The 144,179-nt window shown below is 40.4% G+C and overlaps 1 protein-coding gene and 2 long non-coding RNA genes across 4 annotated transcripts; 2 read left to right on the forward strand and 1 right to left on the reverse strand.

The window, feature by feature from the left end:
* The first annotated feature begins 12,285 nt into the window (after positions 1-12,285).
* vstm2a (V-set and transmembrane domain containing 2A) lies at positions 12,286-93,167 on the forward strand. The gene is made up of 5 exons (XM_068304361.1): positions 12,286-12,364; positions 13,432-13,598; positions 75,021-75,071; positions 77,086-77,422; positions 93,031-93,167. Exons 1-5 carry the CDS (start codon positions 12,286-12,288, stop codon positions 93,108-93,110), a joined length of 714 nt encoding a protein of 237 aa, XP_068160462.1. The 3' UTR covers positions 93,111-93,167.
* LOC137587749 (uncharacterized) lies at positions 79,881-93,146 on the reverse strand. Its single transcript, XR_011033967.1, has 3 exons — positions 92,912-93,146; positions 81,233-81,387; positions 79,881-80,016 (listed from the first exon to the last, which is right to left on the reverse strand). It is a non-coding gene; the product is annotated as an uncharacterized lncRNA (long non-coding RNA).
* A 47,248-nt stretch (positions 93,168-140,415) lies between the features above and the next one.
* Positions 140,416-142,304, forward strand: LOC137587826 (uncharacterized). 2 transcript variants are annotated; one of them, XR_011033976.1, is made up of 5 exons: positions 140,416-140,517; positions 140,667-141,119; positions 141,285-141,494; positions 141,634-141,698; positions 141,793-142,304. It is a non-coding gene; the product is annotated as an uncharacterized lncRNA (long non-coding RNA). The 2 variants fall into 2 exon arrangements; XR_011033977.1 differs by lacking the exon at positions 140,416-140,517 and having other exon boundaries at positions 140,912-140,939; positions 141,018-141,119; positions 141,793-142,298.
* The last annotated feature ends 1,875 nt before the right edge of the window (positions 142,305-144,179 follow it).

Raw genomic sequence — 144,179 nt, forward strand, 5'->3', positions numbered from 1 at the left:
CAGCCTCCATACGGAGGTGACAGATACCATAATTATGCTTGGAAGGTATATTTATGCTCCTGCTTCAATAATAAAGTACTACATTATTAAACCTTGAACATTCCTGCAGGGTTCTAGAGCAGAGGAGCGCCGTCACAACAAGACCGAAAAAAAACTGCCTGGACTTGACCTCCTTTTATATCATGATGCATGCGTGTGTGTGTGTGTGTGTGTGTGTGTGTGTGTGTGTGTGTGTGTGTGTGTGTGTGTGTGTGTGTGTGTGTGTGTGTGTGTGTTTGAGAACAATATGGTCAGTTGGGCCCCACCCCTCCTTTCTGTCTCTGAGCTCCACTCCTGCTTTGATTTGGCCTCAGGTTTTATGGGTCTATAATAATGTGTAGCTACGTCTTCCAGCAGACAGGAGTCATAATTCACACTCCAGCTCCAGGATCTTGTCACCCAAAATATAAAAGTATTCTATATTTAGGCAGACACATAATAGCAGAAGCAGATTTTTTTTTCTTGTTTGGACAACAACATTAAACAAAGTGACGTAAGAGATTCACCAGAGAACTGGGAATTAAGAACACAAACCTGAAATACTGCTGCACTGGTATCACAATGGACATACTCTGTGTACAATCAGATTAATGTTGGAGCTTGAACCAACAACTAAAACAGCTGGGTCCTGCCCGGATATTCTTCCTCAATGAAGTAGAGGAAGATTTTTTTTCCCCCGCCACTGTCACTTATGCTCTGGAGGGTTCAGTTGGGTTTGTCTGTCTGTTAAAGCGCTTTAAAGTGTCTGCTGATGGGATTAAGTGCTATAAAAATAAAACTTGATTGATTGATTGAATATAAAGTTTTTTTTGTTTGTTTGTTTTTTTTAAGTATTGTGCTTTGAATGAATTAGCTAAAGCAGTAATTGTCTATGGCAGTCAATGTGTTGCTTTAAATTCTATACTATGAAAAGAAAGAAATTCTATTTATCTCTTATGGGGAAATGATCTGTACACTCAGACCATACACACAACACACTAGGGGCCTGTAAGCATGCACTTAGTAGCCACCACCTCTTCCTGACTGAATCACCAGATGTATTTCTTTTTTTTAATATTTGTTTGCATTATAATACATCAATTCTACACAATGGAAGCCACTAATGGAAAACTAGCATTTAGGACCTAGGAACTGAAAATGTTTTCAGGGGACTTAAAATAACTTCTGACCCAGATTCAAAACACTAAATGACTGAGGATGACTTGATCTTTTATTAATAGATCATTTAGAGCTACTAGTCTTGATGAAGAAGGTCTACTATACTCTGATCCTTCCAATGGGTTACTTAGCAATGCTGAATATCAGAATAAAATATTTTTTTGTCAATTCAAGATTGAATGATTTGATGTGATCACATTACCTAAAACTCTGGTTGAGAATGGGTCCGTTTCACAAAGCCGGTTTAGTCGAAAACCTGGGTAAGTTAAACCTGAAATCAGGGAAAACCAGGGCTTTCGGTGTCACAAAGGGAGGTAACTTAACCCAGAGTCAGAGGAGTAAACCTAGCCTGTGTCACGAGGTAAACCTCTTGGTTTGTTACCACAGTAACAGACTCTGAAGCTAGCCTGGTCTGGAGGAGGGGCCGTGTCACAAAGCAGGTGCAGTGGAAACCCAGAGTAAGTTAACCCTGAAATCAGGGTTCTCGGTTACACAAAGGGGGGGTAACTTAACCCACAGTTAGAGCAGGAACCCTGGCCTGTTTCACGTAACGAGGTAAAGTGAACCTCTGGGTTTGTTACCGCAGTAACAGACTCTCTGAACATAACCTGGTCGGGAGCAGGTTTTATTCCACAAACCCAGGGTTTCTTTTGACTCCTCCCCCTTTCACCGCCGCTCGCGCGGCTTCATTTCCTGGTTCTGTGAGACGGAGAGTTTCACCGAAGTAAGGTTTAATAAATAACTCCGTATTTTAGAGGTATTTTAGAGGCGAACATGTCATGTCCATTTGACGTGGAGCCCCTTGATGGAGTTTCCGGATTCATTCACAGAGAATTAAATAAGTTTGTATCGCGTTCAGATGTCCCATCATATCCAGACAGTTCTCTTTATGATCGGTACCAATCAGTATGATCATACTGATCGGTTCACACACACACACACACACACACACACACACACACACACACACACACACACACACACACACACACACATCCATCGTCACATCTGCAGCAGCGCTGCATGTAGCGCTCTGTCCAGTTTTTCATTTTTTATTTGCTAACGTTAATTTTCCTATATAATGTGGGAGATGCTCAGTGCGCCTCGCCTTTAAACTTTGACCCCAGGTTTTCTATTTCCCTGGACAGAAAACCGTCAGAATCATCAAGGAGGAGTTCCACAGGTTTGCAGGTGAATGATGTAAAATCTGATTAATTTGAAAGTATGTTCTCTTAATGATATTGTGCTGCAATCCCAGACATTAATTTCTTTCGGATGTCCCAATGTAATTTGCTGCCATAGATGGGACCAATATTCCCATCAAGGCTCCCCCACCTAATGAAGGTGATGATGTGAAGAGGATGTCCATTCACAGCAAATATATGCAGGTACAAGTACATTGACTACTGTTTCTACACGTTAAAGACTGCATCATAGATAAACTAACATCTGTCCAGATCACATGTGATGCTGCAAACTACATTTTCCACCTTTATTTAAATAGCGCCTAATCACTTCAGCAGACATTTCAAAGAGCTTTAACAGACAGACACCCAACAGAACCCTCCAGAACAAGCATAACATACTGATGTGGAGATGGAGTGGTCCTGATCGGTTCCTGACTCACAGGTGTATGATGAGTCTCACCTGTGCAACAGACTAATGCATTAACTAAAGATTAGTACAATAATTCACTTGTTTCCATCGTTTAATCCACTCTAATGAATCTACTTTCCATCACAGGAGTCTGATGGTTGTTTTCTGGGGGACAGGAGTTACCCATGCCCAACCGAGGCTGCTGACCCCTTACTAACCCAAGTCCCCAATAGAACTTCACATGGGTTCACCGCAGGACGAGACCCCGGTTGGAGATGACCATAGGCTGCTGAAAGGCCATTTCCAGTGTCCATGACACCTCAGGATGATTCCTGAGAGGACCTGTGATGCAGTTATGTTCTTCATAGTAGTATTGCCGCTATCAGAGGAGAACAGCACCCTACCCCACAAACTGAACACCCCGATGATGACCCCGTCCACCTGCCAGTTATCCAGGGTGACAGAGCAGTGACCCCATCTGCCAGAATCATTTCAGAGTGTGTGTAACTCACCATCACCACAGCGGGCAATAAAAACATACAATATACATTTCATTCGGTCATCTTTTTTACTTATAAATACAAAGTTATTTCTTAGATCATTTTAGTGGTGAACATTCTAATATTCAACATGATTCACTTGTGAACAACACCCACCTCTAATGTTGTATTTGTATGTTCAAATCTGCCCTCCTAATCTGGAGGTCCAAAGAAACCATTTTTTATCTGTTGTCTGTATTTCATAGAAAACGAATTGGATAAACTTCTGTAACAAATAGCTGGAAATACATGAGGAGGACATCAAAACATACAGTTGCATATGAATGCCACAGAAAGAACCGCTGTTGTTCACTGAGCGTCTATCTGTACATTGGATGTGACGGACTGTCCAGCTTGCTCTGTTAAAAAAAGATGGGAAAGTGTTGATCCTTCAGTGGAGGCTAAATGTCACTCTGTATCGCACCAGAATGTTAAGCAATAGGAACAATCGGTAACAGAAAATATTTGACCACCTCTCTTTTCTTAAATTTCCTGTTAATTTCTTTTTCTTTTTATCAATTATGTATTATTTGACTAAAAGACACAGAGAATTAAACATGGAATGCCTATAAATGAGAGCACATTTATGTGTGTGACAGGAGCATTCTGTAGGCGATAAAACGACTGAAAAGCCGAACGTCCACTTATTATTTACTGTACAATGTCATTATGTTATAATGAGGAAGAGGAGGATCCCTAACGAGATGATGCAGAAGTCTGACCTGTGTGAACGATGTTTTTAAACTTCGTTCTCAGCTGTTGACATGTGTGCTTCTCCCCCGCTGGATTGCATCTGATAAAATAATAAACTATTATTCAAGCCGTTTACCTCATTAATTGTACCGTGAGTCCCACAGACTACGTTTAGACGTACGCATCGACTTGAGCAGCAGTTTCAATTAATCTCTCTCTTCTTTACAGCTGCAACGCTGTTCCTCTTTTTGTAACATGTCCTCTAAGTCTTCATACACGTAGATTACAATCTGCACTTCAACTGCGTGAAGTAACGCGGATCGTGTCTCGTCCGTCGTCATGGTGACTCGTCGAATCTGGGCTCCATTGATGATGGCTTTTTAAAGTGGCATCACGCCTGTTAAACTGTGGGTCAACTTACCCTGGGTTACAAAAACTAACCCCGAGAAGCACTTGTGAAACCGAAAACCCTGGGTTTCCAAGTTCAGGGTAAAGCAACCCAGAACCACAGGTTGTACTCGGGGGGTTGTTAGCCCTGCTTCGTGTCGTGGGGCCGTTCAAAAAGCAGGTTTAGTGGACAACCAGGGTGAGTTAACCCTGAGGGAAAACCAGGGCTTTCATTGTCACAAGATAGATAGATAGATAGATAGATAGATAGATAGATAGATAGATAGATAGATAGATAGATAGATAGATAGATAGATAGATAGATAGATAGATAGATAGATAGATAGATAGATAGATAGATAGATAGATAGATAGATAGATACTTTATTAATCCCGGAGGAAATTGTATTGTAAAATTGTAGGAAATTGTACAAAGGGAGGTAAGTTAACCCAGGGTTAGAGCAGTAACCCTGACTTGTTTCATGACGCGAGGTAAAGTGAACCACTGGGTTTGTTACCGCAGTAACAGACTCTCTGAACTTAACCTGGTCGGGAGCAGGTTTTATTCCACAAACCCAGGGTTTCTTTTGACTCCGCTCCCTTTCACCGCCACTCGTGCGGCTTCATTTCCTGGTTCTGTCGGACGGAGAGTCTGACTGAAGTAAGGGTTAATAAATAACTCCGTATTTCAGAGGTGAACATAGCATGTCCGTTTGACGAGGAGCCCATTGATGGAGTTTCTAATTCACAGAGATTTTAATTGTTTTGTATCGCGTTCAGATGTCCTGTCATATCCTGTCGGACAGTTCTCTTTCTCAGTTCTCTTTAAAAAGGGATGAGAATCTGTTACTTAAAGTATATACTTAAGTAATAATAAGTAATACTTAAAGTAGAGGATAAATGTCACACTCTGTATTCCACCACAATGGGAAGAGAACAATCAGTAACATAAAATATTATCCCACCTTTGTTTTCTTCAATTTCTTGTTAAATTCTTTCTTTTTTTTAAATCAATATCAACTCCTGTGTGTGTCATGTGACTAAAACAGACAGAAAATAAAACTTGGAAATACCTTAGAGCGGTTATAAGCAGTACAATGTCACGGCCACTGTTGTATGAACTAAAGCAGTTTTGGCTATTACTGTATCAAACGAGCTACATGTCAGCTCTTGATTTCAGTTCTTAGATAATATCGGTGTACGCAACGGTGTGAATATCCTTCAACTGTTTTTGTAACGTTCATATGCCGATTGACTGTTTTATTTACACAACAATAATAAAAACATTTGAATGTATTTCATTATTTAACAGAACCTGATATAGATGAGAGCGCATTTATGTGCGTGAAAAGACCGTTATGTTGGGAATAAAACAATTGAATAGTCAAACGTCCACTTAATTATTACTGTACAATATCAAACATAATGAGGATGAGGAGGATCCCTAATGAGATGATGAAGTCTGACCTGTGTGAACGATGTTTTTATTTTCATTCTCAGCTGCTGACGTGCCCTTCTCCCCCCACTGGATCGCACTTCCGTATTTTTACCGTGAGTGCAACAGACTTAGAACTTACGCTTCGACTTGAGCAGCAATTCACTCCCACGACATGTCGCTCTTCCTTGCAGCTGCAACGCTGTTCTCTTTCTTCTGAAAATGTCAAAGTCTTTCTATTCATAAATTCAAATCTGTACTCTGACTTCCGTAAAGCGTTGAGGTTAACCTCAGGTTAACCTTAACCTGAGGTTAACCTGAGGTTAACCTACCCTGAGGTTAACCTCAGGGTAGGTTAACCCTGCCTTCGTGAAATAGGCCCATTGTCTAAATAAAATCTGTTAGAACTCTGATGAGTCAGACATCAATCTAATCTGTTGATATCATGTCACTAAAACACATTACATTGTGATTATTTACACATCATGTATTTCTTCTTTTAAATACTAATATTACTGTGCTAGATGTGCTTCCTGTATGTTGGTACCAGACTACAAGGTGACTGAAATGCCCTCACTGCCCTGAGGTTTCTGAGGCACAGACGTCAACATCTGATCTTTTCTGCTCAAATGACTTTGACATGACAAGAAGCGTGGCATTTTTAATGGGATCATTAATAAATAATCAGATTGATTGTGGTGTGTGTGTCTACACCACAATCAATCTGTAGTGTATATATATATATATATATATATATATATATATATATATATATATATATATATATATATATATATATATATATATATATATATATATATATATATGTGCTTTGCTTGAGGACTGTGCTCCCTGATGAATTAATTTTAATGCATCATTTGCAGACATGAAGAGGGTTTCAAGGTAAAACTCTTTAAAACTAATCTCATAACATTTTTAAATTTAAAAAAAAAAAAGAATAAAGGTGCAAATTCAGATGATGGTCAATGAGAACTTAAATGTAAAATCACGCTCCCGTAATTATAGTTTTATTAACACATCAACGGCCCTGATGAGTTTTTTAAAGACACTTCAATTTAATTACAAAATTATGGATTAGCTACTTTATCTAACAACAAAGTGAGCTTTAAAATAAGGGTACTTTAATTTTAAAAGGGCTGTTATTTTTTAGTGAAGCGGTGGCAGGGTTTAACATGCATTAATTCATTCATCTTCTTACCTGCTTCATGCACTTGGATATATACTGTATATATATATATATATATATATATATATATATATATATATATATATATATATATATATATATATATATATATATATATATATATATATATAAGATATATATAAGTTATATATAAGTTATATACAAGTTATGTCCAAGTGCATGAAGCAGGTAAGAAGATGAATGAATGACTGCATGTATACTGTATATGATACGGGACCAAAACGCACATATACAGGAGGTCGTAGGGCAGATATACATAATAATGAGAGGTGGAGTGGCGGGCAGCTCCTTTATGGTACGCCCAGTGAGCAGCTTTTAAAAGGGACAGGGTCTTCATCAAGGGCACTCTGGCAGTGGTCAGGAGGTGAACTGGAATCTCTCCACAACCACTTCACACACATTGTTTTGCCTTACATGAGTCTTGAGTCGACCCCCCTCCAGTCCCCAGCTAAAGATTTAGTGGACTGAGCAACTGCCGCCCCATAAAGTACATGTTCACAGGCTGTCATGTAGTTCATGTTTTTTTCAGAGTCATGTGGTTTCATCCTTAACTTCTTTAAAAGACACACACACACACACACACACACACACACACACACACACACACACACACACACACACACACACACACACACACACACACACACACACACACACACACACACACACACACACACACACACACACATCCTGTCACAGTGATGTCCTACAAAGTGATTTAAGAACTTTACTTTTAAACAACGATTAATAAACTGTGGATGATTTTCCCCCCACAGTCACAACTCTGTTTTGTATTTTAGATACTAATGTTTTATTAGATTGTCAAAGGCTGATAACAACAGATTATAGCCCAAGAAGCTGAGTTCTGGTTAATCAATCACAATTTTAGCATGGTTATTACTAAACTGGATATATGCCGAACTCAAGATCAATGTCAAATCAATAACTACTTAATCAACAGATCTGAAACTGAGCATCCAATTGGAAGCAGTTCATGGATTGTCGAGATCTGTGAAAGAAAATCTAGTCAGAAGCAATTTTATAAATTAGATACAAATTATTCATATATTGAGCTATATTTTAGCACAAAGTTTCATCAGTTACATTCCATTAATAACTGGATAATTGACTGCAATAATAACTGACTTGAATGCAGGAGGTTTTGGGTTCGAATCCCGGTCGGGAAAAACATTATCCAGTCAACTTACACAAATGCAGGAGGGGCGTGGTCTGGAATACAGGAGGGTGTGGTCTGGAATGCAGGAGGGCGTGGTTTCGAACCCCAGACATGGTGGACACTATCCAGTGAGGGTCCTTAGGCAAGACCCTTAATGCTATACCAGCCGACCTCAATCATGAGTGAACACAATAATGACAGTCATACCGGCTCGGACGTCGCCCGGGTTAACAAGGTCCGCGTCAGATGCTAGGGAACCAGGGCAATCTGATGAGAAATGGGCTACTGGAACAAGACACACATGGACAAGGGCGGAGAATACGGAGTTGTCGGAATGCTACTACACTACTAATCGCAGAGAGAGAGGATATATGGGGCGGATGTGGGACCAATGGATGCTTCGAAACCCACAATCAAGGCTAACAAAGAAACAGCTGTTAGCCCAGTGTTCCAACATCCGTAACCGAAAACTGCTGTCACAACTAGAGATCGATGAAATACAACAACAATGCTACGGCAAGGGGGAGCCAGGACGCCAGATCAGCGGGGGGATATCACCCCCACCACAATCCGAGATTGGGTACCATGAGGAGGCCACAAGGAAGTCATCCACAGCCAAATACCTCCAGAGAGTAAGGCAAGTCCTGAGAAGTCAGCTGAATGGCAAGAACAAGGTCCGAGCCATCAACATGTATGCACTGCCTGTCATCAGATACCCCGCTGGGATCATAAACTGGCCAAAGGAGGAGATAGAAGCCACAGACATCAAGACGAGAAAGCTCCTCACCATGCATGGAGGGTTTCACCCCAAGTCCAGCATCCTGAGGCTGTACACTAAGCGGAAAGAGGGAGGCCGAGGACTAGTGAGCATCAGGGCCACTGTCCAGGATGAGACATCAAAAATCCAAGAGTACATCAGGAAGATGGCCCCAACAGATGAACTGCTCAGTGAATGCCTTAGACAGCAGAAATCTGAGGAGGAAGAGGAGGAGGAGGAGACAACATGGAGGGACAAGCCCCTACACGGCATGTACCACCGTCAGATAGAGGAAGTGGCTGATATCAAGAAGACCTACCAATGGCTGAATAAAGCTGGACTGACAGACAGCACAGAGGCACTGATCATGGCAGCACAAGAACAGACCCTAAGTACAAGAGCAATAGAGGCCAATATCTACCACAGTAGATCTGGCCCAAGGTGCAGGCTATGTAAAGCCCCAGAGTCAGTCCAGCATGTGGTAGGGTGTAAGATGCTCGCCAACTCAGCATACATGGAAAGGCACAACCAAGTAGCTGTAATAGTGTACAGGAGCATCTGTACCCAGTAGACTAGAAGTACCCAAATCCCAATGGGACATACCACCGAAGGTGGTTGAGAACGACAAGGCTAAGATCCTGTGGGACTTCAGCTTCCAGACCGACAAACAGCTGCTGGCTAACAAACTAGACATAGTGGTGAAGAGCAGAAGAGAGCAGTGGTGATAGATGTGGCGATTCCAGCTGAATGCCAACATCAGGAAGAAGGAACATGAAACGATTGGAAGTATCAAGGGTTGAAAGAACAGCTGGAACAGATGTGGAAGGTCAAGGTTACTGTGGTCCCCGTGGTAGTAGGAGCACTTGGGGCAGTGACCCCCAAACTGGAAGAGTGGCTCCAGGAGATTCCTGGAAGAACATCTGAAGCCTCAGTCCAGAAGAGCGCAGTCCTAGGAACAGCTAAGATACTGCGCAGAACCCTCAGACTCCCAGGACTCTGGTAGAGGATCCGAACATGAGGATGACACACAGATACCACCCCACAAGGGTGAGAGGGAGATATATATATATATATATATATATATATATATATATATATATATATATATATATATGTTAGGTTCTATTAAATTCCTTTGGTCACACATTTTAATTCTCAAAGTTAAATTTACAATAATGTGATTTCAAATTCAGAGAACATGATTTTTCTTGTTTTATGGAATAAAATATTGACTTTTGGATTACGAACTAAGTAGTAGTTATACAAAGTGAATTGTGTTATAGAGGAAATAACAATGAACTAAAGTGAAATAGCAGTAAAGGAGAAGACAGTATGTGAAATATGAGTATAAAATTAGATTATATCCATCTGTTTTGATAATATCCCTAAATTATACGAAAAATATTTGCTTATATATCATAATACTTTTATGGGACTTCTTTCCCCTTAATTTTGCAAAAAGGCTCAAATTGTCAAAAGTTGAAGGTTGAAACGTAGGTGAGCAAACACATAAATTTACCACCAAATAAACATTTACAGTATTTTCCACTGAATTATAAGGCACAACTTCAATGAATGGCCAATACTTTTAAAACTTTTCCCATATAAAGTATAAGGCATGCTGGATTATAAAGGGCACTGTCGGTTTTTGAGAAAATTAAAGGCCCTTAGTTGCGCCTCATAGTGCGGAAAATATTGTAAATAATTATCAATATATAGATCTTGTGACTACTTAAGATAACAAGTTACATTTTGTAATGTCGTCACTACTCATCATCACTGATCAATAACAACAGTTTTGATCAAAACTTACCCGATGTATTTTCATGATAATTGCTTTCACTCAGTTTATTATTTGCATCAGAGTAAGAAAATGAGTCATCCATGAATGCATAGGAACACTTACTAATAATGACATCACAATACCCAGTATGCACAGGGGATAAAAAGAGAAATGTGGTTATTTGGTTCACCGGGATTGACCACAAAAAAAAAAGGGGGGGGTGTTAATTATTGGGGTTTCGGTGCAGATACAGGTAGGGGAAAGGACAACTATTCCAAATAGGCAACAAATAGTTCCACACCAATAGCTTTGGTGTACATGAATGTGCTTAAAATCCAGATAATAATCCAGATTACAGTATGTTGGTAGCACTCTTTTGTGTGTAGTGTGAGCATCTCCAGTTCAGTGTGTGTTGCGCGCAGGATGACAGCAGAGACCAGTCATCACCCCGCGGACTGGAGTCCAGTCCCTCTAACGCCTCTGCCCACGGACACTGGTGTTAATGGAAGAGAGAAGTGCTGGTCCCAGAACGATGATCCCGGATCGGCCTGTGAATCAATTAAGTGCAAATATTTGAAAATGTTGCGCCCATTGCATCGAAGGGCAAAGTGTCCTCGCTCTGCCCCGGAGGCGCACACCCCCGGCGGGATCTCTCCCATCCTAATGACTCGGGACGCGCTGCGCTCGCCGGATCGTTCGGTCCACCCCCCCCCACCTCCACCCCCACCCGTGTTTGCTCCCGTCTAATGCTACGATATCGTTTTATAGCTTCTAAGACAATCGGTCTCCTGACAGCATCAGAATTGGACACACCCACGCGAAATGCAATTCCTTGGCTTTGAATAGGGGGGTGGGGGGCATTTCTTCTCATGCTTTGTGTCCATTTGGTGAATCCACGGAGGGGCTTTTTAAAACATTTAACATATTTAAAAAAAAAAAAAGTACAGCAACGATCATTCGCGCTTTTTTTTTCCAGATATATCAGAATAATAATTTTTAAAAAATGCGTAAAGACGCAGCGATTTTCTGTGTGACGTTGAAATGTGCGGCACATTTTTGAATCAAGCGGTCAAGGTGACAGCGAGGGGCCGGAAGAGGACTAGATTTTGCAGAGGTGTGGAGTGTGTGTGGATGCCACAGTGATCCACTAGACTGACGTCTCTCCGGTAGCGCAGACGGAACACCGCAGCACCGGTTTTTCCTCCAGACTCCAGAGCGGCCAGGCGGGCGACGCGCTCTCCCGCAGACACACACACATACACACACACACACACACACAAACACACGGAGAGAAAGGCGAATAAAACAACTTCAGCGACGACGGGCTTTACTTTTGAAGCATGTTCCACCTTCGGCGATCTCCGTCTAAACACACTCACCCAGCAGCAACTGTTTGATTTCGCTGCTTTTCTATTTTTGGTTGCTGTTCGTCCTGTTTCCCCCCCTTTCGGCTGACGCAAAAAAAAAAAAAAAAACAACCTCTCTATATTGGAATGATGTGGACCTCTCATGATACTGTTGGATTTGTTTTCTTGGTTGGATTCTGTGTGCAACTCGGATTGGCGTTTGAAGGTAAGAAGCTGACGTTATCCGAGCGGCAGATCTTTCGGTGTGATCGCGTCGCGTTTTGCTGCCCGACATGATGGGAGACGTTCAGTCGGACAAAGTGTTAAAAGTGCGCATCGCTTCTGGAAAAGCGGCCTGGGAATTATATGAAATGAGATTGGTTTAAATGCAGCAGAAATAAAGGAAAAACCAAAAGGGATGATGAAGAAGAAGGTTGCATTTTTAAAAAAATTTTTCTCTTCTCTTTATATTTTACTCATGATGACGGGAAAAAATGCAACTGGTGCTTGTTTGGATTCAAGTGACGGAGCTGGAGTGGATGTTTGTTTCTTCCTCGCCATTTGTGTCTTGATACATAAAAAAAATAGATTTTATGTTAAAGATAACTTCATTTGAGGCTCCTCACTATCGAAATAGTGAGCAAGGAGCCGCACATTTCAGCACCGCGGACAGCTGCTGCTGCATGCGGCGGTGCGCCCTTCCTCAGCGCGACGCTCCATAGATCACACTTTCAAACTGCCTCCTCTTCCTCCCCACAGACCACAAAACTCACACACACACTGTGTGTCGCGTTTCACGCACAACTGACATCAGATTTTGATGTGAAACTTTGTAGAAATCCTCACTGTAACGTTTAAAGATAACATTTAGGTGTCATTCCCTTTTCCTCCAACCAGACCATCTGTTTCCGTCACGATCGCCCCCCATTCTGTAAAGACTCAACTTCATTTTTTCCTGGTCAGAAATGGATCAGGAGGGAGATAAAGTCCCCTTAAAACCTCTATCTTTGCGTTAATAAATGTCTGAACGTTTTGGTGCGACTGTGCGTTATGTAAATTCCCGATGAAGACGCGCCGCTGTCTGTGACAAGTGGACCCCCCCCCCCATCCCCTCCCGCCATCTCCTTCAATTAAACCCAGAACGCACCTTCATCACACTCACGATTCCGACCACAAGCAGGTCGTTCGAGAGATGAATTCATGGCTGTTACTTTGTCTGCGCAAATCACACAACTATCTTCATCATATGCCCCCCCCCTCCCATCCTCCTCCTCCCCCCTCTCTAATCTGCAGGTCGCTTCACGGATCTGCCCTCCAACATGACGGTTAAAGAGGGACAAAACATAGAAATGGCGTGTGCTTTCCAAAGCGGAACCGCGTCCGTGTATCTGGAGATTCAGTGGTGGTTCGTGAAGGAGCCGGAACCCGCTGACAGCGAGGAGGACGTCGAGGCTGAAGAGGTACAGGGGACCGTATTTTTTTAAAACAAAAATTTTCCACTTCCATCTTTCATCCTCTTCCCAAATCAAAAGCTGTGCGAGTTAAGCGCACCCACACATAAAGGGGAATAAGGACGTTATAACAGCTACATGCGCTTTTACGCACGGTGCTTGTGGAGCATCTCCGAAGATCAATGTCAGACAATCGTGGTCCAACTTTTTTTTTCTCATGAGGAATAAATAAATAACACTTTGTGACTTGCAAAAAATCTGCTGCTGCTTTGAAGTGATACCTCAAAACAGAAAGTTAGATTTATCCCAAATAACAATTTGATAAAAAAAGTATTATTCTTCTTCTAATAAAAAAAAAAGTTCTTCTCTTCTTCTTACTACTACTAGTAGTAGTAGTAGTAGTAGTAGTAGTAGTAGTAGTAGTAAAACAAAAATCCCTTCCTGTCCTCAAACCAGTGAAAATCCCAACAAGCTGACTCATGTCAAGTAAAACTGCAAAGAAAAAGACGGAAAAACAAAAAAACAAGGTCACTTTTGTCATTAATTGCATCACAAATGAAGTAAATGAGGCTGATTATTCAGGAAATATGGCAGATTGAGCCAATATATATAGTATCCTTATAGATGGGCTAAATAAGCGGTGCATTTTTATTGCTTTGGCATTTTTTTTTATATATGTCTGACTATGACATGTACCTTCAACCCAAATGATAATTGCCCACTCTGTGAATGAGAGCATCTGAATGTTTGGTGCATCCAAACGGGAACGACTCGCTCACACACTGGATCGCAGGTGGCTGCTGTCAGGATTTGGAAGGACTGCTGTGTTGTTACGGCAGACATCAAACAACGCTTCTGCTTCTGACAATGAGGAAGGCAGATATGTGTGTATGTGTGTGTGTGTGTGTGTGTGTGTGTGCAGCTGTAATTATTGTTCTATTGTAGCGGGGCTCTCATAGTGGTATCAGCCGATGCTTTGATGTGGGCTTGATGTCATGTGACTCTTGGATGTCGGCGGCCTGTTGATCCAGAATCGTTACCAACATTCCTTATTAGAGAGGGATGATCAGGCCCAAAGTGAAAGCCCCTCTGCATGTGTGTGTTAATGTGTGTAGATGTGTTGTGTGTGTGTGTGTGTGTGTGTGTGTGTGTGTGTGTGTGTGTGTGTGTGTGTGTGTGTGTGTGTGTGTGTGTTGATCCTGCAGTGTTGCAGTTTGGGAACAGAGTCGACTGTGTGTGAGATGCTGTTCTAGAAGCAGCTGGTCTCCTGGAAAATTAGAGTAAATGAGTGGAACGTCTCAGAATACAAATACGCATGAAAAGTAAAAAAGCATCTCACCTTGTCCGATGACGTAACAGGAGAAAGCTGTTTACTGAGTGTGTGTGTGTGTGTGTGTGTGTGTGTGTGTGTGTGTGTGTGTGTGTGTGTGTGTGTGTGTGTGTTGATGAATGATTCTGATCTTCATATGTTATCCACCCAGGTTGAAGATGTCATCTTTTAAAGTCCATTAGAGTCCATTTATTTTGTTTTGAAATAGTTTGTTGAAAGCATTTAGGTCACCTCTACCCACTAAAAAAAAAAAAAAAAGCAATCAAACAAGCAACGCAAATAATTTGAATTACTGGTCTATGAAAATTAATACACCTTTGGTGCGAAAGGTTGAACTTCTCACAGGCTGCTGGACCTTAAAATCAGGGTTAAGATTGGGTTGAAAATGTAATTAACTGCAAAAAACCAGGTCAGAGTTGGATTACTGCTTGGGAAACAGAAAAACTGTGTGACAGCACTTCAGTGACAATAAACCAGAAACAATGTTGACTGTTAGAAAGAGGAAATGTTTCCTGTTCCTGAATCATGAAGGAATCATTCATTTTGTTGGGAAGAGCTTCCACCAGTGGATACATTCCCTTTTGGTGCTACATCAAAAGAACTGGATGATGCATTAACGTTTTAGTCGACACTTTTTGTGACCATCTGGGTTTGTGCAGGTTATTATGATTCTTGAGAAGAAAACAATACATATTTATATATTTTTTCTTATTGTTTTTCTGTTTTGGTGAAGCTTCACTAGACTACAAACATCATATTGATTTTTGTGTTGAAAAATCGATCGAGTTGATCATTTAGTTGTGTGTTTCTTTTGGACCATTTTATCATGCAGCACTGTAATAAATTGCTTCAACAAATCAAATGATCTTGGTTGAGAATTATCACTGAATTATTCAATTGCTTGTATCTTGTAGAAACAAATTCCCCCACGCCTCTAAATGTGAGAGATTCAAGGCTCCAGTACACTGAGAAAAAAGTGACAAAGGCACCAGAAAGTTAATATTCATGTTGCACTGTTTGTGCTCCTCTCATGAAGTTCTCTGAGACTGCAGTGGACACGGATGAGAGAGCCAAAGAAACAAACTCAAACACGCCAACAGAGAAAGCTGCTGTTTGGCTCCGGCTTCCACAAGTGGAAAATGATTCTCCCCTCAGATAATAAAGAACATGCTGCCAGTTGATAATTATGTACAAACACGGCGATACAGAGACAAAATATTCACACCATCGTGACAAAGAGCATTCACACTACTGACAGCATTTATTTCATTTGCAGACAGAGAGGCAGAGACACAAACATTTACTACTGATGAACAGAAGCAGATTGGTGCTGAAGCATCGTCACTACTCCATATGGCATGACGTTTTTTTTTTGTGCTAACGGTGTCAGTTGTGATGACACATGTTTGTGTATTCCTGTGGTCTTCATATTCTAATATTATAAGACACCGTTTAACTATTTAGTGTATAATGAAGAGCTTGCCGAGCTCACACCCTGTTTAGAAAATACCATTAATGGTTAAAACTGCAAGAGTAGCCTATAGTCTGTTTTTTTTGTTTTTTTATTTTATTTTAAACGCAGTTAACATTTCCTGAATTAAGCATTCAACATGACTGTAATGAGATTGATTAGGACTATAGTAAGAGGTGTAGTGTGTCGAAGTGATCAATAGAATCCTGTCTCTGCATATTTATCATGCAATCTACACCTTTAAATGTTCCTCGCTTGGTAACGTCCTGAAAACAATGATGAGGTATTGTGTATTGCAGGCAGCAGCCTGCCTCTGTGCTCCCTATGTTTTATGCTCTCTCATCCAACATCACTGCAGCACTTTGAAGTCCTTCAGAATTGTGGCTAACAGTGGCTTCACATTTCCCAAAGAACACATATGTATCCCGTTGTAATGACCAGATCTTTGTCTCACATAGTCATGGTCACCTGCTGAATAGATAAGATAAAGTGTAGGATTTAGATTTGAATGTTACAACCTTAAGGTACGACGTCCAAAATGTCATGATAGAAGGTCAAATCGTGAACACCTGTGGAGACCCACAGGTTTGGGTTCTAAGCCCCCTCCTTCATTCAATATTACATAAGTCTTCCTGCATTCTGAAACAACAAGGATCAACGCATAGGGAGGAGGTTTGATGTGTTTCTGTGCTGTATTCTCACGACAACTTCAATGCAGCAGAAACTGAATGGTGGATAAAGGACTTTAGCAGGTCAGGGCAAACTGAGCCTCTGCCCTCTGTCTGAATGAGGAATAAAATGCATGTATATAACATTAGAGCTCACATGGTCTGCAAGCATCTGTTACCAGGTGATGAAGGCCCAGCAGAGTTTTCACCAGTTTAAGGAGAAATACAGTCAGAGCAGTTGCTAGTGAACTGACAATACCATTTAGAGCAGTCACGAGTCATGTACAGCCCACTCGAATTGTAATCCAACCTGTCAAGTATTGGTGCAAAGTTGTCTAAATTCAAGTGAACAGCACATTTATTTTCCTTTTTTTCCTGCAATACCTGACATTTCAGTTGATACCACTGGATATCCCCCTCTAGACCTCACTGACCTTTGATGGAGTCTGGGTTGTCCTCTCTTCTTCACCTCTGCCACTGCATTGAGTCCTTCTGTAACAATGAGTAAACGCAGGAGGAAAAAAAGTTCAACAAGAAATAGACACAAAATATTTTACACCAAAGTCTGATAAAAATCAATAAATCAATCAATCATTTTTATTTATAAAGCACTTAATCACATCAACAGACATTCCAAAGAGCTTTAAAAGACAGAAACCTAGCAGAACCCTCCAGAGCATAAGTAACAACGGCAGGGAAAAACTCCCTCATTGAGGAAGAAACTCCAGACAGGACCCAGACTTTGGAGGGCGGTAATCCGCCTTGAGTGTTTGGACGGAAAAGGAAAATGCAATGTAAACAGGGAGAGAGCAGGGGGAAGAGAGAGGCAAAAAGGCCAGGTTGAGTCACTGTCTATAGTTTAGAGTTAGGTGTTTTTATCCAGCCGCTAAAAGTGGGGGCGGGAATGTCAGGCTGCATTCACAGACTTTTGTCCAAATTGAAGATTGAAAATTTGGTGAAGCCAGTTGTAAAACCAGCTCTTGTTGACTTTATATGATAAATTGAAAGTACAAAAAATTGTCAGTTTTTTAAGTTATTTGAGAGAACTTGTTTTACTATGGTCATATACACTGGCTAAATTTGAGTGAAAGTATGGGAGAACAAATTAGAGATTCGCTCATTTCTGGAGTTAATTTGAAAAGATAATGTCATCAACTGAGTGTCGGATTTGTTTTATGATTTTGCTATTATTGTGGAAATGATGCACATGACTGAGCTTTCGTAAGAAAAATAAACAACCGTCCCATAAACAAACAAACAAACAAACAAACAAAAAGCAGTACCACAGGAGTGGAAACTGATTTATTTTCAGTGTGACTTCCTCTTAAATGAGTTTTATACTTCAAGCAAATGAGTGATCATGAACACAGCACACACATATTCCAGTAATGGTTGAACACCTCAGACTTGTGACAAACCAAACTGACACTGAACTTTAAAACAAAAACAAAAAAGAATAACCAACAGTCCTGTTCCTACAGATATTACATATCTTTTTTTTTTTTTTACTTTGTTGGTAAAAACATATAATCCATACTGGTTCATGTAAACATTCTCCATTAATGTAATACGGCCTGACCGATCTGTCAAATTTTAAATTCCATTGTGTTCCCAAAGCCAAAAAGTTTCCGTAACCCTGATCTTGAACCTCATGCTGCTGCTAATGTGATGGAGACTAACAGACAGGATTCTGCCTGCCAATTAGAACACTAGATATAAAACCACTGACCTTTTAATGGGCAGCAACTTCATGAGCCACAGCTGTCCTAAGTTGTATGCTCAGCACTTTTGTTTTTGTATTTTACTATACTATTATTTTATAGAATTTATATTCATTGCTTTGATTAACTTTCAGATTGAGGATAGTCCTTAGCTCAATGATAGTAAATATATTTTCCACCTTTGATTCCTTTTGTTGTATTGTTTGAAACGTCTAATTTGTAATTTGATATAAGGTAAGGTATTGTGATGCATTCTGTTTTCGTATCATCAGACCTCCGACCGCATGTGTTGGACACTCGGGTTAAGAGAGGGGCAAAGCTGTCAAACGATCACCACATGGTTGTGAGTTGGATCCACTGGCAGAGCAGGGGACCGGACAGACTCGGCAGGCCCAAACGTGTTTTGAGAGTCTGTTGGGATCATCTGGCAGAACTCTGTCAGTGAGGTCTTCAACTCCCACCTCAGGGAGAGCTTCTCTCAGATCCCACAGGAGGCTGGGGACAATGAGACAAAGTGGACCATGTTCTCCACCTCCATTGTAAAAGCGGCTGCACGGAACTGTTCTGCGGGACCCCCGAACCTGGTGGTGGGCAATGGAAGTAAGGGACGACGTCAAGCTGAAGAAGGAGTCCTATCAAATCTTGTTGAATTGTAGAACTCCGGAGGCAGCTGACAGGTACAGGCAGGCCAGGTGTACTGCAGCTCGAGTAGTCATGGAGGCAAAAACTTGGGTCTGGGAGGAGTTCGGGGAGACCATGGAGGAGGACTATCGGTCAGCTTTGAAGAAATTCTGCCAAACCATTTGGCGCCTCAGCAGGGGAGAGTGATGCACAGCCAACACTGTTTACAGTAGAGGAGGAGAGCTGCTGCTCGACTGGGGATATTGTCGGTCGGTGGAAAGAATACTTTGAGGATATCCTCAATCCCGCTGCCATGTCTTACACAGAAGAATAAGAGACTATGGTCTCTGAGGTACCTCAAGTCTCTAGATGTGCAGGGACTGTCATGGTTGACACGTCTCTGTAACATCACATGGCAGTCGGGGACAGTACCTCTGGATTGGCAGACCGGGGCGGTGGTCCCTTTTTTCAAAAAGGGGGACCGGAGGATGTGTTCCAACTATAGGGGGATGATACTCCTCAGCCTCCTGGGGAAAGTCTACTCCAGGGTACTGGAGATGAGGATTAGACCGATAATCAAACCTCGGATTCAGGAGGAACAATGCGGTTTTCATCACGGTCCTGGAACACTGGACCAGCTATACACTCTCCATCGAGTGCTCTAGGGTTCATGGGAGTTTGCCCAACCAGTCCACATGTGTTTTCTGGATCTGGAGAAGGCGTTCGATCGTGTCTCGTGGTATCGTGTGGGGAGTGCTTCGGGAGTTTAGGGTTCGGGGCCCTTTGCAGATGGCTGTCCGGTCCCTGTATGACTGAAAGCCAGAACTTGGTTCACATTGTGAGCAGTAAGTCAGACCTATTCCAGGTGCATGTTGGACTTGGGCAGGGCTGCCCTCTATCACCTGGTTCTGTTCATAATCTTTATGGACAGAATTTCTAGGTGCAGCTAGAATCCGGAGGGAGTCCGGTTTGGGGACCAAAGGATTTCATCGATGGTTTTTGTAGACGATGTTGTCCTGTTGGCCTCATCAAACCTGGACCTTCAGCGTGCACTGGGACGGTTTGCAGCTGAGTGTGATGCGAATGGGATGAGGATCAGCACCTCTAAATCCGAGGCCATGGTTTTCGACCGGAAAAGGGTGGTGTGCCCTCTTCAGGTTGGTGGATAGTCCTTGCCACAAGTGGAGGAGTTTAAGCATCTTGAGGTCTTGTTCATGAGTGAGGGAAGGATGGAACATGAGGTTGACTGAAAGGTCAGTGAAGCTTCCGCAGTGATGCAGTCGCTGTATAGGTCTGTCGTGGTGAAGTAGTAGCTGAGTTGCAAAGCGAAGCTCTCGATGTACTGGTCAATCTACGTTTCTACTCTCACCTATGGTCATGAGCTTTGGGTCATGACCGAAAGGACCAGATCCCAGATACAAGTGGCTGAAATGAGTTTCCTCCGTAGAGTGTGGGGGGGGGGGGGGCACCCTTAGAGATAGGGTGTGGAGCACAGTCACCAGGGAGGAGCTCGGAGTAGAGCCGCTGCTCCTCCACCTTGAGTTGAGCCAGCTGCTGTGGCTTGGGCATCTGCTCCGGATGCCTCCTGACGCCGCCCAGGGAGGCGTCCAGGAGGCATATCCTACCGGGAAGAGACCTCGAGGAAGACCCAGGACACACTGGAGGGACACTGTCTCTTGGCTGGCCTAGGAATGCCTCGGGATCCCCCCGGAGGAGCTGGAAGAGGTGTCTGGGGAGAGGGAAGTATGGGCATCCCTCCTGAGACTGTGAACTGTCCCTGGATAAGTAGTTGAAGATGGATTGATGGATTAAGGGTCTGAAATTCCAGGCTCTACACTAAGACTGAAATTAATATACAGTAATTGCAATGTATGTTCAAATGTAGCCGCAAGAGGGCACAAGCCAGTGTCTTATTGTGCCAGTCCCAAGCCCGGATGAATACAAAGGGTTGCGTCAGGAAGGGCATCCGGCGTAAAACTTTTGCCAAATCAAAGATGTGAATCAAACCTATGACTTCCACACCAGATCAGTTGAGGCCCGGGTTAACAACGACCGCCATCGGTGCTGTTGACCTACAGGGCGCTGGTGGAAATTGGATTACTGGTGGTCGAAGAAGGAGAGGAGGAAAGTGCGTTCACACGAAGAAAGAGAAGAGGAGCGCCAAGAGTGTAGGACTAAGAGTAGGGACGTTGAATGTTGGAATTATGACAGGAAAAGGTAGAGAGTTGGTCGACGTGATGCAGAGGAGGAAGGCAGATATACTGTGTGTCCAGGAGACCAGGGGGAAAGGTAGCAAGGCTGGAAGTTTAGGAGCAGGGTTCAAGTTGTTCTACCATGGTGTAGATGGGACGAGAAATGGAGTAGGAGTTATCTTGAAGGAGGAGTTTGTTAGGAATGTCCTGGAGGTAAAAAGAGTGTCGGATAGAGTGATGAGTCTGAAGCTAGAAATAGAAGACGTGATGTTCAATGATGTTAGTGGGTATGCTCCACAGGTAGGATGTGAGCTGGAGGAGAAGGAAAAATTCTGGTTGGACTTTGATGAAGTGATGCAAAGCATGCCTAGAAGTGAGAGAGTTGTCATTGGTGCAGACTTCAATGGACATGTTGGTGCAGGTAGCAGAGGTGATGAGGAAGTGATGGGCAGGTTTGGTATCCAGTAGAGAAACGCAGAATGACAGATGGTAGTTGACTTTGCAAAAAGGATTGAAATGGCTATAGCGAATACTTTCTTCCAGAAGAGGCAGGAACATAGGGTGACCTATAAGAGTGGTGGTAGGAGCACACAGGTAGACTACATCTTATGTTGACGGTGTAACCTGAAGGAGTTCAGTGACTGCAAAGTAGTGGTAGGTGAGAGTGTAGTGAAACAGCATAGGATGGTGGTGTGTAGGATGACTCTGGTGGTGAGGAAGATGAAGAGGACAAAGGCAGAGCAAAAGATGAAATGATGGAAGCTAAAAAAGGAAGAGTGTTGCATGACTTTTAGGAAGACAGGCTCTGGGTGACAAGGGTTAGGGTTAGGGTTAACCCTAACCCTAACTCTAGGCAAGACAGAGAGACAGAGATGGGAAGGACGTGCAGCAGGTGAGGGTGATTAAGGATAGGGATGGAAGTCTATTGACAGGTGCCAGTAGTGTGATGGGAAGATGGAAAGAGTACTTTGAAGAGTTGATGAACGTGGAAAATGAGAGAGAACAAAGACTAAAAGAGGTGACTGTTGTGGACCAGGATGTAGAAAAGATTAGTCAGGATGAAGTGAGGAGGGCAGTGAAGAGGATGAAGAGTGGAAAGGCAGTCAGTCCTGATGATATACCTGTAGAGGTTTGGAAGTGTCTAGGAGAGGTGGCAGTAGCATTTCTGACTGGGTTGTTCAACAGGATCTTAGATGGTGAGAAGATGCCTGAGGAATGGAGGAGAGGTTTGCTGGTGCCCATTTTTAAGAACAAGGGAGATGTGCAGAGTTGTGGCAACTACAGAGGAACAAAGCTGGTGAGCCATACAATGAAGTTATGGGAAATAGTAGTTGAAGCTAGACTAAGGGCAGAAGTGAACATTTGTGAGCAGCAGTGTGGTTTCATGCCAAAAAGAGTACTACAGATGCAGTATTTGCTTTGAGGATGTTGATAGAGAAGTACAGAGAAGGCCAAAGGGAGCTGCATTGTGTTTTTGTAGATCTGGAGAAAGCTTATGACAGGGTGCACAGAGAGGAACTGTGGTATTATATGAAGAAGTCGGGAGTGGCAGAGAAGTATGTTAGAGCGGTGCAGGACATGTATGAGGACTGTAAGACAGTGGTGAGGTGTGCTGTAGGTGTGACAGAGGAGTTCAAGGTGGAGGTGGGACTGCATCAGGGATCAGCTCTGAGCCCCTTCTTGTTCGCTATGGTGATGGAAAGGCTGACAGACGAGGATAGACAGGAATCTCCATGGACTATGATGTTTGCAGATGACATTTTGATCTGCAGTGAGAGCAGGGAACAGGTGGAGGAGAAGCTAGAGAGGTGGAGGTTTGTAATGGAAAGGAGAGGATTGAAGGTTAGCCGCAGTAAGACAGAGTACATGTGTGTGAATGAGAGGGACCCAAGTGGAAGAGTGAGGTTAGAGGGAGAAGAGATCAAGAAGGTGGAGGATTTTAAGAACTTAGGCTCAACAGTCCAGAGCAATGGAGAGTGTGGAAAAGAGGTGAAGAAGCGTGTCCAGGCAGGATGGAACGGGTGGAGGAAAGTGTCAGGTGTGATGTGTGATAGAAGAGTTTCAGCTAAAATGAAAGGAAAGGTGTACAAAACTGTGGTGAGACCAGCGATGTTGTTTGGTCTAGAGACAGTGTCACTGAGGAAAAGACAGGAGACAGAGCTGGAGGTAGCAGAGATGAAGATGCTGAGGTTCTCTCTGGGAGTGACCAGTAAGGATAGGTTCAGGAATGATTACATCTGAGGGACAGCACATGTTAGAGGTTTTGGAGATAAAGTCAGAGAGGCCAGACTGAGATGGTTTGGACATGTCCAGAGGAGAGATAGTGAATATATTGGTAGAAGGATGCTGAGTTTTGAACTGCCAGACAGGAGGCATAGAGGAAGACCAAAGAGGAAGTTTATGGATGTAGTGAAAGAGGACATGAAGGTAGTTGGTGTGAGAGAAGAGGATGCAAAGGAGAGGGCTAGATGGAGGCAATTGATTCGCTGTGGAGACCCCTGAAGGGAAAAGCCTAAAGGAAAAGAAGAAGAATTGCAATGTATTTTCAATTGTATGTGCCATTAATTTTTATATCTATATTATACCCAATGTATTTTATTTAATAATTTAGCTTTTAGGTTGCTTTTTTGCATTGTTTTTATCATATAACAATAATTATAACAATAATGGGTGTATAATTTCTTGTTGTGGGTAGTGAGAGTGTGTTAGATTCTTTGCATTAATAATGACTAAATATTATATATCAAATTAAACAGAATGCATTTTTCATCCAGATAAATGAGTTTTAATCAGTCAATCCTGTAGAACCACAGATTAAATAAATCAAACCACAAGTCAGATGTGTATAGTTACTCATTCTATGTCATTAATACAAGTCAGAGGCAAAACATGGTGCTCATTAATGAATCAACAATAAATAAATATTCCTTGAGGCTTTTCTGCTTAGAGAATCCGACAGCTTAGAGAGAACAGAATCCAGCCACAGGGTTTTGGTTGTAACCAAGGGACGTCTTATGCCTGATGGACAAAGAACCTCATTTTCATGTTTCAATTGAAAACCAAATACATAAGTGAATTCCCCTTTAGTTACAAACCCTAAATCCCTCTTACACTGAAGAGGTAGATTCAATACTTCTCAAGGTTTGATCTCTCTTTTTACCCCACTAATCTGGCTGCTATTGTTTGCTAAAAGATCAATTTTTAGAGCAAATCTTTGCTGCCCTGTCCACTGGTGATTCTATTTAGTATGGGATTATGTTTGGATTTCAGAAAAAAAAAAATATAAAAAGGTAACCCCTCTGATGGATTCAGATGATACTGCTGTCATATATTTGTATTCTATGAAAAGGAAGCTATGGAGGATCAAAACAAAGCTTTGAATAAATTTAATGCACTCTGTGTGGGGGAGGGGGGTTGCAACATATCTCGAATATCAGATACGTGAAGTCTGGATCAGGTGCGGCAAAAAGAATCAGAGCTGATGGAGAATTGACAGGGATGTTTGCTGTTTGAAAATTCAAACCACGTTTTTCCCCCCAAAATCCTGCCTGAGTACATGAACAGTTTCATTCCCTCTGAATCAGACGTGGGGTGGGCCAGAAGTTGATATGATGTGTTTGTTAAAGGGGAAGTGAATTAATAAAAAGAAAAAAGAAGATGAGAGGACATGATAGCAGGCTGCCCTCGCCGCAGTCCGGCTGTAACAAATCGGGATCAGCTGAGGCCTGCGGTTGGAATACAAATGGCCGTTACATAAAACATCCACCGTCCAGATTTACCCAAAATGCTACTCCAGCCGCCGAAAGGCTTTAGCTCTCGTAACAAGTGAGTTTATAAATCCAGTGGGTGTAACAACAAGAACGCATAAAACCCATCAGCTGCTCTGCTCTCTGACTGACCTTACTGTCTACCTCCCTGCCCCTCCATCAGCCCCCCCCCCAACCCTCATGTTGATATAACTGCTCTGGGAGTCAATATGATGCACCAGGCAGTCAGCGTTAACTGCTGTCATCAGTCTCCACGGCTGCCTCGGCGCACTCACGTTTGCGATGATTGTAATGGTTTTCAAAAGGGGGGCTTCTGGTGGCTTGTGTGAGTTCTTCACGGGGGGTAACTATTTGTGCGTGAGCATGTACTGACACATGAGATGGCGTGCTGCTTTCATTTTTTGACCAGTGGACTGTGCACGGCTTACTCTCCTGCTCCAGAGCGGTATAGTCATCAGTCATGGGGTGGGGGGGACTCTTTCTTTAGAAACCACTTAGAGCTGCTGCATCGCTGCTTTGTGCTGCCGGATCCTCGGCCTTAGGTTCTGTCAGAAATAATCAGATCTAATGTTACCGCTCCAAAAGAAGATTCATGCAATCATGATGCATCGCAGTTGCATTCAGTTGGTTTCCTCCAGCTTTAAAGAGACATGGCACATATCTATCTATCCATCTATCTAGGTACTACTTTGTAGTAGGTACTACTACATAAAAGTGTAGGTACTAATTTCTATGTGCTGGTGCTTTCTGTGTGCTTTTTCTGTGTTTTTGGTACTCACTGTGCTGTGTGTAGTACGATGGAGAAATGAATTTCCCTGACGGAACCTCCTTAAGGGATCAATAAAGTTCTACTCTACTCTATTTACAAGCAAACCTTGGTTTTCGAAAGCTTTAGATGTCGAACAAATCGGAATTCGACCGAAAAATTCACAATTTTTTTTGTCTTAGAAGTCAGACAAAATTTGGAGGTTGAACGCTAAACAAACGCCTTTTTCTTGCTGCCAAGCGCGACTAAGGCGATAAAAGTGGAGAGAAAACATCACAGTAATGTGCTTTTTATTTTATTTTACTGTATTCAATAATATGTACTTAATTTGCGTTCCATTGCCTATGGTACGAGTTGCGTCCAAAAGACGACAGTAACTCGTACCTCAGGCCCCGTTCACACAAACGCAACTTTTTTGTTGCATTTACGCCTTCCATCCACACGACAACGCAGATATCCAGAACGAAAACGCAACTTTTAAAAACGCTGGCTGAGGTGGATTTTTAAAAAAACGCTGGGTCTGCATTGTCGTGTGGACGGCGTATCCCTGGGACTTTTTAAAAACGCTGACGTCTTGCCTGCGATGAAAACCGCTGTGACGTCATATTTATGGGCCCGTGTGACGTGACAACCAAACACGGAGGATTACTATTGGATGAAATTTGACTCAATACTGCCACCACATGGTTTGGCATGTTTATAGCCGTCTTCGAAAATGCACTGCTGCGTTTATGTGTGGACGGATATTTTTTTAAATATGCTGTCGTGTGGACGCAAATCTTTTTTCGATGCGTTTTTAAAAAGTTGCATTTTCAAAAAATCCGTTATTGTGTGGACGGGGCCTTAGGCTAGCCTGATTACGTTGATGTTTTTTTTTCTTTTTTTTGTCTTTCTCGTGTTTGCTTCTTTCTTTTACATTTCTTTGATGTGTTTCATTACTATACAATTTGATAAATTACATTATGAAATAACATATCATTTTGAAAAAAGTAGTTTTCTAGCGTCCTGGAACGCTATTTGTAATGGAAAAAATGTATTTGGAAGTCGAACAAATTGCTATTCGAACAGCCTTCAGGAACGAATTGTGGTCGGAAACGGAGTTTTGTCTGTATCTATCCGTCTCTCTCTCTGTCCATTCGTCAGAGATGGACAGAGTACTTGACCCCAGTACTTGAGTAAGAGTAAAAATACTTCTGGTCAAAATTTACTCTGCTACAAGTAAGAGTAGCCAAGTCAATACATTACTTGAGTAAGAGTAAAAAAGTACTTGTTTCTAAATGTACTTTATTCAAGAGTAAATGCTTTTAAAAGTACTTAAAGTAAAAGTAAGAGTAAGAGTAAATTCCTTTTCTTTTTTTTTTTAATCTTTGATGAGAATGGACCTGACTGAATTACTGTCATTTTACAGTTTTATATATAGTACCTTGTATCTCTTGTTTCAGAGAAAACTCTTTGAAACCACCTGCACTGATGTTCTTGCCTGTAGAACCATCATGTTATACTGTACCAAGCCTTCCTCAACATCTATAAAAATGGAAATAAAATTAATGTAATCATCAAAGAGGACAATTATGTCATTTTCACATTTTATTAAACAACCCCCCCTTCCATACACACACAAGACCAAATGGAGCCATCTGTCTGTCTGTCTCCCACCCAATCTGTGTGTCTCCCCCTGTCCCCCAGTCTCTGTCAGTCTGTAGTTCTGTAAAATGAAGTGAGCAGAGGTCTCTAGGTGTGACTTTTGTCAGTTTTTCTTCGGCAAAAACAAAAAGCATTTGAAAATGTACTTTTTCTTGTCTGAGTCTCCGTTGTCCTTTTTCACTTCTACAAACTCGAACATACAGTATCTTTAAGACGAGGCCATGGGTTTTCTTCCTCCGCCTCATAAAACTCTGGTTCATCATGTTCATCAGATTCAACGGAGGCTTCTTCTTCCATCGCCACCGCGGTCTTGTTTTGAGCTGATTGTGTAGGGGATGACGTATTTCCACTTTTACGTAAATCCCAGTTGAGAACGTGTACTGTGATAGGTTTCCTTCTTTGAACACTGCTTGTGGCCAATTGCATTTTTTTTTGGGGGGGGGGGGGGCAATAACAGGCAAACCTAAAAGTAACGAGTATTCATGAGCCTTCTCAGAAATTAACTCGAGTAAGGGTAAAAAAATATTTGCCTTGGAAATGTATTCGAGTAAGAGTAATACGTATGAAAGAATTCTAGTATATTTGAGTAAAGTAAAAATCCTCAGAATCTGTACTTACAGGTAAGTACAGTACTTCAGTAAATTTACTCCATTACTGTCCACCCCTGCCATTTGTCTATCCTAAGCTGCTATGGTAACAAACACGGCAAACAAATACAGGTAGGAGTAGATATAATGTAGATAATGGAGTTTTAAAGCTTTCCCTTTGGGTCCAAAAATATCTTTCGATGAGTGAGATTTTTTTTTATTAGCTACAGAAATAGGAAATTTGAGGAGACATAGAGAAGCAATGGAGGCAGATATTTTCAGCTCTACTTCTCATCTCGTTTTGAAGGTTCAGATAGTTTCACTATGAAACACATCAGCAGACACGAAATCCAGTGACTGAATGTGCATCCTAATAACTGACACATGCATTCTATGCAAATGGAGCTGATGTGAATCTATTTTCAGTATCTTCAGGTATTTATACTTTACATGGATGCCACTCTCATCTAGAGGTCTACATTATTTGGCCTGCAGTGACTATACAGAAACCTCTTTAATGTGAATTTCTAAATATGTGACATATTTATCTAGTCCTCATAATAAGCCCTACACCTCCAGATCGCCCATTATTTTGCAGCTTCCCTGTTAACATAATACTGTAGAATTCATTTGTAGTGAATAAAACTGCTTGGAGATGAGAAATCACGGTAATTGTGGCGTCTGCTGATCTTCATTTATCTTAATGCCACGGAAGTGCATGAGACCAAAACCACAAATGTTAGGTCAGACAATGTTTAATTACCAGCAACACTGGAGGAAAAACATTTCCTTACACTTAGTCATCGTTGGTTTTTGTCTGCTGGAAAAATAAAAATAAACAGATAAATAAATAAATGAATGGGTGAAATAACCTGTTTCATTCGAATATATATTTTAAATAAATCTGTTTGAATGGCTACCTGTAAAGAAGTTCTAGAGTTCTCATTGAGGTGCAGACACAATGTAATAGAATTATGGAAAATAATGATACAAATGGTAGAAAATGTATTTCCCCTTTGGGTTCTGGTGAACACAGAGAACATAATGGACTGACCCTCAGGCTTCCACCACGTTCTTCCTGGATTTTACGCATTGCAGAGTCTTTTTTAGCAGAGCAGTTAAATCCAAGGCTTCAGTGTCATTCTCCAATGCCACGGCGAGTCATGCATGAGACAGTTTTCATTGACCTTGTTTTGATCATTAGCTTAGGTTAGCTGGCATGCTAACCTGTGATACCTGATTTTGAACTTCACACACAGGTGAACAAACATTAGCCAGAAGCTTAAAAACTCAGAGAAAATTTGATTCAATGAAGGTCAGAGTAGAAACAATACTGCTTACAGAGTAGAAGCTGTTCAGCCTTCACTTAAATAATTGAATAAGATGCTAACATTTCTTTCAATGTTTACAAAAAATATTTTAAAAAAGTCTGGCCTTTTATCCCTTATTTCTGCTTGATGCATGCCCAACACATCCACTCTATCATCTGAATCCATCAAGTTTAAGCAGAATTGATGGAAATATTTCTACCACATAGTTTTATGTGATTTTGTGAACAGAGAGAAATGAAACAGAAAACAACAACATATTTGATGAAGGTCAGGAAACTGTAAGGGTGACTTATGCAAGCAAATAAAAATAAATGCATGATGACAACAAGTAAAAACTCTACAATTGCTCTCAGTTTTGGAGCAGAGGTACTAAACACGGGGGGGGGGGGGGGGGGTGACGACAGATGTCTCGCTCTACCCTAAAACCAGACACCTCAAACAGACACAAAAATGTGGAAACGACGCAGGAGTCGAAAGCCCAGGGCTCCAGTAAATTAAAATTCACAGGGAGGACCTAAATTAAATTTGTAATTTGTGTTCCTAATAGTTTTTGGACGAAGCTCTAGGGCAGAGACGTCTGCCAGTCTGTGGACACACATTTTGTTAGATACATTCATGGTTGGTTCGGGTTTTTGTGGTCGCTGAAAGAAAATATACAGAATTTGACAAGATGTATGCTTGGAGAATAACAAAACTATCAAAGCCATTATTGCTTGGAGACTGGTGAATAATAGGGAAAATATTAAAAGAAGTTTAAGGCAAAGTTTTGTGGTTGGAGGGCATTTATTCTCTCTTGATGACAGCCGGGTGTTGGAATGTGATTGACTGTTCTGGTTGGAGAGAGAATGAGAAACGGGGCTCTGTCAGCTGGCTCCGCAACGCTTTACTTCTCCATATTGATAAATCTGATTCCGAAGCCCGTCTGCTTTTCTCTCTCCTTTGAGAAGCAAAGCGCTGGGGTGACTCATCGGACGGCGATGCAAACATAATGTGTCTTGAAATTTGAAGGTCACAGAAAAGATTTTGACTCTCCGAAGGCTTTTATTTATGTTTGGATTTTAACAATTTTAATTTGGTGTGCTTTTTCATGCTATTATGTCATATATATAGCCCTGTAATGCCTATATTGTTACATTCCGCAAAGAGGTGATGTATTGTAATTGTCAATGTTTGTGTGGCCGTCTGTATGTACGTACGTTCGTATGTACGTATGTCCACCAAATATCTTCACAACCGTTGCGGATAGAAAGATGAAAGAAAAAGCACATTACTCAAAGGGGATGAAAATGAGATGATGACCTTGACCTTGAGAAAACTAGGTCAAGGTCAAATGTCAACTTTTGTACATTTTTTGCACATATCTCAGGAAACAGATAAGATAGAAAGACAAAATAAAAGGCGTTATATTCACGGAGGCAAGAGGATGAAAATCAGATCACAACCTTGACCTTGAAAAACTATGTCAAGGTCGAATTTTCACTTAAATACCTTTTTAAGGTACACATTTCGTAAACCTGATGAGATATAATTACAAAAAACAAAGAGCAACATTTCAGAAAGCCAGAGGCACAAAAATGTGCAGGTCAGGGTAAAACTTTGAAGTCAGTGGGGTCATGGGATGTTGCAGTCTCTGACTGCCTTGTTTATTCAGAGCCTAATCATACATACAACTCGTATTCCTTTTATTCAGTCTGTTAAATGACTGAAAAAATATTTAGGAATTTACATGCAGACATTCAAATCATTATTACTTATTAACTATTTTCCCGTTTTCCTATGTTTCCACACATTTCAATTCTGTAACATGGCAGTATAACCCTGGTGCACAACTTTAAAGGAGCGCTGCCAAATCCAGGTCAGCTCCAGTTTTATGTTCTGTACAGGACTGAGATGATGGAGGGAACGATGAAGGCAAAGGCAGATGGAAAAGGCATATGGGGTGTGTGATGCAATAAGAATGCAGGATGGCTCTGGGGAAATAACTGGAGGAGATTCATACATGCATGTAAAACTATTCCTGATTGACTGTCCCACGTGTCTACGCAGCTCCGTACACTGGACAGACTGACAGGAACACTACAGACGCACAGTTTCATTGGAAAACATATTCACCCTGAGGGCATCTAAGAGTTAGCTTATTGATTGTTTTCAATGTATTATCAGTGAATATTTAGCTCTGCTCTGCAACCTGAATGTCATAAAGAAATGTAGGAATTATACTTGATTGTTTTTATTATAATGCATCTCCAAATTCACATTTTCTGTCAGAGGAAATATTATTTAAATGGCACTGACAGATTCTGTTATGAGCATCTCGTTTTGATCCGTCTCCAAACAGTAGCTGCATGGGGCTTTACAGTATATATACAAAAAAAAAAAAAAAAAAATATATATATATATATATATATATATTTTTTTTTTTTTTTTGTTTTTCCCTCTGATCCAGATCGACGGCTCCCTTACACTGTAATAATATATTTTTACTTTTTCTGGCTGCCAAGATCAAATCAATCATCTGCTATCCTACATTTTGAGCCAACAATTTTTATGTATTTTTTTTTGGCTTTTTTTGCCTGGATGAGATTAACTGATAAAATCTCGATGATCCAGCAGAAGGCAAATGCATTTTAAATACACAAATCAAATTTTGCGTAATGCTCAATGCTTTTCTTATAATTCTGCTTCATACAGTTTTATAAGCTCAGTACCTCTGGTAAAAAAAATAAAATAAAAAAAAACTCATATAAAAGTCATATAAGTAAATCCATAAAAAGAAAAAAAAGTTAGCATAGTTTTATGTATGAACAAAATTTAAAAATCTATTGAATAATAAAACATACTTAACTATGTCAGGATAGAAATATGAACCCTTGCTTTGAAGACCAAACAATATTATATGGAGGGTGACTGAATGCTGCAAAATAAATAAATAAATAAAAATAAAATAAAAATATAGCTAAATGTATGCAGTCAGATAGCATCAGATTTTCTAAAACTTTTTAAAATTCTAATCCCATCACTCTTGGCCAATGACCCCATTTATAGTCTGATTTTAGTTTCGGAGACTGACATAAAAACACTTTAGAGACACTGACCTCAGGTCCAGGGGCAATATTAAGGCTCTGCTAGAAATAATTTATGTTTTGCTTTAAAACAAGTTATACAGATTTTTAATTAAAATCACCACTTTAACAGGGAGTCAGTGTAACAAATAGTCCATTGAGACAATGTCAGCTTGCAGCACACTTGGGCACAACATGGCCTCTGGTTTCAACAAGAAAACAGAGTTAATGGGTTAGTTAGACTAGTCAAGACACAAGGAGGAAGCAGTTCAAGATCTGTTGGTCCTACTGGAACCAGAACAGACTGGATAATAATGTGGGGTTTCTCACTGGGAGTCAATTATGAACCTGTTTGTTAGTGTGAACTCTCTCTGAGTTTGAAGCTAACACAGCGGTTGAGAAATGTCAGACATATGATTTGCTGCAAAGACCAGAACACAGTTTTTGTTTTGATTCAATTGAAACACCGATTCCTTTTAGACAGCTGCAGAAAATGGAACTAAAGGATAAAAAAACCCCCACAAACTATGTTTCCTGATTCCCACTGGGCAGAAGGATCAGGAATGAACCAGAGAAGAACCGTACAACTCAGAACATTCAAGTAGCAGACCCACAACTTTATTATTATGGTGTTCCTCAACATTTCTACAAAAAGACTAATTTGACCATTTAATTTAATTATGAAAAACTATATCACCCATAAACAGACTTTTTTTTTTTAATTGTTGTTCAGTTTTGTCAGTCTTGTGTGTTACACTAAGTGTCATTCTACTATAAGGTAGCTTTGAAAATTCTGAGAAATTATAAAATTGGAGAATTCTTTGACTTGATCGGAAAATCATGATGTTAAATTTGCTTTATAGTGAAGTTACTTCAAGTAAAAACTTTGAATTTTCCTAGATATTTATTTTTACCAAATATTTCAGCAAGCAAAGGAAGAAAAAAATTCACACAATCACTGCTAATAAACACTTTAATTCAAATCATACAAATGTGCAATTGTGCTCATTTCTATGTGTACATATTGAGTGTATATACATTAAAGCTTTTCTATAATCTGCCATATTCCTTTTGGGTCTATAATCAGCTGCGTATAATGACCAGTGGTGGCAGAATGAGGGCTTATATACATCACAGTGGGACAGGAAATGAGATGTGGATTAGGGAGATGGTTTATCCCTGCTGTCTGATAAAAAAGATAGATTACAATACACGTGTAAGGATGGAAGTGTGAAGGTTGGCTGTGACTTTAACAGCATGGAAATCAGCTTATATAGACTGTGATCTTCACACTGATCAGTATTCACGGTCAGATTCATGACTTTGTGCTGGACTGCATTGTAAACAGGCCGTGCTGCTGGCGTCTGATGTGATGTTTGGATTCTTTTAACATTTTACAGGAGGATGAACGGTTTTCCTGCTTTGAGGCATGAACGTCATCATATCCATGAATGTAAAAAAAAAGAATTAGAAAGATGCAGTTCATCCGTTGGGAAATCTGAATCACTTCTATAGAGAAATCTATAAATACAAGCAAACCTTGGTTTTCAAATGCTTTAGACATCGAACAAATCGGAATATTCGGAGTTTTATTTGTCTTAGAAGTCGAAAAAAATTTGGAAGTCGAACGCGAAACAAACACCTTTTCCTCGCTGCCAAGCGCGGTTAAGGCAAGAAAAGTCTAGATAAAATGTGACAGTAATGTGCTTTTTATTTTAGTTTACTGTATTCAATAATTTTTCACTTAATTTGTGTTCCATTGCCTATGGTACGAGTTACGGTACCGTAAACTTCTGTCCAAAAGACGACAGTAACTCATACCTTAGGCTAACCTGATTATGTCCATGTTTTTTCTTTCTTTCTTTCTTTCTTTCTTTCTCATGTTTGCTTCTTTCTTTTACATTTCTTTGATGTGTTTCATTACTATACAATTCGATATATAAATGACATTATGAAATAACATCATGTTGAAAAAAGGTAGTTTTCTAGCGTCTTGGAACGGATTAAGACCATTTACATTATTTGTAATGGGAAAAATATATTTTGAATTTGAACAAATCGCTGGTCGAACAGCCTTCAGGAACGAATGGTGGCCGGAAATGGAGGTTTGCCTGTACATAGATAGATCTACAGATGTGTGCAGCACTATCTTAAAATATTACACTTGATGCTAAAAAATAAACTTATATAAATTGTGTTTGTTTGGATGTCTACATCTCTTATAATAGTCAAGCCTACAATAACCTGAAGGAAAAATAAGTTACTTATATTTTGAGTAATGAAATAATTTCCTAAGTAGTGCAGTACGGTTAAAAATACTCACATTGTGAGAATTATAAGAAAAAGTGCACCTGCAGACACTCTGATCATCATTCTCGAGGGTTTGGCAGTGCAACTGTAAGTTGCAGGACAGGATGCTCACACACAGGCTCAGGAAGACAATATTTCTTTTGGTTTTTCTAAAGATCACGATGCCTGCTTACTGCTGCTGGAGGACGAGCGAGGGATGATTTGTTTCGGCTTACAGGACTCATGGCCCATAATGCTCTCCCCAAGGAGCTCTGATGTAATGTAGTGGACTTTTATTGGATATGATGATTAATTCCTCTAATTTCTTCCAGTCCCTTTATTCACCTAGCTTCACTGAGATGTAGATAATTACAGCCCAATGCCACTGTATTGTATGCTGTTTAGTGGTGCGAGTTACTTCTCAGCATTTCTACTATTCCACAATTCTTCATAAAAGCCTACGGTGACATAACTGCTGCTGAGTCCTGGTTAATGGAAGCAAGACCTTGGAAGGAAACTTTTTTTATTTTTTTTTATTGTCATTTCTTTTGGAGGCAGCAAAAAAAAAAAAGTTTATGGTAGATAAAACCATACTGATAAATAACAGAAGTCCTTTGTTTTAAGATAAAATCATTAGCGATGCCTCATAGCAACTGACAATGTTAATAGATTTCAGTTTTCATATCTAAAGGAGCCACACGTTACAGATTTTTTTGATTGGTTTAAATGACATTTTTCTTGACTTTTTCCTTCTGATTGTTTATATTATGCCCATCCAGTTTCTTGTTGACGAGATGAAATCATAGGCTCAAGCTGACCTGTGACCTAGCTGGTCACGGGTCAGCTACCAGCTGACTACGGGTGAAAGGTGAGATGCCAGCTCATCACAAGGCTTTTAAAATCAAAAACGATTTCCTATTTCAAAATCTCAGGCTAATTCTGTTCTGAGTTATTATTACTACAGCAGGAATGTTTGCTGTTGCTCAGTTTGAGTGGAAGGACCAAGGAATAAAAATGTCTTCATAACCTGCCTTAGCCAGGATTAACAGAGCATGACCTTTCCATGTATTTAAAGGGCAGCCTTTCACATTGGTCCCAAAAAAGTTTTAATCCAAAGATTGACTTACAAGTAGTTTCCATTCCTTTATGCAGTATTTCCGTCTGGAATTATTCACATCTCAATTAAATATTGACTTGGTTTAAATATGAATTAGAGGTAGGTGCTCCCACAATTTCAGTAAAATTTGTTTCCGTTTCAGTCACAAATGTTTTAGCAGCTGTAATTGAGAGTTAATTTTTTGGATGCAATTTGAGGTATAGCCCTATTTTTGATTCCACTTTTAAATATAGCAGCCATATAAGAGTTGTCCATCAGTAATTCATGGCATTTTGTCTTCATTTTGATTTTCTTTTTGATTTTCTTGATTTTCTTATATATATATATATATATATATATATATATATATATATATATATATATATATATATATATATATATATATATATATATATATATATGGTATATTTAGTGTTTTATGCTTTATGAAAGTTTGTTATTTTACCTTTCCTACCTTTTAAATTGGAGGCTCCATCATTCCACACAGTTTTTCACTGCTAAGCTGGAGTCCAGCAGCATTTACACAAAGAGTGAAGCGTGTTCATTACAGGTGCTTGTCTGCTAACAGTTGTGTGCAGGGGCGCAGCAGGCTGGACCTGCCCCCCCTTCATTAAAGCAGCTGAGGGACAGCGAAGTGTCGGAGGAGCATGTAGGGACTGCAGGAAGCGTGACTTCCTCAGGCAGCAGCCTCATCAGTCAGAGCGTCTGTCTGCTGGTTTGGGCGTACTTACCGCCTGATGCTGACAGACTGTTTACAGCTGACAGGATGAGTTTGTCTCCTGGTATTTTATACTGGAACCTTAACGATTGGATGATGATTACTGAACTCCAGTATGACAATGTTCGCTGTGAAACATCAAGACGGATGATGCCAGAGAAGAACTGGGAGTTCTGCTCTGAAACTGGTTCCCATCACCAGGGATGGGAGCTGCTCCCACATTGGTGCCAGGCGGGTGCCCTACATACAGAACACCCCTGCAGGTTAAAATTGTCTTTGCGTGTGAACCACAGATGTGTAACCTGGTTGTGTTGAGCCTCTAAAGCCTGAAGCTCCTTTTGATGACTCAGTTTCGTTTACAAACTACGGGTTTGAGGATTTTCACAGGTCTTGGGCAATTTAACACTACATCTTTTTCGGTCAATTATCATTTTAGTCGGATTTCTAAATTATACCACATAAGTGAAAAAAAAACAAAAACAGAAAACAAAACCTGAGCTTAGAGAACCTGCCTCCTATCATCCTGGGTCTCCTGAAAGGCCTTGACAGACTCTGACTTCTAAAGTCGAACTGATTCCTTCAGTTATTTTAATGGTTTTCAAGTGTTTTGGGACAGCAGTAGCTCATTCCACTAAGTCTTGGGCTGGGTATCGCTGGTTCAAGACCCATTTCAGGCAAAAATATTTCGAACTGCTGCCATTTCAACTCCTGAGCACTGGCCAGGTGCCTTTGAGCAGACTACCATCACCATTATAAGCTGCTTATTGGGCGTACCGTGAAGGAGCTGCCCACCGCTCTACCACACACACACAAACACGCACAGTCACATGTGTGTGTTTATATATATATATATATATATATATATATATATATATATATATATATATATATATATATATATATATATATATATATATATATATACTTTATATACGAAAAATAATAATGTTGTGGAATCATGGAGATTAACGTTACTCACAGCTGAAATTATTATTTTTTGTCTGCATGTATTCCAATAATTTAACGCCGTAAAATGGGGTCGACTTTTTATGAGATCAATGTTTGTTTTAGTCTTGCAGCAAAATCTTTTTTTCTATATTCTATTGTGTTCATGTGACCATTACCTGCCCTCTCTGGGAAGCTGAAAGTACTAAAGAAAACACACATAATGCACACAACAGAAGTCAACTCCATTGACTAACTCCATTTTTTTCTTCTTTTTATAAGCATGTATGCATTAAACTGTAAACATCAGAATATGTCGATTACGTATTTGATTTCACTTAAATGAATATCAAATATCTTAATGGGGGATAGATACAGATTTTTTTTTTAAAACTTGATTTAGGTATAATGCATCTTGAGATAAATACAATACAGGATGTCATAGATTGAGTGAAGGGAAACTACAGATAAAGACTTAACATCAAATATGACCATTGGTACCAGATAATCAGGCGCCATTCTGCCAGCAGTGAACATCTGGGTTTGATTGCGGCTTTCTGTGCAGTCATGTCTTGTCGGAGGTTATTTAGGCACCTCTTCATGTTGAATCAGCATCAGAGGCCGTCTGTGAGAAGCAGCTGTCTGTTCAGAGAGAAACTTAATAAGAGATTTGAAAAACACAAAGAACCCAGATGCCACCATAGGAGACAAAGGAGCGTCTGAATGCTGTGATGAGAATGAATTATACGCTACGGCCTGACCAGGAACGCTTGCCTCGGTCAACACCGAGAAAAGAGTGAAATGAGGGATTATCTTGTGGAGAAATGTTTTTCTTTTTTTTTTAAATCTGTTCTTTTTCTAGTTTCTTTTGCCCACCATCTTTTTTTTTTTTTTCTTTGTAAGCAAAACATTATGGGCTGCCAAAACCAGTGAAAAGGCAGTCTGCACATTATGAACGCAACACAAAGTTGTGACAGCAGTAAAAAAAAACAACATTTGGTGTGAAACTTTTGTTTTTTTTGCAGTAATTCAATAAAATTTGCACATCGGAGTGTCGACTTTGTTCTATCACCACCTCTGCCTTTTACAGTCATTGAGGTCAGAGTGTCTGTGAGTAGTTTAATGGTCTGAGATCAGTTTCTGACCGATCACTTAGCATAATGTCCGTTTCACGACGAGGCTCTCCTCTTACAATCCTTTCCACAATCGACAGCAATTACTGATCACTTGTTTGTTTCAATACCATTTTTGGTGCTTAAAAACATTTTAAATTGTCAACATGATTAAAAGCTCAATAACATAATATTCCATGAATAGTTCACTTGTGTTCACCAGAGTCAGAGTGTCGTTGCTCCAAAGGAGTCGACGCCCAATGATGAAGCCATACCTAAAAGCAGTGAGACAAGCTGGACCAGCTGCAGAGTGGGGCCGCTGCCCCAACTAGTGAAGGATTTCTTTGTTAACGAAAAATGTATGTGACTATCATGTTTCTTCTCTTTAAGTAGAGCACAGTGATCCCTCGTTCCTCGCGGTTAATGTGTTCCAAGAACCACAAGCGATTAACAAATTCGGCGATAAAGTGACAAACTATCTTATTATAATTCAAACGTTTATGAACCCTCACCATACTGATATTAAACCACCTTCTTTCTGTATTTCCTTTTCCCACATTCTGATAGACTGTTTAAAGCACTTTTGTGTTTCACGGAAGTCCGAGACTCACGGATTCGAGAGCACGTCCGGATGCCGTCAGCCAATAGAATGCACGTACGGTATCATGTGACTGCCAACCAAAAATCTGCGATGAGGTGAAGTCGTGAGCGTTGATGTGCGAACCTTAACTGTATTTTAACATTTAAAACACACAAAAGAGTTTTTATGGTGATATGAGGCATCTGTTTGATTGCTTAATATGTAGCCATGTTTTCTTATGTTATTGTCATTATTATTATTGTTTTCTTATATTAGAACCTTCCCTTATGAGTGTGAATGAAGGAGAAATCAACTTCAGACGATAAAAAGTAAATATGACATTTCAGTAGAATTACATATTAACAGCTCTAATTCTCTAAGAGCTACTCATTTTAATACTAGTGCAGACAAGAGTTAGTCTGGCAGTTACTAACCACAGACTGTGGCCTTGGCTCCTTAAATAACTTTTTTTAATTTTTATTATATGTGTTCTTTTGGGGGTTTTGTTGGGTTTTTCTGTCTGTTAAAGCACTTTGAAATGTCTGCTGATGTGATTAAGCGCTATAAAAGTAAAGGTTGATTGATTTTATGAATCTTCTTATAATTTGTACACTCAACTTAAACTGAACACGAAAAATAAAATATGTCTGTTTCATCAACCAGCAAATAATATATTTATAATAAACAAAATACAGTATTTTTTGAGAATAAATTGAAGTTATTAGCCTGTAAACTGTAGCAGTACTGTTGTAGAATATGTAATAAACCAAATAAGGTTTCAAATGTTGCTTAAAAGAATTGGTCAATAAATTCACCCCAGTTGAAGAAATGTTTACTCCCAGTGGAATAAAACTAAAGTCTGTAGATGATCAGTGACTGCTTTGATTCTTTGGAAGAAACCTAAATTTTGAGATTAATTTTAGATAATTTTAATGTGACTGTTGCTGATGCAGTCAATGGAGCAAAGCATTAGATGTCAAAAAATGAACAAATGCAGGAGAAAAAAAAAAATCATTTTCACCTGCTGTACCTTAGAGGACGAGGAGTGCCTGAGCACATTACCGAGTGTGATTAGATGAAAGCGTTGTCAGCGCCGATGTGAGGCTGACATTGATGGGGTGGATTTTCATCGGTGAAAGACTGATGGTGACAGACAGCAATACGGAATGAGGAGCGGCAGGTAATGGAGGGAAAAAGTAGCAAAAATACCGGATTATTTCAGATGGTAAAAAAAAAAAAGTTCTTAGAAAAGGACTCAAAGGAAAAAAGGCTGGAAATGTGAAAGGTCGGCGTATTATGTGGGTGATAGTGTGGCGGCGTATCCACTCCACTGCTGATAGTTAAAGATGTGTGTGTGTGTGTGTGTGTGTGTGTGTGTGTGTGCGTGTGTGCGTGAGTGCACAGGGTAGCGAGAGAAGCCAAGAAATGGGACTCCACCAGGCGTCTTCTATCCAGGGATAATGGAGCTGTCACAGTGTTTTGACTCAGGGCATTGATTCTGCCTTTAATTGCTTCAGGCCCCCCCGCGCCGGATTGCATTGTGAGGATATTAAACGTAATGTATTGTTGCAGCAGAACAGTTATGACACTGATCACAGTCTGATATGTACTCATGTGTTGTCAGTGCCAATAATCCTTTTATCGATTTGGGGCAACTCCAAACAATTATGGCAATTGTTTTAGGGGCATAACTCAAACCAAGCAGCAGTCTGTTTCCATCACAGATATTTTGTTGAGCCTAGCAAATTATGTCCTGCATCTAGGCTCTCAAACTTTTTTTATTTTTTTATTTTTGATAAATAAAGAGAGAATCCATTCGTAATGAGTTTGAGAAGAATCGGGTGAAAACAGTTTTGTTGTGTCATCACACGTTTAATCGGAACTCATCCATGAATCCTTAAAGGGTTATAAGTGATTTACCCCCTAAAACAGCCACACGTAGGTGAAGAAAGAAGACGTTGATTCTGTCAAGTCTCAAGTCCAGAGAGGCCCTTGTTGTTTCCAACAGACCACGGCATCGATAGACTGAGGCTTCTGCATTGTGCATGAGAAATGCGGTCCCTCTGCAGTCCCTGTAGGATACGCCTGGAATATTCTCCAAAGTGAGGAGCACAGGTGCCCCCCCCCCAACCAGATGCCTGAACCGCCTCCAATGGCTTCTTTCAAAGACAAACAGTGGCTTCCTGAGCTCCTCTCCCCATCTCGAGATGAGCCCAATTTGGAGGAAACTCAATTTGTACCCTTGTTTTAACCGTCCTGCCCCCACCCCTAAGAAAAATAGTAAGAAAAATAAGTAATTTTTTAAATGGAAGTGTATTTATAAAGGAAATTTGATATCCATCTGAGTTATATCCAGAGATTATGTTTGTTTCACCGTTAATATTCCCCAGAGGTGGAGGTTCTGTTTGGGGGGGGGTTTAAAGTCTACCTGACGTCAGACGCCTTATTTCAAGTGAATTTTACATTTTACTGATCTGGTTCGAGGCGGCACGGTGGCGCAGTGGTTAGCGCTGCGGCCTCACAACAGGGCGGACCCGGGTTCGAGTCCCGCTCTGTGCGGAGTTCGCATGCTCTCCCCGTGTCTGCGTGGGTTCTCTCCGGGTTCTCCGGCTTCCTCCCACCTCCAAAAGCATGCGCTTCAGGTTGATTGGCCGGTCCCAAATTGACCGTAGCAGTGAGTGAGTGTGTGAATGCTTGTTTGTCTCTATGTGGCTCTGCGGTACACTGGCATCGTGCCCGGAGTGTCCCCCGCCTCACGCCCTGAGACTGCCGGGATAGGCACCGGCTCCCCTGTGACCTGCGTTCGCGGATTAAGCGGGTTAGAAAATGACTGACTGACTGATCTGGTTCGGAATAAACTTTGTGAATTATTTTAACAATTATTTTAATTATTTTAATTATTTTGTTAATATTTTTTTATGTTCCTAAGAATGTTATGACAAAGTGTAATCGATCAATGTTGGTTGTTCAAATTGATTGATGAAGCCCCAAGATTCCAACCAGAGGGTTGTTTTTTTTTCATATCATCTGACAAACACATGGTCGTAGGGCTTTGATGTCTTAAAAGAGATCATGACATTTAACGATGTACAGTTAAAGCTACTTCTTTATTAAACATATACAGTGGTACCTCTACTTACGAAATGCTCTACTTACGAAACGCCTCGACAGGAAAATGTTGCCTCTAATTACGAAAGAAATTTCAAGTTCTGTAGGTAAAAATACAGTATGGGCTGATACTCGCAGCTCCCACAGGTTCCTGAACGCAACATTCTTATAGCTGCTCTGCCATTGGCTATTACCTAGTATCTTCCTGGCATCGCATTGGCTAAGAGGGACCTCTGTGTGGAGCTAGATAGGTGTCTATGCAGCGTCCTCGTCATTCGACACTCGACCCATGAGGTGTTCTGATAGTTTTACGTAAATATATTAACTTTCAGAGTTTTCACTATGGACCCCAAGAAAGTGACGGAGAAAAGAGGAAAAGAAAAGACGAAGGAAAGAGTTTTTTTGTCCGTACAAACAAAGCAAGATGTCATAGAAAAGCCTGAAAAAGGGATGCGTTTGGTTGATCTCACCAAAGAATATGGCCGTAATGCATCTACAATCACCACGTTATTAAAACATAAGGAAGTTTAAGGAGTTTAAGGCGTCGCGTGGGTGGTTGGAGAAGTTCAGAAGGAGGACTGGAATTCACTCTGTTGTTCATGGGGGGGCAAGAGGGCATGAACCAAAGAGGGCAAAAAACAATGAGGACAGCAGTTAAAAGGTAAATGACCGTAATTTTTATTCTTTACTCTATTCTGTTTCTTACATTATACACAACTCTCATTTATTGTGTAATAATCTAATTGTAGCATGTATTTGTTACATGTTTTGATGCATTTTTATGCTTTATAAAACATTTATGTCGGAATTTTGGGGGCTTGGAACGGATTAGGGCATTTGCATGGAAAATGCGTCCCTACTTACAAAATTTTCTACTTACGAAATTTCTTCCAGAACCAATTACTTTCCTAAATAGAGGTACCACTGTACAGTCATCCAGAATTTAAAATTCAGGGACATTCAACCCAACGTTGAAACTTGAACATTTTAAGTCCAGTCTCTGATATTTAAAACTGAATTCAGCTTTCAACAAACAGCTGCTAAATATTAATCTTATTGATTTACAAGTTTACATGTATCAGTAGAGGGGTAGGAAAGTTGAACCATGTGTGTTAAACTAGATTAATAGCAAAGGCACATTTTACATTTTATATATGACAGATATCCTCACTTGACTCTGGGTCAGATGGTAGTTAGAAAGTATTTCTTAAAATGTCACACTGTTTATTCTAAAGCTGTTCCAGGCCCATGTCTCACTTTATCAGTATGTAATGGCAGTCGCAGATAGCAGCTGGTGTTTTGCAATCTTTATTAGATTTTATTACCCAGAACTGGCAGTTTATTATATGACTTCCTCACACATTGTGCCCACTGCCCAATTACCAGCATCAGAGTTTATTTTACACTCCCGGGGTGGTGTGAGGAGATGTTTTTTTTCTTCTTTTGCAGTACCACAAGAGTTTACATGGGTTCACAACATATATATATATATATATATATAACTTTATACGAATGAACATCTTATTATATATTCTAAAAGACATTATTTCATAAAGAAATTAAAGAGTAAACTACATATTATCTTGATTTATACAGAAAATTTTATTTTTGTTTTTTCATCTCTCAAATACTGGAATGACATGTTTCAGTATTTTTATGATTTGAAGGTACTCTATTTTCAATATTAAACAATTCATTCATTTATTCATTTTCCTTACCACATTTCGACTTACATGTGTCACGGGGGTTGCTGATGCTTTAACTGTGGTGCTTTTATTGTCTTTATTGTTATTATTATTACTGAAATAAATAGCAGAATTTTATTTTTTTTGTCGCTGCTATTCATGTGATGTAAATTGAACATGTAAGCGGATCTTCATCAAAATGTCTTTTTAATTAGCCTTCAGTGAGATTACACAGCAGAGCTGGAGCTCCTCTGGTGTTATTTGCCTTTCATTAGACTGCTACTGGAATGGTGCGTCCTCAGATAGCTCTATTCTGATACAAGATGGTATTTGATAGATACAGATGTTTGATAAAAAAAAAAGAATAAAATATGATAGGAAAGCAATTATCAGGAAATCAGGAAATATCTTATTTGCACACATAAAAAGCAGTTTTTAAAACAAGATATTGCAAGATTTTTTTCTGACATTATTATTAATGCTATTTTACTGAACTTACTTTTCTTGAATCCAAGTTGCAGTTTTTATCAAGTCAAGTAAAAATTCTGGTTTTACTGTTCTTTAAGGCCCCGTCCACAAGATGACGGATTTTAAAAAAAATCACAACTTTCTAAAAACGCATCGAAAACAATTTGCGTCCACACGACATCGTTTTCAGAAAAATCTCCGTCTACATGTAAACGCAGCAGTGCGTTTTCGAAGACGGCTATAAGCATTCCAAACCATGTGGTGGCAGTATTGAGTCAAATTTTATTCAATAGGAATCCTCCGTAGTTTGTTGTCACAACATACGGGCCCATAAATATGACGTCACAGAGGTTTTCATCACAGGCAAGACGTCAGTGTTTTTTAAAAGTTGCGGATACGCCGTCCACACGACAACGTAGACCTAGCGTTTTTAAAAAAATCCACCTCGGCCAGCGTTTTTGAAAGTTTTGTTTTCGTTCAGGATATCTTCGTTGTCGTGTGGACAGAAGGCGTAAACGCAACAAAAAAGTTGCATTTTAAAAAAATCTGTCATCGTGTGGACGGGGCCTAAGTCTGGTGTCATTAAAAAGTCCTGTGCAGCAATTGTCTTCAGTATTTGTCAGCAGACAGATCTGCAGCCTTCAGGAGTGCTTCTTAATTTACCAGCATGTAATGTGGGATTTGTTAGAGAGTTTACAGGAGAGTACAGTTAAAATCAGTCACGTGCGGTCAAGGGAGGCAGGTGAGGCACGGCACCACCTACCATCATAAAAGAAATAAATGGTAAATAGAATAAATACATTAAATGGTTATATTTATCCAGTGATGTGTATTACAAAGTTATCTTCTGTTTAACGTCACCAATTTTACATTAATTTTACTCAAAATCACTGAAATTTTTCTATGTCGCTATAAAAATGTTCAAACACGTTTGCTTTATGGACTAAATTTCCGTAATTTTGGTACTGCATATAATGTACAGTGTTTTTTGTCAACAACTACAGTATATATGTGTGTAACGTCTAATGAGTTAGGTGGACCTGAAACCGCTGGGATAAGGTACAAAGTGAGGCACGCAGTTCTCCTGCCTCATGGTAGGGGGCGCTGGTGATCCTAGAGAGTTGGCCGAAGATTCTTCTTCCTCGGCCACAGAAGAAGTGACAGCAAACTACAATCTATAGTCAGCGAGTCAAGTGCAGCCATTCATTTGTTTTCCGTTTGGCTTGCCTTATTATAAAAATGGAGGATTACATATACTGTAGGATTACAACTCGAAACTTTTTTGACGCTTTTGTTCAGAAGGAGCTGCGTATGGACTTCATTTATAAGTAAAAGTAACACACACACACACACACACACACACACACACACATATATATATATATATATATATATATATATATATATATATATATATATATATATATATATATATATATATATATATACAGTAGTTACGTACATACATATATTTTGGTTTTCAATAAGGCTAAAGGTAGATGTAATGAAAATATATATGAATATACAAATATACAGTCTACAGTTACAACACACAGTTAAGTTCCTGCTTGGGGGACACCAGCATGTAACAGGAGGACCAAACATTTTCCACCTTCCTGAACAGCAAAGACACCTTTTAGCATCGATTATCCAGCTGAGCGGCGAACGTCTGGAGCTGCTGGAGACTTTCTCATTCCACTAAAGCAAACGGCTGCTCATTTAGCGACACACGTTTACAGCCTCATACAATACACACACACACACACACGCACACACACACACACACACACACACACACACACACACACACACACACACACACACACACGAGAGAGAGAGAGAGAGAGAGAGAGAGAGAGAGAGAGAGAGAGAGAGAGAGAGAGAGAGAGAGAGAGAGAGAGAGAGTACTAGAGACTAGTTTACTTTAGTAGTGATGACTTTACTACTTTATTAGGACACAAGAAGACTCTTGGGACATTTCTAGAAGCTATGATTACTGCAGTAGTAAATCAAGAAGGACTATTATATAAATAAAATAAATAAGAAAATAATAATGCAATTATCTGTTATGAAAAATGATTACCATATGCAGTACATTTTAAATATGGTTATGCTTCCCACATGCAGTGAATGAATTAGTGCTTTGTCTTTTTTTTTTTGCAGACTTATTCACTTCCTTTCAAAATGCGTTGTATGACCTTTTACATTATCTATATAAGCCAGGAACCCCAAACAATAAGCTTAAATCGGCTAAAATCTGTCTAGTTGGCTGTTATTTCCCATGTGGTTAACAGTGTTTTCATAATATAAGCAATTTATTTTAAGTTAATATCAAAAATATCCCTTAATTGAGAACTAATATAATCTGAATAAACCTTGACTCAATGGGCCAAGGTCACCTCAAATAGCGCCGGACACTGCTCTTAGGTTTTTATATTGATGTAGTCATTATGTTTCCTTTTCCATTACGGCAACCCAGGATGATCTCATTTAAAACCAAAGACTATCTCCTCTGCTGACACGGCCTCATCATTTCTTCACACGAGCTCCACTTTAACTCATCATTCCAAATTTAAATGGCCACTTATATCTGGACTAATCCTGTGGAGTTTTCTTAGAATTATTTCCCTATTTTTTTATTTTATTTTTATCTTCATCTTTGTCTGCAGCAATAATGTTACCACAGCAAATACTAGTAACTGTTGAAATGGAAAGAGGGAACAGAAAGAGGAAGGTTGCTGCTGGTGTAGAGGTTGTCTCTTTTTACAACTTGTGGGTTAATATTCAGGCAATTTACACAGCGCACTTGAGGTGATGAGGCAGGAACACTTTTGTATCCAGGGACTGAAATTGCTCTCCCCACAGTACTTTAAGTATAATCTGTGATCTCCACTTGTGGTAGTCCAGATGAAATGCCACATCGCTGACATGCGTGCCATCCTGTCTCTGCTGGGGGAGGAAATGCGACTGTAAATTACACAAAACCACACAGCGTTTCTTTCTGTGTCCACACAGGGAAAATTGAAGAAATAATTCAAAAAGTGTAAGATAAGATTATACAATCATGTTCTCAAGACCTTGTTTATTCAAAACCACTATTGTACGGAATGAGTCCTGCCCGGCTTATAGAAATCCTCCCACACGGCGGGGCCGTATCAGTCTCAGGTCAATGGCATTCTGAAGGAAAGCATAAACTTTGAAAGATGAACGGAAGAAAATATTGTGTGTGTGCATGTGTGTGTGTGTTTGTGTGTGTGTATATTGGGGAAGTTGGGACAGGAATGACTGATTCAATATCCTCAGGTGGAAGCAGACAGAAAGCACTTTGGTTGAGTAAAGAAAGTAATTTCAAGCTGTCAATCAAAGAGAATCACTGACATCTGCTAGGAGATGGAGGTATCAATCAGCCGGAGTGCACTGGGTTTACACTGGTAATGCAGCGACATGAGACCCAACTGATGACTGGTTACTGGGATCCTTGCACATAGAGGAATAACAGACCGCCTCTTTATTTTATCCAGCTTGACTGCTCCTGCTTTCTGTAATCACATCAAACATATTTCATTTTGCTGCTGGTTCAAATGCATTCTCATAAAAAGCACGTTACCTAATCCGAGTTAGCCGTGACACTCGCAGCTAATTAATTCTAGTGTGGAAAAACCTGCAGATAATCCCTCCACGTTAAATCCTTCACCTCAAGACTCGAATCTAACACACTTGTCATTCTGAGTTTCAGGTTTCTAGAAAATGAAAATGAATCTAAAATAAATAAATAATCTGAGGGTTTTACGACCCACCTGGTGCAAAACAGCACTCGGTGCAGCACGAGTGTCACTGCTGGTTTTCAGCTGACGCATTTATCAGTTTTGTTCTCGGTGCCAAAGTCGTGTCGCTGCTAATCTGTGTGTTGACGTCAAAGTGACATTTTATCGGGTGCATTGTTGTCTAGGGGTGGTAGGAAGTCAAAGCAACACTGATTAGTGGTCAGAAGTCATGGACACAGAATACACCCCACCGTTCAATTGCTCATTGTTCACAGAATTCATCTACATACGTCACAGCACATACATTCATGTACTAGTGTATGAAAACCTCAACTTGAATTAATATCAAACCCTTTTCCTTCGTCCTTGACTAGGTGTGTAGAAAAGGAAGGTGGATAGGCCACTAATATTCTCAATAAGTATATAATAAAAAAATAAGGTGAAGTTGATTCCCAAGAAACTTACAATATAAAAAATTAGTAAATCAAATGTTAGGATTGCAGACAAAATAAACATCGCTTTTGTAGTTAAACACCATTTTGAATGACTACTTCCAGTACTTTATATTTATTCAGACACACAGTTTTGATGAATTCTATTTCTGCCCTTCAAAGCCAGAAAGCCATGATGCAGTATGAAAAGGAGAGAACAAATTAGAAGGTGATGAAACAGCAAAGCAAATATAAAAGTCAAATAAATTAAACAGAGTTGGAACAAAGTGTGAACATTTGGAAGACAAATCACAGAAAATGTGTCTTTAACTCCCTGTAAGTGAATGACATCTACTGAGGTGGTTTACCGTTGATTGACAAGCAGGTGATTAAGGTTCAGTTGTTAATTTGGGACGAGCATCTGACAAATCACAGCACTAGTTCCTGGAATAGCATCATGTTGGACCATCACAACAACAACAACAAAAATAGCAGCTAAACCTACCACCTCTGTCACCCCGGGCAACGACAAACATGTAGTTATAAAATCAACATTATTTGTTTTTATCCTTAATTTAGTAGAAGATAACAGTTTGGTTCAGCTGCAACAAGAGAAGGAAATTATGCATATAAATAATGTGTTTGCCCAAAATATTAACTATAAATGCTAACATCAATGGCATATATAATGTCTGTATTATTTATTTGTGTGAGTTCTTATTAATACAAGGTTTTGTGTGATGTATACTGTATTAATAGTATGTGTAACTTGCTTAAATGATTATTTAATATGGCCAAATGCATAATCTGAGCTAATGATCATCCACTGTGTGACATTAAAGACCTTAACCGTCATCATGTTCCCCCTGAGATTCTTGAGAGGAGTTTTGCTGCCATGACGATTCCTTTATTAACTGAACTGTGGGTTTTGGATTAAATACTGACCAGACTCCTATGGCTCTGGTCAAACTCCTGAAATAGTCATGAGATTTACTTTAGTTGTTTGGGATTAAAAAAATAATAATAATTTAATCGTAGTGGACTAATTTTGCTTAAATAAAGAATTATTATTCATTTTTATTTCATCAAGCTGAATGGGTGACGGTAATTTCACAAACCTAATGGCTTCAACCCGTCAGCCCCCTTTTTTTTTCTTTTTTTTTTCCAGATGTTGTTGTTGATGTTGTAAATACGATGACGGTGGGAAGTTTGTTATATTAACATGTCTGAAAATAAATAAATAAATAAATAAATAAATAAGCAAGTAAGTAAGTAAGTAAGTAAATGAATGAATGAATGAATGAATGTCTGGCTGCTAAACTCTGCTTTGGAGGATGTTGGTCTTTAACCAGATGCAGTTACCTCCTACTACTCTGTTGACTAAATCAGGCCTCATAAATTGATAATTTGACCTGAGGTTGTTGCCGGAGTGAAAAAGGAGGGTTCATCCTGTACCATGGCTGTAAAGTTTATTCCATTCTTCCCATTAGGCTTTAACTCAAGTACAAGAGCAATTTTCATCCTGATGGTGACAAGAAAGGAAATATCAGAGGGTCACCTAAGATGACAAATCGATGCCTGGGGGCCTGTAGAATTTCACAGCAAATTTAATAGACAGAAGCCATTATATTTTTATGCTACCTTTTCATGAATCAATGTTTTGTAAAGGGGAGAATTTGCCATGATTGTGATGCCCTGAAGGGACTGTAGGACAAGCTGATGGACAAACGGGTGAAAATGTCATTGAAAAAAAAAAATCCTTTTCATCTTTTAAAAATCAAACATAAGCTCTCAGACAGCACCATTATTTATCCTCCCACAATTAATCAATACTTTGGCTGTCATTAAAGTCAGGCATTTCCTGAAATAACCTCAAACATCTGCAACATCATTCATTTTTTACAGTTTTTTCTTCTTTCCATCTGCTTCCCACACCTCCAACATCTCTGCTGACTGCTGCCGTTTACCTCATAAAATTGATTAAGATACTAATACTCGCCCGTGAGAGAGTTGACAAATTTGTCCAAGGTCACTCCTAATATTGAAACACTATCTGTTATCCTGCAGCAGCTCGCAATTACACGTTGTAGATAGATGAATGTCAGGTTGATTGATTTAAGATTTGCGAGAGTGGACTGTGGAGGCTGTTACTCTATGATGGCTGAGGTGAATTAGAGCTGTAATAGCAGACATTTATAATGTAAGTCAGCATCTTGGTTTTAAAATGTTTTAACCCAGTGTTTTCATATACAACTATTCAATTATTTTATTTTTATAACCTGACACTCAAAACCTTTACTATGTGAAGCTAGAGGAGAAACATTTTTCTTTAAGTTAAATTTACGCCATGCACATCCCAACTGTTTAACCACCAAAACGTTATAACCACAGAAGAGGATGACATGAATTTACCTCACTACAACATGTAAACTCCACACAGAGCGGGACTCGAACCCAGAACCACCTTGCTGCGCAGCGACAGCGCTACCTGATTCACCAGATTTACATTTTACATCCCTACATGGTTAAGCCCTTACAAATGTGTTGGAAGTTATTGAACACATGTTACATCCTTAAGACGTAGTAACGGTTAAAGCTGAAAGACCTCAATGCTATTCACCAGGATCTTAGAATAAATGGCCTTAAACGCTATTATAAAGGATTCAAAAATAAAGCTAAGCGCTAAGCTACAATTTCCAAAGTTGATTGAGATCAAACAGACGTTTGAAGCATTGAGAGAAAACCTCTAGGACTCACATGTCTGTGCTGCTCAGAACTCAGTTCCAGATATTGCAGCTCTTTTTCTCAGAGGTCTAATGGACAGTCCTGTGAGTTCACACGTGATTTAACATTCAGTCTTAATGGTTTACGCGATCAGCACATGATGGGATGTTACGGATCTCCTGTAGCTCAGTGAGGATGACACTAAAGTTTTGCTCATTGCTTCAAATATGTGACGGCTGACTGGAAGGCAGGTATGCCCTGCACTGTATCACTATAGCTGTTAAAAGGGAGGCAAAGACTCAGAGGTTCATGACAGGTACTGAGACTCAGGGAAATAAGGGGAAGAAGGCGTCATAATGGTAATTATCTCATGGGAACATCATTTATCTTGTGTTTATCTCAAAGGGTTACCAAATGACCATTCACTGTCATCTCAACAATCCAAGAGACTTCTGAAAGGGTGAATGGACGGACGGACGGACGGACGGACAGACAGAAACTTATAACTCATAACTCTGCAGCATCTGTCTTGAGTAAACTTTACAAACTTAACTGGATAAAACTCAAATACAAAGCTGGCAGAATTCCATCTCAGGGACTCCCCAGTGGATTTCTTGTCTATCATCTTAAACGCTTCACCACAACAACATTCACATATGTTTTGCAAGATGAATATACAGAACAAACTCATAACGCCAGAGTCAACAGAACCACAGCTTTGTCTATTGTTGTCCAAGTCTAGAAATAAATCAGAGATATTATTTTACAGGTTTTTCCTTCCTGTGATGTAGTTCTGGGAAAAAAAAAAAAAAAAAAGCTTTTTGGTGAATGACATGATCTGAAGACTTTCCATTGAACCTCACTTTAATGTCCAACTCTCTGAATTTTGTTCTTCGTGTCTTTGTTCTTGTTTTTTAAATCAGTTTTTGAAGCTGAATTCACTTGTAGCAAATCAATATTTAATATTTAAAACTTGTGTTGTTGCTTGTGAAAAAAGGGACTATACCACTCAGACCATGACTTGCTTATAATGTTTGTAATTCAGGTTAGCCCCGATCATTCAGCATTTGTACATAAATCGTTAATTATATTGTTAAAAACACAAAATGAACAGTGAATGTGGCGCATGAACATGAGGACAACATGAGGCTTAATGACTGTATTTCATCCCGGGTATGGACTCTTGTATGAAAAATTCATCTCAGTGTTAGCACTGACACAATCATTTTAAAGGATGTGCAGTATATCCCCTTTGGTGCTTTCATCTCTCCCTTTTAACTAGGAAATTTTTGATAACTATTTCATTACCTTCTGAAGTTGGGCATCTGTATTTCATAGCTGATACGGATTGATGGGAAAGTACTCTGCAGAGACTACTTCTCTCTCTCTCTGTGTCCCTCACAAAGTTTTTGTGCTTGAAGAGGTCTGTTTCTGAGAGAATCAAAGCTGCTCTGGACCAAAGGCTCTCAATAATGCAGCAAACACACCTGGTCTGACTAACGGTTTGCAGCCAAACCCTACAGAAGCTGCTTAATAACATTTACTTGAAACAGTTACGTATATTATCATTACATTCAGTTCTGGTTCCACTGATAAAATCAGATTCTTTTCACATCTCGGACTCAACACCTCTATATCTGTAACCCCAATCTCCTAAAATATTATATTAATCCTGTGATGAAATTCACTGTTTTAAAACTGTTATTGAGTATAGCATCCATTAAAACTCCCCACATGAAAATGACAAAAATATAAGTCTCCAATGCATGATTGATACGGTGATTAATTTCTGCTAAATTAGATACTATCTTATACTGTTATAATGTTTGGTTTAAGTAATTGCAATTTGTTATTATAGCAATAATTCAACATAAGTTTTGGAAAAAAAAGACACAAGTGGCTTAAAGATGACTTGTCAAGTAAATGTATTGCAAATATCATGTATCAGTTAATACGATGCAGATTCAGTCACTAGATTTCATGGCAGCTGATGTTTTATAGTAATGAGTGGAAAAGATAATGTCTCCGTTGTGAGATCAATAAAGTACGTTTCTTTCTTCTTTCTCTTTCTGAAAGCCCATATTTCTGTTGCTAGGTGCTCAAGTCATCATCTGGCTTTTGTAGCCTGATTGTTTAATGACTTCCTTCTGTCTCGAGATACCAATGTGCAGGTGCAGAGGTGAAAATGACAACCGCATCAGTCAGACACCAGAAAGTGCTCTTTCCATTGGGAATGTAATAGAGGTCACTATTTTATATTTTCATGGACAGTTACAGCCTAACAGATGTGGCCTCATCCTTTATTCCAGTCCTGAAAGAGTACTTCTGGCTACAGTCTTCATGTTTGGTTATGGCTGCCAGCACCTGGACCTCAATAAAGCAGTTCAAGGTGCCAAAGGGTTACCTGGAACATCCACACCCGCGTGACTTTAGTGCTGCCAGGAGTCAAAAACCAGTCATCAGACAAGGATTTCTGAAACTCCATATTCAAGGTCATCCCGTTGTACCCCCAGATCCAGACAGTAGCCAATGTTCCCTCTAACTGTTCATGTGTCTGGACAAACACACAAGCTTCCTGAGCACACTGTGAGCAAAATCAGATGTTCACACTGTGGACACACACCAGTGTCACACTTGTTCAAAAGCTGACATCATAGCACATTACATGGCTTATTGAAAGAATCAAATTACAGCAGTAATTTTCATTAGTTTACTTTTAATATAAGTGATTTGGCAAACTTGAAATGAAAAAGACAAAAAAAATTGTTCTTCAAGACGTGTAGTGTGTTATATGTGAGGGTCCTGCTTTGGCCGGTGAGGTCCCGTTGTGGCCTGGCTTAGGGTCCTGTTCTGGGAGAAATGACACACATACACCTTTCAGACATCGCATTTTGTTTTTTATTTATTTATTTAGTTTGATTTTGTATATTAATTTGATCTCCGAAGGGAAATTAATTTAATGTTCACATTAAAACATTCACATTTTGCAAAATGACGTGTGCCGTTGCTTGTGATACAGTGTGAATGCCTGTAACTCTTTGTAAAATATCAAATAACCCCTTTTTGTATTGCCATTTCTACTACATCAAAATCATCTAATAGTATAGCAGTTAATAATTTATATTCATAAATTTAAAAAAATCTTAGTAAATGTCACTAGAATATGCACGAATCTGACTTAAATTTTACTTTATTTTTAACGTGGTTGTACACTTTGTCCAGGTTAATGGCTTTGGTGCATACAAGCTTAGTTTTATTGTAATAAAAACATACATAGTAACGTCACCAGGGGTTCTGGTGTTTCTCCTTTAATCTTCCATCCTGAATTAAATTTCTCTTGCTGAAACCAGTCCCACCTGTCCACGTTCATGTCTGTCTCACACCGTCCTCTGAGGTCAAGCAGAGGTCGTTATCTCAGTGCCAGCCTGCCTGGTGATGTATTCTTTATAGTCACTTAAAATAAATAGTTCTGTTGTATCATTTTTTTTCTGAAGTTAAACAGTTGGTTCTGCACATGTCAGATCACCTGAATCTGTAAGTGATGGTGACAGTTTTTGTTAAATAAGTCAAAATGACCCAAACAGAGAGGATAAAGTCAACCCAACTACGTTCATTTCTAACAATGAGCTGCCAAAACTCTTTATGAAAAACAGTTTCGAGCTCTTTTGTCTGAGCAGAATTTATTTTCTTTGCTTTGGGTATTCCATATGTGAAGTTGTGATTCTGTTATAAAACAAGCAGAGAAAAGTAACACCTTGTTAGGTTTTAATTAAGAAACTAAATCTCTTGAGTAACTAAGACAATAAAAGACAATATGTCAAAGGAAAGACAAAAAATAACAACACTTTTATTCGGAGTACCTTTTGTACTTTTGTTGCACCTGGCTCAGTTTAACTCTAATTTACAAACTTAATGCTGGTTTAAAGTCCTTTTTTAGGGACAATTTTAGCCAATCACTTGAAAAATTTTGGCAATCAACTCCGTGAGTACCTGGAATGAGTGGAGAGTGCTTTGTGTCACCCATTGTGTTGGTGAAACACCATTCCACTCGATTGTTAGGCGACACTACTCCGGTAAAAGTTGTTTTGGTGTAACCGCTGGGTGAGTGTTAATACATACTTTGAATGTGTTGAAACTGCTTTTATCAAATATGATGAGCATAAATACTGAACACCAGCTGTACCGCATAATAGAAAAATGGGACACAATAAAAACACAAGGCCTGATTGATTTTGTCCACAAATAAAAGATGCTGGAAATGAGAGTTGGCAGGAAACCTCCTCAGAGACAGGCGGGTATTAAAAGAACACAGTTTATGAGCAGAACAGAACAATTCTGTGTATGAAACTTCCTCAAAGACTTTCCCTTTTATTTTATTTTTTTTTCTCTTATGAAGTGGTGCACATTAGTCTGCTTTGTAATCATGCTGTCTAACAGCTTAACTCAACAATACACATGACATTTTAAATTGAAAATTGTTGCATCTGTTATCATGGCAATCTATCCTGTTGGACTGGATTAAGACTAAAATATGGGATTAAATTGTCAATCTCTTGTCCAGTAACAGTCAGAAATATAATGTTATATTTGAAATTGCTATAGGTAAAGATGCTTGTACTGACTCATGAATATTAACTGTGGAGCTTTCAGTATGGAACACATTATGTTAAGGTTGAATAAACCAGAATTCATGCAGAATTCACCTTTACTTGTAGTGATGTTAAACAATCTAAAAGTAAATGTTCCGATTATTTTATCCTCCTGAGATTTAGTAGGTTTTTGGTGACATTAATAATGTGTTTGCATCACTTTGTATTCAAGCTGTCTATGTTATACTACAGAGATGGACAATTTGTAATTCCATGTGTTTTCTAGAACAGCTAAACTTTTGCAGGGTTGTGAGCCACTTGTTTGGTTGTTTGATTATATCTCATTTTGTGAGGAGAAATTATGACACAAATTACTGAAAATATGCACAAACCTCAAGCCTCTGGCCCTGCACCCAAACTGTTTTCATTGCACATTAAATGATAGTACATACGTACATTTTTTTAATAAATGCACAATATTTATTATTTATATATTTTCTGCAAATGCTTTACTTTTTCTTTAGTGATGTAGTTATTGTGGTTATGAAACCTCAAGGTGATAGTCCAGTAATTCCTTGTTACTCGCAGTTAATTCCCGTAATATCCCGTAATATAGCAGTGAAGGACTATTTATTTTATTATGTACGCTAATTTAAATGTTTCTGAACCCTCCCCATACTGATATTAAACCACCTTCTATCTGCATTACTTTTTCCCACACATGTGAATACTTACTAAAAATCTGCAATGAGGTGAAGTCACGCTTGTTGATGCACGGATGTGCGAGAGATTACTGTACATGTGTCGCTAACATTTGAAATATCTTTATTAGTGTAACTTAAGAACTCATGTGCGTCTTTCTCCCCCCGTGCTTCCTCTGCTGCCCACAGACTGAAACTCACAGACCTTTAATGTCTGCCAACTGCGTCTGAGATTGTTTTCAGTTTACTTCATTAGCTTAACAGTTTGAATGGTGAGATAAACAATGAATGGCAAGATTCCCTGATGAGAATTGTGCTCCTTACTAAGTTTAGATTGTAGTTTCTGAAGCTGTTACCAACAATATTGTATGGTGTGTCTTTTTTTACATCCTGCTTCAAAGCGCTGATGTACTGTTTTGTAATTGTTAGCGTGCAACTGTTGTGGATAGAAAGATGAAACCAAAAGCACATTACTCAGGCAGCAAAGGGGATGAGAATGAGATGATGACCTTAAGACAACAAGGTCAAGGTCAAATTTTTACGTTTGTACACTCAGGAAACAGATAAAATAGAAAGACGAGGGAAAAGGTCAGTGTGAGTAAGACCATAGATCAAACCTACTGCTTTGATCAAATACAGAAGGTCAGAGCGGTAGTTTGGTCTTTGACCTATGCAAGTAGGTCAGGGTAAAATTTTGAATTCAGGGATGTTGTGTGATGTTGCTTCTTGTTTTGTTTTGTTTTTTGGTTTTTTTGAGGTTTGGTGTTCACCACAGAAGACGTTTTGTGACAATCAGGATGTCAGAGATACTTTTCTAACAAATATCAAACCTGTAGTTCTTCACCCAGCACTTTGTTTGTATGTATATTAATAATATCAAGTATGGTATCAGTCTGATCACATCACTTCAATGCTTCATTAAATATTAATATTTTCTGAATCTTTGAAAATAAAACATTATGTGTAAACATAAGCTTCATGTTACCTCCAGAAAGTAGTGCATCCCTGGGGTGCACTTTAACAAAATTTTGTGCATCCCAACATGACGTTTATGCATCCTAACAGTAATAACAGAATATACAGTAGAAGCGTACGCAGGGATTGAGTTTTGTCAATAGTAAAATATATAAAAACTAAACAAACTGTTAGTTTTAATGATTTTATTATTAATGACGTCACAACTTTTCTTTGTCTTTAATTCATATTTTCTCCTGTGGACACTGAAACAAGCTGACAGAACCTTCACACACATTTAGTAATATCTGTAGTAATATATGTAGTAATATCTGTAGTAATATCTGCAGTAATATCCGTAGTAATATACGTATGTAGTAATATCTGTAGTAATATCTGTAGTAATATCTGTCTCTTTTTCATTAACATTTGATGGTATATTATAAAAGAAAACACTCACTTGCTTTTTCTCTAACCTTTGCATCTTTATATGAGGCATGTTGATAATCAATCAATCAATCAATCAATCAATCAATCAATCAATCAATCAATCAATCAATCAATCAATCAATCAACCAACCTTTATTTGTATAATGTTTAATCCCATCAGTAGACATTCCAAAGCGCTTTAACAGACAGACAAACCCAATAGGACTCTTCTTGTTGCTCTGGAGGGTCGAACTAACTCCTCTCTCATCGCAGCGTTAAAACCGTTTGGTCGATTTTAATAAGGCAGAATCTCACCGGTGAGTCACGTGACGAGAGACTCACGCGAGATCCAAACATAATGGATTTCTGGGATTGAAATTTAAGTGGAGAAATGGAAATATTGTGAATATTTTTGTTGAATGGAAGTGCATTTGAAGCTTGCGATCCAAGGACGCACGCTGTCTGGCGATCGTACATCAAAAAATATGTCATTCAGCTTAATTATTCCGTCTGCATTCATAATTGTGATGCAGTTATTCCAAATACATTTCCATGCGCTGCGAAAATGAACATACCACCCCTATAGGTCCTTTTATAAGTCTCACTCCATTACAATTCACCAAATACAAGTGTCAGTACTGATTTGAGCAGATACTGTTTCTAGTCCAGTCATGTGGGAGATGCCTCAAATATTTTGTGCAAACTAATTAGATACCTGTGAACCTCAACGTGTTTGATCCATACTGCACTTAGATCGCTGATAAGTTGTTCTGAAATGTCAAACAGTTTCATCACTTTTGTTCATGTAGGACTGCTGTTGTACTATAATGTATCTAAAGAGAACAGATGCACTGCATGAAGTATGAAGTATTTAAAAATTGGGATGCTTCATATGAAGCTGTATTTAAAAAAAAAAAAAAAGAATATTGATGAAGATATTAAACCACATTCTATCTGTATTACCTTCTCCCTTCTCTGGTTGATGCTGTGTTTGCGGTTCGCATGACTTTTCCGTTGGGTTGTCAATAGGAGCTGCCAATGTGCAAAATATCCAAGTTGAGTTGTAAAAATGGGAGTAAAGCTGTCACAATACAGCGTCATCCTCAAATGTCAGCTCTCGGCTATCATTAGGCGCTCCCATCGCGGGGCGGAAGCACTTTGTCATTCTGCTTGACGTCGCCTTGAATTGACATTTCACTCAGTGTCTCTCATTTCATCCAGTATTATTCAGGGTCGCCTGTCCCCTCAGTTCCAGCATTACATTCTAACCTTTTGTCTTTCTGGAACTAACTGCATAAACCAAACAAGACCAAAAGTTAAAACTTCTTAATCAGTTAAGGTTTGTCTTCATATGTGTTCATTGTGTCACTCCTTGTACTTGTGTTTCTCAATGATTGGATTATTGATTCTATATTTCTATATGTCATTTAAAAGTAGATTCTAATTGTGAAGTGTGTTGGATTGCAGATAGACAAAAGTAGCTAATTTACAAATCACTGTTAACCTAATTAAAGATAATGGGGTATAAATTACAAGATTCTCATTATTTGTATACCTATATAGTTACAGCTTTGTTATATACAAACGGCAGAGTGGAGAAATTTTTTTCTGTTTCTTAATATGAAGAAAGCAGATTGATTTAATTTGACCATGACAACCATCTTTCCCTTACGTTTAAAAACACCAAACCAAAAATATCAAAATCTTTAATTTTCATTCATTCTGTTTGTTCCTTTAGTTATTACTATTTCATTACTATTTGTCTTTTAGGTTTCTTAGTTTGTTGTTGGATAAACTTGAACTGAGAACTGAAGAAGCTTCTTGGATAAGAGATGAAATGTATTCAACAAACCTTAAGCAGGACTAATTGACTTTATTTAAATGTTCTTTATTCATTTCGACCTGGATGACATATTTCAATGAGACCTTATGGAGAGGTGGTTGTTGAAAGAGAAAAAAGCAGGGGTGCATTTTGATGACATGATTTAAATGATGTACTGTGTGCTCTAGTAAACATGGCACAAGATAAGAACAGTGGCCTTATTTGTACAAATGTTCAGAGAACTGTACGTACTGAGATCCAATGACTAAAACATGCAGAGCTTAGGAAAAACCTTCCCGAAGCAGTTTCCAGGAATCTTTGCCGTGCACCTTTGACCTACATGTGCATCTGAAATCCAGTAAATTAACACCACTCGCTTTGTGATTTGCACGTATCCCTGCCAGCCTGCCAGAGCTTCATTTGTAAATCAGGAGGTCCTGTCACACAGAGAGGGTTCTGTTTGGTCGAGTCAGCAGGAGAGAAGAAGACACAGAATCCATCAAAATCGGACTGGGTGCAAACTAACAACCTAAGCAAACATCCAAATTATATATTATATATTTACATTAATTAATCAGTGCATTAACATTAATCACTCAGTTCCTGCAGGGTGCAGTGGGGTGTTCTGTCTGTCTTTCATTAGCAGTCCTTTCACTTCTCAATCTTTTCACTTCTAACTGTAGATACGCGTCATTCACAGCCACAGAAGGGAAGCAGATAAACCAAACTTAGAGCTTTGACCATCCGTCCATTTGTTGATCTCCACTCCATCTTGGTTCTGTGGATGACAAATCACACCCACGGCTCCTTTTCGTCTTGGGTCATTTCATGTTTCACTGCCCAAAGGTCAAACTAAAGGGATAATCTGGTAACATATTTAGATATCAAAAAGCAACACTATCAAAGTCAACATTGGGTCACATGATCTGACAGTGGGGGATGTCAGCTCACCTCCGGAGCACTGCCGAAGTGCCCTTGAGCAAGGCTCCATCCCCTTTACAAGTTGCTCATCCACAAAGGTGCTGCCCGCCTTTCTACCTCTACAGGCCCCCTTGTGTGTGGTTGTGTGTATTACAGACACCTAAACACACTAATATGCATGCGTGTGATTGATTGATGACTAACATACTAGAGTGTGCATTCTTAAAAAACAAAACAAAACAACAACAAAAACTTATATATATATTTTTTTTTTTATTATTTATTTATTGATTATTTTTCAATTATTATTTATTATTTTTTCATTTTTAAGTATTTTTAATTAAAAATTTTACAATATATGAAATAAAAAATAAATAAAAAACCTATCCATCTAACTGTCTCTCTGTCTATCTGTCTTTCTATCTATTGTCCGGTCCTTGTACACAGGTGGCACTGTCTAATATAAACAATAATATATTATTGTCATACTTCTATTATCTAATCATCTGAAAAACAATCCTAACTGAATGATGTACTTTAAAACAGATAAGTCAAATGAAAAACACAATCTCTAAGAAGTGTTTACTAAGACTTAATGTTGGCATTTTAGAAAGCATAGAGAGATGATGGGGGAGTTGGAAGCTCCTGGGATTCTGAAGCTTTGACTCAAACAGAGATGACAGCATGTCTGCGGACGTCTGCACAGCTATTTACATGAGATACATCTGAAAGGGGGACATGACGCTGATATTTAACCCCAGCTTTGAACACTGGGACAGTCCAACACTAATGTAGCTGTTGCAGCTTGGCGTGAGTAGAGCCGGACTGGTAAAACATTGTTGTAGTTGTGGTTATAGCATCATGCTATTAAACTGTAATGTCAATGCGTACTTTTTAATTTGGCTGTGTTTTGAGAAGAGCACTAGAGCATCTCATTGAGTAAGAAGACTTTGGTCTTTGGTCTAATTCCTGCAGCATCGGCTTGTCAAAGGATAATTTACCCTTCACTGGATAAAGTAATGGAGTAATTGTACACAATTCAAGCACTTTCATGTTTTCTACATGCACATTTGCAGGCTTTACATGTAATTAACATAGCTCTTGTCATAAACCAATGGACTGTGAAGGGGATTAGTGTTTACATTTGAATGGGACCTCTGTCAGCTGTGGGATGTAATTAGGGTTAACAACTAAGCTCGACCCAAAACATTTTCAAGCAGGAGTCAGAGTATTGTAATTAGGAAGCACTTTATAGGGCAGACTACTGTATGTCATTCGCTCTAAGTTAACAACAACTATGACCTCACTTTCTTATAAAAAAGAGAACACGAAGGCACTAAAGACTTTAGCTGGAGGACAGATTGAATTTTAATTGAATGCAACATTCACAATTCATTATCTGATATGATTAAGTTGTTCTGGCTAGAATAAATGTTGATGGCACCAACTACATTCATCATTATTGGATATGTGTCATTGGCGTAGCAGAATTCTGTCAATATCTGCGTTCTTTATGCAGGCAGTGTTTGAGATTGTCCTGGAGGTTTAATGATATGCATTTTGAAAAGCAAATTAAATAAAACACACTATCTTGGGATTAAGTTTATCAAATGCCGTTCTGTGAGGAAAGGAAAGGAAATATCACGTCATCGCTATGTAAAACAGAAGATTCCAGTTATTACTTTGAGGAGGGAGGACACACCTCACAAAGGAAATGTAGAAAAGACTAAAGCCTTACAGCTGGAGGAGCCGGACTGGCGAGGTTCTCTTTGTTATACTCCTGCTACGAGATAGAAGAAGCAGATTATTCATATTGCAATGACAGGTCTATTTTGTTTTCCCCAGACAATCCTCACGTCCTATAACCACACTGAAAGTGATCTCTGTAAGCATTCCTCTTGTCTATGGCTCTGAAGAGATCCCCTCAGTGATGCCTTCCATACACTGCAGAAAAAGGCAGAGGAAAATCACTCTGTTGCAAAATTGCACTCCACCTGAGGGTATTTTGAAGCAGTCTGTCCAAATCAAATGGGTGTCGTCATTCCACTTGTGCGAAGTAGGGGTGTGCAATATCACATATTTCATAATAACATATATACTGTACGTCCTGCGCTGTAATAAAAATGTGCCACATTGCTATTCCGCCAGCGTCCAACCTCATATGATTGTCTTAAGCTAGGCTTAGCTTTTCATGCATGGACTAGGTTGTAAAATGGAGATGTGGTGATGGTTAAGTAGATATTCCTACATCTGGAACTAACATCCATAACCATGTCTAATTTGTCCAAGATCAACCATAGTGCTTTTGAAGATCTTTTAGTAAAATAAATCTTGATCAGAAAGCAGAAAAAAAAAAAAGATGTGAAAAGCAAATATTGAATACACTGATCATTCAAACTGATTTTGCTTTTTAATGACGGCTCTGTTAGAAAGTGTCCCATGTTAAAAAGTGTTCAAAACTCACCCTGATCTCATTCCATTGTTGACAAATGCCACCATATGGTCACATCCCTTGGCATATCATCCAGAACTATTCTTAAGCATCTGGATGTTAGGTCTGGTTTACATTGCCTCCAGCATGAGTGTGTGTGTGCTTCAATGTCAGATCAGCACAACTTAATCAGCTTAATGTACAGTATATGTTGTGTCACGTGTTTTATTTCATTTACATTGGATTTCAACAATACATTTATTTTTGCCATGGCCAGTTTACATGGGATTAAATTCTCCTTCAATTTTGTTGTACTACATACTAAAGACATGTTTAAGGTTAATGGACTTGTCTCCAATCAATCAGTTGTTGGGGTTTTTGCTAGGGCAGCTGTCTTTTAATAATATTTTAAGTAAAATCAACCTAAAATTCATTACATATACTGTATGTTCTTACAAAAAACAAACACAATACATCCTGTTGAATGAGTATTACAGTTTATGATCTTTGAGATGTCAGAGGTCACCTCGTCTACCTTGACTTCTGGACTTCGCTGAAATATATTTCAAGGAGACAGAACATGTTTTTTCAATGGTAGTAGGATTTACAGTAATCATTTCAAAAATCAGACTGATTTGTTTTTTCAAATCAAAGTTTTTTCAATATTTTTCAAAGGTAAAACATGATTATTTTTTTCTGCACCCCATAGCACTCTATTTTCTGCCTCTGTGAGTGAAGACTGTTCTCCTGGCCTTTTCCATGATGGTTATCTTCTTGTATCATTATTGAGCATCACTGCAAATGGCTCTCTCTTTGATTCTGAGACACTTATACTGAGGCACGGTTTTGTCAGATCTCTGAGACATTTCCTGCTATCAAATCCCATTGATGCTGCACTAGAAACATCCTGACATTATGTCATATTGTGTGCATTCAGTCAGCTACAGTACCACAGAGAGACATTTACTAATAGCTAAATGGATCCAGATGTGCCTGGTACTCAGCCAGCAGCTGTAAATATGAGTATTAACGTGCTTTGGATACAGATTTTGAGATTTGGATTTATTTGAGTTTGGGCTGAAGTTAGGATCAAATCATGATTCACTCCATGTTGTGGAAAATCAAAGGCTTTTGCAGAGATAATGAGGAAACAAAAAAACATCATACCACCTCCTCTGGTACACTCCACAGTGTACAGTACATGCTAAAGAGGGATTCCTAATGGCCCAGACACACCACTGAGAGACCAACACATATGACTGGCCAAATCCTGGACTTCACCACCCTGTAGTTATATGAAAAATAGTACAGACACCACTGTGGAAATGTTATGATAAAGCAATATTTGTCTCACAGTTTCAAGTCACTCATTAATCAGATGCTTGTATTTGGTCTGCAGTAGCGTCATCTTTCATGTTTTGAAAAAAAGAAATAAAAATCCTTATTTACATAATTCATTCATTCATTTTCCTGACTGCTTCATCTGCTTACGCGGGTCACGGGGAGCTGGAGCCTATCCCAGCTAGCATAGGGTGTAGTTCTCTCTGGGTTCTCTGGCTTACTCCCACCTCCAGAAACATGCAATTTAGGTGAATTGATCTTTCCAAATTGCTCATAGGTGTGAACTTGAGCTTGATGTCTCTCATGTGGCTCTGCAGTGCACTGGCACCATGCTTGGAGTGTACCTTGCCTCTCACCCATAAGTCAGCTGGGATAGGCTCCAGCAACCCCTGGATCTGGATCTGAAGATGGATAATGAATGAATTTACAGTAATTCCTCACACATTTCTGCATCAACACGCGCAGATTTTTAGTCAGCAGTCACATGATATTGTACGTGCATTCTACTGGCTGACGATGTCCGGAAGGGAAGTGCGCTACGTTCCGTGAGTCTCGGACTTCCGTGAGACACAAAAGTGCTTTAAACAGTCTATCAGAGTGTGGGAAAAGGTAATACAGATAGAAGGTGGTTTAATATCAGTACAGGGAGGGTTCATAAATGTTTATATTACTGTAAATAATAAAGTAAATAGTTTGTCACTGTATCGTGGAATTTCGTTTTTGCAGGTGTTTCCTGGAACACATTAACAGCGAGTAACGAGGGATCACTGTGTTGTACCCCTAAGGGTCTCACCAATGTCTCAAGATATATACTGCCAGATCAAAAAGAAAAAAGTCACCATCAAAAAAAAAAAAGATCAGACACTGTCAGACATTGTTGAACCACCTTTAGGTTCGTTTACGTCTGAGGATTTATTTCAATTCAGTTTGGCATTAATGTATCACCGATCTATTGTGTTGATGGTAGAGTCTGACCACTGGCCAAAGTCTTCTCCAGCATATCATAAAGAATCTCAAGGTGTTAAGGTCTGGACTCTGGTCGCCAATCCTTGTGCAGAAATGATGTATCCTGCTCCCAGATCCATTCCTTCACAATATTATTACATGGATCCAGGTGGCAACTTGTTTTTGTTTGTTTGTTTGTTGTTATTGTTGTTTTTTTTGGGGGGGGCAGTGTATAATTGTAATAAGAATCACTATCTGTCATATTTAATGGACAGTTTCAATAGAAATTGCTAACTTTGTGTCATGCTTTGCTAACTGGTGATGATAGGCTTTTACTCTGTTATGTGAAGTTCATGACTGAGCTTTTGTGTTTAAAGCAATTACTGCTGCATTATGTCATTTAAATATCCAGTCTCATTAATGCATTTTCATTTGTTGTGAATGTTTCTCATTTGGGTTCAGGGCTCTCAGATCTATCCTGTCACACTGAGAGCAGTGATTCAACCACAGTGATACAATCACAGGAGCACCGGGTGGTCGAGTCTATACTTCACTTTAACTGATGTCCTTTTTCTCCGTGTGACATTAATTTGATCTCAGCAACTCAATAAAGTTTTTGATGCCTAGTAATTGCAGAGCACTTTTTTTACAAGAAGTCAATTTGAGATTTGCATGAAGAATGGCAGTGTGTCATGGTGGAAGGGTTTTTGCAATAAAGAGACAAGCGATCGAAATCAAGATACTTGCGAGTGTCCACAGCTTTGGCTCAGAAAGCACTCATGCAATAGAAATGAAATATAAATGGGAAAATAATGGAAGTTTATTCTCACAGTGTCTCACATTGAAAACCTTCACATTCCTTTCACATGCTGTAAACTTACTTCTGGAATGAATCATTATAGAGAAGAAAAGTTGCTATTGAGGAGTTGAAGCAGCTACATCAACACGTCCATCTACACACATTCCATCTGACCTTTATTCAGGACCAAAAGCAGCAGCATATAGGCAGATAAACGCCTTTTACAGTGGATGATAAATGCCAGGATTCTGAATTGATAGTGGACATTCATTATGTCATTTTATTTCACAATTATCTTAATTGCATTTGTAGAGGCCTAGGCAACTAATGGGTTCAAGCTCATAAAAACAGGAAGTGCCTAATTTTATTATTTTGGTTTAGTGCCTGTAAATTCAAAAATTAAGGAAGGTAGTGGTGAAACCTGGCATGAGTGTGAAGTTATTCCAAAATGGAGTCCAACAAAGCATAGCTAAAGACCTGAGACAGTGCAAACAAACAAATTTAAACTCAACCCCAACGTGTGATGGCCTCATATCCGTCCTTGAAGCAGGAACACGCTTTGTAAATGAACATGCTTTGTTGGACCACATCTAGTTCACCCTAGAGAGTCAGAGTTCAGTCAGTTGCATAAAGACTTTTTAAATTGTACTGTATATGAACTCAGCAACAACAGCCCACATGACTTTATTGTGTCACTCAGTAACACAGACCTCTGTCTTTGACAGTTTGACTTAATTCCTCTGGTATCACAATGACCTCTGTGAAGGTTATCAATTATCTAGTTCATGGTTAGTCTCTGTGTTGAATCAAGTCAAAGGGACTTTAAAGTGGAGAAGCACGTGTTCTCTTACAAGTTCAGTACACTTTATTCAACACAGAGATTAACATAATGACTTCTTCCACCCAATTTCTCAACAACACTTCATAAGCATATACTGTACAGTGTCTCGCATGATTGACAGTCAAAATCACGGTGAATATAGAAGACAGGATTTATCTACTGAATAAAGACAACCATCCCTTTATCATATGCATATCATTAAGCATTTTGACACATCTTCTGTCAAATGCCATTGCCTGCCATTCAACACGCTATGTTGGTTGCGACGGTATCGTCTTATCTGCCTTGTGGGCCACAGGTCTGTTGGAGCCTCTCTCAGTTTGCCACAGGCAAGAAATGGAGGTGTCATCAGCTTATATAATGACTGGATTGGATTGTCAGTAGCAAATCGTGTTTACAAGTTACTCATTAAACTCTTGTCCTCAATGAAGATATGATTGTTCCAATGGAGTTTTAGTCTATTAGTCAATTAGTCAATTGTTTCATGCCTAGGGCTCTCAGTTTGCCCATATCTGGTTTGTTTGACTTTGATGCACTGGCAAAAATGAGAAACCGGCAGTAATATTCGTACTGAAATTGTAAGTCAGTAAATCTACTGTTATGAAATCAAGGGAGTTGAAAAATTAGTTTTACAAACAGCCTTGCCTGTGTATGCTTTGTTGTCTGGGAAAGGCAAACAGCTTTCATAAAATGTTTTTTTACATGCCACTTGCATTACTACAAACTAGAAATAAGGCAGTCAGGGACTGCAACATCCCGCAACACACCTGAATGCAAAAATTTTACCCTGACCTACTTTCATAGATCAAAGCACTAGCTTTGATCTACGGTCTTACTCACACTGGCCTTCTCCCTTGTCTATCTTATCTGGTTCATGAGTGTACAAAAGTCAAAATTTGACCTTTACCAAGTTTTCTCAAGGTGAAGGTCATCATCTCGTTTCCATCCCCTTTGCTGCCAGGGTAACATGCTTTTTGTTTCATCTTTTATCTGCAACGGTTGCGAAGATATTACGAACAGATGTACAAACGGACAAACACACGGACACTGACAATCACAGTACATCACTGCTTTGAAGCGAGATGTAATCAACGCTCCATCCATCTGCTTATCATCCGGCACATCAGCCAAATTTTAGAACTCGGGGTGCTCCAAAAGTCTAAAGATTTGTCCACCCCGGTCTACACTGTTGTGTACCTAAATGAGTGGATTTTAGGATATTAATGGAAATAGAAAAACCCTGATGCAGTCAGAATGTTTGCACAAATCTCCCAGGTCAATCTTTTGATTTAAAGTGTGTTTGTGGTTTCTGACATACAGCATAACACTAACGTATATGTGAACAGAGGAAAAGGCAATGGTACATAAGATCATTAACAAAATGGTTGTCTGTTATGATAAAGTCTATTTCATTTCACAGTCATGCGGTATCTGAGCTGGACCACTGTTCAGTGGTCAAACAGAGACCACTTTTCCTTTAAACGCTGATATGAAATTTTATTTCTCCCACCATCTTGTTATCCTCAGCTCTCACAAATGATCAATTTTAATTCCTGCCATTGTTGTGTCAGAGTATCAATTCAGAAACATGCTGTTCATCTCTGCTGGTCACCAATGGCCAAAGGTGACTTATTTTTAGTTGTAGTCTGTTGTCTCCAACCTGTCTTTTTAAATATGATTATCACTGTCCATACTAAACAACTTCATCAGCCACCACCACCACCCTAGTCTCTATGACAGTATTAATCTCCCTGGTGCTCAGGGCAGATGTTCTTTGATAACAATATCCCTATAGAGTCTTATTGCTGAAGACTTTCTGACAGACTTAATCATCACATATCATCTGCTGCAGAAAAGTATTATCTTTACTTCACTGATTTGGCAATTTTAATTGAAAATTCGTTAAATGAGAAAAAACATTCAGTTGAGTACAAATAGCCTTTTCCCAAAATTATTCACCTGCCTTCCTTCACACACATATGGATTTGAGTGGCATCCCGTTCTTAAACCATACAATTTAATTAGACAGCAGTCCACCCTTGACATATATAAACTTCAGTTCTTACTAGGAATACCCAACAGTGCTGAGGACAAATCACACAATGTTGAGCACAGCACCTTAAAACTCCCATATTAAGATTAAGAAGCTTTATTGTCATCATAAATGGTACAACAAAATTGCAAAGTAGAATGGAGAGTTGGTCCTGAGATGCTGAACCCGGGGTGTGCTGCCACTACGAGCCAACATAACTAATATTCTTTATAAGCTTGTTTTTTTCCTGATGATGGGAAACTCATTCAGACACGGAGAGAACATGAGACTCTACACAGAAAAAACATTTTGGGAATGCTGGGGTTAGAATCCATGACCTTCTTGCTCTGAGGCAACAACACTGACCGCTATGCTACTAAGCCCCCTGTCCTATCTGTCCTTTCTTCTTTTTGTTATCTAACGTTCTTTCATGGCAATCCCTATGTAGTTTATATATTGTCTAGTCTAGGAGCATTCAACTGGTCAAACAACGGAAAATGTTGGCCATGAGAGAGTCAAATATCGGTCAACTCTTCTGAGACTGTCTGGAATATGACATGTACTGGTGAAAGTGATCCTATAGGCAAATGCTTAATCTCTTCTTTAATTATGAAATTTCACATACAGTATCTATGCCATTACACCATTGTATACCAATCTGAATACCAATTCACTATTTTTATACAGATCCTGGAAGCTCCACAGTCACCACTAAGCATGCCTGGGGTGTGTTAAGTGTATTTTCATGTTGTTGTTTTTTTGTTTTTTTGTGTGATTAAGCTGCTACATGACAGCAGGTTACATTCAGCCACACAATGACAAAAGCAAGGACTGATGTTGGCAGCAATTTTCTTATCGGGTGCAATTAAGTCAGAGGGAAAAAGAAAAGTGAAAGTGACAAAAATAGTCAACCAGAAAGGTTTTCCCCCCACAATTTATTATCTTATTGTCGGCCTTTAATCAGTGAGAATATAGTCAAAAAGGATATGGTCAATAAAGGTGTGTCATTTGTCATCATTACAATCCTTGTCACAGTTTAACAATCTATAATGACTTGACCATCACTCCCCCTACAGTCCAACACAGGCCAGGCTAACCTGAGCTGCATGTGCCTTTTTGCTGGTTTCCTGGGGCTCTTCCAGTCATGTCAATGTGCTTTTTTTTAACTTATACAGTATATATATATATATATATATATATATATATATATATATATATATATATATATATATATATATATATATATATATTTTTTTTTTTTTTTTTTTTTTTTTTAAGATTGCGAACACAGGATGTTTTTCACAGTGGGATTTTTATTTTTATTTTTTTGTGAAAGTAATATAAATAAAATTTTGCTGTATATGTCATTCAGCATTTTGAAACCTCAAATCTTCAATGCCACTTCAGTTCACTCCATTCCAACATTGACTCAGGACTGAACTATGCAAGCATAAGTTAGTCCCTTGGAAAAGTCAGGAAGAAAAACTAACACATTTGTTCCAAAAACTACTAAGTACTCAGGGACCCCAACGCTTCCATTGCATCACCTTTATTGGAATGTTGAATGGGCAACCCCATAAAATGAAGGGGAGTTCTTCAAAAACGGCGTCAGTGATATTGTTAAACTCTAGTTTGCCTTAAAATGACAAAACAAAACAAATGTTCTCAGACATCCAACGGTCCCGCCACACTGTGAAACAGAATATCAGTCAGAACATGGTTATTGAATCATAGTTGCAGTCTGGATTTCAAGCATGTGACTCTTTTAAGATTGCATTGGCTGAGTGCTGTGACACACAAGACAAGCCTGAGATAGCAATACCTGTGCTGTCGGCGTCAAAAACAATAGTGTTGATACCACAAGGCCAAATGGCTGCCCCTAAGATATCAATGTTCAAGTCAACAGTCGGTTTTTTACCTTGAAACAAGTGAAATCGAAGCATTGATCTGTTCTGGCAGACTTTCATGTGAAAGAATTGCTTCAAATGACTATAAACCAGGTTTGAAAAGGATTGTTCAAGGGACGCCAGATGTCCCACTATGCAACATGCCGGGTAACATGCTATTGAAAAAGGAAATCACATTTATTAAATAAAAAGAAAAACCTCTTGACTACCCTTTAAGACGGGCTTTCTTTGTGATTTGTTTAGTGGTTGTTCAGTTATTCTTTGCTCCGTGATAATAAGCTTTATCCACATAATCTATTGATTTGTTTTTATGTCCCATCGTCTTCTTCAATCTCTCTTCATGTGTACAAACCTCATTGTTTTCATGAGCAAAATGTCCGTTTCTTAGTTCTTTTAAGTATTTAAATTCAAAAAAAGTGCAAAATATTGATTCATTATTTGCCGCTACATATACATCTATCAATACTGTGAAATTTTCCGGGATTTGTAAATCTGACGTTTGATTGCATCACATCTCAGTCTAAGCATCACATGTACAGGATATCTTTTTTGGCTGGATTTTGAAAGGCTTTGTCTTGTTTAATGAACTTGGTTTTAGTAAAATCATAATTTTCTGCCATTTCACGTACTGTATTTTGTTTCCAGTTTTCTGTATTTATTTTATATAGTCATATATTATGTCTTGTTTGAATATCTTAGCCTTTACTCCCCCAATTTAGTGGATTTACCATCCGTGGAACTTTGTTTTATATTTTTTTACCTGTACAATATCTTTCGTTTGGTGACGTTATAGAGTTGCTTATTACTTTTATTAAGTGCTTCCACTTAGGAATAACTCTTGCACTTTAACATGCGGTTATAGCTATTGGCACAATATCTAAATCTATGTACTTCCTAACGATGCAACTGCCTGCTTTTCACAGACCATCAGAAACTCTATTGTAAATTATAATAATTTTTGTTTGTAGCCCTGGTTGACCTGAAAGTTTGTGCTTGTGAGACAGTCCACACAATCTTCACTGTTTAATTGGCTGGCCTGTGGTCTGAGTACAGCAGGAGTGCTTTTTTGTGATCATCATGTTGACGTGTGACATTTACAGTAAATCTGGCTGGACAGAGGTGTGTGTGAGTGTGTGAGAGCGAGGGATTGGGGAAGATCATGTGTGTCCATGCCTATGATGTGGCTTTCTGCAGGAACACAGTAAAAAATGTGGCTGTTTTTTTCTGAGAGGTTGGTCACCCTGTCAGGGTTTTACGATTTAACAATTCAGTTCATTTCCATGTAAAGTGAGAATTTTAAACTTCATAGAGTTCAATCAACTTTTATTTATATAGCGCTTAATCACATCTGAAGACATTTCAAAGCGCTATACAGATAGAAAGCGAACAATGCCCTCCAGAGCAAACATGAGCGACGGTGGCGGGGGAAAACTCCCTCATCGAGGAAGAAACTCCGGAGAGGACCCAGGCTCTGGAGGGCAGTCACCCGCCTTGACCTGTTGTTTGGGAAAGAGAAATACACTGGGGACAGAGATAGGTCAAGTAAAAGAGACGGAGGGAGAGAGTGGCAGATAGGACAGATTGAGTTTAATGTCCATAGAGCGCCATAGAGTTCCCATTTAAGTGTTTCTATGGAGTATATTATGTATAATTACAATAGTTTCAGCATCTCTATGTCAATAGAAACAGATTAATACAACAAATCTGAGAATGCAAAAACTGGAAGAGGGTGTGCAGAGGGGAGTGGATGTAAGAGTGAAGTGGTGAATAACACACATTACTTCAAACTAGGATACTAGACATTGTGTAAAAACCAAGGACATATCACCAATTTCTGGATCTAAACACAGTTGTGTGCCTAAATATAACAACAGTACCATTTAATGTGAAGCAAAAAAAGGCTTTACGGAAATAATGTGTCACAAAGCATCAGTATGCAGCGAGCTGGAATGAGACTATTTTATCCATTCCCAGTGGAGCACTGAAGGCAGTGGTGTTTAGCTTTGAGAAAAGTCACTCAAGGATTTGAATTAAAACAATTACAACCACTCATATCAAGCTGGAAAAAAAAAGCTAATTGATTGGCCAAGGGATGATGGAAAATAAATGAGCCTGGTTGTATAGAAAATCAATTTTAAAAGCCCTATAAGTCCCACAATTTCAGGAGGGAACAAAAACAGTTAGAGTTTCACTCTTCTTGTGTATTTTTTTTTCAGACACTGTTGAATCTGTGATCATCTGTCTATTTACAGAATTATACAAACAACACTATTTGACATATTTTCATCATACACTAGGCTGGCCAACCAACCCATTAAATTATTGTGCTGATCCAGGTAAACGTCAGTAAAACAATTTTAAATTTTCTAATAATTTAGGATAGATATATTGAGAGCTGGGGGCGACACGGTGGTGCACAGCAAGGCGGTTCCGGGTTCGGATCCCACTATTATCCTCCTTAGGTGACATATATGAACTTCAAACCCCTTCCCTATAACTGCTGGAGAGTTTATAAAACAGGAGGCTGAGTTTGATTCCTGAAGGCCACACAATGCCCAGGGAGAAGGAGGCAAATAATTCTCCATCGATGTTAAATACATCACTGATACAATAAAAAGGTAGCTGTTCCATCAGTGGAGTCAAACTGTAATACTAATGGACGTACGCAGACAGAGAAAAATATGCTTTGTAATTCTGCTCATGAATCACCTGTCTGCCAAACATCCTCCAGAGGAAAAGCGTCTGACTCCTCAAAGGTAATTAAGCACTTTAAGGAATGCTCCGTGCTGCAAATCCTCATAAGTAGCCATCTCTCTTCTGCTGCCCTTCCTCTGTCTGTCTGCACTGGAGCCAACTGCTTCCACGCCCCCTGGAGAAACCTACTCCTCCTCTGTTGCACCGATTTTGCTCCACTTCAGCTTTGTAGTCAGCACACTTTTTTTTTTTTTTGCAGGCATATGTCCACTTGGCATCAGTTGTGGAATAAGTAAATTATAGCCACTAAAATCAATTCAGAGCCCATGTTGGAGGCTGTAAGCTTAGTGCTTGCCACCATGCTACAATTATATCACCAGGGGCTGAGGGGAGGGCAATTCTTCAGCCCCAGAGCCCCCACACAGTTCAGTTTTTCTTTGTGTTTTGAATTGTTTTTGTTTGTTTGGTTATTTCTTTGTACTAAAAAGCCCATATTACTCTAAACCACAAAGACCAAATTAGATTTTGAACCACATTTTATCTCAGTAAAGCTGTGAAATCCGAACCTTTTTTTTTTCCCTCTTGATTTCTTTCTCCATATGGAAATCATGTTTTATTTTCTCTCCAGAAAAGCACTCAAAAGAACCTAAAAATAAATCACAAAATTGTCTCAACAGTGACAGGTGGAACAGAAGCGATGCAAGTCGTTCAGTCTTTTAACTGCAGGTTGATGTTGGAATGAAAGATTCATAACCGTCCGTAGATAGATGTGTGCTTTTGAAGTTGTAGAAATTTCCAAAGCTGATTTTTGTGAGCTTGAGACTTTACTCGCATAAAGTGTTTGTGTGCGTCCCTAGAGTGACACAGCAGGCCGTTAGCACTCGCCTAATGCTTTATCTGTATCTTTGCTTTATGTCTTCACAGATGGAAATGATACCAGAGCCTGATCCTGATGATGAAGGAACAAAAATAAGTGTAAGTCAAATGAATTCTAGATTCTCCTGTTTGTAGCCCGGGGGCATCTGAAACAGCTCCATCGCGACAAAAGTCTGGAAGAGCATTCCAAGCAACACAACAGCAGCTGATTACCACAAATAATAGACCTTCAACCAGAGAAAGGAGCTAATCAGTGAAATCAGTGGCAGTGTATTATTTCTGTCAGAGTTGTTCCCTGTGTGTTATCGTGCCCAGCGACTGTTCTACCCTCTTTTCTTTCCTGCGTGCTTCCTGAGCCGAGTGCACCCGCCAGAGCAAAGCCCCCGCCTGTCATCCTCATCAGAGCGTCAAAGAGATACGTAATGTTAAGAGACAGTTCCAGAGTCAACTCTACCCGCAGATCCCTTTTAAAGAAAAATGCCTAGTTTAGTGCAAAGTCTAATTAATATTAATGTTAAAATAACATTGCACTCAGCGTCTACATCGAGGAACATTGTCTTTTCTTGTTCTGACTGGTTTATTTTTAGATCTAAAAGGGGCATTCATGGATTTCCTGGAGCCATTCTGTCGGTACTGTGTTAATGGCCAAAACTCTAAGAAAATTTGTGTGAAGCATTTGTTTTTTTCCCCTTCTTTTAAGAAGAAGTACCCAGCATGCAAATGCAAATGAGGAACTGGTGGCACCAAATTTATCATCTAGCCCACAGTGACCTCAAGTTGAGATATATTGAGTTAAAAATATGTGTGGATGAGTTTCTGAACTATGTGGACAGACATGAAACACTTTTTCTCACCGGGACTCATTCCCAGTGACCCTGTAGCTTGTGATCATACCGATTGTGAAGTCTCTATTGTAATGACATCAATAGGTGTTAATAAAAATACTGTGATTTACAGCATTTGGAGTGGAGACAATCATCACATCATCGCAAATCATGTCTTAAAGTAATCAAATTGCTTTTGTCCCTTTCTAAATGTTAGTGCTGCTTCATGTTAACCACATGTTGGAAATGTTTTGTGATGATATCTGATGACCTGCGATGAAAGTTGGTTTCTTATTGACCTTGTAATGAGAAAAAGCACAACAACAAAATTGTGAATTCATCAAAAATATGTATTTTCAAGAAAATGTCAACCTTAGATTGCAAAAATATTACAAAATATTTGCATATGACATAGTTATTTATAATGTTGGCCTAATAATACATAATTATAAAATTATAACCACGTTTAGTGACATATGCTTTAAGCTTTTCCCAATTTATTATGTAGAAACACTCAACGGATTTTTTTTTTCACCCAGGGGTTGCAAAAACTCAAGCTTTGATTAAATATGAATATGACACAATCTGGAATGGATATTAGGATTATATTTTACTTGAAACAATTTCAGTGTCATTCTTCACCAAATTAACAATTACACCGTATACAGTATATATATATATATATATATATATATATATATATATATATATATATATATATATATATATATATACACACATAGAGAGAGAGAGAGAGAGAGAGAGAGAGAGAGAGAGTTGTAATAGTATAGTTATGTTATGGTTCAGATTCAGACCAGTTTGTAATTTTGATTTACAAGACGCTGCCTCTCTGAATACATTGAAGTCTGTTTTACCTGTCAAATACCTGTCTGTACATGTACAATTTATTTATTTAAGTAGCTGTATATTGCACATGTCTTCTTTATTTGTACACTTTCAAAGATGTATACCACAATTTTGTGTTCAGGCCAGTAGAAGACACTGCTATAAAATATAACCCATAAAATAATAGAGGACAACCTGTAGTGCTAAAGGGCAACATGTATCTTAGAAATGCTCTCAGTATTTTAAACCTGATCTGTCGAGGCTAGTAATCTGTCCTCCTGTTATCGTTATCACTTCTGTATATGATTCCAAATCATATACAGCATTCAAGTGTCAGACTATATTAGGTGTGTATCATTTAATAGAATTGAGGCATGTGAGCTGCCATTAAACCTTACTGTAAATCATGGAATCTGTTCTGACTCTGTGGTTTCCTCTAACAGACAGTGAAAGTCCAGGGCAACGACATCTCACACAAGCTGCAAATCTCCAGAGTAGGCAAGAACGATGAAGGACTGTATGAGTGCCGGGTGACGCGAGCTAATTATGGAGAGATTGTGGAGTACAAAGCTCAGGCTTGGCTAAAGGTCAATGCCACAGCCAGACCACGACGACCCCAGCCGGCCCCCAAGAAAAGTTCCCCTCTGCATCTTACAGACAAAAAGCCAAGAAAGTCCAGCTCCAGTCTGGGCCAGGACAACATGAGTTCAGACCAGAGAGCGGCCTCCACCTCCACCTCCCACACATCCTCTAACACAGCTAAGCATAACCCCGGCTCAGGTAAGGCTCCTGGAGGGGGGGGGGGGGTTACGTAATGGGCACTGGGGAACACACAAAACACCTTATTGATGTTTTGAGGTACTTTGTTTAAAACGGTTGTTTGTGTGCGACTCAGAAGAACCAAGTCCAATGGAAAATGGATCGTATCCTCCAATAAGAGAAGTCTTAAACAGTGTTTAAAACTGTGCAGAAGATCATTCAAGCCATCTACACACTGATCTACACACTTTATACGGTGATAGAGGAAATTCTATAATTATAAGTCTCAATATTATGACCTCTGACTAATAATCTTGCTATCATAACACCTGTTAGTGGATAAACTGGGCAGCAAGTGTGCAATGTTGTGAGATTGACAAGGGCTAAAATTGGGATATTAGAACACTGGGTCAACACATCTCCATAACTGTAGCTCTGGTGGGCGGTTCCAGTTTGCAGCGGTCAGTTTCTATCCAAAGGAAAAGATGGCCGGCCAAAGTTCACCGATGCACGTGGGCAGCAGAAGCTGGTCTGTGCAGTCCAATCTAGTAGATGAGCGACTGTTGATCAAACTCCCGAGGAAGTTAATGCTGGTTGTGATAGAAAGGTGTCAGAATATGCAGTGTATCTCTGTTGTGTATGGGGCTGCAGACCACAGACCAGCCGGGGTGCCCAGGAAATGTTCAGGCCATCCATGTTGATGCTGCTTTGGCACGTAACACCTATCTAGACATTGTTGCAGACACAATGACCTCTTTCCGCAGAATAATGCACCCTGCCTCCAAGCAAAAAACGGTTCAGGAAATGAATCCAATCCTAGGAGACCCCCACCTGAAATTGTTTTCAAATCTTAAGAGGATCTGCTGCTTATTGTTTTATTGCCAGAATCCACAGCACAGCAGGAATATAATGACGTCCATGATGCTTTGGTGTCAAAAATGGGGGCCATGGGGTATTAGACTGAGGGTCACAATGCTATGGATGATTGGCATACATTTCATTACCATCAAAGAATAACATAGATGAGATGATCGATTGATTGATTGATTGATTAATTGATTGATTGATTGATTGATTGATTGATTGATTGATTGATTGATTGATTTTTCGATTGAACAAATGATAGAATGAAATGCTGTTAAAAAGCAAGCATTTGTACAACCCATGACCCAAGCCTAACACTATGACCTGCTGCAAACCTGATGTATAACAAGACTATCACAAGACCTCTAGGAAAAAAGTCTAAATCAGGAATAACCCTGGTTGATCTACTGTAAACTTCTCCTTAAAATCCCACCAGGATTCCAACTTGACTGTGATAACCTCTAGAATGTTCTAGAATGTTTTGAATGTTCCAAGGTGTCCTGAGGGTTTCAATCATTCAGAGGATGTTCTTAGTGTTCTGAAACCCAGCTTTGGTAAACGGTGTGAAACACAGTTGATATTTTTCATTGGAATGATGTCTACACTGTAAACTGAAAATAGTTGGTAGATTGTAATTTAAACTGTTAAAACTCAACCAGATCTGTGGTGAACACACAGTCGCATTCTGAATACAGCTTTAGAATAAATTACTTCTGTGTCATTAAACTCCATTCAGCTTTAGGTTTGTAGTGTAATTTTCAAAGTGCAGTAGTCCCAAGCACATTTGTGCATCAACACTACACTACTTCACAACATTGTGGAATTTTAGTAGGTAGTGATACTGTACACGTATTCTATTGGCTGACAGCATCTGGAGGAAACGCTGCGCTCTGTAGTCTCGGAATAGTACAGATAGCATTCTTAGTTCCAATCTCTCCATTCACTAGGATCGTCGCCCATTTGCTTATTGACATTCTGTTCTGGTGGAACGAGCAGACAGCATTCAGTAAAATACATAACTGTAAAATACCGGCAGATTCTCTCGTCAAAACGTGACTTTTGGGTTCTACCACACTAATCTGCAGGCAACGGTTTATAAAGGTTACGAGAAATATCAAGTTCAAAGGTGAATCTGTTTAATCTGTGAGGGCAGCTGTGTGGCATTACAAAAGCAGCAAGCAAGTCCATGTTCTGTCGATGCTTTGACAAGTCACGTTCCTATCCGTGTACAAATTGCAGTCACTTTCAAACACTGTTATGGTAATTGTGTGGGGGGAAAAAACAATTTTAGCACAGATGAGGGTTGCTTTTGAAAAAAAAAAGAAAAAAAAAGTGACATTTCTTTGGCTGCAACAAAATGTCTGTGGGGTGACATTGTCTACACTTGGAGGTTCAAACACTTCACACGTGCTTTGCAAGAAAGGGCAGGAGGCCAATAATAAGCAAGCAACTGCAGCTGCAAGCCGCATTTAAAAACTGGCAGGTGTGGAGAAATAGAAGATACTTAAGGGTCACCGTGTCAACATGTCATGGATAAAATCTGAACCAGGCTGTGGAACTCAGCCAGCTTCTTTGTATTTAATAAATGTAAGAAGCAGATCAGACTCAACTCAACCAACATACTTTTAATGATGATAGTAACCATCCATAGAATGGTCAGTGGTGATGTGGGGAGAAATAAGCCACAAGGCGAAGAGTTGGTGGGGGTGTCAGGGCTTCCGTGCTCAAACTGATGCCCCCAGGACCCGGATCTGAAAATGAACAACAAGATAATTTGTAGCAAAAAGAATCACGCTATGGTCGTGTTGTATCTGACAATGAAGAACACAAATTATGTCCCAAGTCTTTTGCCACCTCAGATTTTGTTTTAAAGTTTTCTTCCCTTTCAGTGCATTTTTTAATTGCGCTTTCCCTTTCTAATCTGCTTCAGATATTTTGAGTACACACAAAGCATGACAATGCCACTAATAACCGAGAGTCACAGCACCGAATGACTTGTTTGATATATTCCTCCCCAGTTCATCAGACCTTGATGAGACTTCATTTCAATATTGTTATTTTTTATAGTTGTCCTCTAAAGGCTGCAATTTGTCTCATTTTAGTGTAAAACAGGAAGTAACGCAACGGACGTTTCCCATTAAGGTGGTGGAAACTGGAGTTATTGTGTCAGGTTTTGTTAGTGCCTCATCAGATCTTCAAGGAATTATCTCAGGCACCATATTTTGCCTGAAAAAGACGAAAAAAAAAGAAGAAAAAAAAGGAATAAATTGTTCTATGTTTCAAGCTATGTATTACAAATAAAAGATTAAAAAAAGGAATAAAATAAAATAACTAAAATAAAATAAAATAAAAAACTGAAGCCAGCAAGTCATGGAGTCTGCTGCTGAATTTGCTTTGTGCTACTTTAATTTTACTTTTGGTACACATTTTACAATTAGAATGAACTGTACTCTAGTGCACTCTCTTTCTAGGGCGATATCAACTAAACTTAGTCGGTCCTAACATATTTGCATTACATCTTAGCTTGTGGTGATTCACAAGATAAATCTTCATGTGAAATCATTGAAGATTAGTCATTGTATATACTTTCAAGAGGAAGGAAGTAAGGAGTGAATGCAGGAGGTGTATTGTTTTTCCCCCCAACCCATTAACTGCATCATCCATTAGCAAACATTTCTACTGTATTTTTCTATTGAGGGATTTTTTTACATTCTGTAATTACACTCAGCAGATGGTAGACTATCTTAATATGATCTTTTCAGTATTAAACTTTAGCTGGAGTACTGATTTATCGACCGCTCAAAGTGTTTTAAAAGAAAATCCAGATTTATCCCATTCAGACGGTGGAGGCAAAGGCTACCATGACAATTATCAGTAAAGCTAACCATTCACACACCAAGGGAATAATAATTGGAATCATTTCAGGATTCACAATCTACCCAAGGACCCTTCCACATGTAGACTAACCTTCTGATAAATGGACGATGGCTCGTCTTCTGATGCTACAGCTGCCCTTTGTCCCCGTTTGAAAGCCACAAAGCTGAAATCCTGTGTGCAGCATGCAGGATGAGAGCAGGCTAATACCTATTGAGTTGTCTTAGTGAGTGCAAACATCATCAGGCCTACAAAGAAATGGAAAACGTGCAGATGAAGCTGGTTGAGGATGATCTAACCTTTCCAGTGTTGCTCAGGTCAGTTTACGGAATGAATCCCATATTTTGAATAAATCATATTATACAGACACTTAAATGTGAGGAATTCACAACACAGTAATGTGATTTAACTAACAATTGCTGGTTTATAACAAAAACGGTTCACTCAAGTGAGACAGCTCACTAGATCTATATTTTATGACTTAAATAAAAAGAAAGAAGCAATCTCGTTTAGCTTGGATTAGTTGTACTTTGTAATCAACATCCACTTGAAATTCATGCTGTATAATGCATTCATGTGTTTTCACATTGTACCGACAGACGCTTTGGCATAAAGACGCCACATTTTATGCCTCAGTGACAAAACGATGCTTTCAGGTATGTTTGTTATTGAATTGAAAAGTAAGGTTGGCCATGTGTTTGTTCATTAGCATTCTGCTTTTATTAATTTCTAATGTATGTTAATCAATGATGAAGAATCTTCAATCATTCCAGTAGAATTCTGATCTAATAAGTTTAATAATGTTTAACAAATATAGCAGACATAACAAGAAATCCTGTTAAATATAGTGTGACAGAAGTTATGTTTAGATGATTAATATCAAATAAATGTGTGTGTTTTTTAAATGTCTCTGACCAGCTTATCAAAAATGTGAAATGTGTTCATAAGTCAGGCATTGTTCATACTTTATAAAAACTCCAAAAACAACATCTCCAATTTAAATACATATATTAAAAAAATAAGATTTTGAATAAAAATCTGTCATAAACAGTCTTCTCAAGTATGATACAAAGTGTTTCAAAAACACATTTACATTTTACCAGTCGTGTTAAAAAACATCTCAGACATGCTGATCAGTTTGTTTTTCAGAAAAACGATATAGATTATTTTTAGACTACTTCATGTTGGTCATGAATATATTATTTATGCTGCACTATTTTTCCTATCTCAAACCATAAAGTCGCTGCATTCCCCATCCACTGATGGTCAGAATGTGCAGTAATTGTACTGCTCTTCATCTACCAACAGCAATCATCTGGTGCCTGGTGAGTCAGTTCACACACAGAATCAGCCTGACTTCAGGCTCACGCTGCCCTCTGCACCCTGAAGCAGGCGTAGAAAGATATTACTTTCCACTGAATATAGGTAAAAAAGTTGAATAATCCCCAGGGCTGCAGAGGTGGAGATTATGAGGATGCCAAATTATGCTGACAATTGTGTTGCAGTGAGTGGTGTGTGTGTTGTGTGTATGACACTGATGAATGCCTTTCCGTGGCCGTTCAGCCACCACCTGTGAGCGGCAGAGAAGTGTTGCGGTCGAGGGCGATGGACTTCTATTACTGATGCTTTCAACTTAGAAGCAGATGAGCGACAATAGCTATGTGGGCCGAAATGAAATTAAACCTGGGAGAGTGCAGATATTTTCTTTTTCCGCATTGCCTCATCTGTAAACAATGAGGCGCTTTCCAGATGGGGAATTGTGACTGGAGCTGGCAGAGCGCAGCAGCAGAGTGGTTTGTTCACAGCTACTCCCCACCAGTGTGTCAGCTGTTGTTATATCACAACTCGGCCTCCATCGTTCTTGGCAGTGTTGTTCTCTCAATGCTCAAAGGTGAACAGAGCTTTAATGTGGAAAGAAAGATGGAATAAATGGGACCCAAGACGGTTCTGTCCACCCACCCCCGAGGCTGGCCTGGTTTCCTTTGAAAGAAAAAAACACATATGGACCCAGTTTAATTACATAAACATTGATTCAAAGAAAAAATCTTTTGAACATTTGTCTATTTTTTTTTTTTGTTTAATCTGCTTTGGCTCCAATGGACCAAGGAAAGAACACCAGTGAGTCATCACTCCAGTAGGTGGTTTGGAACCGCAAGACTGCAGTTCATGAGCAGTCACACGCAATGTCAGTCACTTTTATTTTAGGTTCATATGAATGCATCAGCTTGATGATACTTTTCCTTCTTTTGGATTGAAAAAAAAAAGAGGAATAAACCTCACTGAGTGTTACATAAATAAGAGCCAACTTCTGAACGCCAGTGAGACTTCAACTTTGACCTATGTTAGGATGCTTCTGAATGCAATTTGTTGCAATCAGAAGCATTAAACTCAGAAACATCATAACAGCACACACGCACACACACACACACACACACACACACACACACACACACACACACACACACACACACACACACACACACACACACACACACATTCAAACAGACAACCAGCTAGCCAGGGATGAGCATGAATAGATGGACCTGAGCCAGTCTGAATTCCCAGTAGCGGTGCTGTGGTGACTCACCCCCCCTGCCCCACTGAAGCTGAGCGCCTCACCGGCCCTCATTGATAATCCACATCACCATTTGGATGAGCCAAATGCATTTTGGCAAAATGTTGAGTTCTGTGTTAGGTTAAGTAGGACGAAGTGAAGAGTATTCATTGTGGGCCTGTTCTAACCCAGGAAGCAGCGAGAAAGCCTGAAAACATCCTCACCATCACAGACAGATAGGCTTACTCATTATGCCTGCAGTTACGTCCGTCTGCATTCCCACAGATTGTGGAATAAAGCCAGGACAGTACACGGAGATGCCAACTCAAACAAGCATCCTAACGTAGGTCTGTGTCAGACAAATCATTAAAGCTTTTTTTAAAGGTTCAATTGAATAAGCAACTGTAAATGAATTCAAAATGACACGCAGCGATTTTGAAAAGACAGACTCTGACAGGAATTCAGTGCTTTTAGCCGAACTGATGGAGAAATAAAACAACAAGACCCCTGCCTATATGATTAATATTTTGGCCTACATCCTAATTTTTAGGTATCTTTGTTATTTGCTCACCAATTGAAACAGTCTTTGTTCTATCCTAAAAATAGCATAATAATAGAGAAGGTGTGTTTGCCTATTATGTACTTTATATATATATATACAGCTACAAATACCTTGGAATCTCACAGGTTAATGGCAGTCATGAGGAGGCCGCAAGGAAGTCATCCACAGCCAAATACCTCCAGAGAGTAAGGCAAGTCCTGAGAAGTCAGCTGAATGGCAAGAACAAGGTCCAAGCCATCAACATGTATGCACTGCCGGTCATCAGATACCCCGCTGGGATCATGAGCTGGCCAAAGGAGGAGATAGAAGCCACAGATGTCAAGACTAGAAAGCTCCTCACCATGCATGGAGGGTTTCACCCCAAGTCCAGCATCCTGAGGCTGTACACTAAGCGGAAAGAGGGAGGCCGAGGACTAGTGAGCATCAGGGCCACTGTCCAGGATGAGACATCAAAAATCCAAGAGTACATCAGGAAGATGGCCCCAACAGATGAACTGCTCAGTGAATGTCTTAGACAGCAGAAGCCTGAGGAGGAAGAGGAGGAGGAGGAGACGACATGGAGGGACAAGCCCCTACACGGCATGTACCACCGTCAGATAGAGGAAGTGGCTGATATCAAGAAGACCTACCAATGGCTGAATAAAGCTGGACTGACAGACAGCACAGAGGCACTGATCATGGCAGCACAAGAACAGGCCCTAAGTACAAGGGCAATAGAGGCCAATATCTACCACAGTAGATCTGACCCAAGGTGCAGGCTATGTAAAGAAGCCCCAGAGTCAGTCCAGCATGTGGTAGCAGGGTGTAAAATGCTTGCAAGTAACTGTGATAGTGTACAGGAACATCTGTACCCAGTATGGACTAGAAGTACCCAAATCCAAATCGGACATACCACCGAAGGTGGTTGAGAACAACAAGGCTAAGATTGAGTGGGACTTCAGCTTCTAGACTGCCAAACAGCTGCTGGCTAACCAACCGGGCATAGTGGATGGGAACAAAGAGAAGAAGAGAGCAGTGGTGATAGATGTGGTGAAACCAGCTTCTTCCTGATGCAAAAATCAGAACCCTCCAGGGGAAAACTGCATGGATTGGGTTGTAGTAAAAGGCAGATGACTTAATGTTCCAGTCCCCAAACTACATGGATTGGAATGTCACCTCTCTGGTGGGTTAGGAGCCCATGGTTCCAGCCCTCGTTCTGGAACCATGGGCTGGACTCTCTGCTCTGCTGGTGTGTAGTCATGTTATCTGGTCTGTGGCCATATGTTCTCGACACTCAGGAAAAGAAAGAAGCTGAGCCGTCAACTGATCACCACCTGGTGCTAAGTTGGAACAAGTGATGGGGGGAGATGCTAGAAAGTCTTGGGATACCTAAATGGATAGGTGGGGTCTGCTGGGAATGTCTCGCTGATTATCCTATCAAATTAGTTTACAACTCCAAACTTTGACAAGGCCTTTATCATGTTATAGGGGTGGCAGAGGAAGCAGGGTCTGAATGTTGTGGGTGTTAGATGTCATGGCAACATTGTGTGGATGACAGTGGCAGTGGCTGTGGGGTGATAGACTGAGGTGGACCAGAGTGTTTGATGCATCAGTGTTGGATGATGGGAGAATATCACTGCTCAGCCTCACATGAACAATCTACGTATGAGTACTGGATAGGAGAGTATGGCTGTTATTTGAGCTTCTAATCCAGGAGGAACATTATGGTTTTGCATGTACTCATGGGAGTACACCCAGCCAATCCACATGTGCTTTGTGAATCTGGAGAAGGATTACACCCATCCTCTGAGGCATCCTTCCAGGATTGTTTTGGACATATGGAAAGGATGTCTTATTGCTAACGGCTGTTCAATCTCTGTATAGAGTAAGAGTCTGGCGTGCATTTCCGGCAATAAGTCAGACTCATTTCCATTTGTGGTTAAAACTTGCCTTTGTTGCAGGTTCAATTCTTAATTTCTATGGACTAAATCTCCAGGCACAGCTAAGTGACGGGTTCAGTAACCATCTGTTTTTTGCAGATAATGTAGTCCTGAGGTCTCTGAGAAAATTGAAGGAAGGCTTCAGAAATGGAAATGACTTCTCCTACATGTGCCACACAGAGCCAGAAATATTGTGGTAAAAAAAACAACAACCTTATAACCTAATTGCTCTGGCACGACTTGGCATGCATGGACCCATCATCAAGTCTTTTGGCCCAGATCCAATCAAAACTTTTTTTTTTTTTTCCTGGAATGGCCTACACAAGGTGCCACTAGGGGTGTTGTTTTTATTAAAAGAGGAGGCGAGACACATTCAGATTCAGATTACAGTTCAACCAGATCTGAGGCCTACACCATAAAGCTGGATTAAGGCTTAGCGAGGTAACTTCAGGCTTAACCGTGGTTTTACGGTACCATAAAGGTGAATGACTTTCTATCGGGTACGTTGCACAGTAACCTATGCTGACCACCTAACCAGCTCCGGAGCAGGATAAATTCAGGATACGAGCTCAGCAGGTAAAACATCCCCACCTACTGACCAATCAGAGCTCAGCAGGTATAACAGCCCCACCTACTGACCAATCAGTTCTCTTGGAAAATGGGCCGTCCATTTTATGAGAACCCGGTGGATCTTGGTGCACAGCTTGTGCGAAGAGCACTCAGGCGCGAGAGAATATTTAGAGATCGCTGTAATCCGTTGGAATTGCCTGAACAATGACTGTACGAAAGGTAGAGGTTTTGGGGAGAGGGGTTACATTACATCTGTCAGCTGCTGGAGCCTTACATCAGTAATGTAACGCACCGCAACAACACGCTGACAGTCCCACAGACAGTGTGCATTGCACTGAGGTTTTTTGCCACAGTTAATAAATGTCTTAGTGATGTTTGTAATTATGATGTCCTCAAATCCCTCGTTGGATTGGTTACAAGAAAGCCACAGATAAAATGCCATTAATCAATTATTTGTTTAAGTAAATCATGGATTGGTTGATTGATTCATAGGTACTTTTATGTATTATGTTGGCGATGCTGAAAACATCTGGAAGAACACAGTATGTAGAGCTACTCATAAAGTCGCGGGGGCTACGATCACATGCCCTAACGAAAAATGTCGTACACACATACATTTTTGGAACACACAAATGTTACTGCAGTCAGATATAGAGTACAAGTGCAGTCATAGTGGGGAAGTAATATTATAATGGTACTAACTTCCACTTTGACACAGTTGGCGATTTTGTGCCAGCAATCCTTGCGCCATTTGGCAGCTGCAACTGTGTTGCTTTTTGCCTGGATTATTGATTTGTATTGCTCATATTTATTAATTATTATTGTTTGCTCCTCCGTTGTGAAATATGTGGCTCGGGCCGGTTTGTTGCATGTTTGCGATTGGTCGCATGCAGCAACCTCCGTCCTTTCTATGTGAGCGCGCACAGATCTACAGTGGACAGACCTGGATTGAATTAGTGAGTTGATAGCCGGCTTTATGGTACCGAAAATCCGAAGGGCGGATGTCTCGGTAAGTGAAGCCAGATAAGTAAGAGGAAGCCCGGCTAGGTTAACCAAGCTTTATGGTACAGGCCTGAGGTCATGACAATGTTCTGACCAGATCAGCAGATCTGGCATGGAGAGAAGTGGCCAGCCATATATTATGAAGTGTGAGTAACCTGTGAGTGGACGATGCACTGTTTTTAACTGATTTTAGATTTCATGGGCCCTTTTCAAATACAGTTCAAAAAAACAAAAAAAACAAACCAACTTTCATGATATTTTTTGGTCGTTGAAGGGAAAATCGGGTAACTGAGCCAGCCTGGATATCTGCAGTAGAGCCATCCCTGTACAGATGACAGTGCTGTGCCAAACTATAACACTGACCCTCCAACAGTTGGTAGAAAACAAAGGGTGGGCATGGGCTCAGAGAGCTGGACAGACCTTTCCTCAAAGACGGTGAGAATTTGCCTGCACCCATCCAATAAGGAAGTCTTCTACAAGAAGTGTGTAAAAGTTTTATACAAGGAAGGTCAGTGAGACAGATAGCCACTGCATGAACCAAAAGGCTGAGAGAAGATGGACTGTGCCCACAATGGAGTGTTTTATATAAACCTCCCCTTTGAAATCAAATAGCTGACTTGCAGTGGAGGATTTTACATACAGTCACAGTATTCAATGCTTTTATCACTGGTATTAACCTTGCTACAAGCCAGTGTCCGGTATGTCTTTTTTCTAAGACATTTATTTATTTTTGTACTACTTTTTCAACTTGAGTACAACACAGGTCAAGAGGCAACTTTAATTTTTTGCTGTAAGATTACACTAGAGTTAAACTAGATTTATACAATTTTAAAAACATTCCCACCTGTCAAGCAGAAGCACAAAGACAGTAGCAGTATCTTGCAAACAAAAAAATATGATTTAATGTCAGTAGCAAATTAGAAAAGCAAAGAAAGAGAAATAGCAGAAATTCCAAAGTAACTCCATTTAATGGGAGAGACAAGAGAAATATCCCCTCAGCAGTCAAGGCCTACAGCAGCATATCTAGTGGAGTCTGTGTTATTTCTAATTGTTCGTGCTATCAAAGAGGAGGGTTTTTAGTCTACTCTTAAATAAGCTAAGGGTGTCTGCCCCCAGGACCGAGGCTGGGAGATCGTTCCAGAATAAAGGTGCCAGATAGTTAAAGCTTCTGCCTCCTGTTCTACTCTTAATGACCTGACGGGTTACCAGAAATCCTGCATCCTCACATCGAAGAGGGTGATACACTTCAATGAGATCTTCAATATAAGATGGAGCCTTACAGTGAAGAGGTTTATATGTGATCATGATTTTGAATTTTATTCTAGATTTAATCAGGAGCCAATGTAAGGATGCTAGGACAGGAGAGATGTGTTCTCTAGAGGAGTTAGAACAGCCCGATAATAAGGAATTGGAGTAATCCAATCTAGAAATAACAAAGGCATGAACAATATGTTTCTGTGTCTTTAAAGGATAAGACATTTCTAACTTTAGCAATGTTTCGCAAATGAAAGAAAGCTATTTGAGAGACAGATTTAAAATGAGAGTCAAAGAACAGATCTTGATCAAAAATCCCTCCCATGTTCCTGTCTGCATTTGTAGAGGATAGAACAATGTCATACAAGTGAGTTACAGTGTTAGAAAAATAATCTTTAAGATGCTTAGGCCCAATAATATATTTTTTCAACATAAAAAAATTGTGAAGCATCCAAGTATGGAACGGCCAATAAACCTGAAGCACATGTTTTTTGGAGGTGGAAGTAAGCCCTAGAACCTGGAGAGAACAAGGAGAACACGTATACTCTGCACAGAGCAGGACGTGAGCCTGGAACCACCTTGCTGTGCGGCGACAGCGCTACCCAAAGGCCACCATGCCGCCGTAATGGAAGTCAAATGACCTCAAATTCAATTATAGATTGAAATTTAATAAATAACGATATACATATATATTTGTGTGTGTGTGTGTGTGTGTGTGTGTGTTTGTGTGTGTGTGTGTGTGATTTTTGTATTGTGTATGTAAAATTTTATAGTTGTGAATATGATTAAAAAGTCATTTTTTTCTTCTTATTTTTCACATAATCATATTAATAGTAAAATAATAACAATTATTATTATTATTATTATTATTATTATTTTAAGTAGCAGTAATTGTAGTAGTAGTAGTAGTACACAAATAATGTTAAAGTTATTACATAACTCCATTATGTTCTCAGCATAACACAACATGGTTTCGATTTGGTAAAAAATATCTGATTAATTTTAATTTGGTAGGTTTTGTCTGGTTTTACTCTTGGTTTTAGAATTAGTGTTGAGAGCAGATTGTTATGAAACCTTGTAGTGAATTAGTGCGTGGTTGGACATTTGTATGTCTCTGTGCTACTGAGCTTGGCTTTGACTCCTAGCTAGAGGCTGATTAATTATCCTCTGTGTGGGGGGTGTTTTTGCCCAAAGTGATTGCTGCTCCTTTGTGGCACCACTGTTCTCTAGATCACCTCAAGCCAAATAAGATGTGCTGGGGAGAATTAAGGGTCAGAACCCTCCATCTCTGTCTTCCTAACTCCCCTCCTCTCACCCTCTCTTCCTGTCTTTCTTCCTCAGTCACCAGCAGACAGTCCAGAGTGAGGCTATATAGAACTGACTGACTCATTCTAGAATATTTCCTTTTCAGAAGTATCACCATATCACCTAGTTATAAACATGTCTATAATCATTGAATCAACATTATCATTAATATATATTTTCTATGTTGCAGTGCTCCAATCTCCCTCATTTCTTTCCACTATAATGTTGTGTCTTTGACTGTTATTGGCAATAAAACATAAAATACTTTGGATGGGATTATAAATTAATTACTAGGGTTGTCATAATGTATAATCATATGGTACATATTACATTTCACATCCTCAAGGGCAAATCCCTGGATTGTCTTGACCATGACCAAAGTTATCAGCTCGCGTTCATTTTAGTCTTTCCCTCTTCTTGCTCCATATTAATTGTCAGCCAGTCCACAAAACAAAGAGGTGCTAAGGCCAGAAGTTTCCACACCTTTGGTATTGTGGGCATCAGCGAGAGACGGAGAAACTGCCAATGGCTTACTACCCACGACTTAAGAGACTTAAAATACTCCTACCTCCAGAAATGGGAAAGGTCACGATCTCTTCAGGGACAAGAGCTTTTAGTACTGAATACTTTGAAAGTCACTGGTTTCTTTCTCCTTCAGAAGCTGCCTGAATGCCGTCCCGTGTATAGAGAAAGACTGAGAAGCATCACTTAAGAGCCTTGACCTCCTGGTCAACAAAATTATCGACGTGATTTGTCAGCTGGGAGTGAAAATCCCAGATTACATACAAAAATATGTACATATGAATTATATGACTGGATGGAGATGTCGGGTCTTTACTCAGTGAAACAAGGGCTACAATGTAAAAACAGGTATGTGTGGTTGTTTTTGTAAAGGTAATGGAATTCATGTCATATTATGTTTACTGTCTGAAGCTTAGGAGTTATTTTTTGTTCCATTTTTTAAAAAAAATCCCAATTGTCCAATCACACTTGAGATGAGGTATGTGTCATGGGCTGAATCATGCATAAACCTCCCATTTAAGAATCAAAGATTGTACACACTTAAATGGTCAGGTAATCATCACTTCTTCTTTTTTTACCAGACTAAACTTTATGACAATGAACAAAAATATATTACCATACATTTTAAAGTTTTAATATATATTAGTTGTCTCACAGCAGGAAGGTTTGGGTTAGACTGTGTAGTTTGTAGGTCGCCCTCTGTCTGCGGGGGTTCCCTCTGGGTTTTCTGGTTCCTTTTCACCTCTGTAAACATGCAGCTTAGGTGAACTGATCCACTCTAAATTGTCTGTAGGTGTGAGTGTGAGTGTGTGGTTTGTGCGTCTTTCATTTGGCCCAGCGATTAGATTGTCCACGACATACCCTGCCTTTTGCCTGTCGCCTGCTGGGGCAGACTCAAGCATCCTTGAGACCCACAAGACGGATAAGCGACTGTAGATGAGACAATTTCAGTTGTGTCATCTACAAGAAAATGCAGAAGAGAGTGACACATGACAGAACGACACGTGAGACATTAAAGATAGCATTTAGACATGCTGTATCCAACTTTGGGAACCAGAGCTCCCAAAGTTGGGAGTCAGTAGAGGTGTAGAAAGGAGTCAGTTGAGGTAGTTTGGGCATCTGGTGCAGATGCCACTAGGGAGCCTCCCTAGGGGGGGTACACATTCTGTAGTGGTCATCCCTAACCCTACTAACTCCAAGAAACTGGAAAACAAACGATTCTTGTATGAAGACTAAAACAGAAAATTGCGCCAACCTCCATAAAAACGTTTCATTTCATGTGAACACCCATCGTGACGTAACAAAGGGAGTGATTGACAGAATGATTGACATATCCTGAGCCCATCAGTGAGAACATCCCCTCCCCATGGAAGAGGGCGTGTTCTTCCCCTAGCTGAAGTTCGCGTTCAGACTAAGGTAGCAGTGTGTGGCAATGTCATGGCTGAGAGCTAGACACTGAAAGTTCCTCTTGAGTCAGCTAGCATTTGGCTAATGAGTTAGCTCTGCTTTGATCACCCTCTGAGTGCTCTATTTTTACCTACACCTTTTTTGTTCAGTAAATGAAAAATAAGTGTGAGCTGTCAGTATTTCTTAATGGATAAAATATCCAAACAAGATGTCCTCACTCTGATTCTGAAGTCACATACATATACTCAGTATAAGTACATTGATATGCCTCAAGTTTCCGTAAGCAGACCAAGCGGTAGACGATGAATGAATGAATGAATTCCCCATATGACCCAGTTAAAATAGCTTTCTAACTCCAGCTCTCTGGCTTTACATAGTGTGATGCTTCTTACTTGCTAATTGTGTTTGGCTTTGTCTGTTTAATATTGTCACTAAACCTCAGGTACAGCTCAACAATCCCTCACATCTGTTTAGCTTGACCCATGTTCAACTCTCTGCAAAGTTTAACGGAGACCAGTTCAGCAGTTTTTTAAATCATTATTAAAAATATTGAGGTGTACTTTGTAAATATATCTATGCAGTCAAAATGATTTACTTTTGAACATTACACCAGATTTCTCTCAGGTATTTTTCCTTTCATAATCCTGCTAACAAATAGAAAAAACAGAGAGCATAACCTCCTTATTATGGGCAGCCATGTAGATATCATTGGTGTCTTCCAGAGGTGTATTGTTCTGTCTCTTCTGTCTCTTCTGTCTCTTCCATGTTGTTGACTCTGTGATTCTTCTTGTCTCAGGTACAAGAATATCATCCAGCGATGGACTGGTCATTCTCCTCCTGGCATCTGCTTTGGTGAGAGATGCTTTGTTAATGTGAGGAACTGGCATGGTTTGCACCCCGATCCCTCTTTGTCCCTATCTGTCTGTCTGTCTGTGTCTGTCTCTCTGTCTGTCTGTCTCTCTCTCTCTCTCTCTCTCTCTCTCTCTCTCTCTCTCTCTCTCTCTCTCTCTCTCTCTCTCTCTCTCTGTATCTCTCTCTCTGCTCTTAAAGTGAACGAGAAAATTGCCTGTTTTTTCTTCCCCCTCACCATATGGACTGCACAGTCGACCTTCATTTCCCAGCAACCACTGCTCTTGTACGCAGCACATTGTTATTAGCCACTTTAAACACCAGTCACCTTTAAACCAGTCGGATTACCTTTTGTACAGACATCAACACCATCTACGGTGCAACGCTCCAGCGTGAAAAGGACTCTTGTTGGATAACTCTCATGGAGGAATGACTTTTCTATGGTTTTGCTGTCGATGTGTTCATTGCTCAAATGTGAACAACGAAAAAAAAGATGAATTTACGTTTGTGTAATATATGATTCTAGATATATATCTGTTTTGTTTGAAACACTTAGAATTATTGTATGTGCCGTACGCATTTAGCTGACACTCACCATATTGGCCATGGAACCTAGTTGTCAATATGTCCTCTCGAAGAATCAAAAGAAAATGCAAGTATGTGTTAATTTAGACTGTTAACTTTAAGTATCAGGTCAGAAAAAAATATTAAATTTCTCATTTTCCTTCAGCTAAATTGGGCATCCAAATTATCCAGTGTGCATAATTTTAAATCTTATTAATGTATACAGGTCTGCATGCTTGTTAGTCTGAAGGCTTAAAAGAGGGGAACATACTGTTTTGCAGCTATGTCAGTGTTACAGTATGTTGAATTTTGCCTTTTTTTATGTGCTAGCTTTTGTGTGAAAAATGTCCCTTGTCATTTTTTATTTGTATTGCAACCTCAATAGGAATAAAAAAAGGATGTCACAGTTTATGAGTCATTCAAAGTCCTGATATGTGACCATTGGATGATTAATTTTAATTAACCTGTACCACTTTTAAATGGCATGCTTCAGTTGCTTGTGACCCTCCCTGCTATGTGTCATTATTGCAGAATGGATCATTAGTATTGCTCATTTGTGTTACGCTGCTCCGTACACAACAGATATAGACACTGTCAGATAGATGTGACATAAGACACAATGCAACATACAGAGTGGACTGCTTGTCATCAACATTGTATATGACCATGTTTGGGAGGAAAATATTAGTTTTGTTGAAATCTCCTCTCTTAAATGTCACAGTAATATAGTGTTTTGCTTTATTTTTGGATGATGCGTCATTAAATTTTATATCCACACAAAGCATTTATGAGCAAAACGCTTTGACAATCTGAAAGCAAAACAGACAAAGGTGTTTGTTTATTTTGATTTTTTTACTCAATTAATTTATTGTGTTTTTGGTGTCATCATGCAAGAAATCCAATGATCAGATAACCTGTAAAACAAATACGATTATGGGTCATTGTTCAGTTTTGCATTGGAAAACAACATCATGCACCATCCATGATAAGTGCAGATGTTCCAAATACAAAGTGAAATATTTATAAATCACAGATTAGCAGATTTATTTCTCAATTTACTGAATGTTATTCATCATGAGTGTCATACAAGCAGTGTACAGCAGTTACCGTGCAACATGTTTGATTTGATGGACTTAACCATACAAACAAACAATTTTTTTCTTAGTAAAATTCACCACTTCAGGTAACATGGAGCATGATTACACAGTTCCTCATGGTTGCATGGTATAACCTAACTTTCACACGTCACATACATGTAAATGACAACCATTACTGAGCTGTTTTCTCAAAAAAGCAAAATAGTCACCACCTCTTTCAAGATTTTAATTCACTTTGCAGACAAAGCAAAAAAAAAAAAGACTCAAAACCAGACGAACGGACATTAAAAATCCCCACAAACAAAAACAGGAGTACTCTCAAGAGGAGGAGGGAAATTCAGCAACAAGGTTCAAAAGTCGATTAGGTGTGTCACGCTTTGAGATCAACTTCCTTGTTTGGTGCAAGATGTGTGGAGCAGGAAGGAGGACGACTCTGTCCAAGTCCATCACTTCTGAACAGCTTCAGGCTGCATTTGGACTATTAAACTAGCATCATGCTCATATTATGTCACAATGCTGGGACTGGGAATAGATCGCTGTAACAAGTTATGTAATAAGATCCAATGTTAAGTTTGCAGGAGTGCTCAGGCTTGTTATAAAAGGAGCAAGAAGAGAATATATACGTTGACTCTCTTGGAAATGTGCTGCAGCATTTTGGAGAGACGTGCACAGTTTGAATGGATGTTTGGTTTGACCCTTGTGTAAAAAGAGATCTGTACAACTTGTAAATAAAATAATCAGCATGTTAACATTTTTTTTTAAAAAAAATCCATTTGAAAAGGCAGAGGCCAGTGATGTTCTGTACCTGTAACAATGGTGTCATGTACTTATATTCAAGTGTTAGCAAGTCTAAAGTGGGTTCTCATCTCTTCTAAATGAACTTGGCTAAATGTATTTGACAAAAAAATATGAATATCTCTATATATTATGAACATCTCCTTTACCAAGGTTTCATTCTACTCTCTGGAATTGTCTTGATTCTTGCAACATAATGTATTGTATAACAAAGAAAGAGAGACTGGAGGAATGAGTGATATTGTAGCGATGAGAAATTATTTTTGGTGTTTGGTTTGTGATGGAGGCTCATTGTTCACAAGTAACAAAGTCTCTCTTCCCAAAGATTAGCAAAGTTCACCGTGACGGCTGGAGCGGCAGTTCCTTCAGGGATGTTATTTCAGAAACATCACATAATCATCTTTCTGTTTGATTTTATATGCCAGGTTATTCATCCACTCTAGATGTATTTGTTTCTTCTAATGTATTTCATTTCATTGCGAATCCTGTCTGTTTGTTGAGCTGTCAAAAGTTCTGATGAATTTTAGTTTCCTTTTTTTTTTTTTTGTATTGTGTGAGGCTTCTGTACTGGAACATTGCAGCAGTTTGTATTATAATGACAATATCAGAATAATATTTAAATAAACCATTTTCACAGATGAAATTCAAATACTGAGGGATCTGTTTGGTGACATGTGGGGGTTTATATCAAGTGGTGTGGAGAGAGTGCTGACAACACCAAAAATTGGCTCGCTTTTGAACATTTCTTTTCATTTGAAAATACTTATACATGTTATTCGATCCACTTTTATTTATAAAACTACCCAGATGAGTATTGAGAAAAGGAAAACTGAAAAGAAAAAAGAAAAAAAAAGGATGACATAACAAGAATAACAATGACTGTAGTATTACAAAAAAAGTATGACAAAATATTTGTTGTATTTGTTTGGGCCTTGTGATAAGCTGGCTTGTAGTCCTGGATATAGAATGGTTTTTACCCAGAGCCAGCTGAGCTAGGCACCAGCTGTGACCTGTGACCTACAAGGAGAATAAGAGACAAGAAGAATATGATTGTTTCATCTACAAGAAAATAGATAGATGGATGGACATTTGCTTGGTGGGCAGTACTGTTTTCGAGTCCTTGCATTTGCATTCACTGGATAATATTTCACATTTCATACAGTTTATCAGTGTACAAAGCTATTTGATTGCACTCATCACTATGGCTGAGAATTAAGTGCAACGGATGTCCAGGAGGAATGTATAAACCTACCTCTGTGGTTCTAACTTAGGTAACAGCATCAAGCGTTAAAATTTGGGAAAAGGTAATGCATTAATAAATCAACTGTATCTGTTCAACTTCTAAATCTGGATGACCACAGAGAAGATTTAATGACATAAACCACCATCCATCCATTCACACAGTGATCTACTGCTACCAGAGACTAACCTTCAAGGCACCAACTGTTCATCTGTCAGAGCAACGCAACAGTCATCACAAGCAGTTTGGAATTCAGGACATTGTCTGGGGAAAAAAACAATAAAAACTGTATTTCAGGAATTTGACTTTGACAGTGTATTGCACACTTAACAAAAGCGTGGACAGTGTATACAATATATGCATTTATTATTGATGTTTATGTGGGGTTTTTTTTTAGATTGTTTCAAGGGAAAAGTGAAGTCACATGTAGATGTGACGATCAGGCAGGTGTTACCTTTTAAAAGGGACATGAAAGTCAAAATTAACCCGGGGTGTTATTTAAAGAACATAATTAAAAAAAAGTTTTGGTGGCATTTTTATTTTTCTATGATCAATGGGGATGTTGGCCAAACAAAATATATCACAAGTCACGATGTGCTCCATGACAGCAGAAGTGACGCAATCGTAGACATCGGGTTGAATCCATGTCAGCGCCGTTATATAAATATATAGCAAGCGACAACAAGCCGACATTGTCACATTTATTTATCACAAAATCATCTCAAAGGTTCCCTGTGAACCCAGCTTGGGGTGTAATTATCCCCAATAATTACCACCTGATGTTATAACTGCATTATAACTGCAAGCTATACAAGCCACTATATGATACCAATCAAGGAGATGACCCCCCAAAATCTGAGGTAATTGTAAATTAGCCCCGGGGGAAACAAACCCAATCAACTTCTCTGTCTATCACTTTTGATATTGTTTACTTTTTGTGAGTGCCATTATCACATCATGATCTTATCATAAAAACATGTATACAATACCTCCAGTAGCTCCAGACATCCATTAATTATCCAATAAACCTTTGAAATTCAGAACAAATATTATGAGTTGTTCAAAATGATCTTACGTTCAAATCTCTTTCAAAATCATCCGAGGTGAAGTGCTCATGGCAGAGTCTTTGATCTTTAGTCATTTTGACCCTGTTTATCCTTGCTTTCCATTGCTCTCCAATCTTTCCAGAAGGTATTTTGAGGAAAGATAGGTTCTTATCTTAGTGTCTAACTCCTGTGGTGTTGGAACATCCATTCACCTCACAGGTAACCATGATTTTATCGATCGTATTGTGAGGTAATGGCTGCCCTGACTGACGAAGCGACGGATGTTGTCAATGTGACTGTGCTGCTGCAGCGCAGATTTTAAGGTGTCCTGACACCAGGGATGTTGCCAAACATCACAGTTTTTTTTTTTCATAATGATAAACAAAATATATATTACTCTAAATGAATTTCCTGACCCTTTAGTGGTTGAAACAAATGAAAGAAATTAAAAGAAAACTTTCCTTGCTGAATTACTTCTAGCTGCCAAAGTAAATACCACATTTCACAGCCTCCCACAGCTCCTGCTTTTTTCAACTAGATAATCAATACACTGACTTTATATGTCAGGGGTGTCAAACTCATTTTCACCGAGGGCTACATCACTATAACGGCTGTCCTCAAAGAACCAGATGTAACTTATAAATGTAACTCAATGTAATGCAACTAAATGTAACTACTCTTTAAAGGTAAATAACTGAATGTATTACTTATTCAAGTCACAAATATTACAGTTGCACAGAAAAAAACAACTATGTTGGCTTGTTTCTCTGTTGTAACATAAATATTTTTTTCATTTTTATTTGTCAGGTTATTATGAACCCACAGAACTCCTTCAATCAGGGATCAAACACGAGTTAGGACATTAACTGTCAACATTAAAATGGGCTTAATTACTGCATTGTGGGAAATGTAGTTTTGGTCAAAGCACACTTTTGATCTATTTATTTTTAGACGCCCTAACCTTTTGTGTTCTTGCGGGCCACATACATTGATGTGGGGGGGCCACATTTGGCCCCCGGGCCTTGAGTTTGATACAAGTTATATGTGGTGCTGTTGTGGCGAAAGGATGAAATAAAGTGTGGTGGAAACCCATAAATGTACAGGTATTACCCCAGGGACAGAAATTGAAGCTCCTGTATGAGACAACTTCAGTTCAACAACTACACATATTCAATCACAGCCACGCATCACCTTTGTAAGGTGGTTTTAATCATCTTGGTCAAGATGGTTTGTGATTGGTTGTTAAAACTAGTGAAATACAAACAAGGAACCAGTCAACCAATGATGGGATCAGGCAACAAAAGCCTGAAGAGGAGGATTGATGACATCAACCTGATTGACAGATAAGTTGACCGCACCACAGTAACGCAATCCCACACATCCCAGAACACATACAAATCCAGATTACAAAAAGCGTCAGTCACTACATTTTTTTATTTATAGACTTAAAATTTCAAAAATCATCCAGAGCTGTCAAGCGATTCCAATCATGTTAAAAGTCAACATCACTCAACATTTGCAGGTAATTCTACAAATTTATTTTACTGCTGAATGTCTCTTAATTTTAGCAATCAGCCTTGGGCAGTTCAAACCTCAGAAACAGGAAGCTACATCTCTGTTTGGTGGAAATGAGCCTGTCAAATCAAATCATCCATTGTTCTGTCTGAACTGCACAATACAAGAATGGAAAATATAGAAAAAGGGGGGAAACATCATCCTTGGAACTAAGGAGTACCTTTGGCAGCTTTGACTCAGCAAATAAGGTTAAACTTAATCAGTGAATTGAGAATGCAAAGCAGGTAAAGAAACAAAAGAGAGCAGCCGAGACAGATGAGGAACAAGACAAAATTAATCCACTGGCCATGTTTGTTAATTCAGAGAGCAATGGTACGGTTATTTATGTGGAGACAAAGGGAAGGCAAATCACCGGCTCGCCTCCAACACTTCAATTAGGCCACTGGTCCAACTGCAGCACAACGAAGAAAAAAAAATGGAATAAACATGTGGAAATGATTGCAATGGAGGGGAGAATGTGAATCTTGCATATTTACGTGTGGTGCATTGTGGAGGTGTCGATGAATCACAGACAAGATATGTTTGTCTTTCTGCTTCCAACGAGGAGAGAAGGGACCACAGTGAGATAACTCTTGACTATGTTTTCAAAAGCTCATGAAATATACATGCATGCATTGTGTAAGCTGGACCCATTTTAAGTGATAGACTTGCTGTGAATTCTGCCTGAATGCAAAGCACCCTACTAGTTACACTGAATGGTGAGGATAATGGGACCTCAGGTTCCTCAGGGGATGATGTCGTACATCCTGTGAATGTGGAATGATCATAACTTACACAACTGTACAGATGCAGTGACCTAACAACTGGAGAATTTGAGGGGTTCCAAAAGAGAGTCACTGGTTATGCAAACTTATTGATGAGCAATGACTTTATACAAGCAAACCTTGGTTTTCAGACGCTTCAGACATCGAACAAATCTGAATTCGACCAAAAAACTTGGAATTTTTTTGTCTTAGAAGTTGAAAATTTGGAAGTCATACGCGAAACGAACACCTTTTTCTCACCACCAAGCGCGAAAAAGGCAAGAAAATGGAGAGAAAATGTGACGGTAATGTGCTTTTTATTTTAGTTTATTGTATTCAATAATTTTTTACTTAATTTGCATTCCATTGCCTATGGTACGAGTTTGGGGGTGGCCGTGGCTCAGTGGTGTCACAGGTTGTCCAGTGATTCAAGATGAGCGGTCCAATTCCCGCTCAAGTCGTTTGTCATTGTGTCTTTGGGCAAGACACTTTACCCTTCTTGCCTCCAGTGGGGCACTCGCTGGTGTGAATGTGTGTGATTATTCTGGTGGTGGTCAGAGGGGCCCGTAGGGGCAGATTGGCAGCCACGCCTCCGTCAGTCTGCCCCAGGGCAGCTGTGGCTACACACGTAGTCCACCATCATCAAGTGTGAATGAGGAGTGAATGAATAATGGATCCAATGTAAAACGTCTTTGAGTGTCCAGAAAAGCGCTATATAAATCTAATCCATCATTATTATTATTTATTATTATTATTATATTAGTATTATTATTATCATTATTATTATTATCATCATTTATTATTATTATTATTATTATTATTATTATTATTATTATTATGGTACTGTAAACTTCTGAAGAAGCGTGAAGAAGAAGGTGTAGAAGGAGAAGAAGCGTGTCCAGGCAGGATGGAACGGGTGGAGGAAAGTGTCAGGTGTGATGTATGATAGAAGCGTTTCAGCTAAAATGAAAAGAAAGGTGTACAAAACTGTGGTGAGACCAGCGATGTTGTTTGGTCTAGAGACAGTGTCACTGAGGAAAAGACAGGAGACAGAGCTGGAGGTAGCAGAGATGAAGATGCTGAGGTTCTCTCTGGGAGTGACCAGGAAGGATAGGATCAGGAATGAGTACATCAGAGGGACAGCACATGTTAGAGGTTCTGGAGATAAAGTCAGAGAGGCCAGACTGAGATGGTTTGGACATGTCCAGAGGAGAGATAGTGAAGATATTGGTAGAAGGATGCTGAGTTTTGAACTGCCAGGCAGGAGGCCTAGATGAAGACCAAAGAGGAGGTTTATGGATGTAATGAGGGAAGACATGAAGGTAGTTGGTGTGAGAGAAGAGGATTCAAAGGACAGGGCTAGATGGAGGAAATTGATTCACTGTGGTGACCCCTGAAGGGAAAAGCCGAAAGGAAAAGAAGAAGAAGTACTGTAAACTCATGTCCAAAAGACGACGGTAACTCATACCTTAGGCTAACTTGATTATGTCAATGTTTTGTTTTTTTCTTTCTTTCTTTCTGGTGTTTTCTTCTTTCTTTTACATTTCTTTGATATGGTTCACTACTATACAATTTGATATATAAATGAAATTATGAAATAACATATGTCGAAAAAAGGTGGTTTTCTAGCGTCTTGGAACGGATTAAGACCATTTACATTATTTGTAATGGGAAAAATGTATTCGGAATTTGAACAAATCGCTATTGGAACAGCCTTCAGGAACGAATTGTGGTCGGAAACCGAGGTTTGCCTGTATACCTAAAGGGACATGATAGTGATCAGTTAACTTAAAATTTCACGGTAGCACTAAGCTGTATGGAAGGAAACATCAAACTTTTTAAAAACAGTTAACATATTCTTGACAAGGGACAACATTGTTGCTGTGTTTAGACATACATTTATGTGCTTTTGTGTGTTTTTTTTTTTTTGTTGTTTTTTTTTTTCCTTTTGCCTCCTATGTACATATTATACATGCTACCCATCACTCAAACCCCTGCACAGCCATCTGGAGACTTTCTTGTGACACTTTGTGTCACGCTTTTCTACTGCCTCATAGCCAGACAAATGTGTTTTCATTGGAGATACATTGCAGTTTGGTTTCTTTCATCCAGATGTGCAAGACTACCCTCTGCATCAGGATGAAATGAACTGGGACGTGACCAACATCAGCACAAACTGAGCTGATAGTGGAGGATCAAGATGTCCAGCTGGGTTCTTGTTAATAAAGCTTTTCAATATCTTATGTCCTTTGTCGGTTAATTGGATGTATTAATCATAACTTGACACAAGTTGGCAACCGATTATCCAGGCTGTGTTGTCTTGTTTTTGTTGTGCTGTTTTCAAGTAGCCGGTTGTGGAAAGGGAAAATGCTGTATCTATCATTGTGTCATTACATGTTGAAATTAAAAGCTCCTAATGATTTTCACTGTGGAAATGAAATTGTGATACCACTCTAAACAAGAACAGATACTGATGCTGTATGTAATTATAAGCTAGGTTCAACTTACAGATCACATCTTCTGACTTAACTAGTTCAAATCATACATGTTAGGGTAAGATGGCCTTAATGACTGTAGATAATCAAAATTGATTAATACATTCTACCAGACATAACTCTACAAGGCAAATCTCTGAACTTCAAATGACCACCAAAGTTAGTTGAGAAAAATCTATGAAATCTCAGAAAAGACAAAAAAACTTAAATTTTTGCTCAACTGAGTCCAGAAATATTTTTGACTTAATTAATGATTTTTTCCTCAGTCGTAAAAAAAATATATCGGTTTTCCTTTTCCGTGGTCTAATTGAACATCTTAGAAATAAATACAGATTTCTTGAATGCTTTCGCATTTTCTGACTGGTAGATTTGACTAAACGGGATAGAGATTCTTATGACACGTTGGGACCTGATGGCTGCCAAAGTGCTAACAAGAAATTTTGCAAAAAGAAAGGCAAAAAAAGATTGAAAGGCATTAAAGTAAAGTTTCATTTGCTTCACTGTGTGTGTGTGTGTGTGTGTGTGTGTGTGTGTGTGTGTGTGTGTGTGTGTGTGTGTGTGTGTGTGTGTGTGTGTGCCAATGGCCTTGCATTATTTATTTGAAGTCATTAAAAGTAATCAATTGAAACTGGCATTGATGTAAGGGTCTTCATTGGGCTTTCAGAAATCCGTCACTGTAATGTACCCAGTGACTTTCTAACCCCGCTTGATTGTTTTGTTCCTCAAAATGCCCAAAGGAATGGAAATGTGATTGCGTAGGCTCATCAATGCTAAGCATCTCTCAACACTGTTAGATTTATGAACCCCTGAGATTTTGGAAGAAGACCATATGGGCATATCAGCCAAAATGCACTGACACATTTACGATGGCTGTCAATGAGAACAATGGACGTTCCATCTTCAAGTGTGTGAATACAAAGCACTGAACCCAACATGAGAGTCAGATGAAGCACAATGAAGCAGTTATGGAAATATGATGCTATAAGTAAGTGGGTGCGTTGATTAAAAAAAATACACCAAATAGAGTCCTGAATGTACAATGAGTAAACTGAGTGTGAAGCCTGCCTCATTAAATAACCTCCTAGAGATGAAAGGGGTGACAGAAGCACATATTACATTGAATCAAACAATTAGTTTCAGTTGCCTATCAATCATAGCAGCAAAAGGATGTGTATTGGTCTTTGGATTGACAATAAATTGTCATTCTTGCATTCAGAATTCAGAAGCAATGTCATGCTAGTTTCTAAATATAAGTGGCATGCAATATAAAAGACCCCTCCAGCAAAATATTTCTTCCTCCTTCAATTCCTCCCAGTTTGCCATAGGGGCATTAGTGAAGAAGTGAACTGCATACACAATAGAGGCAAAAGTGACACCCTGCTGTCAAATCAATTCAAGGTTGTTTTGGTGCATTTCAAACACTAGGAACAAATCAGTGTCATGAATGGCAAAGTAGGAGACATGTCCCTCCTTTTCCTTGTGTTGGGAACCTATTTAGTTGTTTATTTTGTTTGTTTTTTAAATATCAATCTATCCATCCATTTATCAATCTTCTACCTTCTACAATCCGTCCACCTGGTCCTGGGTCTGTCCCGATAGGGTCAAGTCGAGTACTCATTTCAGACGAGTTTCCAATAAAAATGAGGCATTTTTGTATGAGTATGATACGAGTAAAACTTGTCAATACTCGTGCTCGTTTATTCATTCATTCATTTTCCTGACCACTTCATCCTCTTGCTGCACTGGGAGCTTGAGCCTATCCCAGCTGGCGTAGCTGGAGGAAAATCCTCAGAACTGACTGTTGTCACCCTCAGTTATTGGCCAGTCACACACAGGGCCCGCCCCTCCCTACAGAGACTGATTGACTGATCTCTGTTCGTGGCTTCTCTGTAGCTAACGTTGCTCTCCTTAGGTTTTCTTCAGCCTGTCTCTATTTCGGTCTATGTAAGGTTACTTGGTGAACTTGTTTCTTGTTTTGTTTTGTTGCGAGTACGCGGTGAATTTGACCAGACAGATCTGAGAACTGCTTGTGTCGCATCGGTCACCGCCTCCACTCCAGTCGTTTTATTTTTTTACCTGCCCATCAACTCCTCTTCTGATTTGTCTACCTGGATTTGGATTGCCTTTTGTGTATGAAACCGTCTGGTTTCTGGACTCTGCCTGTTCGCCTGTCGTTTGTCTTTTTGTCTGCCTGTTGGACTGATTACCCAGTACCTGAGCCTGGCCTGTCCTATTAAACCCTTTTGAGACTTGACCCGCCTGCGTCCCTGTTGTGCTTTTGGGTTCTCTCCGCCAGTCGTGTTCGAGTCACAACAGTCCATGAGTTTATCACCCGTGAAGTAAAAATGCAGTAGTACACTAAATAAACACAATTTTTTTTAAACAATTTTTACAAGGATGTTGTCAAGTCAAATACGAAAAAAATAAGTGTTTTGTACTTCAGCAGCTCTACAAATGTGATGCTGAGTAACATTTCATCTTAAATAAAGTGTGAATGCTCCAAAAATACCTCTTGGGGCATATCTTGAACTCAGAAAAACGAGCATGCCTTTTATAGACCCTTAGCATTAGGCTAAATCTTCTTCTGTTATCAGCCCTTTTCCATGGTCCTGAAACCTAATTAGGCCATTTACATCTTCATCTTCTACATTGTGGCGCAGAAAATGAAATGCTTCAACTTTGTCTTAAATATGAATGTGGTCATAGGAGTGCATGTGCACAAGATTGTTTGACTGTCTGCAGGTGGCGCCCTGGTGCACTGGCATCGTGCCCAGAGTGTACCCCACCTCACTGTCACTTGAGCATCGGGACCTCAGTTCCATAACGAATTTCGTATGTGAAGTTGAAAACAAACCACAACCAATTTCTTGGTTTTGCTTATTGAAATTGCTTGACCACTTCCGTTGTTCATTTCTTGAATTGAAAATTAGAAATATACACTAACAGCCTTTAACATTTGCTTGTTTAATATTGTTCTGGTAGTTGGCTCAATAATTCAAACTTTATGCTAGGTCAGAGTGACTTTGCTGGCTGGCAAGGGACATGATGGTAGAAAATGCAAATATTGTCAACTTGATTTTGGCAAAGTTATTTGATTGTTTTCCCTACAAGGAGAAACAGCAGGGCAGATCAACACCTAAGATTGATTTGATGCCAAAAGCAGAGACATTGGGAAAACCTTGCTGGCTGACTGAGGTGCTACGCCTCTTAATGAAACCATCTCAGTGATGACTTGTCTGGTCAAAATCTGGTTTTGGGGATCTGTCTAAATTTTAACAAAATTTTATAATTGTTAAAATCATAGCATTTTGAAAGACCAGCAGCCGCCACTGATGCTTAGTCACACCCTTGTGCCTTTAAGAAACACAAAGCTTTTATTATGTGTGTTTCTTCAAGTGAAATCATTTGAGTGGCATGCTGTAAAGAACTTGGAGTAGAGCCGCTGCTTCTACAAATTGAGCGCAGCCAGCTGAGGTGTTACATCTATGTTGGATGCCTCCTGCACGTGACCCAATATAGTTGTTCCAGGAATGCCATGTCATGTCATGTCAGGAAGAGGCCTTGGGAAAGACCAAAAGACAAACTGGAGAGACTATGTCTCTTGGCTGGCCTTGAAATGCTTTGGGATCCCCCTGGGATCCCAGGGGGGGATCTTAACTTTAAGAGTTAAAGGAGGTCTCTGGGGAGAGGGAAGTCTGGGTACCCCTGCCAGACTGTTGCCACTGTGACTTGGATAAGTGGTTGAGGATAGAATAATAAACGGATGTATGGATGGATGGAGAGAACACTGCCGGTGCTTCTCTCTCCGGTTCGCCAACTTCTACAGAAGGTTCATGTAAAATGACAGAACTGTTGCTATTCCACTGTCTCCTCTAATCTTCTCCAAGATCCCCTTTTCCTGGTCAGCTGCTGCTGTGGAAAGTTTTAGCAGACTCAAAGAGATCCTTCACCTCTGCTTCTAATCTCAACACATCTGATCCTCAGCTCCAGCTTGTTGAGGTGGATGCCTCTGATGTAAAAGCGGGGATCATCCTGTCTTAACACTTATTCAAGGATAACAAGGTGCATAGTTATACTTCTTGAGACGTCACTTTATCGTGGTTGAGGGGTTTGTGTGTCCCAATGATCCTAGGAGCTAAGTTGTCTGGGGCTTTGTGCCCCTGGCAGGGTCACCCGTGAGAAACAGGTCCTAAGTGAGGGACCAGACAAAGGATGACTCACAGACCCCTCATGATGAATAAAAACAATGGACCTTGTTTTCCCTTGCCCGGACGCGGGCCCCCCTCTGGAGCCAGGCCTGGAGGTGGGGCTCAAAGGCGAACGCCTGGTGGCCGGTCCTGCACCCATGGGGCCCGGTCGGGCGCAGCCCGAAAGGACAACGTGGGTCCCCCTTCCCATGGGCTCACCACCTGTGGGAAGGGCAATAGGGGTCGGGTGCATTGTAAGCTGGGCGGTGGCCGAAGGAAGGGGACTTTGGCGATCCGATCCCCGGCTACAGAAGCTGGTTCTTTGGACATGGAATGTCACCTCTCTGGCAGGGACGGAGCTCGAGCTGGTGTGTGAGGTCGAGAAGTTCAGACTAGATATAGTCGGGCTCATCTCCACACACAGCTTGGGCTCTGGTACCAGTCCTTTCAAGAGGGGTTGGACTCTCTTCCACTCTGGAGTTGACCATGGTGAGAGACGCCGAGCAGGTGTGGGTATACTTATAGCACCCCGGCTTGGCGCCTGTACATTGGGGTTCACCCCGGTGGACGACAGGGTAGCTTCCCTCCGCCTTCGGGTGGGGGGACGGGTACTGACTGTTGTTTGTGCTTATACACCAAACAGCAGTTCAGAGTACCCACCCTTTTTGGAGTCCTTGGAGGGGGTGCTGGAAAGCGCTCCCACTGGGGACTCCATTGTTCTGCTGGGGGACTTCAATGCTCACATGCACAATGACAGTGAGACCTGAAAGGGCGTGATTGGGAGGAACGGCCTGCCCGATCAGAACCCGTGTGGTGTTCAGTTATTGGACTTGCTTGTCACCCTAACAAACATCATGTTCAGACATAAGGGTGTCCATATGTGCACTTGGCACCAGGACACCCTAGGCCGCAGTTCGATGATCGACTTTGTGGTCGTGTCATCGGACTTGCGGCCGCATGTCTTGGACACTCGGGTGAAGAGAGGGGCAGAGCTGTCAACCGATCACCACCTGGTGGTGTGTTGGCTCCGATGGTGGGGGAAGATGTCCGTTCGACCTAGCAGACCCAAATGTATTGTGAGGGTCTGCTGGGAACGCCTGGTGGAATCCCCTGTCAGAAGGTGTTTCAACTCCCACTTCCAGCAGAACTTCACCCACGTCCAGGGCGAGGACGTGGGTGACCGATTCTGTTCTAAACTTTTATGGACAGAATTTCTAGGCGCAGCCAAGGTGTTGAGGGTCTCCGGTTTGGTGGCCTCAGTATTGCATCTCCGCTTTTTGCAGATTACGTGGTACTGTTGGCTTCATCAAGCCGCGATCTCCAACTCTCACTGGAGTGGTTCGCAGCCGAGTGTGAAGCGGTTGGGATGAGAATCAGCACCTCCAGATCTGAGACCATGGTCCTCAGTCGGAAAAGGCTGGAGTGCCCTCTCTGGGTTGGGGATGAGCTCCTGCCCCAAGTGGAGGAGTTCAAGTATCTCGGGGTCTCGTTCACGAGTGAGGGTACGATGGAACTGGAGATCGACAGGCGGATCGGTGCAGCGTCTGCAGTGATATGGACTCTATCGGTCTGTCGTGGTGAAGAAGGAGCTGAGCCAAAAGACAAAGTCCTCCATTTACGTTCCTTCACCTATGGTCATGAGCTGTGGGTCATGAACGAAAGAACGAGATCCTGGATACAAGCGGCCGAAATGAGTTTCCTCCACAGGGTGTCCGGGCTCTCCCTTAGAGATAGGTTGAGAAGTTCGGTCATCCGGGAGGGACTCATAGTCGAGCTGTTGCTCCTCCACATCAAGAGGAGCCAGATGAGGTGGATCGGGCATCTGGTTAGGATGCCTCCTGGACCCCTCCCTGGTGAGGTGTTCCGGGCACGTCCTACCGGGAGGAGGCCCCGGGGACGACCCAGGACACGCTGGAGAGAATGTCTCCCGGCTGGCCTGGGAACGCCTTGGGATTCTCCCGGAGGAGCTGGATGAAGTGGCGAGGGAGAGGGAAGTCGGGGTTTCCCTGCTTAAGCTGCTGCCACCGCAACCTGACCCGGGATAAGCGGAAGTGGATGGATGGATATTTATACTTCTCTTTTGCACTCTCTGTCCTCCATGGAGAAAAATCGGCAACTGGGTGATGTTGGTAGTAAAGTTGGCATTGGCGGAGGAGAGCCATTGGTGGGAAGGGGCGCCAAGGATTTTGGACCAACCATAAGAGCCTAGAGTGCATTGAGAGAGTGAAGCATCTAAACTCCAGAGAAGCAAGGTGGGCTCTTTTCTTTTCACGGTCAACTTCTCCCTGTCTTATCACCCATAGTCTAAGAATGTGATGCCTCACTGTGCAACTTTATCATGCATGGCAAAATGTGTCTGTTTTTTGTGATTATAAAGCACTTTTCTGACACAAGGGTGTCTTGACCTGTTCCATCCAGACAGTGATTTTTACAAAGTATCAACAATAAACAATCACAAAATCATTCAATGACGTTACAGATTTTTTAAAACACACCATCTGCCGTGAAATGATATTATTTTGGGTCCTTTTTTTAATCAGAAACAGATTTCATTAAAATATATATTTTATACTTCTCATTTGTGGGTGGCGAGACATGTTGGTTTCCTCATAATTAGAACAAATGTATTACTACTGGTAGCATTAATTCTTGCTGTTTGATTGGAACTACATTTGTGTTGATAAAAACTTTTTAAGGCAGCAGCAGAAAAAGTCTCCTTTATGTAATTTCCCTTTTGGGAAATTCACAGTTTTAATAATGGACAGCATTAATGGAGGGAATTTCCAAAATGAAATCTTCCTCTTCTCTCATCTCATTGACAAGATATCAAACAAGATATACAAATATTTTAGATATTCCTTTTTCAAGAGTTCATTAAGATATCAGTGTTATATTATGATGTTGACCGGTCCTCACAAATCACTCAGAAGTGTGAATAAGCACTGTGATCATTTAATTTTCTATTTACACTTCTACAGCCAATGACCCTCTCCTTTTAGTGCCAATACCCCAAGTCATCTGAAGCATTGTCACTTACTGATACCAGCTAAGGTGGATCACCTGCTAATAGAACATGGTTAGTCCTTTGGCTGGCTTACAGAGCTCATTCAATGAGGGGAGTTGCAGTGTCAATTTATCTAATCTGTGTAAAAGGCATAATAATGAATATTACATCCTGACTAATATTGAGTATTAGACAGTATGTCAGTTCTGTTTATGTGAAAATGAACATTACATTACTCTGCTTCAAGTGATTAGACAATCAATCTCCATTCTAACAGACAACATTTTAATGATGGGCACACTTTAATAAGAAAAAAACTATTAGCAACTGGATGATTTTCATATGCACACTCAGTAAATATTTTATTTACTCAGTAATGTCATCACCAAACGCATGGTGATTTATTTTTCTCATTTTCAAAAAAACTTCCTTGGTGTATTTTTTCAACCAGTTGGTGAGTGCTGGGTGGCCAGAGCACTTATTCTTTGTTTGGCAGTTTTGAGTGCCTTGGATGGATGGATGGATGGATGGATGGATACTTTATTAATCCTGGACGAAATTGCACACATCCACTGCTCAAGCATTACATAATGAACAAACACTGGACAAACACCAGGAGAAAAAGAAACACTGACACCACACGACATACCACAAGACATACACTACACTAACAGACACATGCACCATTAATAGGCCTTATATACTAAACTATAACTAAAATATAAACAGTATAAAATTAAGTAAAATAAAATAACAAAAAAAATAAAAAAGTGCAATTGAAAATTAGCAGGAGGCCCAAATGGTGGGTAAGGTACACTTACAATGTAAGGCATGTCACTAATATCACAACATTTTCACAACACATTGGCCCCACTTTACTGCAGCACAGGCTGACATCCCATCTCCTCCCCTGTTGTACCCCCTGATGGCATGGAGCACGAAGGAGGACCTCAGCCTCTGTGAAGGTGCTGTGTGACAGCAGTCTGCCGCTGAATGTGTTTCTCTGCTGGGAGAAGGCAGTGTGCAGGGGGTGGCTGGTATTGTTCATGATAGCCCTGACTTTGGACATGGTCCTGCTCTCCAGAAGCGTCTCCACAGAGTCCAGGCTCAGCCCAACCACTGAGCCCGCTCTGCGGATGAGTCTGTTCAGACAGTCCATGTCTCTTTTCCTGGCCCCCCCACCCCAACACACAATGGTGTATGACAGCACACTGGAGACTACGGACTGATAGAACATGAGAAGGAGCTTAGGACAGATGTTGAAGGAGGCCAGCCTCCTCAGGAAGTACATCCTGCTCTGCCCCTTCTTGTACACACAGTCCGAGTTGAGTGACCAGTCCAGTCTGCTGTCTAGCTGCAGTCCCAGGTACTTATAGTGTCCTACCACCTCCACCTCACTGCCCTCCATGATCACTGGCTGTGGAGAAGGGGGTGCCGCCGGAAATCCAGCACCATCTCCTTTGTCTTGGAGACGTTGAGCTGGAGCTGGTTCTGTTGGCACCACTCCACAAAGTCAGCCACCAATGTCCTGTACCCCCCCTCATCACCCTCCCAGATACATGCCACAATCGCAGTATCATTGGAGTACTTCTGTATGTGGCATGTATCCAAGTTGTGCTTGAAGTGTGATGTGTAGAGGGCGAAGAGAATGGGGGAGAGTACGATCCCCTGTGGCGCCCCTGTGCTGCTGATCACCATAGAAGACAAACAGTCCCCCAAACAGACGTACTGGGGTCTGTCCGTTAGGTAGTCCGTGATCCAGCTCACGAGGTTGGGGTCCACATCCATGGAGGTCAGTTTATCCTGCAGGAGCCGGGGCAGGATGGTGTTGAAGGCGCTCCTTAAGTCAGAAAGTATGGAAAGTTTGGTAAGTCTGGAAAGTTTGGAAAGTTTGGGAAGTATGGAAAGTCGAAAAGTCAGAAAGTATGGAAAGTTTGGTGTATTTCCCTTTCAGCAGCCATTCTGAATGGCTAACGGGATTACTGTTGCTGTACTGTGTAACAGCATTTTGTTGTCAGTGATGGTTCTTGTAGGGATAGTCCTTGGGTGTAGTCCTTAGTCCAGCATTTCCATCCATGAGCAGATCTTCTGAAAGTATTTAGCGACTCAGCATCGGGGGCTACAGGTTTTTAGTTTGTTCGTTACTTTATCTATTTATTAGTCTCTATGGTCGCCTCCTCTGCAGAGTATGCAGAGAAAAGATAAGGTGCAAGTTTATCCTACTCCAGGGGTAGAATCACAATGGTCATCCAAAGAACTTCAGTAGCTCTCAGGATCAGTTGTCTCCATATCAAATCCTGGAACAATGGCTGGCCATCTTTGGATTGGCCCATGTGTTGAATCTGGAATCACGTATATCCTTTGAAATGGTAACGGGGTGGCACTGTGGAGTATCAGTTAATATCAGCTAATAATTTTGATGGATTCCTGAAACAAATCTTCACAAAAAATAACATACATACAGTACATACATACATTTCCATGTACCGCCGCTGTATCCTCCATAGCGGGTCACGGGGAGCTGGAGCCTATCCCAGCAGGCATAGGGCATGAGGCGGGGGACACCCCAGCACGACGATAGTGCACCGTGGTGCCCAAAAAATAACAGCTCTTATCAATTCAACAAAAACTTGTTGTCATAAATCCTTTTCACCCATTAATACTCTGGCGTGGTGCACCGGAACATCTTATTTCTTTTTCTTTTCTCTCGGCACACTGCAGGAGGCAAAAGTCACATGCACCACTCTAGCGGACTTTTTCAAAATAAAAGTCATTGACTTCCTTTTAATACAAGGACATCTATAAACATGTTTCTAATATGTTTCTGAATAAATTATTACCTTTAGTAAGAAGTTACCACTTTCAGTAACCTTCTATACTGATGAACACATACTGTATATTACATACATATACATATACATATATATATATATATATATATATATATATATATATATATATTATATATATATATATAGAGAGCGCAGTCCTAGGAACAGCTAAGATACTGCGCAGAACCCTCAGACTCCCAGGCTGAGGACCCGAGCTTGAGGATGACACACAGATACCACCCTGAAAAGGTGAGAGTGACATATATATATATATATAGTGACATGAAAAATATCACCATATATAGACATTCTCTGATATTTGGTCAGGGCAAACAAGTTGGTGCCTTTTTTTACTTTTAAAGGAAAACATCTCAGAATCTGATTTTCATGTGTGGAGGTGGATCTTTGAGAAGCCGGTCTCTGTTTTTTTGCCCACCAGACTGACCTGTGTATTAGGTCTGAAAAAAGACAAACTGCAGTAAATCAGAGAACTGGTAGTTATAGTGATGAGGTGTATAGGCCACAAATGGGCAATAAAATTACATGTTCCACTTAGAGACGCTGTGTTCAAAACACTACCTGCTGCCTCTCTGGCAAAGAAAAGTAATAGATTCGTAAGGGCTATGGTATTTGGCACACAAAAACAGACTTTAATCAGCCAGGTTTCAAGGGAATTGCATTATACTCAGCCATATGAAGGTATAAGATGGTCTTTTGGGTAGAGTATTTTTTTGGAGACTGAAGACATCAAAAAATAGTTTGCTGGAGTAATTTAAAATGTTCTGTAGGATTCACAGTGGAATGTAAATGTTATGTATGTGTAAAGGTTGTGAATAGGCAGTCAAAAGGATGACTCAAATAGTTTGCTGTCCTTTATTTGGTGTCCTGGAGGAGAATATACATTTAGTCTCCTCAATTTCTACTTCTGCACCTGCACTCCCTCAACAATGCAGCACATCATTGAGGGATACATGGGAGGAGCTACAGAAGCACAGGAGGTACAGAAGCCACAAAGTGTGTCCAAGGCAATCTTGGCGATAAACACGAAAGAAAATGAGAACAATACCTTGATAAATTCACATAAACCCAACATCAATAAATGAAAAAAACAAAATGCTCAAAAGTAAACAAGATTTTGAAAAACTGAAATACCTAGACTCCATTGTTTCCAGAGCGTTCCAAAGACCACACACTTTGCTAAGTCTGAATTGATTTTTTATTTTTTTTATTTTATATACTGGTTTGATCCCCGAAGGGGAATTAAGAACGCACACTCTAGCTAATGATTCAAACGCATGCATACATATATATATTTGTGAATACAGGCCCCTGTATCACACACACACACACAAAGGGGCCTGTAGGCATGCAGGGGAGGTAGAGTGGCAGGCAGCTCCTTCTTGGGGCGCCTCAAATGAGCAATTTGTAAAGTGGACGGCACCTTGCTAAAGGGTGCCTCGGCAGTGCTCCAGAGGTGAGCTGACACGTCCTACCGTCAGCTCACCTCCGGGTATTTTTTTGGGGGCGGGAGCGGGAATCTAACCGCAGATCTTAAATCATAGGATGACCCGCTCTACCGCCCACTTTACCGCTGAGCCACTGCCGCCCCAATATTTCATATAAACATCCCTCCATTTTCTTGAGACAAACTCAATTGTTTTGCCTACTGTGGGTGTGGATCACAAGTCTGCTCCAGCCTATCCAGGCTGATTATGGGTAAGAGGCAGGATACACTCTGGATATGTCGCTGGTGCATCGCAGAGCCATATCACACACTCACAACTACGAGCAATTTTAGGTCGACCAATTAACCTGAAGTTCCTTTTTTTGGAGGTGGGAGGAAGCCAGAGAACCCAGAGAGAACCCACGCAGAGAAGATAAACACTCAAACCCAGAACCATCTTACTGTGACGTGACAGGAGTACCGACTGCATTGCCATACCACCCAGTTCATGTAACCATGATGATAAATAATGAAAAACTACCTCAAGCTGCAGGACTTGTTTTTATTTTGAAAAGGCAATTACATTTAATGTTTTCGAATGCATCAACATTCCATTCTCCACCTCCACCTCCAACTGCACCGTCGGCCACTAATCACACAGCACTCTGTGCCTGCTAAACATCTCAGAATTACATTGCACAACATGGCCAATTTAGTATAGTAAATTAGTAAATCTGACCAAGTAGTCCTGACAATGTGTAGAACATGCAACAGTATACTGAAGATGAGATGATGATCTGGCTTAAATTTGGCCAATCTAAACAGGTAAAGCTTCATCACTGATTCAAGATTTGAATTCTGAAATGTGATTCAATATAACACATTTTAGCTTGTACTTTTATTTTTACTATAAACAGAGTATATTCAAAATGAGAAAACAATGCCATATTTTAAAAAGGAAATTAGTTATCCGTCATTTTGAAATTAACACAAATGAGTCTTTACAGATGAAACCGTGTTAGATCTATCCAGATGTATTATTTGTTTGCAGTACTTAATTACAGGGGTTCATTTTTCTCCTACTTGCCTCTGCACTCAGAGGCTGCTACGGTATAATTGGGGCTGTCATTTGGTTGGCCGCAGCAAATGGCTCCTTGAATAACTCCCTCTCACTTTCTGGCCGCATGTCTGTCACCTTGAGTGTGACCTGCTGTACTATTCCTTTTAATCACTGACTCCATTTCATAGATAGGGAGACACTTCCATTGCCATTCTGTGAATTACATTACAAGTTATTGTAATAAATGTCACATGGTAGGATTGAGGAGTGACTGAATAGATGTGGTTGAAAGGGACAATATTTTTTTGTCCTTTTGTACAGCCTCAGCTCTTGTCTGTATTATGGAGCTATCGCCCAACCTATATATTTGAATAAGCTCACTTGAAAACCTCACTCTGTCACGTTTTAACTCCACCCACTACCTGTCAATCAAGCGCCCAGCCAATCACGGCACATCTGCCAAAAGGAATCATGTGAACAATATGGCGTAAAGCATCATTATTCATTCATTCATTCACGTTCCTCGCCAAAAACGCCGACACCAGTTCTGGGTCAGACCAGGATACGCTGCCCCCTGGTGGAGAACTCCGTAATGGAGGTCATCCTCCAGGAGGAACGGGTGGTTTTTTTTTAGAGCAAGGGAAATATTGTAAAACAAAATAAAAAAAAAAAAAATAAATCACCTATGACCTGCCACAGTGGTCAAAAATGTTGTTTTTAAATAAAAACCAATGATATGACTCAAGCATAATCACTGGCTATACATCAACATTACAAAAGCACAATCATTGTCCATACCCCAACCCCAACCACCCTCCCCTCACTGTACATGTTTACTGTATTTACATTTTCGTCCAAATGATCATTTTTCATACTGTCAGTGTGTGTGTGTGTGTGTGTAAACTGTAAAACTGCATATGTGTGCAAGCATTTGGAGTTAAAAGTAATTAAAAGTTATCCATCATATACTCGAGATATTCAGAATATCTCAAGCATTTTGCAAATATTTTTATAAACTTGGATTTAATTCCTTTATAGCACTTGGGTGAAAACCTATTGTGCCTTCTAGAAGGTAGCAAAGTTAGAAGTTCATGACCTCAATAAGACTTGAACAGTGATTGTAACCCATGAAAGCCATTGTGTTCTCTAAATGTTCTCTAGCGATGGAAGTTGAATGGCAGTGATTTGTAATTCCAGCTTTACGACTCTGAAGACTTTCTGTAGCTGATGCGGTGCAGCTGACAGAACACATGCTGTAAGTGAGGATGCTTTCAATGGAGTAGTGATGGAAAGAAATAAGCAGCTGCTGGAACAGGTTGGCTCTTTTCATTGTTCTGAGGAAATACAACTGCGTCTGAGTCTTCCTCACCAGAACAGTGATGTTCAGAGTCTCTGGGTGATGTGTGTTTAAGGAACTCTCTCTCTCTTCCCTGATGCTTCCTGAAGCTGATTATCCACTCCTTTCCTTTGAGTTTGTTAGTGGGACATCATTCTGGCAGCGTGCAGAACTGATCCCGACGGGCAAACTCATCACCGCTGGGTTTCAGTCCAACAACAGTGACGTCTGCAAACTTTGTCAGTGTCTGTTTTGTAGGTTGGTTGCTGACCCTTTGTTGACCTGTTCCCTCTATAGGTGACCTGCTGCTGGTCAAGAGTGAGTGAATGTGCTGATTTACACAGGACCAGCCTCTCAAAGCACTATTTTACAGTGGGAGTGATATGTAATGGATGAAAAACATGTTTGAATTTCATTTTTGTTTTTCATCAAAATGTACAATTTTTCCAAAATATGTTCCTATAATTATAGACCTTGCTGCTTTATTGAACATATTGACTCCCGAGGAACCTCTCATGACACACTGAGCCCCTCTATTGAGCCCCTCTACCTACTACTTTCTCTACTTCTGCTCTAATTTGCGTGACTAATTTTCCACATGAATGAACTCAATCCAGGGAGTTTCTTCTACAGAGTTTATCTGCCACAGTTTCCCAACTGCTTGATATCGTAGCTTCGGTGATTCCTCTAGGCACCTGCTATCTGGTGGACATTTGACCATTTGCCTCAGGAATAGAGAGAGGAACAAGTATCCAGGAATACTGACTTTGGTTACCATTTATTTCCTTGATTGAGTCTTGAAGCATGTTAGTGAACACTGCTGCAATCAGCATGGCCTTTAGTAGTAGTAATGACTGTCACGATTGTTGTGCTCTGTACTTGTGACATGTATTGCTAACCGTGCTCCTACCACAGGTTTCTCCCACTATTCCCCCGTGATGGGTCTTATGGAGGTTTTCTTCACCCACTTCAGGGTTCTGATTGTGTTTTTCCATACAGACTGCAAAGCCCTCAGACTAAATTGTCATTTGTGAATTTGGGCTATAAGAATAACAAGCAAGTTTATGGGCTGTATCTCAAGGCAACGACCTGGCTTCTCATTTCTGATAGAAATTCCACCTGATACTTACATATTGAGCTCTGTGTGAGCTGGAACTGTAATTGACAATGCAATAGAGACCTGTCCTTTTCCTCATTGGCTCTTTTGCTTCAGGAAGGATAGTTTCTTGAAAATGCTATCAGAAGTACCATAAGACTCATTATTTCACATATTATCTGTCCTTTGTTTTAATAAAAAGATATAGTGAAAGATAACACTTGACCTATTCCACCTTTATCGTTAACCATAGTGAAACAGTTTAGTTATCATTATTCTGATAGTTTTGGCATCGTTTCGGCTGATAATGATGTATTAATTTTCTGTTAATGGAGGTGTGGTAATGCAATTTTACATCAATCACTTTTAGCCCAATTATATAAACTTGGAAGTGAAATTGAAAGAAGCAGCATCACCATTTATTTAGATCACATGAAACTATTCGCTATTAGCAATGGTGGTGGAAAAAGAGGATTCAAGAAAGAATGGACTGAATCATTTGCTTTAGTTGCCAATGTGGAAGGATTGCCTGCACGTTTGTGCAATTGCAGTATTACTGGAGAAATTAGAGGATCGCAAAGATAGTGGATTGCATTTCGAAACTCTACTAGTTGGTGCTCTACTTCTGCTGCTAGTTTTGTTGTAACTCGAGAATAATAAAATGTGGAAAACTCCAGTATAAAGGACATCAATCCAACTCCAGTATACTCAGTTAAATGTTATGTCGTGTGATGTGTTTGATATTGAACACACAGTTCTGTTGTGCAGGTACGTAGACTCCGACGAGCCGCGAGAAGAAACGATGGAATTAATAGCACTGCTTGTTTAGAACACATTACCTAAACATGATCGATAAAAGTCTGCAGGAGCGAAAACACTGTTTTGTCATTGGAGGTCAAGCTGACTGTATTCATCAGGGATGAACAGCGAGGCTCTCACCGCCCCTCCCTGAAAGAGTCCAGAGACGTTCATCACCATCACACGCTGACTGGGGATTATTTAGGAGCGATCGTTGATATGTGAGCTGCATTTGGGAGCAGATTTAAGGAGTTCATCAATGAAACAAAATATAATACATTGATATAATAATGGAAGTTAAAGCACCAATATGTTAGAACAGAGTCGTCACATGGTGTGTCATTCTCTCCAGGATGGAAATGCATGGAAAATAAACATTTATTGTGAATCTCATTATGCACTTGTAGCCTAGTTAGTCTATTTGATAGTCGGCTAATATAGACATTTACAGCCTGTGTTGCCTTCATATAAGGCTTAGAATTTTTCTGCAGCTTCCAACTGGTGTTAGCTGGTTTTTTTGGTCCAATTTGGCTCTTTGAACATTTGGGGTTGCCGACCCCTGGTCTAACATCTCCTACTGAGAAGGAGATTTACTCTTTAAGTAAAGGAAACATTCTTGTTCATCTGCTGGGATATTTTGTAAACCATTTTTGTACCTTCTTCATGGATAAATGTCTCAGTATTAGCTGAAATATGTCCTGAAAATGAAATTGGTTTTCTATCGCAATACATGCTTGATAACATTATTTTTCTAATTTCCTGGCAAAAACGGATTTCTAACTATCTTGAAAATTCCTTTGTTAGCATGAAACTGTAACCACAGCTTCACAAAGCCATGAGTGCGGCACCGTATGTCACATATCAAATTATGGTTGTGGGGGGTTTATAATATGAAAGAATTTCTCTCCCTATGAAATTAATCTCTCTTAATTATTGCAAACCATACACTTCGACTCTCTACTGCTGTGTTTGAAATCTCTGATTTGACTTCAAAGCAGCATCCCTGCAGTTTCATGACATTTGTGGTGTCCAATGGAGGTTAGATGGAGTGACCTGAAAAAAGAAAGATCTCTCCAACTCTGAGTTTAGCTGCAGGGACATTCTAATTAACATTTTAATTAACACAAAATATTGTTAACTCCAGGCCATCCTTGGAGCGTTGTCTGGGACAGACTCATTACATTCTGTCTCAGTCTCTCCATGCCTGCTTTCAGACGCGCTACCTGTGAATGTCAGCCTCCAGAAGAATGAAAAGGTTGTGATGGATTAAATTTTCAAGTGTTTCATAGACTCCAACTGAAATACTTTGGAAAGTGTTTCTCTGCTTTCTTTTTTTAGAGACAAGTTTAGAAAGGATCCCAATGATTATTTTTACTCACATGCATCGAAGTACACAAAACCTCAACCTTAACACAAACGTTAAAGAGATCATTTTATTTCATCTGTCACCTACAGAAGATTATGCTCTGTGTTAACAAGGCTTTGACAACTAAATAATATAATATATAATATAAATGTAAGCCTTGCAAAAAAAAGAAAAAAGAAAAACAGATAGTACTATCTTTACAAGGTGTCTCTAATTTGTGTTCTTTATTATTTATGCTTCATCAATCATTCAGTACAGCTTAACACACGATCAATTCCTACATCCAGACTTGAATTTTTCTGTGGCTGACCCTTTATGACTGCATACAGTTTCCAAAGCACCTGATCTGCAATGGAGTAAAAGCATCAACCCACACACGAAGCTGACATAAAGCTCCACTCAGGTCGGTGTAAACCCAGGATATTCTTTCTCTCTGACTGTGACCTTTTAACTCCAGGTTCAAACTACTACAGTGGTACCTCTACTTACGAAATTTTCTACTTACAAAATTTCTCAGCAGGAAAATATTACCTCTACTTACGAAAGAAATTTCGACTTATGTAATGTAAAAACACAGTATCGCATGATACTCTAATCTCCCAGAGGTTCCTGAACGCAACATTCTCATACCTGCTCTGCCATTGGCTATTACCTATTAACGTATCTTCCTGGCATCCCATTGGCTAAGAGGGATGCCACTCCACCCGTGTGGAGCTAGATGGGTGCTTATTGAGTGTGTTCAGCATTCGGCACTCGACCCATGAGGTGTTCTGATAATTTTGCGCAAATATAATAACTTCTTGAGTACGTATTTGCTATGGACCCCAAGAAAGTGACGGACAAAAGAGGAAAAGAAAAGACTAAGAAAATATTTTTTTTGTCCGTACAAACAAAGCAAGAGATGATAGAAAAGCCTGAAAAAGGGATGCGTTTGGTTGATCTCACCAAAGAATATGGCCGTAATGCATCTACAATCACCACGTTATTAAAACTAAAGGAAGTTTAAGGAGTTTAAGGCATCGCGTGGGTGGTTGGAGAAGTTCAAAAGGAGTTCACTCTGGAATTCTCTCTGTTGTTCATGGTGGGGCAAGAGGGCATGAACCAAAGAGGATAAAAAACAATGAGGACAGCAGTTAAAAGGTAAATGACCATCATTATTATCCTTTACTCTATTCTTTGTTTTTTACGTTATGCACAACTCTCATTTATTGTGTAATAATCTAATCGTAACATGTATTTGTTACATGTTTTGATGATTTTTATGCTTTATAAAACATTTATGTTGGAATTTCGGGGGGCTTGGAACGGATTAGGGCATTTGTATGGAAAACACGTCTCAATTTACATAATTTTCTACTAACGAAATTTCTTCCTGAACTAATTAATTTCGTAAGTAGAGCTACCACTGTATAGTGACCCGTATCTAGTATCAACACACCTATCTTCATTTGAATCAACACCCAAAAGGAATGCCGTAAGGATAACGTGAGCATAGTTTTCATGTGTTTGTTTATTTGTTAGAAGGCTAACAAAAAAATTACTGTTTGATAGATTTTCATGACACTTGATGGGAGAACTGAATAGTCGCCGAAAATGTAGAATAGATTCGGACAAAGTTATTGGTTCTACTTTTTAAAAAAAAATTATTTCATTTAAATTTTTTTAACAGTGAGAGGTAAGATGATGATAAGATGATTTTAGTTGTCATGGAGTACTTTCATAATGTGATAATGTTTCCCCAGCCTCACGCCCTGTGCCAGCTGGGATAGGCTCCAGCTCCCGGTGACCCTCAACAGCGGATGAAGTGGTACGAAGATGAATGAATGAATGAACAAACTATGAGACATGCAGACAAAAAAATAGAAACACATGAGCTGAAATAGGTAAAATGGGATTGCTGCTACTTAACAAAAAAAAAAAAAAAAAGGGAGACTTTTTGGATTCTACTTTCATTTGTTTCTTCAACATCACCCCATCAAAACATAATGACTCATATTCTTTATCTTTATTTTGCACATGGTGATGAAATATTTATTTTTCACTCAAAATGAAACCTTGACTTCATGCCATGAATAAAGAGTAAAAAAGAAAAATAAGCACAGAAACACTTTCCAAACACTTGAAAAGTACAAGAAAGAATGAGCAGAAATGTTGTCACAGTAGGTCACTGCTGGGGTCAGAGATGTCCTCTGTGGGTAAACGCAGCATCAGCACTGCTGGAAATGTCATTTCTATGGATAAAGACGGTGGTAGAAATGTCATTGCTATGTTCAGAGACATTATCTCTATCCATCACCAACGCAATTTATTCAAGTCAATCCGGACACTTGAGTTGAGAAGATGAACCCTACTGTGTGAACCCTACTGTATCCCAACAGTAGACGGCTTTCAGCAGCAGCCAGGAAGCCCCATGATGCTCTGATGGTGCAGGTGTAACAGAGTTAAAATGTTGTTTATTTTTGAGCGTTTTGATTTTCATTAAGTGATGACTATGTGATAGATTTTGTGAATTTTATCGAAACGTTTTTCTTATTTTCTTTTTATTGCAAAGCTTGCCTTGTGCGCGCTTCGTTACTTTTGTACCTCCTGTGCTTCCGTAGTCCCTCCCGTCTGTCCCCCAGAATGATAACTGCATTGCTGGGGGTAGGTTATGTGGGAGCGCTGCTCCGCTATTTTTCTATTTTTAAATGTCGAACGCGAACTGTTTGCGCTGTAACCTCAAGAATGTCATAACAGGTTATAATTCTGTGATGTTTTGAGTAGTTTGTTTTGTTTCGGGAATCCTTTTCTAGTTTATTCAGCTGTAACGAGGTGAAGTTTTGGCGCTAACTGAGACGCAGCTCCGGGTCATGTGACCGACGGTGACATGGAGAGGCGGGAGAGTAACGTTTGTTATTTTGTCCGTTTAGAAGCAGAGGTGCAGAAAAGAAACGTGGGGAGATTAAATAACTGTTGTCTCCCACAGGTATGTTTTATTTTTGAATGTTAAAAATCATTTTGGTTTTTCTGTTTGATCACATGATTGTTTTTGTTTTTATTTTATTTCAGTGTAATATGTGTGATTGAGGACTGTTGCGATCCTCTAGAGAATGATAACTGCATTGCTGGGGAAGCAGAGGTGCAGAAAAGAAACGTGGGGAGATTAAATAACTGTTGTCTCCCACAGGACACAAAATAAAGAAGCAAAAACTCCGTTATTCGAGTCATCCTTTCGCCGGCCCATTCACGACCGTTACACTGGTGCCGTGACCTTCTGGATCATCAGATCAGCTTGATGCTCATCGCCGTGGATGCTGTGCTGTTGCCCTGGTCCACAGTTCAAGTTTGCTGTGTATTTACTTTTGAAAAAAGTTTGTGAATGGGCGTGAGGGCTTGGGATTATTGTCCTCAGTGAACTTGGTGATTTCTGTAAAAAAAAATTTTTTCTCTAATACTACCATTCTGTGTTTGTTTTTATTTATTTTTATTTCTGTATACAAGTACACAACGCAGATACTTTTGAGGGCTACCAACTACGATAATTATGGACAGCTTTGCTAGCCCTAAATTGCCAAAAGGTAGGGGTGCTTGGCTAAACAGTTTGGCCAATAGTGGTGCTGTAGGTTACTCTAGGGCTTTATCTGCTGACGGTCTTGTCGACTCAGGGTTAGGCCAGAGCCCAGGTTGTACTCCTGCTAGTGGGTTTGTGAGGGTAGATCCTTGTACATCCACACCTGGGAATGATTTAGAAGCAATTCACCAACTCACAGACATGGTGGGTCAGCTAGGTGCCCAGATTGGTGAGTCCATTGTTGAAAAGCTGATGTCAGCTGGTGTTGTTAACAGTAGTAGTGACCCCCAGACTGCTTCTACCAACCAACATGTGCACAACGTCTCGGAAAAGCATGATCTGCCTCATGTGACAGTCTGTGTTAAATCGGATAAAGGTCTACAGACATTCAGGGGTGACAGTACGGATAAATACTCAGTCCGGGACTGGATAGACATGGCTGAGACTCATCTCAGGAAACAAGAGGTCCCTGTGTATGACCATGCAGAGGAGATTATGAGCCACTTGATGGGAAAGGCTAAAGATGTTGTAAAGGTTGCTTTGCGTAGTGATGATACGCTGGATGTTAGGCAGAAACCTGGTTTAATATATGATATTCTCCTCCACTATTTCAGCGATACCCCGTCTTGTCTTCCTCTCGCTGACTTTTATGCCACACTGCCTGTGCGCAATGAAAACCCAGTTGATTACTGGATACGGCTGAATAAGGCGGCGGACTTAGCTGTTGAGGGTCTGCGGAAAAAGGGGAGGCAGACAGACAGTATGAGTGATGAGGTGGCCCTTATGTTCGTCAAACACTGCCCTGACCCAGAACTATCCTGCACCCTAAAATGTAGGCCGATGCATGAGTGGAACTCTCGTGATGTGCAGCTGAGGATTGATGAGTACCAGAGAGAGTTGAGGGCTCACAACAGAGGTTCTGTGGCTACGCAACTGAGAAGTCACATCACTGCCATCAGTCCTGACCAGTCCAGTCGGTTGTCATAAGGTTCGGTAGCATCTCCGCAGTGCCATGCTCCAAGCCCTTCACCGTCCTCTCTCGATGGCCAGTGCAGAGTTTGCCAACCAGATTGTACACTTCCAGTGAAAGTGCCAGTTCAAGGTGATTCACATCATGCACACTCCATGCCGGTTGTAGCACAGAATCTCCAACAGTCTGAGGAGGAGCTTCTCTCTCGTATAGTTGACATTTTTCAGGGGATGATGGAGAAAGTGCAGAGACGCAATACTTCGAATTCAGTTCGGGGTGGTAGGTTCCAGCGGGTTCTTCGTGACAGGCGCCCCAGGGAGACAGTTTGTAGGGTTTGTAATGACCAGAACCACACGACCATTTCACACTGCATATCTGAGAGGCTGTGTTTTTCCTGCCTTGCCCCTGGCCACACAAGAGTCGGGTGCCCTGGTAATGACTCCTCCCAGCCCCAGTCAGGGGGAAACTAACTGACCTGTATGCAGAGGGAGGCCGTACGGGTCACACCACAAACTCCCAAACTGATGGCGTGTTTGATGCTGAAACAGTTTACTCTTCTGTCAAGATGTCATGTGCTGACTCTGAGGCTGTTGTTGTTTATCAGAATGTTCAGAGAGTTGGCAACAGTGAAAGTCTTTTCTACATACCTGTTGTGATGGGTGGTAAACTGATGATGGGTGGAATGTTGGACAGTGGCTCGATGGCCTGCAGCATCAGTGAATCAGCGGAGATGAAACTGAGAGGGGCTGGTGTAGTACCTTACCAAAATCAGAATGATGTCAATGTGGTTCTTGTTGGATGTGGTGGGCTACGTGTTCGGCCCAAATGTTCTTTTGATGTGGAGATGGAAGTGTATGGCTGCAAAATTTTGGTTCCTGTACTCGTTGTCCCAGGGCAGCATGACGAATTGATCCTGGGGACCAATGTCATAAAACATATCCTACGCCAGTCTAAGTCAAGTGAGTCCTATTGGAAGACTGTGTCTGGCCCTTGTCCACCTGGGGATCCTGAGGTTGAGCGCTTCCTGTGCATGCTCTCTGGTCTGCACCCCTGGAAAGGGGCGGATGTCCCTGATAAGGTTGGTACAGTTCGATGCAACTCAGCATCCTGTCTGGAGCCTGGCCGTGAATATCTTATTTGGGGTCGACTACCCAAGAACACGGTTGTTTCTCCGGGCAGTACTGTTTTGACTGAGCCCACATCATCACACTCTGCACCTAGGGGTGTTTTGGTCTCGAGGATCGTGACTCCTTTGTGGGGTGACAGGTGGGTCCCCCTGAAGCTTATCAATACCTCTGACAGGCCGATACTGTTGCGTCGCAATGCTAAGTTAGCCGATGTCTACTCTTGTGTGGCTCTTGAGGACATGGAGGAGGCTCAATCAACTGAGGTCCCCCTTGTTAGCTGCACTCAGTCAGTCATACCATCGCCTGTTGATGTACATTCTACCAAAGCCAAGTTGGAGTCGGTTGGGCTCGGCCCTGTTGATATTGAGTCATGTGAAGTGTCAGAGAACTACAGGGAGGAGATGGCTGACTTGATTGTTCAGTATGAGGATATTTTTTCACGCCACCATCTTGATTGTGGGGAGGCGAGAGGTTTTGTCCATCGTATCCACCTGTCAGACAGTAGGCCTTTCAGGCTGCCATACAGGAGAGTACCTCCTGGGCAATATCAAAAGTTGCGCCAGGTGTTGAGTGAGATGGAGGAAAAACAAATCATACGGAAATCGACGAGTGAATATGCGTCGCCATTAGTGCTGGTGTGGAAGAAAAATGGAGATCTTCGCATCTGTACTGACTTTAGATGGTTGAACAAGAGAACCCTGAAGGACGCCCACCCTCTCCCTCACCAAGCTGATTGCTTGGCAGCGTTGGGCGGCAACTGCCTTTTCAGTACGATGGACTTGACTTCGGGGTTCTATAACATGCCTCTTCACGAAGATGATAGGAAGTACTCAGCCTTCACCACTCCCATGGGCCTGTTTGAGTACAATCGTTTGCCGCAGGGCCTCTGCAACAGTCCTGGGAGTTTCATGCGTATGATGACCAGCATTTTTGGGGACCAGAACTATATGAGTTTGTTATGCTATTTGGATGATTTGTTGGTGTTTGCACCCGATGAGGAGACTGCCTTGCAGAGGTTGGAGGTCGTATTTGGCAGATTGCGTGCTCATAACCTGAAACTGGCCCCAAAGAAGTGCTTTTTCCTCCGTCGGTCTGTTAGGTTTCTTGGCCACATTGTGACTGAAAGTGGTGTTTCGACAGACCCCGGCAAGGTTGAGAGCATAACGAACATGACAAGCGCTGATCTCATGGAATCTGATGGTGTGACTCCTTCCCAGAAACGAGTTCGGTCATTTTTAGGGATGGTGAATTACTATCAGCACTTCGTCCCTAGGTATTCTGCCATTGCCAAACCTCTGTTTGATCTGTTGAAGGGTGGTCACAAGGTGGGAGGTCAGCGTAAAAAGAAACTGTCGAGCAGGAAGTTGTGTGCAGCTGATTGGACACAAAGCCAGGAACAGGCTTTTGAAAATCTTAAGTCCTGTCTGGTTCAAAGTGTTGTCCTCGCACATCCCGACTTCTCACGTCCTTTCTTACTGTCGACTGATGCGTCCTTAGATGGAATAGGAGTGGTTTTGTCGCAGGTGCAGGAGGGCGAGACACGGGCTAGACCCATTGCCTTTGCTAGAAAGTCTTTGTCTCAATCACAGAGGAACTACCCGGCACACCGCCTTGAGTTCCTGGCACTGAAATGGTCGGTTTGTGACAAGTTCAGTCACTGGCTTAAAGGTCATAAATTCACTGTCTGGACTGACAACAACCCATTGACTCACATCCTCACAAAACCACGGCTGGACTGTTGTGAACAACGTTGGGTGGCCAGACTGGCGAACTATGACTTCGATATCAAATATGTTCCAGGCCCACAGAATGTGGTGGCTGATGCCTTGAGTCGTGTGCCATTTGTCAAAAATAATGTTGGCGACAGACTCCTTACCGAACCGTACGCAGATCTTCTCTTTGGAGTTTGTGATGTGTCGAGTGTTTCTGTTCTGAATGCCTTCCGATCATCCAGTGGTCATGAGGAACTATCACCTGCAAATGACTGTGCGCACTCTGAAAGTCGTCCATTAAAGCAGCGCACTCAAGCATTTACAAGGGAGAATGTGTCGGCTGTGCTGCAATCACATCTCGAGTGGGACACTGGTCCGAGAGTGCGTGCCGTGGAGGTGTTACAATACCTACCTCAGTTGGTTCGTCCTGGGCAGGACGCTCTGCCTGCATACACTGAGTCAGTCCTTCGTGATAAGCAGCTGGAGGACGGGATTCTCTCTCGTGTTTTATTTTATGTTGAGAGATGTCGGAGGCCATCCAGACGTGAAAGGTTTAAAGACCCTGTTTCTGTCTCAAGATACTTGAAACACTGGGAGAGACTGACTGTACGCGATGGTGTCCTGTACAGAATTTCAAGAGATCAAAGATCAAAAGCTAAGCGTCTCCAATTTGTTGTTCCTGATTCACTCAGGGCTGAAGTTCTGCAAGGGGTTCATGATGGCGCGGGACATCAAGCCCAGTCCAGAAGCCTGTCTCTGGCTAGACAGAGGTTTTTCTGGCCCAACCTTGACAGAGACGTGAGGGATTATGTCCGCCAGTGTCAGCGATGCATTGTAAGCAAGACTGTTGAGCCGGAGGGGCGCGCTCCTCTGAAGAGCATAACATCGACTAGGCCTCTGGAGCTCGTGTGTATTGACTTTTGGTCGGCTGAGGACTCTAAGAGTAAGTCTGTGGATGTTTTGGTGGTAACTGACCACTTCACACGTATGGCTCAGGCCTTTCCATGCAAAGACCAGACAGCTAGGCAGGTTGCGAGGGTGCTATGGGACCGGTATTTCTGTGTCTTCGGGTTTCCAGAAAGGATCCACAGTGATCAGGGAGCTAATTTCGAGAGTCATTTGATCAGTGAGCTACTGAGGGTTTCCGGTGTTAGGAAATCTCACACGACTCCCTATCATCCGATGGGTAATGGGAGTGTGGAACGGTTCAACCGAACCCTGGGTGGCATGATTCGTGCTTTGTCTCCCGTGGAAAAAGCTGATTGGCCACGACGGTTGCAGACTCTGACTTTTATGTACAACTGCACGGCTCATGAGACTACAGGTTACCCTCCGTTTTACCTCATGTTTGGCAGGGTCCCCCGCCTACCTGTTGACGTTCTTTTCCGCACTGTTCTTCATGACTCCGCTGTCACGGGCTACGACAAGTATGTAGCGTGTCTCGCAGATGACTTGAAAGAGGCAATGGAGATTGCCCAAGAGCATGCGATGAAAGAGCAGAATAGACACGCTCAGTTGTACAACAGAAGAGTGAAAGGTTCCAGTATTGCGGTGGGCGACAGAGTCCTTTTGGCCAACCGGAAGGAGAGGGGTAAAAAGAAGCTCGCTGATCGGTGGGAGTCAACCATTTACACCGTAGTTGACGTTAATGCTGAGACTCATACATACAGGATCTGTGACAGTGTGACTGGTCAGGAAAAGGTTGTCCATAGGAACCTTCCTGTTGAGGGTACAGATGACATGTCTGATTTGGCTGTATCCACGACTACTACAGGTTCCCCAACGCCTAGAGATGATGTTATGGATGATAGAGCGGAGTCTCTGTTTGAGGTGGCGAGTGACTCCCTGTGTGCTATTAGTGAACATAGTGACAGTGCCGAGTACTCCCCTGCGACTGTGGGAGATGGGCTGGGCCCCTTGTCTGAACCTGTGGATTCTGCAGGTAGAACCAGAGGGTGGATTACGCAACTCTCTGAGCCGAGTCTGTCGGCGGTTGACTTTTCTGAGGTGAGAGACGTGTCCTCCGATTCCATTGATGCTTCAGCGGTGTCGGTGGACTGCATGTCAAGTCACCCTGTCACTTGTGGTTCTAGCTGTATAACTGAAAGGGATGATACAACACATGTAGGGCGGTCTGACACTGCTTTCGACGTCTCAACGCAGACTGATGTTACCGACACCTTGCACACTGTAGCTCTGGGTTCTCCCACGTGTTGTACTCACTCTCCTACGCAAACGCAGGTCAGAACGCGGTTTGGTCGTGTAGTCAGGCCTGTTAATAGGCTCATTCAGACCATGTCCGCACAAGCTGTCGTTTAGGATGAGTTCAATGTTAGTGGTTTTTGACAATCTGATTTTGTTTTTGAGACCTGTATTTTGTTTTCCAGGCCTCGAGTATGTCCTGATGGCCATCGTGGTGTAGTTATGTTACCTGATGGTTCTTCTTTGTTGTTGTTGTTTTTGTTTTGTTTTCTTAGACTTGGTACTGTGAGTTTATTTTGCAGCATCTGGGTTCTGATGGGGTGTAGATGGCACCCTATTACAAGTTGTTGGATTGAGGGTTAACACTGCTCTCATACCACTACATCCTTATGGGATACATTTGATGTTTGTTTTCTCGATGCTGCGTCCGACGGCGCCTTTTTTTTTGGTGACTGTGCTGCCCATGCTTTATTTCGCTAAAATTCAGTGGGGGTGGGTGTAACAGAGTTAAAATGTTGTTTATTTTTGAGCGTTTTGATTTTCATTAAGTGATGACTATGTGATAGATTTTGTGAATTTTATCGAAACGTTTTTCTTATTTTCTTTTTATTGCGAAGCTTGCCTTGTGCGCGCTTCGTTACTTTTGTACCTCCTGTGCTTCCGTAGTCCCTCCCGTCTGTCCCCCAGAATGATAACTGCATTGCTGGGGGTAGGTTGTGTGGGAGCGCTGCTCAGCTATATTTCTATTTTTAAATGTCGAACGCGAACTGTTTGCGCTGTAACCTCAAGAATGTCATAACAGGTTATAATTCTGTGATGTTTTGAGTAGTTTGTTTTGTTTCGGGAATCCTTTTCTAGTTTATTCAGCTGTAACGAGGTGAAGTTTTGGCGCTAACTGAGACGCAGCTCCGGGTCATGTGACCGACGGTGACATGGAGAGGCGGGAGAGTAACGTTTGTTATTTTGTCCGTTTAGAAGCAGAGGTGCAGAAAAGAAACGTGGGGAGATTAAATAACTGTTGTCTCCCACAGGTATGTTTTATTTTTGAATGTTAAAAATCATTTTGGTTTTTCTGTTTGATCACATGATTGTTTTTGTTTTTATTTTATTTCAGTGTAATATGTGTGATTGAGGACTGTTGCGATCCTCTAGAGAATGATAACTGCATTGCTGGGGAAGCAGAGGTGCAGAAAAGAAACGTGGGGAGATTAAATAACTTGTCTCCCACAGGACACAAAATAAAGAAGCAAAAACTCCGTTATTCGAGTCATCCTTTCGCCGGCCCATTCACGACTGTTACACTGGTGCCGTGACCTTCTGGATCATCAGATCAGCTTGATGCTCATCGCCGACCGTTACACAGGAATGATGACTAGAGCGTGAATCGGTCCTGATTTTGACTTTGGTGCAAACAGTGGTCAGTCATGCTTTCTGAAGTTGTAGAGATGAGAACAGATTGACCTCAAAAAAAGCCCTGGAGCACGGCTAACCCAGAACTAAGAGTAGAAATACAGTCAGAGACCTGGACAGTGCTGTCTGCTGAATATCACTATCCGTATTTACAATTAATTTTTAGTATTCACAGTGGTAAGAGTTCAATATCTGCTTGCAGAGTCCAATCATTGTAAAATATGACATAAAGAGTCCTACTAGGGTCCATATAATTCATTGAGTGTCACTATTACAGGACTGGCAGCACTGAAGGTGCAGGAACAGGAACAAGGACAATGTGTTTTGATAGCTTTTAAAATGTGCTTTACGTTAGCAAACCTGATATTAACTGCTGGTCAAAATAAAACAATTATAATGACAGATCCACATCTGAAAAATATTGCTTGAGAATCAATGCACTAGTAGAAACATGAGTATTGACGCATCATTCTAATATTTCTGGAATAATGATTTTATTTTTAAACGCAGATAACAAAATCAAGCAAATGTGGAGTTATTAGTTAATCTACTTTAATAAACAGTTCAGACTGGATCTTGCATATATCAGCAGAATAAATATTAATAGTTGTACTTCAGGTTCAACCTTCCATGTACAGGTCTAGTTATATTGGGAAGGGAACACCAAAAGGTTTTTCATGGCGATAGGAAAGCTGCAAGAGGAATAAACCATTTGGATACAGAGCAACACAAGCATTGACAGGCAGTGGGCATCACAATATGTTTTATATTAGATCTAGACTAGATCACAGGCTTTCTCCAAAAATGGAGTTGAAGTTGGAGATCGTGGCAGTGAGAACGATCTGGAGCAGAGCAGCAGCTGAAGCTGAATTTTAAGGAGTAGCAACGAGCCCATTGGCTGCATCTCATTTACATTGAAAACCAGGGCTGCAAAAAAACAATGTTGACCACATTCACACTACAAAAAGTTGCAGAACTCCAAATGGATATGATTTCTACTAGACAGTGTGAGCAACACTCATCGATAAGGATCTAGTATACTGCATTAGAGCACACAAACACAACAGCAAGAAGACACTGGACGTTGTTATGTGTGACTTGATTTAATGACACACAGGTCAGAGGCACAACAACTCTTTTCTTTGCAGCTGTATAAATTGATATTGTGAATTTTGAGTTTGGGCTGTTGTTCTGCGACTTGTTTCCAATAAGGTCCCTACTGGATTTTGAACTGCTGATATTGTGCTTGCTGATCTATAAAAGCTGCTATTGAGCAAATCATTTATAGTGCTGCTGTGGACAGAAAAGAGAACAATTCAAATCTGTATAGAAATCACAACACAATCAATGGTACACAATCATTACACTGATTTACAACCAAGTTTAATTGTTGATTCTTCAGCTAACATGATGAGCGTTTACTGCTTTACTTATCCAACATGCACTCAACAAATAGGCATTTTGATTGAAACTGGAAAATCAACAAAGTCATGTGAAGATGACATTACTCCCAAACCCTTCAAAACATTGTACACCAGATATACAGTGGTACCTCTAGACAAGTTTTCCATGCAAATACCCTAATCCGTTCCAAGCCCCCCAAAATTCCAACATAAATGTTTTATAAAGCATAAAAATGCATCAAAACATGCAACAAATACATGTTACAATTAGATTATTACACAATAAATGAGAGTTGTGCATAATGTAAAAAACAAAGAATAGAGTAAAGAATAATAATGATGGTCATTTACCTTTTAACTGCTGTCCTCATTGTTTTTTCCCCTCTTTGGTTCATGCCCTCTTGCCCCCCCATGAACAACAGAGTGAATTCCAGTCCTCCTTCTGAACTTCTCCAACCACCCACGCGATGCCTTAAACTCCTTAAACTTCCTTTAGTTTTAATAACGTGGTGATTGTAGATGCATTACGGCCATATTCTTTGGTGAGATGAACCAAACGCATCCCTTTTTCAGGCTTTGCTATCATCTCTTGCTTTGTTTGTACGGACAAAAAAACTCTTTTCTTCTTCTTTTCTTTTCCTCTTTTCTCCGTCACTTTCTTGGGGTCCATAGTGAATACTCTAAAAGTTCATATATTTACGTAAAACTATCAGAACACCTCATGGGTCGATGGCCGAATGACACCTATCTAGCTCCACACAGAGGTCCCTCTTAGCCAATGGGATGCCAGGATGCTAGGTAATAGCCAATGGCAGAGCAGCTTTTAAGAATGTTGCGTTCAGGAACCTGTGGGAGCTGCAAGTATCAGCCCAAACTGTATTTTTACCTTTCTTAACTCGAAAATTTTTTTCGTAACTAGAGGTAATATTTTTCTGTTGAGGCGTTTCCTAACATTTCGTATGTACAGACATTCTTAAGTAGAGGTTCCGCTGTATCAGAAATATATATTTCACATGCCTTTGGGTCACCCAGCGTACTCTGCAGAGACAGACAATAAATGACTTGGACAAACAGACTGCTGACGGACATATCACCCCTCATGCCGTGGTAGGGAGTACTGTTTAATGAATTTCAGGCCCACCATTTGTTTCCCTCAAAAGAGAGCTTTAACTAAGATGACAAGTGATGTGAAGCAAATGACTGCATGGCATGAAGTCACAGTTTTCCTTAAAAAAAAAAAAAAAAAAAAGTCAAAAACGTCAAAATCACCACAGCCTTCTATTGGGGCAATTACTTCCCAATCCGACTCGGGCAAGATGTAGCTATTTGTATCTTTGAACCCTATTAGAGATTTCACTTTCAGATATCCAGATATAAGATAACAGTGGAAACTGATAATGATGCAGCTCCTCCACTGACTCCAGCTGCCTCCTCTGACACGCACAAGGAACATATTACCTCCCACTGCCAAGATAAACAATATAATCTACCCAGAAAAGATACATATACAATAGAAACACAAGACAACACACCATTTTCAATACTTCACATGTCTTTTATTCATTCCTATAGTCTTTAACTCTGACAAGTGCTGAAAACAGCTGGTGTCACTCCCTACGCCGCTCGCCTGCAGCGCTGACGTCAGGCGTGCATTGCAGCTATGATTATATGCAAAATGTTCTCTCATTTGCTTCACTTATTGGAGAGTCCTTCTCTTAAAAAGTTAATTTCCTTTTTACAAAGATTGGTAAGGATTATAGCTAACATCCAATCAAAAGCATAACGGCTGCATTTTATGTTTTTCAAATAGTAATATATTATCAAATCTTTTTTTTGTCTATGTGCAGAACACAGCCTGTTTTCTTTCTGCACCATGGTGAGAGTTTGTTATATAAAACAGGAAGGCTGGGGTCTCAGAGGATAATAATGAGAGTGTGATGGATAAACTCAGGTCCACATTAAAAAGCCTCCCTATGCAGGGAACCCTGGGGACAGTGGCAGCCATACCACTGGGGACGTGTCCTATACTCTGAAAGGGTTATGAAACAAAAAGCACTCAGAGCCAAGTAGAGGCAGCATTTATTTTTATTTTTTTTTATATCCACTTTGTAATATGTATTCAAACTGCAAAATCCACAAAATATTCTATCCTCCAGGCAGAAAAGGCTACGGTTGGCTAAAAGCTGCTGATGCACTTAGCTGCTCATTTACAGTCATTCTGTTTGTTCCCATTCCAGATGTATTGTGGTTTGTAAAAAATCACTACGGTGATAGGCTGTCAACCCACAATGTGTTTGTACATGAACACACAATAAGACAGTGATAGAAAAAAATCAGCTCCAAACAGACACAAAGCAGCAGAAACCAAAAGATATCTGTAAAATAATGAACTGGAGTTGAACCTTTTTTATTTTAGCCATTTAAAAACAACAGAAAAAAATGTGTTAAATAAACTATAGGCTGTGACAGTGCACAAAAATCCACTCAAACCCTTCCCTTGCCACCTCTCACCCAGTCTCCATCTTTCCCTTGCCCACGCTTGGATGACAATCCATTCACTTGTGGGTACATGCTTTGCACAGACTCGCTGTTTTTATCCTGCAGGACAGTTTTTATTAAAGCCTTACTATTTTAGTGGGATAATGGGCTCATTTTAAAGGGTTATCCCCCTAAAGCTGGAAGTTTGTACTATTATATAAGAATTGTGATAAGAAGATACTATCTGACTCATCTGTTAACCACAACTAAAATTACTCAAAGTACTGACAATTGATAAAAAAATAACTATTTACAATTTATTTAGTTACAACTCCTGTGGAGATAACTGATTCAGAGGTGGAACGGCCGTCCACCGATAAGGAGGGAGGTGTTCTGTTATCCAGCTCTCGTCCAAATTTTAACTTCTTTGAGGGAGATACCGAGTTCACTACAGCACGAAACAAATATTTTCCTTTTGATTATCTGTAAGAAATACAGGTTTGTCATGTTCCATAATCTATAATGACTACGCAACTGAAAAAAGAAAACAACGAAAGATCCTACATTTCCCAAAATGCAACTTATCAGTCTATCTTTACATGCTACATGGCTGGTAAATACGCTTGTCTTTCAAATACAATGGCCTGCAGTCGGAAAATGAACACAAAACATGAAGATATATCAATAATAAGAACCACTCTAATAATGACGTGTGTGTGTGTGTGTGTGTGTGTGTGTGTGTGTGTGTGTGTGTGTTTGTGTGTGTGTGTGTGTGTGTGTGTGTATGTGTGTGTGTGTGTATACACACATGTAATTATTAGAGTGGTTTTTATTATTGCTATATCTTCATGTGGAGCGCACCACATAAGCAACTTATGAGGGAGCAGTGTCTTGCTCAGGGGCCCCTCAGCAGTCCTCAGGAGGTGTATTGGCATTTCCCACTGCCAGTTCACACTCCAAAAATGTTTGGTCCACACAAGTCTTGAACAACTGTAAGACTTGTTGGAATGATCTATCCAATCCCCCATACAATCCTAATCTGAATCCCATGGAAACAAGAGGGCAACATCTCCAGCAGAGCAGCTGGTTTACCACACTGTACATAGTTCTTTAAGCACCACAAGCTGAGTATTATCTAATCCCATGAGAAAACACATATGCAGATACACTAGCAGCAGGACTTATATTTACTGTTGTTGTGTGACTCAATTCAGGGTGTCATCCTCACCCCCTTTTGATCGGTTTGATCAGTTTGATCGGTGCTCCCGCCAGGCTTACACTGTAATTTTCAATTCCTTCCAAGAGCTGGATTCAAAATCTCTTTTTGTTAATGATATTCTACAGCCAGACCTTTTATCATTACTTGTGGAGGTAAATCAGACAGATGGATGAGCTAAAGGAGAATAAAACTTTTCTTTATTGTTACCGATCTTTAGTACAGTATATCCAGTGTCCAAGAGCAGGACATCTATCCAATCTCTGTGCCTGAGCTGTTTTCTTTGTGATATCTAATAATCTGATGCAATGCGTAGACGACTGAGAGGACACAGCAGCTTCTCTGCAGATATTTGATCATCATTCATACAGTAGTGTTTACCTCTTCCCGCAGAATGATGAAATAATAAAAATGTGTCAAGGCTCCACGAAAGTAGACGGATAATCAAATATTCGCATGAAGAGATGCACGTCTGCAAGTAGATGGAGGCGAAGCAAAACAAGCCCACACTTCCACCTCTGTCAAAAACAAGTCTAATTACTGTTGCAGAGAATGCCTAATTATCTTTTAATTCAGGAGCCTCTCATTTTGTAGTTCCTTTGATAACGAGGTCTCTTATGTCTCAAAATAACCCGAACCTGAGGAGCATTTCTTTCTTTCTTGCTTGGACTCCAGCTGCGTTTCTCACAGGATTAGCATCATGTGTTCACCTAATGCTCAATGTGTGTGAGTGCTCCACCTCCTGCCTTTGCCTCTTTCAAATCAAACTTGTGCTTTGTTAAAGTGCTGTGATATTCGACACATTCACACACACACAGAAATACACTGCACGAAAGCGTCCTTTATTTTATTAATTGTCAAATGAATATTAGGCTGTCAAAGGGAGAGCTAAATGAAGAGATGTGTTTGCTTTGATGCACACTTCAATACATTCATTACCAAATATGTTGGCAGGAAATGAAAAGACAGCAAACACTTCCTTGTTTGACTTTAAGCTTTTACCAGCATCAATTAGTCTTGAACAATAACACCTGAGCGTACCTGTAAATATATGTTATATGCTAATCTGCAGGTCATCAAGATAATCAAAGACACCCAATGGGAGACATTGTGCACAAACCGTATACAGTGACCCACCTTAAGCCTGTATTACATTTTCCCACACTCTTGTAGACTGTTTAAAGCACTTTTAAAGGTTTATTTTATTTTTATTTCATTTATTCAGTTTATTTGTTTCTTTCCAGACATGTTATTACAGCAAACTTCACTTTCATCAGTTTTGGAACATCAACAACAACATCCGAAAAGATTAAAAAAAAAAAAGAGTTGACGGGTAGAAACCAGTGGCTTGTAAAATTCCTGTCCCCTGAATCAACAACATCTCCCTCATTGCAACACATTAGCAACCAAATTCATACATTGAATGTCACATTTAGATAATTTTTTTTTGGTACATTAATGTTTTGAATCGTCCATTCCGTCCAATAGTCGTGCATGCTTGCACAGGTCTTCATCAGTTCTTGGAGTGAGTTCAATTTTGTTAATGATATTTTTGTAGTCCATTCCGAATGATGTTTCTGGACAAATTTATGGTGTCAGTGCCGACTGATTTTCTTGCTTTGTTTGGCTGACATGACGCTGAAGTCTAGGGTGCAATCCTGTTTTACTTTGGTCTGTTGTATTGCCATTTTTCCCTGCTTGCAATGCAGCATGAAAACTCCAAAGCCCAGCGCCGTGATCCCGATTGTCATGAAGGTAAAGACATACATACACATCATCAACGCCTTCCACATCCAGTGGGGCCAGACACAGAGTTTTGAATGTATCCCAGCTGTCCAGCATGTAGCCAGCCATAAAAGTCCCATCTGGGCATTGGTGCTCTCCATATCCAGCTGATCTGGTCAAGAAAATTCTGCCAATCATATTAAGTGACCAGTTCAACAGCTCCATCTTGGTTTGGCAGGCTTCTTGTTGTGACACGGCACAAGACATTGAGATGGCTCTCTCCTGAATTGCGCTGCATTCTGTTAGTCTCGGAACGCAGTGCACTTCTGGATGCCGTCAGCCAATAGAATGTGCGTACGGTTTCACATGACTACTTACTAAAAATCCACAATCAACTGGAGCGGGACATCTTGAAGTGCGAATGAGCTAGGGATTACTGTATGTAGATAAAGTTATTTAACTACAAAGGGTTATATATACATTTACTTTTGATATAAGTTGGGTTGGAACCTGTAGGCTCACTGTGGAACCCTGTGGCCAAAGTGGTCATGGTGTCTTGGGCATTCTCTAGCCACAAGCGCTGCAGGGACAAGAATGACAGATGTTGTGAGACCAAACAGCAGAGTCATCTCCATCTCCTGATTCTTCTGCTTGTTTGGGTGTGCGATAGAACCTCTTGGCCAACCAAATGTATTCCAGGTTCTTGTCAGTCCAGACAAGGAAAATCTGTCTGGTACCCTCCAGCCAATGGTACCATTCCCCCAGAGCTACTTTTATGGCCAGGAACTCTTGTTTGCCACTGTCATAATTCGTCTTGTCTGGAGACAGATATTGGTAGAAAAAAAACACAGGCACAGAGCTTCTGATCCTTTGTAGTCCTCTGAGAGAGAACAGCTCCAACTCCCACATCAAAGGCATGAACTGAACTGCCACTCCAGATCAGGCAATTGGATGATGGGTCAGACATGAATTGCGCTATATGAGACTGGAATGCAGCATTAGCAGAAGGGAACCACCAAAAAGGATCTTGGAGGATGTGAAAGCCTCAAGGGGTGAAGCAACCATGCTGTAGTTCCTGATAAACCACCTGTAAAAGTTTGCAAAGACAAGGAACTGTTGGATGTGTTAACAGGCATTGGGAACAGGCCAGGCAGTGACAGCACTTTGGCATTATCCAAAAAGTAGTTCTGGAGGAGCCTCCGAAAGACTGCCTGAACATGATGGTGTGTTTATGTTTGCATTTAGAGAAGATAAGGTCATTAAGATAAGCAAAGACAAAGTTGTCTAGCTTGTCCATCAGGCCATCATCAACCCAGGTCTGGAAATAACAGCAAGGGCATCGGTGAGCCCAAAAGGCATCACTAAGCATTCATAATGTCCTGTAGGAGTTTTTATAAACGGTCTTCTATTCATCTCTGTTCCAAATACAAACCAGATGGTGGTCATTACACTGGTCTAGCTAGGAGAAGATGACCATGTCTTCCAAAAGTGTCAAGGAGATCGGTGGGTGTGGTTTTTGATCTTAGTTTCATCCAGTCCCCAATAGTTGATGCACAGTTGCTAGGTTTCCCCCTTTTTTTTTTCCTAATAAAAAGACCCCTTCACCAGCCAGGGAGGAGACAGTCAAATTACATACATCACTACATGTGTACATGGCCTTCTTTCAGGGAAAATGAAAATAGATGGCCTCTGGGGGAGTTGATCGAGGCTCTTGCTCAATTGCACAATCATACAGATGGTAGGGAGGATGTAAAGCAACCTCACATTCTCCAAACCAACCGTATGATTTTTCTCAATCACACAATCATAGTAGGGAGATTGTGAGGTGGCCTTAATTTTAAATACCTCCCAGAAATTATAATACCCGCATCAAGTCTATAACAGAACTGGATATCAGTTATGATGTAACAATCTGTTTGAGACAAACCCGGTTGACGTGGTCCACCACGATCCGTCCTCCTTGGCTTGTGCCCAGTACTCTACCAGCCAGCGTAGTGTCCTTGAAGGTTTGTGGCTGCAGGGAAGAGAGAATGGGGCTGTTTGCATTAAAAGGTTGGCAGCCAGGTCTCAGTGTAGCAGTCCACTGATCCTACACAGGGCTTCAACAGCAGCAGTGGTGGGACAGTAGAGGTTGTTGGAGGTGTCAGATGTAGCAAGTTTCCAGGCTACATTAATTAAAGATATTAGCTTTCGGACTAGTCAATCAGAAGACCAATTCGACTCATGGAGGTAGCGGTGCAATGAACCACACAAACACAGAACTTTATGTGCAATTAATTATATTAATTTGTGAAGAAAAAAAATTTATATACAGTGAACCCCAATATTCACTCTCTGCAGAAGGAATAAAATTAACTAAAGTGAAGTACATTTCAGATAAACCCACACACAATATTTATCATCACACTCATTGTCCAAAATAATCCAGGGTCAAGTCCAAGCCGTAATTGGTCCGTTGGCAATGGCGTGTGTGTGCGTGTGTGTATGTGGGTGTGTCCGGAGGTGACGTGGGGGACCGGCTTCCAGAGCCTCCTACCAGACCAGGCGAAGTTCTCCGCATCGGTTGTCCCCGCTCTGAATCAGAGTCCTAGCTCGCCATCGTTTAGTCGAGTCCTCACCGGCACTCCGACCAAATCCATAAAAAATGTTCAACGTTCATATAGTTCGTATAACTCGTCCACACAGGTCTGTTCCGGTAGCCTGCGGCTGATCAGGGAACTCCAATGCCGGCTGCTTTCGGCGCTTCCGGATCTATGCAATTTCCTCCGGGATTAATAAAGTATCTATCTATCTATCTATCTATCTCTCTCTCTTTCGCGGACACACACCCCCCAACGCCGTTTTCTCACTGGCTTTTATTGCAGGTGACATCATTAGCCACCCGCAGCCCCACAGGTGAATGCGTGATGTCATACACCACGTGACAAGTTCACACTAGTGTGGAACCTAACGTCCTTTGCTATGGTAAGAATAAAAATATTAATAATAAGAAAAATATTAATAATAACCAAAATAACCATCGAATATTACTGTGGTAACATTCATCCTGGTTACACTCTCCCGTCCTTAAACTATGCTCGTCCCGTTGCATGCTAACTAAACAATTTCAACAGACGGCACAACCAGATCTGATGGGGGTGAAACACCTAGGAGGTTGGACAAGCTGCGTATTACCAGTTGAACTACAGATTCTGAGGGTTTACCAAGAGCTGTATACTGGAGTCGATCAGGAGCTAAACGTTGACGGGTTGAACGTCTAAGAGTTGGGTCATGGTCAGCTACTTCAGTGGCAACTAATGGCTCTGAGTCAGTGGCAACTGGTGGCTCTGCATTAGTGGCAACTGGTGGATCTGTGTCAGTGGCAACTAGCTGGAATGACTCTTCAGGTAAGTTTTCAATTTGTGACTTATTAACAAGATTTCCTTCCACCCTTGATTCCTCTTCAAATACTTCCGAGACCACAGGGCTAACAGACGGAGGAGTTAGAGGACTGCTTTGGACAGCTACAATCGATGACGAAGGAACAGGAGCTGGAATGTCTTTGTCCATGGTGAATTGGACTGCGGGTAAGTTTGGATTCAGTGAAACTACGGTCTCAAAATCATCATCACTAGCAAGGTACTCCAAGGAGCCGTCAGCATCTTGACTACAATGGTCAACAACTTGACGAGAACGAGTACATGGTCTTACAGCAGGAATTGTGTCAAATGATGCCCTACGGTCTTCCTTAGATGGAAGGAAACCACAGGGGAGAAGGAGGTCTCTATGGAGAGTGCGAATGGGTCCATCTCCGATTTCCGGCTTCACTTTGTAGACTGGGAGATCACCAGCTCTGCTAACCACCACATAGACGTCTTCTTCCCACTTGTCAGACAGTTTATGTTTTCCCCTGAGACGCACATTCCTCACAAGCACTCGATCACCTGCTTCCAATGCTGCTGGTATGACTCTCTGATCAAACCGTGTTTTGTTTCGTTCTGCTGATTTATGAGCATTCTCTGAGGCTATTTTGAAACTCTCTTCCAGTCGTAACTTCAGTCCTTGAACATATTGTGAATGACTTTTGTTCTTGGCCCCCAGCAGTGGTAGTCCAAAAACCATATCGACAGGAAGACGGGGTGTTCGGCCAAACATTAACTCATAAGGTGTGTAACCGGTCACATCGTTCTTAGTACAGTTGTATGCATGAACTAATGGTTTCACATAGTCCTTCCATTTTGACTTTTGCTTCTCTTCCAGTGTTCCAAGCATGCTCAAAAGTGTCCGATTAAATCGCTCCACGGGATTGCCTCTGGGATGGTACGGTGTAGTTCGACTCTTCTGGATTCCTGCAACTTCACACAATTCTTTGATCAATTTTGATTCAAAATCTGTTCCTTGATCTGTGTGGATACGCTCGGGGATGCCATAATAGACAATAAAATTGTCCCATAAACATTTTGCCACAGTTTTTGCCTTTTGGTTTGGTGTTGGAAGGGCCACAGCAAACTTTGTAAAGTGATCTGTTAAAACAAGAATGTCCTTGGCATTACTAGAGTCAGGCTCGAGGCTCAGGAAATCCATACAGAGTAACTCGAGGGGACGTGAGGTGATTATATTGACAAGTGGTGCACTCTTCTCAGGAAGGGTTTTCCTTCGCACACAGCGGCCACAGGTCCTAATCTTTTGTTCGACGTCCCTAGCCATTTTAGGCCAATAGAACCGTGCACGAACAAGATCAAGGGTGCGATCGATTCCAAGGTGACCCATATCATCATGAAGGCTCTTCAGTACAAAAGGGCGGAGTTCATCAGGGAGAACAAGTTGGTATGACAAAGCTGCATTGTTGTGACGTTTGCGGTACAAGATACCATCTATGAGTTCTAACCTTGTCCATTCTCGCAACAAAAGAGGGAGTTCGGGCAATTCCACCCTAGCTGTTGGTGGGACCTTCTCTCCTGTCTCCATCTGGTGTATGAGTTCTCTCATGCTTGGGTCTGCCCTCTGTTTTTCTTTCAAGCTGGAGTGAGACAGCGCTGGAACAACAGGTAAGTGATCTTCAGAGATGTAACTTTCTAGTACAGCATCGGCTCTATGTGAAAGCGACTCGATCAGGGTCATGCAACACTGACCAGAATCAACGGCCTGAGAGGCTTTAACCAGCTGACTCTGGCAGATTGCGTCAACAATGTCAGGAGAAATGACATCAGTGTCTGCAAGATGGTGGGATATAAACTGGTGAATAAGTTCAACATCTTTCGGTGACTCTTCGGCAGGGGCTGTGTTGGGTCGCCGAGAGAGTGCGTCTGCATCATAGTTGTGCTTTCCAGCTTGATAGAGCAACTTAAAAGAGAATGTGGAAAGAGCAGCCAACCAACGATGACCAGTAGCATCCAGTTTAGCTGATGTCAGAACATAGGTCAGGGGGTTGCTGTCTGTCACTACTGTGAATTCTGCTCCATACAGATAGTCCTGAAACTTTTCGGTGACACTCCATTTAAGTGCTAAAAATTCTAGTTTGTGGGCTGGATATCTACTCTCACTCTGAGAAAGACCACGGCTGGCAAAAGCTATTGCCCGAAGCTTTCCGTCCTGTTCTTGATACAAGGCAGCACCTAAACCTGTAATGCTTGCATCCGTGTGTAAAATGTAAGGAAGAGCTGGGTCAGCGAACCCGAGAACTGGTGCAGATGAAAGTTTGTCAATGAGGGTCTCAAAGGCTTGTTGGCAACCTTGATTCCATCGCTCTCCAAAAGGCTGGTTTGAGCTGCAGTGCAACTTGGCGGATGTCTGAGGTTTGGTCTTTCGGACTGGGGCGTAACCCCGAGTTAGATCATTGAGAGGCTTGGCGATGACAGCATAGTCTTTAATAAAGCGGCGGTAGTACCCTGCGAAACCCAGGAAAGATCTCAGCTGCTTTAAGTTTGTGGGAATGGACCAGGACTTGATGGCAGCAATCTTTTCAGGATCTGTTTCAACCCCGCTCTCTGACACAATATGCCCCAGGTAACGGACTGAAGTCTGGAAAAATTTACATTTTTCTGGAGAAAGCTTTAATCCATACTCCTTCAGCCGGCTCAGTACTCGCAGTAGTCTTTTCTCATGCTCTTCTAGAGTGTTTGAGAATATGATTAGATCATCCAGAAACACCAGCACTTCCTTGAGATGAAGGTCTCCCATGCATCGCTCCATCAACCGCTGGAATGTGCTTGGTGCGTTAGTGACTCCTTGAGGCATTCTATTGAATTCCCAGAAACCTAACGGAGTTACAAAAGCAGTCTTGGGTTTGTCTGCCTCTTCCATTTCGATCTGATAATATCCTGATTTCAAGTCGAGTACTGAAAACCATCTTGAACCAGTAAGGGCAATAAAAGACTCTTCCAAGTTTGGCAGGGCATAGGCATCTTTTATAGTCTGGAGATTGAGTTTACGATAGTCAATGCACAGCCGTACATCACCATTCTTCTTTTTGACAACCACAATAGGAGATGAAAAAGGAGATGTTGACTCCCTAATCACACCAGCATCCAGAAGCTCACGAAGATGTCTGCGTACAGCTTCAATGTCTTTTGGATGGATAGGGCGGGCACGTTGCTTGAACGGGGTCTCATCATGAAGAGTGATATGGTGTTTAACTTGGTTGGTGC

The sequence above is a fragment of the Antennarius striatus genome, chromosome 20 (genome assembly GCF_040054535.1).
Source record: "Antennarius striatus isolate MH-2024 chromosome 20, ASM4005453v1, whole genome shotgun sequence".
In the NCBI taxonomy this organism is placed as follows: domain Eukaryota; kingdom Metazoa; phylum Chordata; class Actinopteri; order Lophiiformes; family Antennariidae; genus Antennarius; species Antennarius striatus.

What these genes read in the sequence shown, in the direction of transcription:
- vstm2a (XM_068304361.1), top strand. Translation starts at nt 12,286, where the DNA reads ATGATGTGGACCTCTCATGATACTGTTGGATTTGTTTTCTTGGTTGGA. An exon ending in AGGACGTCGAGGCTGAAGAG is followed by an intron (nt 13,599 to 75,020) that starts GTACAGGGGACC and finishes ATGTCTTCACAG; the next exon opens with ATGGAAATGATACCAGAGCC. An exon ending in TAAGCATAACCCCGGCTCAG is followed by an intron (nt 77,423 to 93,030) that starts GTAAGGCTCCTG and finishes TTCTTGTCTCAG; the next exon opens with GTACAAGAATATCATCCAGC.